Source organism: Zingiber officinale, chromosome 1A (assembly GCF_018446385.1).
Source record: "Zingiber officinale cultivar Zhangliang chromosome 1A, Zo_v1.1, whole genome shotgun sequence".
Lineage (NCBI taxonomy): Eukaryota > Viridiplantae > Streptophyta > Magnoliopsida > Zingiberales > Zingiberaceae > Zingiber > Zingiber officinale.
In genome coordinates, this window is record NC_055987.1 from 192,567,328 (window position 1) to 192,689,223 (window position 121,896).

Below are 121,896 nucleotides of genomic sequence, written 5' to 3' on the forward strand. Positions count from 1 at the left end.
TGCATATAAATTTTTTATTGATAGTGTGAATAATGTTCTTGTTTGAGATAATTAACAAATTGATAAATCCGGCTTTATCCTTTCATGGCCAAAGCCTTGAGCTTGACTGCTTGACATGGCAGCTTAAGGCCTTCCTTACTTCTTCTTCTTCTCTTTTCAAAAACCTTTCCTTTCTCCGCTTTCTTTTCCCGTCGACTTCCTGGATTTTCCTTCTTGGTGTTGCCGCAAAGCTCTCTCCTTTCTTCGTCTTTGTAGCTTTTGATCCTTTTGCTTTGCCAAAGTCGAGATTTTGTTTTTTTATTTCTCATTAATTTGTAGTGCTTTGCCGGAAAGACTGCCCATTTCTGGGCAAGTATACTTGCTCGTCATTTCTGCTTGCTTTTGTGGCGATTTTCTTCCGGAAAGGAGCGATTTTTACCTCGCCGGAGATGTTCCGCGGTGGGCCAGAGCAGCTGCTCGGCCTGAACTGGAACCAGGGAGTCGAACTGAACACGTCGGCCGACCCCGTTGCCTTCCACAAACTTATCAATATCAACGTGGGCGTTGACCGTTGCGTTGGGAATAAAGTTTTATCCCCTTCTAGGCGCCCCGACCAAGGCAATAAATATTGTCTTGGTCCAGAAGATAAAAAATAGACAAGCAATTCTAAATACAACACTTGTACACTTCCATTGTTAGTTTAGCTTCTCATTTCTGTACTGAATACTGTAAGAGGCTTCTCCGTCTGAAAAAGATATTAGTGTGATTCATTCCTTGGATTAACAACCTCCCCGGTTGTAACCAAGTAAAAATTCATGTGCCTCTACCTTTTAGTTCTTTCTTTGATTATATGCAAGTGTTATTTTAAAAGTCCGAGAAGGTTTTTCATTTGTGCAGGACTATTCAACCCCCCTTCTAGCCAGCCACCGATCCCAAACACATTATGCTTATGCTGCATCCATCAATCACATTAGTATGAAGAAGGTGTATTGTGTAAGAATCTCTACATAGATATGATCCTCTAACAAACTCACATGTTGTATTAATGGCAGTAACTCGACTTTTAGGTCGGGAGAATTAGAAGATGAGCTTTCAGAGAACTCATTTCTATATATAACCTAACCGGGTCATAGTGACATCCCCAAAGGAAGCAGAGTTTTATGGGTGGTTTAGAAAATCAACATTGGCTCTTTTATGGCATGTCCGATCAATAGGACCAATCGAGAGAAAAAAGGAGAGCAAAGCCATGAGTAAGTTCAATCTGAGCCGAGGGTAGAGCATTGGGGCATTGAGAGATTGTTCGATCGGCAGGGTCGATCGAGAGAGAGGGAATAGAGCCCCGAGCGAATCCGGGCCGAACCCAGTATGATGCCCACTGATAGTCTTTCCTATCGGCAAGGCCGATTGGGAGAGAGGGTTGCTGAGTCCCACATGAGTCCGGTCCACACCAGGAGTGAGGCCCATAGAGAATCTGTTTGATTGATAAGGTCGACCGGGAGAGGAGAACTGTGTCCAGTGTGAGTTGATCCTTGCAGGGAATGAGGTTTGTAGAGAACCTATCCAATCAGTAAGGCTGATTGAAAGAGAGGAGAGCTAAGTCCTGAGTGAGCCCGATCCATCCCGAGAGTGAGGTCCACATATAGACTTTCTGATCGGTAGGGTTGATCATGAGAATGTGCCCTACTAGGCTATCTATTTGGATTTCTAACTCTTCGTGGAATTTGACCGCCATCTATATAAACTTATTGACCCCTTGACTCCTCAGGACAAACCTTTTTCTATTCATCGTATCATAGTCTAGAGTCAAAAGTCTAAAGTCAAAATTTCATGCTTAACATCTTGTTCTTAGATCAATTAAAAAGAGGTTTTATAAATTCAAATCTTCATTTGGTTGTGAAAATAAAATGTTCTAATTTCTTAAATAATTTATTTTATGTTTTAATCAAGTTGATTTATTTATTTATCAATAATTAAGTATTTTAAATACAATTAACCTATTTAACGCATTGGCCAAATTAATTCAATCAACTCAACTAGTATGTTTTTGTGCTATCGACCTGTCTGACCTATAAATAAGGCTTCTAAATTCGTCTAATTTAAGTGGTTCACTCGACTTATCTATTTCTATCGACCCATTCATGATCATCCTACTTGATTCTCTAATCAAATCTCGATTTGATTTTCTAAATCTTACACATAAAGATATGAATGTCACCTCAATTTCACACATTAAAGTTAACATCAACTACATAAACAGTTCTATTTAAATTGTATCTATTAATTATCATAAATGAGTCATATCATACATTTCATTAAAAATATAAAATAATATAAAATTTGTAAATTTAAATCTTCTTTTTAAAAAAAACACTATTGGGATTATGTCCTATTTGAATTTTGTCTGATATTGATAATCTTAGTCAAATTAACAGTATAGTTAATTTAATATTACGTTTAATGGAATTTATGTGAAGTGACTAGTGAGGTTCCTGGAAAATCCCAAACAGCAGATCCTAGAAATTAGCAGTGAATCAAGGTTAGTGACTTTCCTGACAGCAATTAATTTATATTAATTATTAGTACCGCAACCCGACAACCACCGGGTTTCCTGGAATCATTGTTGACAAGATAATTAAAATTAATTAGTGATCCAATGCAATGATTGACTCACGATACATAAAACAATTCTTTATTTCTTATTTTATTTTTAAACCCATCCAAACATATTTTAATTCACTGTTTCTCCACCAACAGATATTTTTTTTATTTACAAAAAGTTAAAAGAAAGTTAATAATAATAATAATAATAATAATAATAATAATAATAATAAGTCTCACATGCTCATGTAAAATGATACGTTATCTTCTATGATATTATCTCATATATTTTTCATCTGAATCTTAATCTAGGATGTATTATAGTAATTATGATCTCGTAGTTATTATACAATTGTAATAACTATAATTTTATAACTACTACAACTGAGTTTTCACATCGTTGTAAGAACTATTATTTCATAGTTACTATAATATTGAAAAAAAATTAAGACTAAAATTATTTAGAATCTTAAAAAAAGTTTTAAATGATATTTTTTTTATTGAAATCAAATTGTTACAGATTTCAAACCTATAATCAATTGTAAAATTTTGGATGAGTTTCGATTTGATATATTCTACGTTCTATGATTCAACCACAATCAAAAGTTATGATCTCTCAAAGTTTAGAATGTAATATTAATAAAATCGTATCTGCTACAACTATATAACAACTACAGTTTTATAGTTATTACCATTGAACTGTCACGTAATTGTAGTATCTACGATTTCAAAATTGTTATAACTAAGTTGTCATGTAATAACTACAATTGTATGACGGTTTAGTTGTAGTAAATATGAAATTGTAACTATTATAATTGTGTAAAAGCTCTAGGATCATAACTACTATAATGCGTCTTATATTTAGGATTTAGACAAAAAATGTAAGAGGGATAATAATGTAAAAAATATAATAAAAGATAGTTTGATCATTTTATAAGATAACAAGACGCTCTTCTCCTAGAAAAATTAAAATGAAACCTCATTCCAAAAATAAAGAGCATTTTTTATTTTATATTAGAATCATTTCTATCTATTATTTACTTTCAAGACTAATTTTTTAATATTTGAATCCATTTTAACTAATTTTCTATTCACTTTTCTAATAAAATTTATATGTATAAAAGCTAATTTAATAAAGTATTAAACTTATTTATTTAATTATTTATATACATATTAAATGAATATAAATAAATTATAAATATTTATACCCTACTTGCTTGGATTGTTTGGATAGAATGTTTCATTATCCAATGGGAAGAAAAAAGTACAAATGTATGTTCTTGTCATGATATAGTACTTATGACGTTTAAGATTTAAATTACATAATAATAAGGATTAGTAGGAGGAATAAGTGTACTAATCTAGGGATCAGGGAAATGCAATGAAGAAACAAGATAATATTTTTTAAGAATAAATGGAGAATCTGTGGAAGCCCACCTTTCAAATGGAAAATAATAAAATTTGGAAAATTGAATTTAAAATGAAAAGAAAAGAAAAGATTCCAAGAGGCAGTAGTGGCATGTGAAAGGCAGCAGCAATCCCAAGGTTGCAAATAGAATAAAATTTGGGATTAGAAAGTAAATTATTTGTATTATTAGATTGAAAGTAATTAATTGGTTAGGTGACAACTACTTTACCTTGTGGACATTTAATTAACACATTCAAATGAAAAAAATAGGAGAATATATATATATACTTAATTTATGCCAATTAATTTTGAAATGGTCCCATAATTTTTTTTTTTAAGGAAGTACTCACAATAAAAGATCGGTCCAATTTTCTAAGGTGAATTATTTATTAAAAATTATTTATTAATTCATAAAAAACTGACATTCAAATTTTAAATATCAAAAAAAAATGAGAAATGCATATAAATTTTGTATTGATAGTGTGAATACTGTTCCTGCTTGAGATAATTAACAAATTAATAAATCCAGCTTTATCCTTTCATGGCCAAAGCCTTGAGCTTGACTGCTAGACATGGGCAGGTTAAGGCCTTCCTTGCTTCTTCTTCTTCTTCCCTTTTCAAAAACCTCTGCTTTCTCCGCTTTCTTTTCCCGTCGTCTTCCTGGATTTTCCTTCTTGGTGTTGCCGCAAAGCTCTCTCCTTTCTTCGTCTTTGTAGCTTTTGATCCTTTTGCTTTGCCAAAGTAGAGATTTTGCTTTCTTTTTTTTTCTCATTAATTTGTGGTGCTTTGCCGGAAAGACTGCCCATTTCTGGGCAAGCATACTTTCCCGTCGTTTCTGCTTGCTTTTGTGGCGATTTTCTTCCGGAAAGGAGCGATTTTTACCTCGCCGGAGATGTTCCGCGGTGGGCCGGAGCAGATGCTCGACCTGAACTGGAACCAGAGAGTGGAACCGACCGGTGGCCGCCTCGTGAACACGTCGGCCGACTCCGTTGCCTTCCACAAACTCGTGGGGGGAGAATTAGCCAGCGGCGATGCGGCGTCCCGGCCTCGATCACGCCCGGTGGGTGTTCGACTTAATTCCCCAACGAAACTCAATCGGTTCCTCCACCATCCGCAAGCCGGGGTAGGAGGCCTTCCTTTGTCAGGAATTCCAGTGCCGGCGGCGCATTTGGAGCAGCGGTTCTCCGATGGCCGGACGTATGGCCATCTCCCAGCCCAGTTTAGGCTGCCGGAGAGAAGAATGGAAGCTTCGGCGGAGGGCAGATTACAGTTGGAAAATAATGGTGAATTGATGTGTGGAAGGGCGGAATCCTCTGTGTCTGATCCATCTGCAAGTGGAGAAGCAGGTTTAGGGGCCCCTGCAAAGAAACGGAAAGCGGCTAAGAAAGGCAAAGTAAAGGTAAAACTGTTCTTCTTAAGAATTCATTTGAGTTAGTGAATTTGCTGAATAAATTGCTGAAGTGCAACTTCAGTTGGCAGAGGAAGAGGATACAAGCCCAAAGCGAAGTCGATCGACGGAACTTAAACCAAAGGTCGAGAAGAATGAAGGGAAAAGTAGTAATTCAAAGTCTCCCGAGCCTCCTAAGGATTACATCCATGTCAGGGCAAGAAGAGGCCAAGCAACAGATAGCCATAGCCTTGCTGAGAGGGTATGAGCACATTGTTTGTAATTGTTCCATTTTGCGCGTCTATTCATCGATATCTCTTGTTCGGTTTCATCAGGTTAGAAGAGAGAAAATAAGCCAGAGGATGAAGTTGCTACAAGATCTTGTTCCTGGCTGCAACAAGGTATCACATAGTGATGGGCTCTCCTCAGATTGGCTTGCTTAGAAACTCTTGTCTCATGTTAAATTGTGTAGGTTACCGGAAAGGCGGTCATGCTCGATGAGATTATCAACTACGTGCAGTCGTTACAGTGCCAAGTTGAGGTAGATTTGCCATGGATACTTTTAGCATTTCTCTGGAAGAATACTTGAAAAGGTTTAGGATCTAAATTCTCTACAATTTAAATGTGAATAGTTCCTATCTATGAAGCTGGCCACTGTGAATCCACAATTAGATTTCAACAATGTGGCAAGTTGCCTTCCTAAGGATGTAAGTTGCAAACAATTCTATTTTTTCATGGTTCATATGATCTATACATTAGAATCCATACCAAAACAAGAATTTCGGAAATTCAGATGCATCAAGCTTGCGGAACTATGCCAAACTCAGTTTACTCGATGGAGACTTCAGAGGTGCCGGCGCCATATATTAACCAACCTCCACAAGCAGATCCCATGCATTGTGTCTTGCCTAATGGCATGGAAACCCAGAGCTCGATCGATATGCTAGACTTGGCGTACCATCACAATCTCAGCACACACCACCCTTTCATTTCTGGATTTGAGAGTGCGTCGTCTCAGGTAAGCAAGAACACATACATCGATACAATCTCTTGAATCGTAGATTCCAGTAGTCGTGTTTTGACACGGGAGGATTATCAAACTTTCAGCTAGGTGCTTTCTGGGAGGATGATCTACAAAATGTTACTCACATGGACACAGGACACGACTAGGTGAATTCCATTTTCCCTGATGCTTTTGTACATAACTCAAGGAGAATCCCTGCAAGAGATTAATTGGCTCATCTCTGAGAAGATTGCCATTTATTTATTTATTTTCATTGTGTAATTTGATGAAGTCAAGAGATTTAGGATCCTAATGTCGTTCTACCACTATTAATAATTCATTTAGCTTCTTATCAAATTGTATTATTGCTATTATTATCATTCATTTGATGCCAATAAAATAATATGGTGTGCTTTGATTATCTTTTGGACTTGGTAGGCAATAACAATGGAAAATTGCAAGAGTACTTTAGATTCATAGGACGATTAGGAGCCTTCGATTGCTTCCTCCTCTCTTCGCGAGCAAAGTTGTACACTGTAATAGATCTCCTTTGAAACTCATCAGTCCAGCTATGGCTTGGCTCCGTGCCGTCTTTCCTGTCCCCTACTTTAAAAGAGAGCTGAGTGAGGTCCATTATCATGGCACCAAAGATGAAGTAAAGTAACATATCCAAGAGGCAAACTGATATCCTGACCTGGACATGAGCAGCCATAAGCATCCTTTCCCTGCCAATCTTTGTCAATTACTGCGATAAGATTGGGATAAGGGACCACAATCTTCTGGCCATTATTTCTGAGCATTTGAGGATGATAAGTTTGGTGATTACAATAAAATATGAAGGGCCAGAAGATGGTCTACAGCTTGTGGGGTTTGGAAGAAGATATCTATTGAAATCAAACACCAGGCTGGCAGGCTCTGTGTTCATCAGCTGGCAGTGGCATCCAGATCAACACACCTTTTTTCTCCTTCTAATCCAAGAACCTTTAGTCGACACCGATAAGGATATGACAAGACATGACAAGCTATTCTACTAGTCCGGAATCAAAATGTTCTCGCCATTTGCCTGAATCCAAAATTAAAGGCTTCGATTCGTCATACAACTGGCTTATGATATCTCTGTCTGGTTTGGTGGCCAGTGGCCTCATTTACTTTTTGCCTTCTGCAAACTACATTAGGACAAGGCAAACAGAAGCGATTCAATCCAATTGGCACTGTTCTAATAAATCTAGTATTATATTAGGCTTGCAATTTCAGTCAAAAAAAAAAAGGAAGAAAAAAAAATTACCATTAATCAGCAGACGACAGGCTCAAGCAATTCAGTGGAAGTCAAAGTGCATGATCAAGATAAGTAATAAACTCAATTCAGAGAAAAATAGAGAAAAGCATAAATATTGCAATTTTGTGGATTATAATAAATAAACACTGCTTAAAGTTTTGAACTCAGACATGAATGGAACTCACCGAATTCCATTTGTCTACTGAACGCCCATGGATTCACCGAGGTCAACAGCCCTGCTGAATCGCAGTTTGGTAGCAAAAGCCCCTGTAGGGATCCAGCAAGGCTCAGAGCACGTTGTTGTTTCTTCTTCTTCCTCCTCCAATTCCTATTAATGCTGGCCAGCACCGCCTAGGTGCTTCTAGGTGGTCACCACGGACACGTATCACCAAAAACTCTTGAATATGTAAATTCAGAGCAATGTACTGACTGCAACAGGAAGGATGTTCTTAGGCATCAATTGAATCTAGGAACATAAATAAAATAAAGGTTTATATGTACGCCAACAAATATACAGTACAAATTACTTCTCGCACGATTGTAGCGGGGTAAAAATATCAGCATAACTAAAAATACAAAAATAAAATAGCTCACCTCTAAAACCTGTACTTAAGGAAAAAGGAGACAAAAAAAACTAACAATATTATGTTACAATTCTTTCGGAATGTGGATGGAATATCTACAAAACAGTGTTGATATGAAGAGCTTTTAGTAAAGCAGTCGCCATTTGCTTGACTAGGACTTGGCCTCCGGATGTCTGACCATCTCTGCGTTCTTCGATCAGATTCTGAAGCTTCTGAGGCAAATCATTCTCCACAATTAGTTGCTTTGGTCTAGGATGGTGCTCGTAAACAGCCTAAAACAATTAAAAACAAAATAAATAAAAGGCGAAAACATCTCATGCCATAAGCTATTGTCTTCCTCCACCCAAGTCTGATGTCTCACTTGTTGCAACAACGGACATGCTCCTGACGATGCCACCATCCCCAGCAGGGTGCATGGAGGATACCACCCACCCGCTAAGAATTCATATGTAGGTTTGGATACCGATGCCGACTTTAATTAAAAGAAAAAAGCTGAGAAAGATTACCTTTATTAGTTTCAGAAGATTAAGTCGTGCAATAGCATCTTGATGTTCAAGTCGTGCGACTAGCAATGTTGTCAGACCATTGGTAGCCATAGCTGTATTAATTCGGGGTGATTTCCTGCGTATTTATTTGCAAATTCAGTGTTAGAAACCAGGCCATCATGAGCCGATTCAAACAGACAACTAGGACAAATACATTTCATTCTCTTACGTAAGTATCTTCAAGAAAGGCTCTAAAATTTGCGCAAAATGTTGCTCCGGGCAGTTGCAGAAGTACTTCACTAATTTATGAATTGATTCCTTCTTCAACAAGGTTTGTTCTACTTTTCTCTGCTCATTATCATGAGCCAAACAGACGGCAATTGAATCTAAAGTTATACCGGCCCAAGCCTCATTCTCCAACAGGTTCAAGTACACATCCAATCCTCCATGAGCTCGCAGCTGCTCCCTTGAGTTTCGAGAAGCATGAGCCATATCACATAGTAAAGGCAATGCATATTGTTTGAGTGGTGAATCCGAAGTGATAAAATTCATCAAGTGTGGAATAATTCCATTTTCTGCAGCCTGTTCCTGTCTCCTCTTGTTGATCTTGCAAAGGTTGAATAGTGCCTTGAGGACCTTCCAAAGATGAACAAATTTAATCAGCCACAATAAGTGAACGAATCTGGTAAAAAAGAGAAAACAAATTTAGAAGAGACAACAAATAAACAAAAATCTATGAAGATCACTCACTTCATTATGTATCTGTGAAACAAGGGATCCTTCACAGAGGTCAAGGTTAGGAATCAAATATTTGATTACATTGGCACGCTGAAGACTTTCTAAGCAATTTGGATCCATGGACAAATGGTTGATGCACTTCAGGATCTGCACTTTGCAATAGAGAAAAAAAATCCAATGATTGCACTAGTAGCCTAGATGAGAAAAGGTGTTATAAACCAATGAAGGAGTACCAATATACCTTCAAGAGAATAGGTAGCTCCATCTTATTGAACATCTGAAAAAGGCGCGTAAGCAAGCTCTGGCTACACAAGTAGGATTTCACCAAAGTGTGAGCTTGTGCAAAAACTAATAGAAGATCTGCAACTTTCTCAAGATATTCCCTTGTCACGTCAGCATTTGACGAAGACACCATCTGCGACAGCAATCCAGATGACGTAGTGCTACCAGGTCTTGCATTCAGTACACCAGATCCAGATAAAATACCAGTTGTGTTCTGTGACACTAATCCTGATGTGGAAGCTCCATCATTTGAATTTGTTGACCCCATTGCAGGCAAAGCCATCTTGCTTGCTTTGCTTGAAAGTTTCATATTACAATCCATGCTACCATTTTCTTGCTCATGTCTTGACATCGCTGCCATCACCCAAGCCCATCCAAAATAAAGTAAGCAAATGCAACCGAGGAAGGTAAATGCAAAAGAATGTCCATCTTCAAGCAAAACACATTATAAATAAGCAAATCCATAACTTTTTGAAATACTTTAATTACGCCATAATGCACAAGCATTATGAGCATGACTTATGAAACTCTTCCTCCTATGCAAATGCTATAAGCTAGAGTTTAACAAACTGTATGTAGTTGCACTCTTGATCATGTTTGATAAAGTGGAATTCACAGTAACAGATTTCATCTAGAATGCTTCATAAGAGTGAATTTCTATATCTTTAACTCTTTCTAATTCATACAGAAAGGATTAATCAATTAGCTTTAACTAACTTGGGTCAGATTTTTAAACTATAAAACTAATTATTGACCATATGCACAGGAGAGAATCAGAAGTTAACCTGCAAATTCTGCCATCAGAAAATCAAGTTCACCATTTGTCCTCTTCTCATTTGATGCATGCAGTAGTGGCAATATACTTTCATGTCTTTCTAGCCCAGAAATATGACGAACATAATCAAGTTGTCCTGAAACATGTCGAGATGGTGGTTCCTTTTCCAGAAAGCTTAAAAGTGGTCGAATTTGTTCATTCTGAGATGTTAATTGAATTGGACCACCAGAATGACCATTTGATGCAAATTCCATATGCTTTTGTGGCTTATCAGTAGAAGTTCTACTAGCAGAATTCTTACCAAGATGCCTTGGCAAGTCAGCATCCCCACAAGAAGGCTCATGATCCCACAAACTATGGTGTGCATTATCCTTTGAATCTTCCAATATAGCATGGTTAGAGTAGACGTTATCTCCACCAAAAAATTGTTTGTCCAACTGGGTTGCATCTGTCCATTGAGAATGACAAGCTGGATTTTGTGTTTTCTCTAATGCTCTAGATGAAAAACGATGGTCAAACCTAATCTTTGAAGTATCAATTTGACCCATGTGTGAAATTGGTGATTCACCCTGCATGACAGAAGGCCGACTGAGAGGGTCTAGAGGACCAGATCTTGGTTTTAGAGCCGACCTATTTTGTATAATGGATAAACCCCCGCCAGCTACAGAACTCAGACGAGTTGCTTCATTCAAGCTATAAAGGGTGTTAACAAGTCTAATAAGTATGCCTTTCTTCGCAGCAATTCGACAAAAGTCATTCTTTGGGGTTGAGTGCTGAAGCTTAAAAACTTGCCACATGCCATCAATGGCAAGATGAACCATTTCCCTGATAACGGAATCAAACTCAGCAGATAGGGAAAGTCAATTGGGGAGTGCATCAACTGACAGGATAGACAACCAACCTGTACTTTCCATAGTCAGCCTCAAGGAAGCCCACCAGGACTGGTATTCCTTGACATGCAATGAACATTTGCAATGTCCAAGTACTAGATGAAAGTATATCATTAGTTTGAAAAAAATGGAAAACTATAAGGCACAAGAGATAAATATAAGCCTAAACCTGGACTGGCAAAGCTGTTGGAGGAAAAATGCAGCTTGCATGCGGACCTCCCTTGGCCAATCAGTGACTGCAAAGTTCATTACAACTGGAATCTGTACCCCAATTTCATCAGCTTCCAGACTACTAGAAAGTCGCTATAAAGTTGTAGAAGGCTTTAAGAGGTGTGAACTTACAAGGCCAACTAGACAAGCATTTTCTTGAAAACCAGTATTGTCCCTGATTATATGATTGATAATTTGGAGTACTGAGCATATAACCTGCATAAGATTTAAAAGATCAATACTTATCAAGGATATAAATAGATTATTTTTATGAAGCTTTATGCTTCTGCATCATATTATTCAAGAGTTAGTGAAGCACAAAATCTCAACAAAATGAGTAAGCAAACTACCCTGTTTTTTGGGTTGTCAAGAAGTTCCATCAATGGAAGAAAACCATGTTGTGACATATAAACATGTTTCTGCCTAGGGCATTGAGTGAAAAACTCCAGAAGCTTTTGACATGATGTCAGTAGTACATCTTCTGATGCTTCAGGCTTTAACAAGCTGACTATTTTGCTAAATTCAATAGACTACATAGAAAAAGAATCAATTATAACAAATTCTACACTATTAGTAATTTCAGTTAGAAAAAGAAGACAAATAATGCAATCTAAAAGTTCAGCAGGAAATAAAATTCATAAAGTTACATGACTAAACTACAAGGTTAAGGAATAACAGAAAGGCCAATTGAAGGCATCACTTTTATTCAGAAAGACTAAAGGAAAGGCAGTAAGTTGAACAAAGTCTCACAAATCAAGTCAATAGATGCCAGAATGCATTTATCCTAGAAAGAAATAGGTGAGCAACCATGGTTCCGATTAAATCAAGGTTCTAAAATTTGTAGGCGCTAGTCGGACGTCAGACCAATGCCTAGCGCAGCTAGACGGATTCCACGGTATCAACATAAATTACATAATAAATCACATTCTATAACTCCAACACAATAACATCAAATTTAAAATAAGTTCAAAATTACACAACTAATAAAATTTCACAAATTTATTTTACTTTTTCTTCTCCATAATTTTCAACAACTTTTTCTTCATCGAATACAAATTCAATATCATATGATCCTCCTTTTCTTTTTTGGATGCAAAATCATCCTAGTGAAGTTCTCTAACACTGGAGCTTCTTCGAGTTGTAGATTTTCATCTGCTATAGTAGCTTCATCAACCATTTGTCAAGTGATCCCGAAACTTAGTTCAACTTCATCATGTTCCCCACCATCCACAATCTAACCATGTGCATTTGAAGCATCTTTTGCAAGAATAATATCGTCATTCCTTTCTCTCTCTTTTTTGTTTGTTCAACAATCTAGCATTAAATTAGACAAATACTAGATTGTTCAATCTATTGACATCCAACCTATTTTTTTCTTTGTATGAATCTTAAAAAAAAGAGAGAAAGAACATATTGTAGTTAGTAACATGAATATAAACTTTAAAAACTAGTACTGTACTTTAATTAAAGGCTTAGAGTTTAAGCTTACTCCTTCAAATGCACTCCAACTTCTTTCATACCCAGATGAACCGGTAGCTAATGAATGTATCCTCAAAGTCACTCTTAGCAAGTTGGGTGTGTGAGCACTGTAAGTACTCCACCATGTACATAAATCAAATGTATCATCATTTTTTTCACATACTTTTGCTACCAATGTTTTCGCAAATAACCCGATGTTGTCCCTATATTTTGCATATTCCTTGTTAATAATTGTATCGATCAAACTCATCGGCATGTAAAATTTCCATACATTCAAAAATCCCAGTTGTGACCTCCTCATAAAGAACATTACAACTATCTTTATAGCAAAAATAGGGATTCAACAAAAATACAATGGTATGCAATGATATGTCAAGTTTATCCTTTATTTTTGACTCAACAATCACTATGATAGGTTGATAATTTGATTTCACGTTGTTCAGAGCCACCTTGATATCTTCTTTAGCTCGAAAAAGCTCCCCATATAGAAATCCCATAGATGTCTTTCTATCTCCATCTACCAATCAAAAAAACTCTTACCAAAGGAGCAAGTTTTTTCAAACAAAGTACCACACCTTTCCAAAAACTCATGCTCATCACAATAGTGTAAGCCAATTTTCCTTTGTTTTTGATCATTTATCTTTCTCTCATATATTACTTGTAAACATGACATTAAAATAGATTTTTTTCAATCAAACTTTAAAATGTGAGGAAATTTTATGCAAACTTGGTAACTCCTGGCCAGACTATCTCTCTTCTTCATGAAACTTTTTATTAATGACAAAGTCTTATGGTGAGCATAAATAAAAATGGTAAAAGACTTGGTTTGCTCAATAACCTTTTATATCTTGGAAGATTGTCAATACTTTCAAGCATCAGATTAACCGTGTGAGTTGCACAAGAACTCCAAAAGATCCTAGGCCGCTTTTCTCTCATCAATTTAGCTACAGTCATATTGTTGGTGACATTGTCTGTCACAATCTGAACAATATTATGATCTCCAACTTGTTCAACACACTTGTCAACATGCTCAAAAATAAGTTCAGCTCTAACTGCCTCGTCTGAAGACTCCTTAGACTCTAAATATGTAGTATCCTCCTTGCAATCAACACACAAATTTAGGATGTTTCTTCTTTTTCTATCATTCCATGCATCAGTCATGATCGAGCATCCATTCTTTGCCCATTCTTCTTCATGTTTCTTTAGCAGTTACTTTGTTCTTTCAACTTCGTCTTTCAAAATGGCTCTCTAAGTTGATATTAAGTTGGAGGCTTGAATCTTGGTCTAAATTAACCCACTGCTTCCATTAGTTGCTTGAAACTATCATTATCAACAATATTGAATAGGATTCCGTTTTCATATACCCATCTCCCAACATTTTGTGAATATTTTGAGTTCTCTCTTTAAAAAGAGCCTCATTTATATTTTTTTGGTGAAACACTTTACTCCCACTTGAACCTACATTTTGTAGAGAAATCATCGATGCATATCTATCCATGGAGCCAAGTGGAAGACGTTTTTTAAACCCATCTATCCCTTCAATTTCATTACCTTCTTCATCTAGAGAAATATTCACCTCTACTCTACAACTCTCTTCTGCCATTCTTTTGTTCTTCTTTCTGTTTCTTCCTTCTAAAATAGCCTGTTTGCACTTATTGCGATCTTCTTAGGATGCTTTTTGACAATCAAATATATTTCCAAGAATATTTCCAATGTGCTTCTTGATCCTATAAACTCCACCATATATTATTTTCTCACATAACTTGCATTTAATTTTATCGAGGTTCTTAGAATCATTCAAAATCCCGAACTCCCATCTACTATCAATTCACTTTCTCCTAAGAATCTCATATTCAGGATGAATGACAGATATCATCAAAGATAGATCGCTTGACATTGGTAAATCACTTCATTGTAATAACCCACAAAGAGATTTAAGAATAATATCAACAACTTTGTAAGCTATGTGATTTAATCATATGATTCATCTTATCCACCATTTTTCTCACAATTTTATTGAACCTTCAATATTTAACAAGTAAAAGATCACTGCTCCAACTTCAATTGAATTTATAAATCACTTTGAAATTTATTTTTGTCTCAAGCTCCAATATTATCAACAAAAAAAAAACAAATTACCTTTCAACTTCAATGAATATTGCAAATGTATGATGAAATGACGTTTCCAAAAGATGAGACTTTGGCCAACCTTCAATTCAATCCCTTCCAAGTCGCTCGAGGAAAGATAAGACAACAAATTATTCTTTAAATTGATTTCTCCAGCCTTTTACTCTCTGATTTCTCCAAAATGTGGGCTTCTTCGTTTGCTCTATTACTCAGTACGATGAAAATGAAGTTTGGTGTTAGCCCATAAAGAAAGCCAACAAATCGATTTTCTTGTTGGACTAAAGCTTAGGGATTATAAAACTTAAGCCCAACAAAAAAAAAAAGGTTACATTTCAATTTTTTTTAATTAGGCTTTAAATTTAAAAGCTCAAACTAATAAAAATTATAAAAACCCAGTGTTATTTCTGCGGCACCTAAACGATTCGATTGATTAATCAACGCCTAGGACCGCATAATCCCACCTAGGCACCAAGACCAAGGCCGCCTAGGCTAGCCGACTAACATGCTTTCGATGCGGCCAACTAGCACCTAGCGCCTAGGCGGCCGCCTGGGCCGATTTTTAGAACACTAGCTTCAATAGGTGTGGCTTTGATTCGACAAGAAATTGACTACGTGAATCAGACCATAAAATCAAGGAGCTGATAATATGATGCCAAAAGGCCACTAGAAAGATAAAGTTACCAACCAACCACAACAAAGAGGATCAAACTGCAAGGGTGTGCATTACATGACTACAATAGTTCAAATTAAGATAAATAAATAAAGAACCTAACAATCATAAAGGCAGCAGAACATGAAAATTCTGGTAAAAAAGAGACATGTTAGAGCATCCTAAAATGACCAATCAGTTAGCTTTGTAGGGAGATATGCACCAAGTCATCCTTAGAAATATACCAAAACATTCAATTTTTCAAGATGTGATGGAACTACTAATATAGGCAGCCAGACATGCCCCCTAATTCCAATGATATAAGGAGCATCCTTTACGCAAACATGGATTTGCAATGCATTGAATTTCTTCCAAGAAAATCGCATTAAAAAGGTAGAGAGATAAATGGAGAAATTTAAATAATCATATCATATGATAGAATTGATTAAAGCATCAAGAAAGAATAAGTTATCTACATCTGTAGTAAAAATCTCCAGAAAAAAATGTGCACCTGAAGAGGGAAAAGATTATCTGGTGGAAGGTTTTCGTTAAAGACCTGAAGAAAGATATATTACAACAACTATTAGCAAGCAAAAAAGCCTAACATCTTATAGTAAACCAGAGTGAGAAAAAGAAAGAGAGGGAGGTAAAAGGAATAGATGGAGATCAAAGGAAATTTTAGTCAATAAAAAAATAATCATAGTTATTTGAATAATATGACTAATATAACCTTGCATGGATAGATAAGATCCATGTAGTCAACCCTAATAGTTGGCATAAGCATGAATTGATAACTATAAAGTATACTTGGTGTCAATAACTTACTGAACCATCAATATCAATCATGTCATCTTGCAAATTCATAACAATTTCTAAAAGCTTCCCGCCGTTGCTCTGTTCGGTTTCTAATTGCTTTTGAGCCATCCTAGCTTTGAGCTCTTTAGCCAAATCATTTTGCTGACCAGCAGAAGATGATGAATCTTCAGCACCTTGATTTCTCTGTCTATCTAGTGGCTGGAATAAATCCTCCAAGCAAGCATCTTTTGGAGTGTCACTAAACCTACTGACTCCACCATCGCCATTATCATTGGAGTGTTGTGCGACCTTTAAAAAATAAAAGGCAAGAAAAACAAAATTAATAAAAATGCATAATCATGCCCATAAAATAGATAACCAGTCTTATAAAGGATCAATTTTCTAATGAAGAGGCTGTCCATGAATTCATATGGAAAATAAAGGCCAGCAAGAAGAAAAGATACAGTTCCCAATAAATATAATGATGTATCTACAACTAAATACTCGTAACCTGATCTTCAACTTGATGAGATATACAAATACAACCAAAACAAACAAATTACATGAATGGAACACAACAAATGTCATCAAAATCTAATATTAACATTAACTAGACATCATCAAATGATGAAGAAAGTTAATAGAGATACAAACAAAAAGATAACATAAAATAAAAAACCAACTCACCTTCTGAATAATGTTTCTCTCAGTTCTAGTTCCAAATGAGAACCTGTCGCTTTCATCAAAACTTAAACCCCCTTGGGCTTCTAGGGCTACTGGACTGCTTAAAACTGCTCCAGCAGAAGATTTGCAAGATAGTTTGTCATGGATAGCTATGGTAGGATCTTTAGCAGATGGCCCATCTTCTTGCTTAGTTTCTACACCATTGGATAAGGTATGCTGAAGAGGAATAGGCTTTTGGCCCTCATTATCACTTTTAATATGAGATAAATCAGTGGCAAAATGTTCCTTTATATATTCATCCTGAAACATTGAAAAAAAATATATTTCTGAGACAACCAAAAGTGAACTCCTGTAGATCATCATGTTGAACTTAGAATGAAGCTTTTTACATAACAATTGGCAACATTCAATACAAATGAATAATTGTTTATGAAAACAAGGAGATACTTGTTCAGGATCAAAAGTTCTGCTCTTTCTCTTCTCTGTTGATGGGCTTTCGCTCCCATTATCTACATTTGAGTTGTCATTTTCTGGTGTAGAATCATCCTCAATGTACCTGAATTTTGTACAGGAATAGTCCAAAACATAACTATGTTCACAGAGCTATGATGAAAGAGAATAGCGAAGCTCGGGCAATCTAGAATTGTAGTGTACATCCAAGAATCAGGTATCCAGCAAAAGAAATCACATATTTGAGAACTGAAATAACTACTCGATACCTTAATGTCAAATATCACAATTTAGTCAAACTATATTGGTTCACTTGTGTGTCAATTGCTAGTCTGCATATGAAACTTTTTTTTGCTTATACAAGTTTCACGAATATGATAGAAGACAAGTACATACAGTAAAATCTGAAAAATAAAAGGTTGATATAATCATAATAATTATGTTATATTCTGACAAACCTTCTTCAATTATGGTTTTGGCACATCATAGAGGGTCATGAATGGACCTATTTATGTTCATAACATTGGCATGTTTGCTCCAGTTCTAGTTACTAGTCAAAATTAAGTTGTGAAGAAAATATATTCATAGGTGTGGATAACCGATTTAAAGAGAAAAGGTCTACGGAACAATATTTAATCAGGGTGATAAAAAAAAATATGGTCTCTTGATTTCACTGGATTTGTACAGACTACAAACCAATGATCTCATTCAATGCAAGATACTCATTCAGGTATTAGCAGAAACTCCTAGATATATGGCATTAGATGTTTGTTATGCACTTTAAATTTGTTTCTACTAAAATGTTATATCAAATTAGCTATGAAGACCAATATAAAAATTTTAAACCTTGGATCTGATAACAATGGTAGAGGCATAGAGGCACTAGTATGAAAAGTTGGAAGTAGAGTAGTTATTCCATTCCTTTGTCTGCTTCATTCAAAAAACCAAATGCATATGAAGCCTTGATAAGCAATTATTGTGCAGTAAAACTAGAAGAAACACCAACACTGATCAAGTTTTGAACTAGGATCTACTGAAACCACTATATTTAAATAAATTCTGATCAAATTTAAATAAAAAACCTAATACACTAAACTGAAATATAATGTGCAATGGTCAAACCAAATTGATTGTGCTGTCTTTCTGAATTAGTCCATCTAATTGTGCACAGGTTGTAATTATTGAACTTATTCCGAGACTGTATTAGCCATGAAAATTGAATTTTAAACATTGGATCTGATAACAATGGTAGAGGCATAGAGGCACTAGTATGAGAAGTTGGAAGTAGAGTAGTTATCTACTTCATTCATGGAACCAAATGCATATGGTGCACTAAAACTAGAAGAAACACCAACAGTGATCAAGTTTTGGACTAGCATCTACTGAAACCACTATATTCAGACTGAAGTATATAAATTCTGATAACATTTAAATAAAAAACCTAATACACTAAACTAAAATATAATGTGCAATGGTCAAACCAAATTGATTGTGTTGTCTTTCTGAATTAGTCCATCTAATTGTGCACAGGTTGTAATTTTTGAACTTATTCCAAGATTGTATTAGCCATGAAAATAAAGCAGAAATAGTCAATTTTGAAGTTTTTTGGTGTTGGCTTGTGCATCTACCAACATTTGAAGGAATATTGAAAACATAAAAGCCTAATTACTGCAGACACATATTGGAAGAATAGGCCATGAACTTAATGGATACTCTTACTTTAATGATCCACCATTTTGTCGTAGTGAGGACTGCAAAGCACGCCTTGAATTTTGAATCCATGGGTGCAATAATAGTGTTTTAGCATCTGGTCTCTGCATTGCATCCTGAAAAGTTCTTCAAGTAAGTACTGTTACTAAATAGAGGACCAGTGATGTGAGTGAAATAAGTGTCTGCAATAGTTAGCAGCAATGGCAAATAATTTACCTTTTTAAAACACTGAAGAAGAAAATCAGTAATATCAGGTGAAAGACCCTCAGGTATGGGAGGATGCTCATCCTAAAAAAAGAAAATTACCTCACATCATACATCCTGGCTATTTTCCAGAGGCAAACTACAAAAAATCTTGACGTATTACATAAAGAAGCAATCATAAAGTTTAGTTACATAATAATAATAAATAAATAAACAAATAAATAAAGACTACTTATATCCTATACTATCAACAAAATATTAAGGTGGCAAACTTCAGTGGGACCAGGCCGGCCAACCCAGGATTAGTAAAGCCAAAGGCTTAAATACCGGGTGCCAACTAAAAAAACAAAATATTAAAGTGCTTACATGTACACTAAATTGTCTCCTATGAAAAACACTGTTTCGGACAATACTGCTAGTCAATATAATAGCAGTATCAATTATTTATTCCTTAGAATTTAATTTGGATATGTTCTGACTGCTGAGAACTCCCATCCCACTAGGAGGTCTCTGGTTCAGCTCCAGGATAGCCCAACATCTTCAGGTTTACATTGAGAGCTCTTTGCATATCAACAGCTTGTTGGACATCTTTCAACATGTTATAACATTTAATATATTTTTTATTATTTTATATTATGGAGCTACAGATCAATTATTGCAGAGTAGTAACATTTTTGTTTTATCATTCTGCGGAGCCTCAAACATTCACCTTAGCATTCTCATCTCTATTATGCAATTTCCTGAATATGTTGTTTCCTAACTGCACAATAATCTGACTGATAGATATGATTGGTTGTGCAACAATATATCAAAATTTTAGAAGCTCATTTCCTTTTAGTAACGCACACTTAGCTTCATGAATATCTCCTTGTTGAATAGTATACTCAAGGCTTCTAAAATATTAACAAGAATTTCTTGTTCATAAAAGCATCATCTTACTTCATTTCTTATTGTTAAAATTAAGGGGGCGTTTGGTTCTTTCCTTGGAATAGGAATCGGAATGGGAATCATTATATTGTGGAATGAGAATGGTATGAGCATGAATATCACTCTTAAAAGCAATGTTTGGTCAGTTGCATATTTTCTATCGGAATAAATCAAAATTTCCTTTTTTATCCTTCAAGAAAAATAAGAGAAAAAATTAGATGTGAGAGAAAAATGAATGTGAGAAAAAAATATGATGAGAGAGAATGATGAGAGAGAAAGTATTATGAGAGAGAAAGTGTGATGAGAAAGAATGAAGAGAGAGAAAGTATGATGAGAGAAAACGAGAAAAGAAAGTGCGATAGGAGAGAGCATGATGAGAGAAGATGAGAGATAAAATATGTTGTGAGAGAAAGTATGATGGGAGAGGATAAAGAGAGAGAAAATGTAATAAGAAAAAATGAGGAGAGAGAGTGTGATGAGAGAGATTGAGGAGAGAAAAAGTATGATGAGAGAGAAAGTATGATGAGAGAGAAAGTATGATGAGAAAAAAAGAGAACAGTGAGTGTGATGGGAGAGATTGAGGAGAGAGAAAGTATGATTAGAGAGAAAGTGTGTTGAGGAAAAAAAGGAGGGAGTGTGACAAGAGAGATTGAGGAGAAAGAAAATGTGATGAGAGCGAAAGTGTGATGAGAAAAAAGAAGGAAGAGAGTGCGATGGAAGAGATTGAAGAGAGAGAAAGTATGATGAGAGAGAGTGTAATGAGAAAAAAAAGGAAAGAGAATGTGATAGGAGAGATTAAGGAGAGAGAAAGTGTGTGATAAAATGATGAGAGAGAAAATATGATGAGAGAGAACAAGGAGAGAGAAGTGATATGAAAGAAAAAATAAATAAATATATTTTGATATTTGATATTAAGGGAGAAAATTTTAGTTTTAGGTCAAGGGTATTTTTGGAATAAGGAAATATTTTGATTGATGAAAATAGGGTAATGGCTCATTGAAGGGGAAGTACATGGGAATGAGTTATTACCCAATTTCAAGGATTCATTCCCTTATTTGTATTCCTATTCCTATAATCCAAACATTAACAATGGCAATCAATGATTCTCATTCTCATTCCCCACTCCTATTCCCCTAAACCAAACGCAATCAATGATTCTCATTCTCATTCCCCACTCCTATTCCCCTAAACCAAACACCCCCTAAATTTTGAATATTTAGTTGTAGTTCTACTTCTTCTAAAGTTTTTAGTTTCTAAAATTTCTCTTCACACTTCAAAGTTCTAGTTTATTTTACCTAGACTTTCTTTCATTAGCATAATATTGTATGCCATAGCATATACAATATGGGTCCCACTTTTGTATTAGGGGATATGTAAAATTCCGAATTGCGTGAGCTTGATCTAACCTAAGTTGACAAAGTCACTGGTTAATAATTGGCTTGAGTTTCAATGTTGGACAGAGATGAAGGTGGTGGAATCTTCATGATTCAATGAAGGCTAGGTGAGATGAAGTGAGGCAATAGTGAGAAAGTGAGCAAGTGCAACTTGGACTTTGAGCAGCAAACAATCATCTTCCAATTAAGATTAATTAATTCGCTATGGATAGGGATTCAACTCTCCGTAACGGCTCTGAAAGAATAATGGAAGTCATAAGGAGCCTGCTAGCAGTAACAGATTGGGTAAATATGTGGTAAATCTGAACGAAGGTAGAGCATAATGGGGGCTGTGTAAAGAACGAAAGCAACAGAAGCAGAATCTTGGGGCATCATATTTGGATAATGGTAGAGGCAACATTCAGTGAGGACAAAGTGGTCAATGTGCATTCCGTAGTAGAGAGCACGAAGTTGGAGGATAGATCTTAAATTAGCAACAACATTGCAAGCAAGTTCGAGCAATGTTCGACATAGAAAGGGAGTGAGAGAGAGCTAGTACGAGGGGGTTTTTGGGTTGGTGGTGGTCATATGTGAAAGGAGAGATGGGAGAAGAAAGAGACAAGTAAAGAAATTGCAATCTTTTATCTTGGAATAAAGAGTTTATGTTCCACCTAATGAATCTCGCAACAAGTGCCCCTATTGGTGAATCTTGTAAGTTCCACCCCCACAATGCAACACAACTTAGCTTTAGCTTTGATAGCACTGAACACAACACAAGTCACACATCTCAGATCAAACACTGATACAACTGAGAGAGGGGCCCAATATTAATCCAACCCATAGTTTGTAACCATACCCTAAATGTCAAGGCATGAAGGCATTATGCAGTAAAACCCTTCACACCAAAATACAATAATGGATGCCTAATATGGAATAATGTAAAAACAACCTAATTAAGAAAATGAAACACCTACATTAACAATTAATTAAGCCCGTAATACAAGTACACAACACAAATTAAAAAAATAATAATGCAATTGTATAAGTTATCTTTTTACATGAGCCAAAACAAGGTGCAAAGGTAACCCAAGGTCACAGAGCAACCATGTGGTAATATCCAGACTTACCCTCTTGATACGCTTGAATGTTTATAATTGATTGCTTGTTAATACAAGATGTTCCTTTACCCAAAATATTGCCCTTAAAGTTTTCATGAGTTTGACATGCCTTAATTAGTATAAAAAATGTTATGCAATAAAATTTACAAATCATAACAAGTACCTAATTGAATTGCCTTAACATGAATTATCTTGACCTTTGTCAATGCATAATTTTACTTTTATATTAGTTCATTTTGGTTCTTCCGCGGAATACATTTCATTCCTTTTTCTCTTCCAACTTGTTCAGTAACAAAGAGCCCATGATGCAAACAGAAAGAGTTCATGAAGCCACAAATGAAAACACAATATTCCCCTTCAAAGCTATTTAAATGTAGCTTTCTATACCTGAACTATTCGAAAAAGTGCGGGCATTGGTTGTAGATCACTATATGGCGGTACACATGTTAACAACTCTATGACTGTGCAACCAACACTCCAGATGTCTGATGCAGCTGAAACACCAGACATTTCAATAACCTGAAAACATTTAAGTAGGTATAAGACAAATAGATTTCAAGGATAACGCTTGCATTACTCTAAAAAGTAAAATGGAAAAACCTAATAGGTACAGATAGGATAACAAATGATAACTGAAGCTTCCACTTGTTATTTGTATTATGAGAACTCAATGAATTGTTCCTATGAGACTATTAAGACAGTGAATTGTGAAATTTTATGTTCAACAATATATTAGAACAAGATTCTCTTTTCATTTTTTCCCTCCCTAATTAGCATTTTAACTAGATTATACATATATAGTTCGCTATCAATCTCCACTTTACCGAGTTGAACTTTTAACAGAACAGAAATTGTTTACATAACATAACATGATAATCAGAGAGAATACATGCTTTAATACCAACCTCTTGTATATCCATTTAATAACATACTATTGACACCAAGGAAAAGAAAGAGATTATACAGAAGCATCTTGTGGTCTTGCCAATACAAATAGTGTAAAGGGCAGTCTGGTGCACGAAGCTCCCGTCAATGCGGGTCCAGGGAAGGGTCTACTACATAGTCTTACCTTACTTTGCAAGCCTGCAAGAGACTAGTTCCAACACTCGAACCCGTGCCGATACAAATAGTGTAAATATACAAAATTATAAAAGACCAGTTTTATATGGCTGGTTACCTCAGGAGCCATCCAATATGGTGTCCCAAATACAGAATGTGCATTGACATCTGCTTCTGTGAGTTTTGTTGCGACACCAAAGTCAGCAAGTTTAACAAGGCCCTATAGATAATTATTGGCAATGCCATGAGAATGACAAACACATGAAATATATATATATGTGACATCAAAATCAAGTGAAATGTAGTTGAAATCTATCAACCTAACTGAGCAAGGTCCTACAAATTATCTCATGAAATTGAATCAAAAAGAAGTTTAGTTTAACAATAAGATGGCTTGGTTTTTAGAAAATGTTACAGAAAGATAACTAAGGAATATGAAACTCTCATATCCAAACGACGGGCATGGCTTAGAATGGAGTACTAGCAGAGTAGCAGATGGGTATAAACAGATGGAGTTTATGGGGGGAAATCACAGTGAATGATTCTAATACATAGAAAACTTGATCTTGTAAGAGATAGAATATTGTGATTTCATATAGTGACGGAAAGACATGCAAATGGTCACCTTTTCAAGATGTTACTACAACAACAACTAATAAGAATAATTATTATAATTATTATAATTATTATAATAATAATTATTATTATTATTATAATAAAGGTTCTATGTGAATTGGGGAATGTTATGCACAATGGCTAATAGCAAATGTCCATTTCCAACCTTGGCTCACTGAAGTATTTGATATGTCCAAGTTGGGGAGCCCAAACCTCAAAGGAAACAACGTAAAAAATTTATTAAAGAGAGATCAAATGTGAGCAATAAGTGACAATCATGGTACAAGAATCTTAGTACTATTGGGCTTATGGTTCCAGGATCAGTTTTCTTTAGGCTCGTGTCAAATAATGCCTACCCAGACAACCTGAGCATGGGTGCATAACATGTTAAATAATACACGATATAATAATATATGTTCTAATTTCATATAAAATACATTAATTTCAAAGATAAACTTTTTACAAACTGTCAGACACCTATAGAGGACATGGCATGTGTGAAGAGTGGAGAAGCATTAAAGTGGCATGAGAAAAAAAACTATAGAACAATGTCATGAAAGGTGATTTTTCATGATAGAACCTTGAGGGAAAAGTGACAAGAGACTCATTATTTGGCAAAATTCGAAGCTGTATTAGAATTAAAAGAACAAGGAAGGGTGGTCATGATTAAAGATTACCTCCTTTGTGGTCAAGATGTTGGCACCCTTGATATCTCGATGAATAACACCTTGCTCATGCAAATAGACCAAACCCTCCAAGACCTTTTCATAATCATAACACAAAAGTCATATGACCTCTATAACAAAGCAAGACACATATTCTATGAAATCACAAGCAAACCTGAGCAATATAGAAAGCTACCAATGGTTCAGGGAATGGTCCAAATTTATTAGGTTTGATGATGTTAGCAAGAGAACCATTTTCCACATACCTGCAAGAACTCCATCAAGTAGATGTGGGTGTGACTAAGAAACTCTACTATAATAAACACTACACATATGAAAAGGAGGTTAAATAGTACAATACTCGAGAACAATGTGTAGATGAGTCTTTGTCTTGATGGACCCAAGATATTTCACTATGTTTTTGTGATTGAGATTCTGCAAGCAAAAAAATAAACATGAACAAGATCACTTGCAACAGATTGTAATGACCCAATTTAGTAGCAAAATGAAATTGTGGGCAACTAAGAAGATTTATAAGGCTTATTTGAGTCTACTACTATTAATTTAAACTAACCATTTTGGATCTTGAAAAACATCAAGTTAAATGGACAAATCACTCAAAAAAGTCAGGTTGTGACATATAGATATAGTATTGGAACAGACTTGGTCCTAAGCTTGATGAGATCATCCAATGAGAAAGAATTATCTATAATGCTAACATTGGTTATTAGGTTTCGCATGCCACCAACCAGGATCTTTGGACCTCAACAAGATCATCAAGCCTTAAGTGGGAAATATTGTGATAACCCAATTTAATTTCACATCACAAGTTGTGGAATAACTAAGCTGATTTATAAGCCATAGATGAAACTGCTACAGTGGAATTAGGCTTAAGCATCTTGATTCGAGGTCTGACCCAATGGAGTTAATGGGATATAAGTCCCCATCAATGTCGAGGTAAGACAAAATGATAGTAGAGATTGAAGCTTGATGAGATGATCCAATTAGACAGTGTTGCTTATGATGGTGGAAGTCCATCTGTCCACATGCAAGCTCTAATTGGAAGAGATCATGAAAATCTAATTAAGTTAAATATTGAAAATTGTAATAAAGGACAGCCCGGTGCATAAAGCTCTAGTCAATGCGGGTCCCAGGGAAAGATCAGACCACGTTGGGTTAATTGTACACAATTTTACCTTGCATTTTACAAGAAGTTTTTTCCAAAACTCGAACCCATAACCTCAAGGTTACATGACAGCAATTTAACCATTGCGCCAAAGCTCCCTTTCATATTGAAAATTGTAATGTTATAGGAAATTTAAAAGTCTTAGATGAGTCTAAAACTCTTAACTTGGAACCAATTCAGGCCAGTGGTTTTAGTTGATTAAGTTAATCACAATTTCTCATTCAAACTAGACCAAGACACGTTGTTTATTTGACAAAGTTTGTGTGTACGCTTCGCCAACTAAGGAAATTCTAAATTTTGTTTCTGAATTACTACATATACTAGTAAACATCAATTTGAAATACAACTTCCTGAATTATTGAGAATCCAATAGATTATTTATTTAAATTGTTGGACATTCCGGAGCTGGGGGAGGGTGAATAGCTCGTCTCGCTTTGTTAAAGATGATTTCCAGCGGATAACCTCGAAGCAAACTCCTCCAATGCTAACACAAAGGATTTACTTAGTATCCACCTCAAGAAAAGATAACTAATTCAAGAATCCACACCCGAGCATACTCTCCACTATGAAAACACTCCTTCTTGGAACAATCTGGAAGTAAAGAAACCTCGTACAAGCTCACACAAGAATACAACTCAAAACAATAAGTAAATGTACATAAATACAATAAAACTCTTCTTGCTTGATCTCTTGTAGCTTGCAATCACCTCTTGAACCTTGGAAGTGCAGCAACACTTGTCTTCAAGAAGCTTCAAGAACCGACGACAATGGTGGAGAAGAATTAGTGAAGAGGTTTTTGCGTTTAAACTCATTGTCGTCTTTATATGCGCTTTCAGGGTTCCCAATTGATTGGGTCTACTCCCAATCTATTGCCACATCATATTCCAGCTATAACAGTCGTCTAAAGCTCGCAGCCTACGCAACGATCATATCCCAGTCGATTGGTCAATCGATTGGGAGGCTTCAATCAATCAACTAATCGATTCAGAACGCCTCTGTGCTCTCACAGAAGACCCGGAATCGATTGTCCAATCGATTCTGGCTACCTCGCAATCTCGCGAGAAAACCCAACCCAATCAATCAACTAATCAATTGGGGAGTAGCCGAATCGATCGACTGATCGATTGAGAACCTTACTGTGCTCACGAGAATGACTGTCAATCGATTAGCGTAGTCCCAATCGATCAGCTGATCGATTGAGCTGCCTTTGTTCGCAACACTCTTCCAATCGATCAACTAATCGATTGGGCTCTAGCTCAATCGATCACCTGATCGATTGACCAACCCAAATCAAGTCTAGGGTTCTCATGCCCAACATCCAGTCAATCGTGACCTATTGGGACTCTTCATTGCCTAGCATCTAGTCAACCTTGACCGGACTTCGTCACTAAATGTCCAGTCAACCCTTTGACCTACTTGGCCTTACCACTCACCAGATGTCCAGTCAACCTTAACCCACCTAAATTTCTACTGTCTGGCTTCACTCACCAGGACTTCCTCAGGACTTCCCAACTGTCTGGCTTCACTCACCAGGATTTTCTCATTACCTAGCTTCACTCAAGCTTTCCAATTGTCTGACTTTACTCACCAAGACTTTCCCATTTGTCTATCTTCACTCACTAGGGCATTTTACCTGACTTCACTCACCAGGACTTTTTCCATATATTTAACTTCACTCACTAGGATTTCCACCTAATTTCACTCATCAAGATTTTTCAACTGTCTAGCTTCACTCACTAGGCTTTTCATACTGTCCGACTTCACTCACCAGAATATCTCAACTGTTCGGCTTCACTCGCCGGGAATTCCCAACTGCCTGACTTCGCTCACCAAGACTTTCCACACCAAGTGTCCTCTCAACACAGACTCACTTGGACTTTCATCTTCTACCAACCTTCCCATTAGACTTACCCTTACCTAACCTCCAGTTAGGACTTCACAGTCATATATTCAGAACCTACTTGACCCCTAGTCAACCTTTGACCGCCAGTCTCTCATATGGACAATTGCACCTACAATATCCATATATTGTCAAATATCAAAACTCAAACATCGAAACTCAAACTTGAGCCAACTTAAGCTTAGTCAACCTGGTCAATCATGACCCGGGGAAATTGCACCAACATAAATAGTGTTCTTCCTAGCTATCGGTGATTAAGTAGAATTGATAATGCATCCATAGCATTTGTGATGATTGCTATCTAACATCTATCTACTTATTGGTCCAAACTCATACAATATACAAAATCTATTTAGCTGGATGGCTATGTGAATTCACATTCACCTGATACAAGATGACAAACTCACATATCCACACCGTATATCCAACCCATTTACACTTTGCAAAATGATATTGTTGATTACCAGGGTTGTACTAAGCTAGCAACTACAATGCAAAACTATCTTACCCGCTCATAAGATGCAAAAAAATGTTGCATAGGCACAGCAAAAATAGAAAGAGGTAAAGGCGTATAGAAGAGAAGAGACAATAGCAAACGTAAGTGTACTGGGAAGAAATGAAGAGAATCAATGATGTTGTGGAAGTTCCAAGGAAAGAACTAAAATAAAGCCTAAAATGCAAGGAACAAAAACTGATAGTGACTCAAGAAATAGATGACAAAAAATGTCCAAGACCTGTACTCAAATGAGGCTTTCTAGCAATCACAATGAGTGACATAAAAAAAAATCCTTTAATGCCAATAATTATGAATAGGACCATTTTTGCAGTAGCTTACTGAAACTTCAACATTCAATGACTTGAAACTTTTAAATACTACAAATCTTCAAAAGAATAGTTACCTTTAGTAGATCAATTTCTTGCTGGATCATGATTTGTGATGATGGCAGAGACAATTTTGCAAATAAAAAGAAAACATTAGTTGAAAACCAAGCAAAAAAGCCTACTGTGTAATCTTAAGAGATTCCATAAAAACGTACAGGAAGACAATTCATAGTTGTATCATTGTAACAACTAATAAAGCATTAGCAGTGCTCATACTTAGTTAATTTTATGCTGCAAATGTACTTTAATCAATCAACATAAAGTATGTGTAGAAAACACTCTTAAGTAGTCTCATCTTCTAAACCAATTGAAGCAATAAAGGTAAGCAACGTGACTAGAAATAATTGGCATTACAACTAAAAGTGGATTGAGAAGAAATTTGTCGTAGAACACAAGTAAATTTTGTTTTGACAACAAAAAATAGGAGTAATCCAAATTTAACCACTTTGAAAGGGAGAAGGACCCCAATGATAGGACATTTTTTTAATTATGCAGCCACAATGTCGCACTGAATTCTCCCTTTATCCGTGAGTACAACTTGGAAAACCCCACCCCCGATCAAAAAAAATAATAAAAATGATAGAGTAAATGTAGCATGGCAATAAGCAGCTGCAAATTATAATACAGTATGAAACAAAAAACTTTTTCCGAACAACAAAATAGATGTGAATGAATGAAGAAATTAAAAAAAAAAAAGTTAAATGTACAACATCAAGTTTCTTCACTTCTAGACGATCTAACACATCAATATCAAACAGAGAGGAGCTGATTAAAACAATTGAGTCAAACGGTCAGAAGAACATTTAGAAATAGAACTCTCCAACGAGCTTCAATGCTAAAGTTTAGTTTCACACTCGAGTGAATAAGAAACTGAGTGCGAACCATAATAAAATTCAGATCCTCTTGCAGGATATTCTCCAAGGAGACCTGCTTGATCGCCACGAAGTCCACGTTCTCCAGGTCAAGACCCCTGTACACTGTCCCATACGCCCCTTTCCCTATTTTATCCCCGATCATCTGAACCTCGCCGAAAATGCAGAATTTAGAAGAAAAAACTAATAGGGAAGGACCTCGAGCCTCTTTTCGCTTAACGGAGCGCGAGCACTCACGTATTTGTTGTCAAGTGTCTTGGACTTATGGAAATGCGCGGGGGTCGCCTGCCGAGACATCTTAGGAAGAAGGCCGTCCAACAATGCTAGTCGAGAGCGGAACCACGAGATCCGGCGCCGAGGAAGGGATTCCGAGGGGTATTACCTGCATTCACGGGGCTCCCCTGCATTCTCCATCCTCCATCGGAGGGGCGAGTCCGGCGGCGAATCGGGATGCGGAAGCCGACGTCGTGTGGGAGATGGAGGAGGAGAGTCGGAGAGAAGAGAAGGACAGGGCGACGTCGTGGGGTGTGGTTCAGTGGTAAGTCTCATGGTGTGGTGTGTGTGGAATGGAACTGGAATGTGAAGGTAGAACAGCTGGATTCTCACTTTTGTCTACGAATTGCCAGTTAATGACTCGTCGGGCCCGACAACGCAGGCCTTCGTGAGTCGTGACCCTGAGCAGTGAGCTTCAAAACTCAACAAATAAAATTTATAATATTTTTGTATGTTTAATATATAATAGATAACTTTGAATTATAAAACTTATAGAAAAACTAAAAGTAACAAATATCGTATATTATTTGTGAATTTAGTAATAAATAATAATAAGAATCATTGTATATGTTGCACATCCTTATATAGGCGTGAATGACGTTTTACATGAACATCTGACACAATCAAAATCTAAAATTCTCTCTTCTTTCTTTCTTCCTTTTAGAGCGGATTTTTTTTCCCTAATCCTTTAATACGAAGATGGTATAGTTGGATTTTTATTAATTTTTTTTGATAATTGTACTCTATCACTTATATGATGTATCTCGTAGTGGGAAAGTTCAAGTACTGACAAATCCACAGATTCTAAGATTAATGTAATGTTAGTGTTGTTTTTTTTCAAAACAATACCAATGTTGATGTTGTTATTTCACGGTGTTTCATATTTATTTTGTAGTTTATTGATAGCAGGGCATAGAAGTTATAATTTTAAATGCTATTTGTATGCTTCTTTTGCAATGGTTTAGGAGTTTTTTTGCTTTGAATTTACTAGGCTTTTACTTTTCTATAATAAAAAAATGATTAATTAGACTGGGTAAGATCAGTCCGGCCCCATGAAAATTTTTCATCGCCCACTAGGATAAATCGGGAAGCAACAGGTAGCCCAGGAGCCTAGCATCCTTTGGTTGCATGCCCCATTTGAAGAAAAAATTCTTGCAAATTCGTCATATCTGGGGATCGAACCGTGGATACCTGGGTGATAACCTAAATACTTTACCCCTGCACTATAACCCCGGGGGGTACTTTTACTTTCTACAATGTACTTCGTCTAATTCAATTCAATCGAATGGAATTAGTCTGGTTGATTCAATTATTTTGTTAGGGTTGATTATATTGATCTGGTTGGGCCGATTGTGCATGACACTCCAATCTAAGCCCTTAGATTTGATTCAAACGGCCAAATCACTTTAGTGTGTGTGTTTTTTTTAAAAAAAATATTTATTTTTTTGTTAATCTAAGGTTAAGGTAATTAGATTTTGTCTTTAGGATTTAGGGGTTGAATTATAGTATTAAAGTTAAAAAAAAAAATAGGTGCTCATGGGGTGTGCGACATTTAAAGTATAATATTTAGGGTTTAGGATTTAAGAATTTTATGATTTAAAAACAAAGCAAAAAAATAAAACGTAAGAAAAAAAGTAGAATCTGGATTTGATCCAGACGTCTCGATTTGACAGTCGCACACCATCACACAACATTCGGTATTCAGCGTATCATGTATATATCATTTTTGATATGTTGCGTGATGTCGCTGTGCGACTGTGCGCGACACCCTGATCAGGGCACCATAATATTTTATAAGTTAAAATTAAACTCAAAATATTAGGAAATATATTGTTTGGAAAGGTTAACATTAATATAGGGGTGTATTCAATCAAGATATTGAATGACTTTCAATGATAACTTTTTATGGAGTTAATATATTTTTATTGACTTTTATAGAATCTCATATAGTCGTGAAAAGAATTCAATAGAGTTCTATAGAGTTTTTTTACAAGACTTTTAAAGACATTTATAAATTCCCTGAAAACGTGTGGATTTACGAGAAAAAAATTCTAAATTTCGTTATTGCTAATATGATAAATGTTACTCTATAAAAAAAATCAACTTTTATCTTGTTTTGGCTAAAAATAAATAGAGGATGACGTCTCACTTTGTAATTTAAAAAAAAAATAATATAATTTTAAATCTAATAATATTATAAAATTTTTAAATATTGTTATTTATAAGTTTGATCCAAATTATAATGAAAGGTTGGTAACCCTTTAATTTGATCAAACTTTTAATAAAGTGTTGAATTGTAAATTTGATAAGTAATAGAATTAATAATAATACCATTAATTTGATTAGTAATAATATTATTAAAATAAATAAATATAAATATATAAAATTTATTTAGGAATTTATAAATTTTAAATAAATTTTATAAAAAAAAATTTAGGGTCTAATTTCATTAAAGTTTATTAAATTATCTATTAATTAAATTGAGAATTAATTTGATTTATTAATATATAGTTTATATTAAAACTTAATGTTTAAGTTTCTCTTCCTTACACTACAAAAAATAAGGCATTCTGGGACAAATTTTGGAACGAATTTAAAAAAAAAAATCGTTGCAAAATTTTTTGGAACAAAATCAAGGACGGAAATTTTTTCGTCCCAAAATGGTTGATACCAACTTTTGGAACGAATTATAGTTTGTTGCAAATTTGGCAACGAATTTAGGGACGAAATTGGCGACGAATAAAATTTTCTTCCCCAAATTCGTTGCAAAAAAGTATACAAATTTGCAACAAAAATTGTTTTTGTTGCAAACTTAGGAATGAATTTGGGGACGAATTCACATAATTTTTTTTGCCAAATTTGTCTCTATTTTTGCAACAAATTTGGGGACGAATTCGGTGACAAATTATTTTTTGTTGCCAAATTTGTCCCTAATATTGCAACGAATTTGGAGACAAATTCGGTGACAAATTTTTTTTTTTTTGCCATTTTTGTTCTTAATTTTGCAACGAATAATAAATTTATTGCAAAATTGACAACAAATTTGGCAACAAAAACTTACCGACGATTTAAATTATCGTTGCCAAATTCGTTGATAAACTTCATAAGCATTTGATAAATTTTCGTCCCAGAATTCGTCCCAAATTCTGGGACGAAATCTGGGATGAAAATAATTTTGTCCCAAATTACGATAGAATTGGGACAAATCATTTTCGTCGCCAAATTCGTCCCTATATTAAATATTTTTTCCAGATTCAATTTATTTCTGCAATACAATCCATAAATACATAAACACCAAATTCAAATAACAAATAATATACATTCAACACATCCTAATTTCACATACAATATTAATAATTGAACTCAACTCATAATTCAACAAATATAAAGATCTCAACAAAGTTTACAAGATCCATCTTGTTCAAGCTTCTAGAAAATATTATACAAAGTTCAACAACCCAATACTTTATAAGTCCATCATCCATCCAAGAAGGTAAATAAACTAAGAATACATCAAGTCATCTTCGTCTGCCACAAAAGCTTTGCTCCCCATCAAATCTCCTTTGCCTACATAACAACAAACAAATAAACCAGATCATGTGTAACAAGAAAGATTGTAAATATGATACGATATGGCCATGTAACAAGAACGATTGGAAACAAGACATAACTGTGAAATTCCTTAAACATTCAAATAAATGCCCTATTTACCAACTATATGAATCATTCATGTCATAGCAACGGTAAATAAAATTATAAGAATTATTTTGAAGCTAAGTAGAAGTATCGTAACTATGATACAACCTAATATAATTGGCACATCATAGAGAGAGAGAGAGAGAGATCTTGTGAAGTATGGTATTAGGGTTCAAATTTCCTCACTTAGTTAACTTTATTTTTCATTTTAATTTGCTGAATTTATAGTTTTGTCTTTGGTTTAGTTGTGTTTTGGTGTTTAATGTAAACTAAAGGATGTTTAAAATAATTGTTCCTTTCATTGTGTTAACTAGTTGACAATTTCATATGATTAGTTTTAGCACATCTTTAACAACTCTTTGCAAAATATTAAGGTAGGAGGATGCATCGTTATCTAGTAAAGAATTTTAGAATGGTGTGATGTAATTTTAGATGAAATATAGAACTTTTATGTATCTATATAGTTTTGAGACTGTACATAGATCAAATTCAGAACTTTTATATATCTGAATATACCATAAAAATAATAATTAAAAAATATATAGTTTTCTATCCATTTTTCCTCTATGCAAAAGTTATTTAATTTATGATGGTGTTCTTTATTCTATAAATTGTAATTGCACCATTAGATAATAAAGTGGGTTGGATCAGTTCAATAATATTTTCACTAGGAATGACAACATCTTTGGTACCAACTTTGATAATGTCTTGTGGTATTTTTCTAGATTTAGAATTCTTTTAACCTTGCACGCTTTTGCTTATTTTCTGTTCTGGATGATTCTTGAAAACTCACTGATGCATAAAATAATAATCATGCTTCTGTGGTTTAAACATACATGTAACAATCTTAAAAGCATAGTTAACATGTGGATTTTTGTTACAAGTGTATGGATTTTATAAATCTTAGTTGATATATATGTCTTTTTTTGAGGGGACAAGAGAGATGCAAGAAGGACTTGACTTTGTTTCAATTAGAATGCCTTTTAATACGGAAAAGATGCATATCATGAAAAAAAGTTAATTTATGGTTTGATAGTACTAAATTCATATGTGTACAATTAATTTTGAAAATCTTAGTTGGTATAGTTTTTAGTTTCTTTTACATAGCTATATTATCTTATAATTCAGATGTGTATAAATAATTTTGAGATTTTGAACATAATATACCGATGGATTGAATGTAGTAAATATTTTATTGTCAAATGATTTTTTTTATGTTTAATTGTTATCTTAAATATTGTAAATAGACAACAATTTTCTTACAATGATAATGAGTTTTAACTATTGAAATTGTTATGATAATACCTATTTCACCATATCAATCAATATCTACAAATATTCTATGTCCATGTGACATGGAGAGAATGAAAGGTAATCTTAAAATTTCCTAACATATGAAAATAGCTCAAATGAAGAAAACACAAACTAGTTAAACTTAATTTGGTGATACTAGTCTTTTAGTACTCATGGTTACTTGGTTGCTAGGTAAACTGTAATCATAATTTGGAATTTGAACTAATAATGCAGTAGTAATAAATTTCAATAAAATAAAAGCAATTAGAAAAATAAATAAATAAATAAAATTAAAAGTTTAACATGTTACTTAATACTTACTTTTTTCTCCGACCTTTAGTTCGCCTCACCAACCCTGTTAAAAACAAATTGATAATATTAATTAAAATAAAAATTAGAAAAGTTAACAAACCATTGATTAATGTGTAAAACAGTAAACATGAGAAAAAAATTCATCATACATTATTAAAATCATCAAAAACCATCACCACCATCATCGTTATCATCGTAGGCATCATCATCGTCGTCATTGGGAGGATTCTGACTTTGAGCGGAGCTCAACTGAAGGTGTTGCATGATTAATTCTTGTTGTCGGCTCATATCTCTAACATCTTTCTCCAAATTAACCCGTTTTAGGTCTCTTTGCACCCTTTCTTGGTCTCTTTGCGATATTATTTCCTTCAGATGGCTAACCTCATCAGTCAAGGTATTTATTTGGGTCGTAAGTGCTGATGTGGAGGAAGAAGTTCCAACTAATCTTTGGGTTCTACTCAAGGAACTCATCCCCAATATCCTTCCCCCTTTTGGTCCTCCACTGGCCTCTAACCATAAACTCAAATTATTACCAACAGACTCCTCAGACTCCTGACTATCGATACCAGCTTGTGAGCATGTTTGGGCTAGCTCGAGTTGGTCATATTTTTCCTGTTTTGTAAACACATACGATATTGATTAGATATAATAGAAACACATATAATATTAAGACAATAATGGTACGTAACTAATTAAATTTAAACCATATATTAAGATAAAATAAATATTAATTCCAACCTTGACTACTTTTGCTCTCGCCCCACTCCATGTGTTATCTTTTTTTAAAAAAAGTGCGGGTGAAACTATCAATAAAAGAAGGCTCCTTCCCTATCTCCTTGGTCTAAAAAAACATTATTTCAAATAATAAAATAATTTAATATATATTAAAAATTTGTGAAAGAATGAAAAAATTACCATTCTCCGTCTATGCTCATCTATGTTAATGGAGCCTCCCACATATATAGCACTTGAGTCACTAGAATTGTGAGATTGATTCATTCTATTCAGGTCACTCCTTTGTTTACTCTCCTCCGTTGCCCAAAATATAGTGATCCTCTCCCAATTTTTTCAGTGATGAAGTTTGGCTTTTCCCCCCGATTCTTTGCGTGACTTAATACATGTCTAATGTGATCGCCACATTTCTTTTTAAATATTCTTTGTATCTCCATTTCGTCATTCGGGTCCCAATTATTTAAGCGCTGAAATAGAAATTTGTTTTATTATATAATAACTGTAAAATTGAAGTAAACTCAAGAAAATATACTTTGAATTCGCTCCACCAAAGTTGTTTTGTGGCTGGTGGAGTACTTGAATATGCCATAGAATCCCCTCCCCAATGGTTGTTCACGATTCTATTTATTTCTCGAACAACTTGTATCGGATTTTCAAATCTGCATTAAATTACAAAATAACGATGTTAAATAATTAAGATAAGCCTAACAAATAAAATATTTTATAGTACTTACGAATCACCGATGAGGACTAAAGAAGCTCTATCATTCCTAAACTCAGCAAATGAGTTTCTTGCTAAGTCAGGAGGATCTGAGTGGACAGGTAACTGCTCTGGGTATGATACTTGCAGCGGCGAATATGAAACCGGTGCAGAAGGTACATGAGATGGGCCCGGCTGATGAAGGGGTGGCATAAGTACACTGGCAGGGGAATATGATGCCGGTGGAGAAGACACATGGGATGGTCCTGCCTGAGTAGGGGGTGGCATAGGTTCACTGGCAGATGATGGATGTGTCTGGTCCTATAGTCGCCGTCTACGTCCACCACGTTGAAATATATGCTGGAAATTTCAATAATTTAATAAAGTTAATTACAGATCTGATACATAACAAAGGATAATTAAAAACTTACCATTTTTATGTAAAGATTCTGGAAAAGGGGGGAGGAGAAATTTATGAAATGTCACCTCTAATGACTTGTAGGAACAAATACAATGTGTTAACAGATAAAGTAAATCAAATTATAAAAGAGACAGTATATACAATAAAATATGAGAAATTTCTTTAAATAAGCTAACAAAACTTACTCATCATCAAAAATCAAAGTCATCATTGTCATTATCATCCTCCTCCTCCTCTTCCTCTTCCTCCTCCTCTTCCTCCTCCTCTCCTTCCTCCTCCTCCTCCTCCTCCTCCACCTCCACCTCCTCCTCCTCCTCCTCCTCCTCCTCCTCATCATCATCATTATCAATTTTACTTCTATCCACGTTTATTACTACACCGTTGGGATCTCGTAAAGTTAGAATAATATAATCCTCAGTCTGAAAGGTGTTTGAAACTTCCTCTTGTTGATATGCAATATTTTCCCAATGTGCCTCAATTTTTTTCGTGCTTTGGTTTTACAAACAGTCCACCAATCAATCTTATCGCGTTTCAAACTCGGATATGAAGAATAGAATACTTGAATTGTTTGTTGTGCCAACACAAATGGTTCATATCTCTTATAAAATCTCTTATGATTTATTTCAACTAAATTATAATGTGGATGCACTTTCATCCCTCTAACAGGGTCAAACCAGCGACACATAAATAATATAACTTGCATTTGTGGCCCTGGGTATTCTACTTCTATAATTTCATCCAACAAACCATAAAAATCATTGCTTGCACCTCCTTCATTGGATGACGATACGCACACCCCACTATTTATGGTATTCTTGCTCATTCCATAGTCTTGAGTATGAAAATTATATTCATTTATGAAATATGCTGGCCAAGTGAGTACGCATGAATTTGGACCCCATGACAGATGAATTAGCCATTCTTGCTCAAGGTGAGCTTGATTAGCTTGAACCTAAGGTCAAAACATAAATTATTAAAAGTATGCATATGTATCAACAAAATATAAATTTTTTACTTACATATGATTTGAACCATGCAGCAAATTCTTCTTCACAAAATCGATCGAATTCTTGTGTCGATAATTCAGAATATAAGTTGGTAAATATTCTACTCAAAAAAAACATATTGTTACACAAACAATTGAAAAAATAAAAATATATACTTACTCGTAATATGATGATACTTCTGGATAATTTAGTAAAATATATGTTTGAGCTGCCCGTCATTCTTTACTAGTTAAGTATATTTGTTTACATGATCCACTTGGTCGACCAAGGTAGTTAAAAATTGAAAATGAGGTAACATTTGGATCAATAGGACCCTCATCATTTTTGCCCGCTCTTCGCCTTTTGCATTGAACATGAGGTTCAAAATAATATGAAGCAAAAGTGGTGACTGTAACGACCACCCTTCTTACTACTACTACTACTACTCTCTAAGAGTGATCGTTACTTATCTACTACTCTACTTAACCGGTTTATTAAAAATCTCTAGGAAAACCCTACCGAAAAATTTCGGCAAAGTCTCCCCTGTACCGGTGACCATTTCCCATAATACAAGTATAATATACTCAGCCACAGGCGGCTGGAACATATATCTTCACAACCACGCAGTATAATATCACAAATAAAAGAAAGAAACTACCCTATCAATAGCAAACATCAATATCACTCCATCAATAGAACCCAACTACAAACGCGGAATAAACTTAAATACCATATTGACTCATAATAGCATTAAAAGAAAACTAAAGAACTCTAAACAGAAATGTCTTAATAATTCCTTAGCAAACTCTTGATCTCCCCATAGTCCAGCCATCACACACCTTCATCACCACCACCTTGTCGTCTTCCTTGCTAAATCTTTTCCTTTCCTTTATCTGCAGTAGGAGGAAGTGCAGTCTATAAGCATAAAGCTTAGTGAGCGCTATCTACTCATAAAAACTCGATATGCATTTATATAAATAAAAACATGCTAAAATTGAATGCTAACATATAAAACTACTCATGCTCATATATAGCAAAGGAATCATGCTAACTGAAATACTAAACATGTGTAGCTCATCATGCTCATAAACCAATAAAAGAAGAATACTAAACATGTAAAGCTACTAAACATGTAAAGCTAAACAGGCTCATAAGAATAAAACTATAACAGCATGCTGAAAGCAAATAAAACTAAACATGCTGAATAATCTAATAGCAAGAAACAAATAAAACTACTACTGCATGCTTCATATAACAAGAAACTAAACTTTCTAATTCTAAACATATTTGAAGCTTGTTTCATTTGTTTCAAAACTTATACTTTAATACTTCAAAATAATAATAAACTTCTTTTGGGCCCGGCATTGTACCAACTTTTTGCGCGCATCCTTAATAAGAGTCGAGGTAGCTAATCCCGAAACTACTAAGGAACTTCTAGGCCTTGTGCCTAGGGGCATCTTGGAGCCCATCCCTTGGACCTTGTGTCCGGTACATGCCCTTTAAAAGTAAAATACTTTTTTTTTTTAACTATAACTTCTTTATACTTGCCCTTACTTGGCATTTAAGTAAACACCTTGTGTGCGCTTTTGATATTCAATCTTCTGGAATTGAAATCAAGTCTAAACCTTAGTCTTTCTTGCTTATAGTTCTTAAAGATAGAAACTCATGCTTATGTAATAGCAAAGAAACTAATAACTGCATGCTCAAGATATTCTAATAGTAAAAGAGACTAGAAAGTATCACCGTGCACATCTAATGGCAAAGGGAACTGATCATGCTTAATTATTAGCAAATGGAAAATTTCTCATGCTTTACTAACAGCAAGTGAAAACTAAACAGCAAGGAAATAATCTAAACAGCATAGGAAAAAAAACTAAAATTGAGGTTCATGGCAGCATAACAAGGAAATCTAAATCAGGAAATCTAAATCTGAAATACTAACTATAAGGGTTGTTCAAACTTAAATCTAACAGCAATAAAGAAAACTAACTACATGCTCAAAATTTAATCAAGCTATCTTATGTTCATTGCTTATTAAAACCAACCCAAAACTAATAAAACTTGTAAAAGAAACATAAGCATTCTGAGCACAGTATCACCGTCTCATCAACCTCTTTAAACTCTGATTAAGGCTTTAATATTGTTATCTACTAAAAAGAATGCTGCTACTATCAAAAATTGATGCATGAACATTAGAACATATAAGGAACCAAAACATAAATCAATGCAAAATAATTCCTTAAACTACTCTTTTAATTCCAAACTATCCTAATGTTGTTCAAAACTTAAGCAAGGAAACCAAGCCATTAAAAGAAAAACCAACAGCACTCCCAAATAAGAGTGATCTACACCCATTGCATGGCACAAACCCAAATCTGATTTACTCAACAATAAAATGATCCCATAATCAACCTAGCAAATTCGGATTTAATGATCATAGCAGCAACTACTACAAGCAACTCGAAACCACAGAAAACTACACCACATGGCAAATACAAATGGTTCTTTATAGATTAGAGATCAATAATTTTGTATTAAGCTTTTGTTAAGTCTAACAGAAGGACTCTTCACAGATTAAGCTTCACAGAAAGATTTTGTCAAGCTTTTTAAAGTACACGGCAGCAAACCTTAAGCATCAAACTTCACAGGTTAACTCGAAATCAGGAATAAGCTAAATCCAAAAATCTAATCCAAACAAAAACCTCTTCATCTTCCTTAACCCTCTCGGCAGAAAACAAAATCCCTGATCATGCTTCCCAGTAAAACTCGAACAAACAAGAAAACACCAAACGAATCGGAACTACTCCTACTGCAGGTGAGAAGCAACTCACATCGCTGTTCTTGGACTTACAACCGGAGAAGGAGGGATCTAGGGTTCGGGTAACTCAAATTCCAGCGGCTCCTTGCATCCTCCGTGCTCCCTTCGACGAGGGTTCGTGAAGACAGGAAGAACCTCTTGGATCAAACCCTTGACCGGCCACCAAGACGAAACCCTAGCTTCTTCGTGTTTCCGCCCGAGAGAAGAACGGCGTCGCCGCGTGAGAAGAGAAGGAGATTTTTGAGAGAAAATTTTAGGTTTTCGAAATAAGATTTAAATCTTATACTTTAGGTTATTTTCGTTTCTAACTTTACCTTATATACTTGTTGCTGCATATCTGATCAGCAAAGACCGCTGGCGAAGTTGGTCCGTTGTGTTTTGCTCGAAGCCACAGGTCTGGGCTTCGATTCTCAGCCGCGCCCCTTTTATTTTCAATTTATTTTACTGTTCATAACTACTAGTTAAATATATATCGCTCCATATATGATTAACAAAAACCATGTAGCTCAGCTGGTTGGGCCGGTTTTGTTTGGGCCACAGATCGCAGATTCAAAACTCGCTGCAACCCATCTTTTTCCGAGTATTCTCTATTACTAACTTCTACATTATATATATTTTATTCCATATGTAAGTAACAAAACAACTACAGACCGGTTGGTTGGGCTGGGTTCGGCTGAGATTCGGCTCGGGTTAAGGTCTCGGGTTCGAGTCTCACCTTCAACGTTTTTTATCAAAACTTCTTTCTTTTTGTAACCCTACTAAACGACCTCCAAAAATTACATAAAAATACTCTAAAAATTCCTAAAAATCTCTAGAATATTTTAAAAATATTTTCAAATATTTTTATAGACTTTTAGAACTTAAAATAGGGAAAATTGGGTCGTTACAATTCCCCATACCTTATAAAAAGTTCGTCCTCGAACTTAGAATAGCTCTGGATACTTCTGTCTCATACTGTCCTCCCGTTCCCAAGTGACTTCCTCGTGCTTCTGGTTCTTCCAGATAACCTTCACTAGTGGCACTTCTTTATTTCTTAGTCTCTTGACTGTTCTGTCCACTATCTGATTCTTGGATCTGCACTGACTGAGGCTGAATCACTTGGCTCGGGTCATGGAGACACTTCTTTAGCATGGAGACATGAAATACATTGTGTATTGCTGACATGTCTTGTGGTAAGTCCAGCTTGTAAGTTACTTCCCCAATCCTTTCTGTAATTAGATAGGGTCCTACATAGCGAGGACTTAATTTGCCTTTCTTGCCAAATCTCATCACTCCCTTCATAGGAGCGACCTTGAGAAAGACTGAATCCCCTACTTGGAATTCAAGTGGCCTACGGCGTGTGTCAGGATAACTCTTCTGTCTACTCTGGGCAGTCTCAATTCTCTGTCTGATCTTCTAAATAGCCTGAGTAGTCTCATTTATCAGCTCTGTCTGAATGCCCAGCTCCACTTCCATTTCTCTTCTTTCACCTGCTTCTTGCCAGCAAATGGGTGATCTGTACTTCCTGCCATACAACGCTTCATATGGTGCCATTTTGATGGTGGCCTGATAGCTATTGTTGTAGGCAAATTCAACTAAGCACAGGTACTTGCACAAACTTTCCTTGAAATCTAGTGCACAAGCTCTGAGCATATCTTCTAGAATCTGATTTACTCGCTCTATCTGTCCATCAGTCTATAGATGGAAAGCTGTGCTAAACTTGAGTTTGGTGCCTAGTGCGTTCTGAACACACTCTCAAAAGTGAGAGGGGAAGCGCCCATCTCTATCAGAAACAATAGATTTAGGAACTCCGTGAAGTTTAATCACCTCTTTAACATACAGCTGTGCCAACTGCTCTATAGAGTGAGACACCCTGATGGCTAGAAAATGAGCAGACTTGGTCAATTTGTCCATTATCACCCATATCGCATCATATCCATTTGTGGTTCTTGGGAGACCTGTTATGAAGTCCATGGATATGTCTTCCCACTTCCACTCTGGTATAGGAAGAGGCTGTAGGACTCCTCCTGGTCTCTGGTGTTCTGCTTTGACCCTCTGACATGTCAGGCAGGTACTGACATATTTAGCTACATCTCTTTTGAGTCCAGACCACCAGAATCTTTGTTTCACGTCTTGATACATCTTGGTAGAACCAGGATGCATGGAGTATGGTGTGTTGTGAGCTTCTTCTAAGATCTTCTTCCTCAGTTCTTCATCATGGGGCACGCAAATGCGACTCCCCTGATAAAGAATTCCACTGTCTGATACTCGAAACTCCGAATTTCCTTCTTCTTGTATCCCTTGCTTGATCTTTTGGATATCAGGATCTTCACTTTGCTTTCTCTGTATATCCTCAAGCAGGGTAGACTCTAAGGTCAATGCGGAGAGTTATCCGTAAATAATTTCAAGTCCAAAATTTGACAACTCCTTCTGCGGTGGCAGAGCTAGTGATGACAAGGACATCAGGGATGCACTGGATTTTCTGCTGAGTGCATCTATCACTTTGTTAGCTTTGCTTGGGTGGTAGAGGATTTCACAGTCGTAATCTTTGGCCAACTCTAGCCACCTACGCTGTCTCATGTCTAAGTCCTTCTAAGTGAAAAAATACTTAAGACTCTGATGGTCTGTGAAGATTCTGCACTGGACTCCATACAGGTAGTGTCGCCAGAGTTTCAGTGCAAAGACCACAGCTGCCAGCTCAAGATCATGAGTGGGGTAGTTCTTCTCATAGTCTTTGAGTTGCCTGGAAGCATAATCTATAACTTTTCCTTCTTGCATGAGTACAGCTCCTAGGTCCATCTTGAAAGCATCACTGTAGATGTCAAAACTCTTGTCACTCTCTGGAACAGTCAGAATGGGAGCACTGGTCAGTCTCTTCTTCAACTCTTGGAAACTCTGCTCACATTTGTCTGACCATTCAAACTTCTTGTTCTTTCTAGTCAGGGTTATAAGTGGAGAGGCTATTCTGGAAAAGTCTTCCACGAATTTCCTGTAGTACCCAGCTAAACCAAGGAAGCTTCTGATCTCCCTGGCATTCTTGGGTCTCTTCCAATTGCTGACCGCTTCTACTTTGGTTGGATCTACTTGTATGTCTTCTCTAGAAACGATGTGACCTAGAAACGCTACCTGCTCCAACCAGAATTCGCACTTTGAGAATTTAGCATAGAGCTGCTTTTGTTGAAGGGTCTGCAGAACTATTCTCAAGTGCGTGTCATGCTCCTCTGGGGTTCTGGAATATATTAGAATGTCGTCGATGAACACAATGACAAATTTGTCAAGGTATTCTCTGAACACTCTGTTCATCAAGTCCATGAAAATTGCAGGTGCATTAGTCACACCAAAAGGCATGACTACGAACTCAATATATTATTTTAAAATTAAGGATGAGGATATATTTATGATTAAGAGAAAATTAGAAACTTATAGACTCTTGTTTCATGAAATTCTGACATCTGTAGATCTATATTTTAAGTTTTAAACACATATTCAAACATGCATTAAACACTAACATACTTAATTAATACTAAACTATTTATGTTTCACTAAATATGGACCTAACGATCTCAAAATTTTATAAAACAAGTTCTTATGGGTTCCTAATTTTCTCGTGATCTTAAAAATATCTTCATCCATAATTTTAACATATTATATTGAGTGCGGTGAATTTTTTATTACGAATTAGGTCATATTCATGTTAAAAAATCACCACACTTAATTATTAGGTTAAAATTCAGATTTAGGATATTTTTAAGATCATGAGAAAATTAGGAATTCATAGAAACTTGTTTCATGAAATTCCGAGATCATTAGGTCCATATTTAGGCCTTCCGAATGATTTTTCATTTATTTTTTATTTTTTTAAATCTGGGACGAATCCAGGATTTGTCCCAGAATCTGGGACGAATCCTGGATTCGTCCCAAATTTTGGGACGAATTCTGGGATTCATCCTAGATTTTGGGGTGAATCCAAGATTCATCCCAAATTTAAGAAAAATAAAAATTAAAAGAAAAATCATTCGGAAGGCCTAAATATAGACCTACCGATCTCGGAATTTTATGAAACAAGTTTCTATGGGTTCCTAATTTTCTCATGATCTTAAAAATATCTTCATCCATAATTTTAACATATTATTAAGCGCGGTGAATTTTTTATTATGAATTATGTTAAATTCGGATTAAAAAATCACCACACTAAATATATGAGGTTAAAATTATGAATGAAGATATTTTTAAGATCATGAGAAAATTATGAACCCATAGAAACTTATTTCATAAAATTATGAGATCGTTAAGTACATATTTAGGTCTTCCGAATGATTTTCCTTTTATTTTTTATTTTTTATTTTTTGTAATACTAAACTATCTATGTTTCACTAAATATGGACCTAACGATCTCGGAATTTCATGAAATAAGTTTCTATGGGTTCCTAATTTTCTTATAATCTTAAAAATATCTTCATCCATAATTTTAACATATTATATTAAGTGCGGTAAATTTTTAATTATGAATTAGGTCATATTCATGTTAAAAAATCACCACATTCAATATATTAGGTTAAAATTTAGATTTAGGATATTTTTAAGATCACGAGAAAATTAGAAATCCATATAAACTTGTTTCATGAAATTCCGAGATCATTAGGTCCATATTTAAGCCTTCCAAATAAATTTTCTTTTATTTTTTATTTTTCTTAAATTTTAGACGAATCTAGCCTAAATATAGACCTAACGATCTCAGAATTTCATGAAACAAGTTTCTATGGATTTCTAATTTTCTCGTGATCTTAAAAATATTTTCATCCATAATTTTAACATACTATATTAAATGCAGTGAATTTTTTATTATGAATTAGGTCAAATTCGGGTTAAAAAATCATCATACTAAATATATGAGGTTAAAATTATGGATGAAGATATTTTTAAGATCATAAGAAAATTAGAAACTCATAAAACTTGTTTCATAAAATTTTGAGATCGTTAGGTCCATATTTAGGCCTTCCAAATGATTTGTCTTTTATTTTTTATTTTTCTTAAATTTGGGACGAATTCCGGATTCGTCCCAAAATCTGGGACGAATCCTGGATTCGTCCCAGATTTTGGCCCATTTTTTCTTTTTTTTTCTTAAAAAAAATTTCGATTCTGGAACGAATCCTAGATTCGTTCTGGAATTTGGGACGACGAATCCTGGATTCGTCAAAGAATCTGGGACGAATTTTGCAACGAAAATAATGTTCGTTGGGAATTTGCGACGAAAATATTTTGTTGCAGATTTCGTTTCTAATTTGGATCAAATTTTGTGTTTGTTGCCAAAATTGTTGCGATTTTGGGACGAAAATTTTTCATCCCAAACTTTCGTCCCTAAATTATTATTTTTTTGTAGTGTTATACGCACAACGCCATCGTCTAAATCGACTTCGACTTCGACCTACTCGCAAATAGCCGACGGAAGCATTGTCGGTCGCCTCAAACAATTTTGCTATCTATTTTCCTCCTTTCCGATGTACCGCAGGCTTCACCGGATGACACTCCTCATTCTTTCCCATTAAGAGCAACCTAAGAAAAATCTCCGCCGACAGTCCATCGTCGTGAGCCACCATCAAAGAAAAGGCTATAAGTGGCTGCAGTCTCATTCCGACCGTTCCGATGCATTCTGTTGTCATTATAACGTCGAAGAATGACATTTCAATAATGAAAAATAATCTTTAATTGATTTTAATCAATTGAGATTTATTATATTTGATATTACAATCAAGATCGACATGAATCAAATAGTAAAAATAATATTCTCAAGTCTATTATATTATTATATTATGTCATATTTAATCTTTCTATTATTATTTTGGACAACTTGTATAAATAAGTCTATTGGCTTTATAATAATATTATCAAAAACTTTATGATATTTCTTTCCTCTACATATTAATATTAATTTTTATATGGTATCAGAGTCAAGTTTTGTTTCTCTCAAATTTTTTTCTTTCGAATTATTATTACAGCAGCTAAAAGAGTTTTCTATATGCTAATTTGATATTATCGATTACAGTACGGCAACCTCAGAAACTTCAACGACTACTTGCGTAACTTTTCTTCATCTTTTATCAACAACTTTTTTTCGTCGACGACAGTAATTTTTGATAACATCAATCGTAGCAAGACATAGTTACTATTTGTTCTTATTTTGTTTTATTTTTCTGCCCGATTTTTTTTCTCTCGTTCGTTCGTTTTTCAAAAAAAAAAAACAAAACATAAACAAAAAAAATGAAACAGATAAAAAAAACGAGAGAGAAAATAACCGAAACAAAGGAAGAAAAAGAAAAAAATGAAAAAAAAAGAGAGAGAGAGAAAAACAATAGAGAGAGATAAGGAAAAAAATATCTTCTTTCCATTCACACCTCTTCGTCATCACAAAGTACTGTTTTCTTTATTCCTATGGTTCCTTCTTTTTTCCGTTAAATTTGACCATGATAACTATTTACTATGGAAATTACAATTTCTTCCTTTACTTTGTGTTCATGATTTATTTGGTCATGTTGATGATACTTTATTCCCATCTCGAAAAGATGATTCATCCTATACTATGTGGTTTAAGAAAAGATCAATTAGTCTTTACTTGGTTAATCTCATCAATTACTGAGTCTATACTTCCCATACTTGTTGGGCTCAATACTTCGCGTTAGGTTTAGAAGCTCTTAACCATTCTTTTGCATCCCACTCTCAAACTCGAGTTCTACAACTTCGTCTATAATTACAGTCTGTGCAATAGGAGATGCTTCTATTAATGACTATATGCAATCGATCAAGATTATTACCAATAACCTAGCTGCAATTGGATATCCGATCTCTAATCTAGAACAATTAATGCATGTTTTTGAAGGTTTAGGTCCTCAATATGATAGCTTTGTTCCCAGTGTGACGACTCGCATGGATTAAATGTCACTAGAAACTCTTCATGGTATGTTATCCTCTCATGAAAGGCTTTTACAAATACAATATCAAAGGATGTCAGATTCTTTGTTGTGGGTGCAACCTTTGGTCAAGGTTGACCTGGTTGACCCAACTTGAGTTGACCTGACTCGAAATATATTTTGATGTTTGACAAGAATAGGAACTTGGGGGATTGTGGGTGCAACCTTTAGTCAAGGTTGACCCGACTTGAGTTGACCTGATTCGGGAAAAGTCCAAGTATGGAGACTTGGCACGGAAAGGTCCAAACAGGGAGCTTGGCACGGGAAAAGTCCAAGTATAGAGACTTGGCACGGAAAAGTCCAAGCAGGGAACTTGGCACCAGAAAAGTCCAAGCAGGGATCTTGGCACGGGAAAAGTCCAAGTATGGAGACTTGGAACGGAAAAGTCCAAGCAGAGAGCTTGGCACGGGAAAAGTCCAAGCAGGGAGCTGGGCACGGGGAAAAGTCCAAGTATGGAAGCTTGGCATGGGAGGTCAGAGAGGGCTCGGTAGCTCGTTCTCTGGACTAGGTCAAAGAGGGCTCGGTAGCTCGTTCTCCGGACTAAGTCAGAGAGGGCTCGGTAGCTCGTTCTCTGGACCGGACGAAGTTGGAGAGGGCTCGGTAGCTCTTTCTCCGGACTAGGTCAGAGAGGGCTCGGTAGCTCGTTCTCTGGACTAGGTCAGAGAGGGCTCGGTAGCTCGTTCTCTGGACCGGACGTGGAAGTCGGAGAGGGCTCGGTAGCTCGTTCTCTGGACTAGGTCAGAGAGGGCTCGGTAGCTCATTCTCTAGATCAGGAAGGCTTTAGGGTTTAAGGTTGGGAAATTGGATCGGTCTGCTGATCGATCCAGTGATACTATGGGTATCTGGATCGGTCTGCTGACCGATCCAGTGATACACTGATTCTCACTGTGGGTCATCTGATCGGTCTGGTGACCGATCAGTAACCAAACAGATTGGGAGAAGGAATAGGAGGGATCGGTCTGTGGACCGATCCACCTATGGCCTGATCGGTCCACAAACCGATCAAGGCTCGGCAACAACTCTCTGTGAGAGTTGGGATCGGTCTGGGGACCGATCAGCCTAGGGCCTGATCGGTCCCATGACCAATCAGAGCCATCCTGGACCGATCAGGGTGGAGCCTGATCGGTCCAGGCCTAACCGTTGAGACACAACGGCTAGATTTCTGTCTTCTTCTTCCTCCTTGCGATCTGAGCTTTGTTGAGCTCTCCACTGTTGAAGCTTCGTGTGAGCTTCCCTCGGCTGGACTCCAACTGATCAGTTGCTGCTGTGGTTGGCATCCGTGAAGTTGCTGCTTCATCAACAATCGACGAGAAGACAAGCAAACCAGTGTTTTTACATTCATATTGTTTTTGGCTTCTTGCTGTATTTCTTGTACTCTGATCTTGCTATTGCAAGAGAAATTGTGGTGAGGTTTCTCCACCCAGAAGGAGTTTTCATTAGCCGATTTTCCGGGGTCTCATCCACCGACTGATTGATAGGATTCGTCCACCTTACGGACACGCCGAGGAGTAGGAGTATCATCTCCGAACCTCGTTATATCGTCATATTTGAGGTTTGATCTTCTCCATTTTCGTTTCTACTTTTTATTTCCGCTGCGCTAACTCAAATTATAGGAAGAAACGAGAATTTGGGGTCGGCTATTCACACCCCCCTTCTCTAGCCGCGTCCGAAGGTCCTAACATTTGTCTCTATTGGCACACATGATTAGTAAAACTCCATAACCTGATCAACATAATCAGCCTCCTCCCCAACATGGTCATCAAAATCAGATTGGAGGTTTCAGAGGTCGAGGTCAAGGTTGAGGACGCTGTCAGATTTGCTTTAATTATGGTCATTATGCTCAAAATTGTTATAAAAGATATGATTCAAATTTTAAAGGAGGATCTGTATCATCAAATTGACCCCCTCCCTCATCTTGGTAATCTAGTACTTAATCATCTCATTCTGGAGCATTTTCACTTTCCATTCCTCCTAATGCAACATCATCAGTTCCTGAAACCCCAAGATGGCATCCGGATTCTAGAGCGACTCATCATGTTACACCAGAATATGATATTCTTACAGAAGCTTCGTCTTATCATGGACCTAATGTGGTACAAATAGGCAATGACTCAAGTTTGCAAATTGTTCACATTAGAAACACATCCTTTCATTCATGTGGTCGTACTTTTCACATGCGCAACACTCTTCATGTTTCTTCTATCACTAAAAATTTACTTTCCGTACGTCAATTTACTCTTGATAATAATATGTTTTTTGAATTTCATCCTCATCATTGTCTTGTGAAGGATCCCACGACAGGAACTATTCTACTCAAAGGGGACACTAAAAACGGTCTTTATCATCTTCAACCCACTTCTCTCAAAACATTTATTAGAGAACGCATAGACAAAATCTCTTGGCATGCACGTCTTGGACATCCGTCTCTACGTCTTGTTCAGGACATTATTAATCATTTTGGTTTACCAACTTATTTAGCATCATCATCTCATTTATATGAAGCTTGTATAAAAGCAAAATCTCATAAAATAACTTTTGTATCATCTACTCATAACTCTAGCTTTTCTTTAAAAATTATTGACTCTGATATATAATGTCCTGCTCCTATTCTTTCTAATCAAGGTTTTATTTACTATGTTATTTTTATTGATAACTTTAGCAAGTTCACTTGAATTTTTCCTATGAAAAAAAAAATCTGATATCTTCAATATTTTTTGTCGTTTTCAAAAGCATGTTGAATGTTATTTTGATCGTAAAATACTCTCACTTCATTCTGATTGGGGTGGAGAGTATCAAGTGCTTCATCGTCATCTTACTTCCTCTAACATCCTTCATCAAGCCTCTTGTTCCCACACTCTTGAACAAAATGGATCGGCCGAAAGAAAACATCGTCATATGGTTGAAACTGCCTTAGCTTTTCTTAATCATACATCAGTTCCACTTAAATTTTGGGATGATGTCGTCCAAACCACAATATACCTTATTAATCATTTATCCACTCCACTACTTCAAAATAAGTGTCTCTTGAAAAGACTTTATAATCGTCTTCCAAATTACTCTTTCTTTCATATATTTGGTTGCGCATATTATCCTTGGCTACGATCTTACTCTAAATACAAGTTAAACCCTCTCTCTCTACAATGTGTTTTTCTTAGATATAACAATTTACATCACGAGTACCGTTGCCTTCATATTTTGACTGGACAGATATATATTTCTCGACATGTTACTTTTGATGAATCTTTTTTTTTTCCGTTTGCAGTTGCTACCTCGGATCCTCTTTCAGATAATCACGGCACCTATCTAATATCATCAAGTAATATATTAAAAGCCCCACATAATGATTCATCAGGACATATTGTAAGTACAAGGAGGGATGGTATCTTGAGTCCTGCTCCTTCTCCATAAATTTTTGTAGACTCAGCATCTAATGGTGATCCACTCTCTAGTTCTGATTCTCATCCGTCTAACCACACATCTCCGAATAGCTTTGATGATGATACTCCTCGGTGAATGCTTCCTTTAAGCGATATTTATGCACGATGTCAACCAATTTCCACTCATTATCCTCTTCCACGTGCTCTTATTATTTTTTCAAATTTTGTTGAACCTTCTAGTTTTACACAGGCAGTCAAAGATCCAAATTGACATACTGTGTGACTATAAAATTTGATGCTCCTTTTCACAATGTAACCTGGAGCTTAGTTCTTCGTACTCCACCTATGAATATTGTGGGCTCTAAATGGATTTACCGAATTAAGTATCGTGCAGATGATTCTATTAAATATTACAAAGTTCGCCTTGTTGCTAAAGACTTTAATCAGCATTCAGGTATTGACTTCAATGATACTTTTAGTCTAGTCGTCAAAATTATAACTATCAGATTACTACTATCTATAGTTGTTAGCTCCAATTGGTCAATACGACAATTAGATATTTCCAATGCTTTCCTTTATGGACACCTTGAAGAAACTGTCTATATGGAGCAACCTCCTGGATTCATTCACCCGCAACTTCCAACACATATGTGTCAACATCAGAAATATATATATGCTTTTCGACAAGCACCTCGTGCATGGTTTCATCGTCTATCAACCTGGCTTCATACTCAGGGATTTTCTAGCTTAAAAACAGATTCTTCCCTATTCTAAAAATGTAATGAGGAATTTTCAATATTTGTTCTGATTTATGTGGATGATATATTAATAACTAGTAGTGATCAAAACGACATTATTACTTTACTCCATCTTCTTCGTCAAGTGTTTCCTATTCGGGATCTTGGCAATACTCGTTTTTTCTTTGGCATAGAGTTTCTTTCACATTCTGAATGTTGTCTTCTCTTTCAGAACAAATATATTATTGGACTTCTATAACGAGCTAAAATGGATGGTGCACGTCCTATCTCCACAGCAATCATTGAGGGTGGCTCCACTGCACTTTCATCCTCCTCTTTAATGTCTGGCCCCTAAATCTACCGTAATATTGTTGGTGTCCTATAGTATGTCATAATTACATGACCCGATATTGCTTTCGTTGTGAATCGTGCATGTCAATTTATGCATGCTCCCATAGAACATTATTGGAAAGGCGTTAAAAGAATTTTTCGATATCTCAAAGGCACTATTCTACATGGTCTTTTTTTATATCGTCAGTCCTCACGAGAGTTGATTGTCTACAATGATGCAAATTGGGTTGGATCTCCCAAAGATAGACGTTCTACTAGTGGATATACTATCAAATATGATTGTTCAAATTTTACCGTTTATGAAAATTTAGAATCTCATGAAAATATGTTGGACCATGTTAGGGCATATCCCCTAGTCCACAAAAAAGTGGATTGGGGATGAACCACTTGTAATTGCGGTCGGATCAGGGCTACGATCTAGTCATAATTGATTGCGATCCCTTCCTGGGTTCATCGTCCCCTTAGATTGTAGTTTGGATCGAGACGGACAGTCGGAGGCCACCCGCCTCCGAGTGTTGAAGAAAAGAAGAGTATGACATTTTGGTGGTAGTTCTCTAGGCCAAGAGTGTAAACTCTTTCTATTTATGAGTGTTGATATTTATAGGTTCAAAATGGCACATGCTAACCCATGGACGCTTGTTGGCTCCCTAGTCATTGACCTATGCTAGCTGAGGCAGCCTGTTATGCGCCCCATATCCATTGACATGCTGAGTCGATCCCTGTCCATTATTTTCAAACCAAAATTTAGACTTGATTGAGTCAGCACCATGCTCATATACGATAGACACACATAAAGATGGTATTTTATGCTTGTACCAATCCCATTTTTTTCTGAAGACCTTCCTATTCTTTCTGCAACTACTGAAAAAAAAAACTTCAATTGTCTCTTGCTTGCATGTGTCATCCTTGCTTGATGCTTCTGCATTGTGCCATTTTATGAAGAAGCCCGAGTTTTATATTCCTTACTTTGTGTCATCACTTAAACATTATTTGTGCAGGATTGGCTGCAGAATTCCCAATGTAATACTAGCAATATCCTCAGGTGTTAATCAATTTGTTGTGACATCTATTATAAAATAGGCATGCAGATTTAGGTAATATTGGTGAATCATTGGCTACATTTGAGGATTTCACTGTTACAATTACAAACATTGGTGACAGAGAGATAAAGGTTAAGTTCATGTTCTTTTATTTCCTATGTGCACTTTTTTTTTTGGTGAAATTGCTTTCTTTTATGGATTTATATTGTTTCCAAATTATTTGAGTGTCATATTTAACTTTTCATTTGCTTATCATGATTGAGCTAATTGTTGGAGCATACAAACTCAGAATAAAATGATGTGACTTTGGAAGCGGATCAGAGTTGATGCATCTGGTGCTAGAACTCAGGCTATTTTTGATAATATTTTCTCAAAGTTAGTTGCTGCTGCACAACCAATTCCTGGTTTTGGGAGAGTGAAAGGAGGTTAATATTCCATTACAAACTTTTTAATTGTTCATTTTATATCAATATTTGAGCGATTCTCTAATCTTGATTCACTTTTTATCAATAGAAATCATTTTCTGCACTTATTAGTTCTGCACTGGTGCATGTTTCTCTTTCTTCCTCTTCATTGTACTGTAGTCAATGAATTTTATTTATTTTTCAAATTGGTGATCATAACATAATTATTACAAAAATCCTTAAGTTCATTTAACTATTGGATAATAATATATTCAATGCAAAATGCTTAGTCATATTTTTTCCTTACCTACTGATTCAAGAATGAAAATGCGAGACCGAATAAAAACTTCTTTTCCTTTTAAGCTTAGTACACACTTCCTTCTATCTTATGCTTTATTTCAATTGATTTTTGCGTAATGATCTGAAGTTTTCTTGAACAAGATCACTGACTTGTATTTCTTTTGGTTCTCATTGTTCATTGCTCCTGGGGAAAATGCTTCAAACTATTAGGGCGTGTTTGGTTCGGGGTTATCGCTGATAACCTTAGTTGGTTATCAAAGATAATCTTGTTTGGTTTATAATTGGTGATTCCTGGTGATGCAACATTCCCGTCACATCAACAAGTAGGGAATAGAACCAGGAATCACAAAACCTTGAAAATCTTAGGTTTTCTACGATTCCGGGGTTATCAATATTTTTTCTCAAAATTACCCTTCGAATCACATGGGGCTTTCCTCAAGGCCAGCGCCCTTACCGTAGATTGTTCGCGCGGCACCGAACTCCCCCGCAGCGTGCCCTAGCTTCCCCCCTGCGGCGCCGAACTCCTTCCCGAGTCTTCATCGCGCGGCCTCCCTCACCCCCGAGCCTTCACCTTGCGCCGGCGGACTCTCCTCCTCAACGGAACTCCTTCCTTCCCTCTCCCTCTCGTGAGATCCCACACCCTCGCCGACCTCTTCTCCTCCGTTGACGGAGCTTGTCCAGTGGATGTTCTTCCTTTTGAATCGTCGACCGTGGCCCTTCTCCACCGATCTCGCTTCTTCGCCGGTGCAAAGCCACCATAGCCAACTGCTAGGGACCAACATCTATTGCTGTGGGACGCCGTTTTCCCCCTCCAAGCCCGAACCCTAGCTTCGATTTCTCGTCACCATCCCTACGGGTTCCAACCGAATTGAAGAAGCCGAAGCCGAAGCCAAGCATATGTCTTTGCTTCTTCATGGAGTTTTCCTGGTTTTCTGCTTCGGATTTAGGAGGTCTTCAAATGGTTTTTGATGTTGTTTTACTTCAATTTAGTGGGATTTTGAACAGGTGTTGAGTTTTTTTTGTATTAAGTTGATGAACGGTTTGAAGGAGTTGATGATGTGAATAGGTGTTGGGTACATAAGGACCAAGTGGTTCTCCGCTTACCATTGTGCAGCCGCCGTGGAAGAAGCCGAAGCCAAGGACAACTCCGTCGAGGAAGCGACGACGGCGGCAATAGAGGTGGTGGGCTCACCGTGGACGACGGTGCCAGCGAGGCCAAAGTCGGGGGATAAGTTTCTCACCGAACTTGTTTTGGCCTTGCAAAAAATAAATACTTATTTTTTTTAATATATTTTTGGATTTTATTTTGAGTGAAATAATAACGTGAGAGTTAATATTTTTCCTTATTATCTTAGATTTTATATAAATGCTTAATATTAAGAAAATGAAAGATTTTGAACGAAATTTAATCGATCTAAATGTATAACGTTGATAATATATGCAACTACTATTTATTAAGCTATAAAAAAAAGCTCTTCTTTTTTAATAATATTTTCAACAACTATTTAAACCAGGGGTAATATAGTAAATGTCAAGTTAGATTATACCATTACCTAGTTGAACCAAACAAGGTTAAGATTATGTTTTGTTCTCCCATAACCTTGGTTATGTGATTACCTGATAATCACATAACCAAGATTATAAATGATAACTTGAACCAAACGCACCCTTAGGGAAGACTCATGATGTAAGTTAGTTATAACTTTTTAACTTTTTCGTTGATCGAGATTCTATTGGAGTAATCTGAGATAGCTTCTCTTCTGTATATAGGATGTCTTCTGTTTTTTTTGTATGGTTTTCACGTCATTCCCCGATGGCTTTGGTTTTCACATTACATTTAGATTGGTTTGCAATTCTTCAAATGTGAAAACCATATATTCCTGTCCAGCAAAATCTTCATGCTCCGGCCTGGGGCATGACCTTCAAGTTTTTGAATGTTCAAGTTTATTTGATAAGTGAATCGAGTCAAGTCGAGCCTAAAATGAATTAAGTCAAATGATTGTTTAAGTTTAATTTGATTTATTTTTTATTAACTTGAGCTTGATTTAAGTTTGGTTTGAATTTAATTCGTTTAGATGTTATCGAATTCTCAAGTTAAGTTTATTTGATTGTTTGAAATTTTTATTTGTTTGATTAATTAATGAGTTTGATAATTTATTTATTTTTTTTATGGATATTATTGATAAATATTATTTATGAATATTAATGAGTTCAACATATGAGTTTTAATTTTATTTTTATTTAATTTAATGAGTTGTTTAAATTTATGTATTTAATTAATCTCATATATATTGAACATTCGATTTGCCCTATCCTTTCAAGCTTGCCTTGCCTTCACAGACACACTCGAGTGCACAGATTGAAATCTGTCCTCATCAAACATGTAGACATACGGCGTTGGCCCCGTCGCACTCAGTCGAGATCCTCTGGTCCGTAAATTACAGACCAAGGGATTGTCATCACAAGCACAAGCGACGGGAGTCGGTCCCCACACAACCACACACAAGCACCAACGGTGGCCGTCCCCACACAGCCTGTCTTTCCTTCCTGAGTTTCTCTTCCCTTTCTCCAAATTATTTTCTTTTCCCTTATAATGGATATTAAAAAACCTTAATATTTAAGAAGCACTAGAGTTTTTATTATTTTCCTGCAGTGATTTTTATTTCAAACAAAAGTGTGCCAGAATTAAGAAATCTCATTTCTACTCCAGATTTAAATTATTTCCATAAATATGAACTTATATTAGACAGAACTGACATGAATGAAATGAAATGACATGATAGATTCAAACACTAGAAGCCAATTTGAAACTTAATGATAACTAAATTACAAAACTAAAATGTTCTAGCAATAAACACTTCCATTTCATAAATTGGATGATTGTTAGTTCAAGGAACGAAATGCAATTTAATGTTAAGTGTTGGTGAAAATTGTCTCACAAAGCCTTTCTAGCTGAACATGTAGGGAAGAGGTCTCACAGCCATGAAGGCATCAACTACCTGCCACACACACAAATGGATCGACTCGTAAATATAACAATTAAGGGGCAAAAAAAAGAGACTACGTTTATGCTTTAACATTAGCTTGCTCAAACAAAATGGAATTGTTCTTGTTCCTATATTTAAAAAGAAACTAATTGCACCTAAGTTTATATGGAAATTCTAAAACTGCTGGATATTAAGGGGAAATAAATTTTGGGTTTCTGTTCATTGATTTGTGTATGTCTGGGTAACACATATTCATAAATATTAGTTCTGAAATGATAACCTTAATAAGAAATCCTAATTCCTATATTAGATAAAAACGGAAGGATGTTTTTTTCCACTTCTTGAAGATCCACTTAGATGAAATAAGATCCAATTCCTTGAAATGGAGTCAAATTCTGCATCCAAACATCTAAATTGAGTCATTAAAATAATAAACCATTCATATTCCGTTGCAACCTACCAAATGAGCCCAGGGTCTAATCTTAATGTAGAGTATCCTTTGATCAAGGAAACTAAATATGAAAACAATTCCTCACCTCATCAGTGACCAATGCCCGAGCCTTGCAATGCCTCTCTACCATTTCAGACAGAACCTCTATCAGACACTTTTTTACTTCACCAGTTAACATTCGCCCAGCTCCATACTCCTGACATAAAATCATGAAATGTGTTCTTCAGTGAAATAAAAGAAATACTTGTCCCCGAGCAAGGCATATAAGATCACAATCATTTCCTCATCCCATGCATGCTAATCTTGCACAGGCACAAATAACGTGATGGATGGCAAACTTAACAGCGTGAACATAATCATGGCAAGCACGAGTAATTCATATTTTTGTAAAGAAAGCAGCGTTCAAGGTTCAGGGAAAGATCTCGAGAAGAACCTTCTTTATGTGATCAAGTTTGGCATCATCTTCAAGAAAGAAACTCAGGTACTTGACAGGAATATCAACCTGGTAAAGACAGACAACCATAGAACCATTTCACAAATGAACAGACTTCAGATATTCTGAAATAATTGAATTGCTTTTATGACCATCACCTAGATTTGCAACTTAAAAATCTCCCATTACGGATAAAAAAATTTGTTAGTTTTGGATTATCACTCAAAAAGATAGATACCCCATTAGAGACATGTACTTGGCTCCAACTTCAAAATCAATGTTCCTTCAAAAGAATGCCGAATGTTGCGTAAATTTGATTTTAAGATTTCTTGTGTTTCTCAATACTCAATCAGTGCTTAGAAAAGGGCTAATGATTGATAAGTATGAGAATTATGGACACCAAATGTGATTTAGGCCCCAATTTGGTAATTGGGAATACATAGCGGAATAGGTACTTAATGATTTTTGTCCTGGCTTTCTGCTCTACAAATTGTGAAGGTGCAGGGGAATTCATGAAGAACATATGATAATTGACTGCATGATTTAAAAAAAAAAGGGAAAAAAATGGTAAAGGCATCTAAATCAATAAGCTTGGTAGTGGAGTGCCAAATTCCTGATGTTGCATGACCAACTAAAAAGGTCATTTACCATATATTTCCAGTTCCAATTTGTCATATTCTAATCCTTTTCATCTATTCACTCTTTTATAATTCAGGAGACATACCTCCAGATTTGCTCCATATTTCCTGTGGTTCTCTATTGAGTCTTGGCCACCAGAGAATGCATACTTGTTAACCTGTTAGTGAATCAGCTTCAAATGAGAATACAGTCCAGTTTCAAGTTTCACTAAGTCCATGTTCGGAAGAAAACATCTACAGAAACATCAAGTGTAGGGAAAATAGTTCGCAGGAACAAAAAATAGAAAATATTTCCCAGTTTGTATCTTCTTGGATGGAAGGAAAGAAGTAGAATTTCACTTCTTGTAGAGAAGAAGGGGAAGGAATACTTGAGTTTAAAAACAATATTTGTTAAAATATTTTCTAAAATAAATAGATTTGAAAAATAATATATTAATAATTTGGATTTTTTTGTCAGATTTGAGCTTTATTGCATGTGAAGAGCACTTTTTTGGACGGAAGCAAATGTATACCAAACTAGAGAAAGATTTCCCTGCCCTTTAACTTCCCTCCCTAATTTCCACCAAACAAAATGGAGTGAAAGGGAAGTTGAGAAATATCGTGTTGGCAGAGGATTGAATTCAACCAGGAATCTAACCAAAGTCTGATGTTTCGGACAAACAACCCTAAGCTAATTGACAAGACGGCAACAAGATTAGCTTTTATTGGGCTTTATTGATTAATGAATTATGTGTATATATAACTACATGAGGAACAACACTAAAGCCATAATCTTTTAGTTATTTATACAAAGCAGTATAATCATTGGTTAAGAACAATTCAGGAGGAAGCAAAACCAATAAAATCTTAACAATAAAGACTTGGTGGTGTTTATATAAAGCAACTATCCAGTTACATAAATATGAAGGTAAACTTGATTAGCACCATTAGTAAGCAGAGAAACAATTGGCAAGCTGGAATTAATAAAGCAATTTATTGGAATTAGCATACAAACCTTGTTTTTTATGTCTTTAGATGAATCTGTCACATATATAGCAGAATTTGGATCACTAGCAGACATCTTTCCTGTCTCACCCTTCAAGCATACAGCAGTATATAGAAAAAGACATTTGTATTAGGTGTTTGTATATGGAAGCATCACGCTCAATACTTAGAAGAGTAAGTGCATAGATAAAGATATAAATAATAGTGAAAATAGGCATGAATTGGGCTGCCTAAATACAACCATCAATTTTTTTTTTTTTGCATGTACACTAGTTTCTTCTTTAATCATCAAATGGATCACTAGAATTAACATATTCATTTAAAGTCCTTATCATGGAGCATCTAGTTATCTCAACAGGAAGAAACAATTGTGTCTAAGATATTGAAAGTTGCATCCCATGTCAAAGGGCATTAACCTCATGGGCATAAAAGGTAAAAATTCCCTTAAATACGACATAGAAAAACTACTAGTTAGGTGAAATTTGGTAGACTTTGTCAAAACCAAATGGAGCATTTTACAGCAAACAAAAGGTAGACAAAAAATTTTAATTTTAATTTAGACTAAATTTGGCTAATGGTTAATAATGGTCAACTGTTAAATATACCTGAAGAGCCGGGAAGAATGATGACTCAATTAATGCAGGTTTTTGATAGCCTATTCTAGGAGCAACATCTCGTGTCATTCTGAAGTAAGGATCCTAGAAGTTCACAAAGAAACAAGTAATGTCACAGAAAGCAAGATTGTCACTACTAAAAGTAGATAACACTTTAGACGTGCAAAATTTGTGAGACGAGAAAAAAATGAATAGATAACACTTTAGACGTGCAAAATTTGTGAGACAAGAAAAAAATGAAAGCGTCACATGATTCTTGAATCTTGACAGAAACCAAAAACTGTTATCAAGGATATCCAGTGGCATTACAAGGTTAGCCTTTATTGGGGCTACCAATTGACTTCTACCAAATAATAGAAATAAAGAAACAATCACCTGGTCAATGGCACATGGTATCAAACAACGAAGATTGTCTTTGCCTGAGAAGATATGTGGAAATGAACTAGGGAATGATGGAACAGCCTGCAAGAAACAGATAATAGAATTATGATGAATCAAGTACATCAACTTTACTTGAAGCTTCATATTGAACAGAAGAGAAATTTATATTGAAATTGGAAGGCATTGAGGAAGAACCTGAACAGGAGGAAAGCTTATTTTACCAATGTGATCCTCATTCGTGAAACCAAATATCCCCACGACCTAAATTTATAAAACATGATAGAGTGTAATAAGTATTTGCATGCATGTGGATGATCATTTCCCTATGAATAACATGCATACTGAGAGTAATGTATCTCTAAAGAAACAAAAAAGTATGATCACCTTATTAAAGGTGACACATTTTGCAACTTTGACCATATTCTCATAGAAGGCACTGCATACATATCTCCAATTGTTAGGATTCCATAGTAGAACATACTAAATTGTTAGTTAGAACTATTTGAGGTTGGATATTTGAATTCTTTCTCTACAATAATAAATCCAAATGCATTCATAATATTCAAATTACTACTGTTTATTGGTCTCATCTTTCTAAACCAGCAGCTTGAATTTAGTTAACTCAAAATGATCGTCATTAATAGGTTCTCTATGGAGTCTCAAGAATGTCAAATGAGACTGTTTGTAAACTATTTACCTGAATTGTTAGTCATGAATATCTTTAGTTCATCAAGTTCTACTAACATAAGGAGAAAGTTTCAATGCATCATCTTTGCAAGATGAAAAATAAGAGAGAGATAGAGAATGAAACTGCTCCTGAGTATAGCCTGCTTTCTATCTTCTCACACTACCACTTTGTAACTTTTCAAGAATCCTTTCATGACACCAGAAAAAAAAATCACAAGGCTAAATTTCTAACCAACTAGTTCATTTAACTAAGCCATTTCATGATTACCTTGCAAACTAAATTAATAAGGTCTTATCCATCTTTGATTTAGAGAAAAAAAGTAAAGATACCTCAATGAATAAGAAACCAGAAAGCCAATATCAGTAAAGACTTAATCTAGATATACAAGTGGATATGCTTATTATACACATAACATAAAACAGAAAGAAAAAAAGTTAATGTGAAAAATATATATTATGAAGAAAGCTCAAGAATGCAAGCAGAAGTGCAAACTTTGCATACATTTGATATAGTGGAATAGAAGTATAAAATCACCACCCAAAAGCAATTAGAATACATAGAAGAAATCAGAGTGATAGTTGGATGCATGCAAGTCCTTGTTCATGTTTAAACTGCACCATGTCAGTTCAAAGATGCAAGTTAGAAGAAAAAACTTTACCCTCCAACATAGCTGAAATCTGAGAAAATGAAGGTTCTTGTTATGTCAAATCCACATGCAATTATATCTTTTGCATTCTCACGAGCAAGCCTTTTACTCTCTTCCACAGTTAGATTCTTCCACATGCACTTCTCATCATCAGTTAGCTGTATTACAAGAGGAACTTTGAAAGCATCCTGCAAGTACCTAGAATAGCAGTAATTTAAGACAAACCCAAGATCATGAATTTGGAAGCTGACTAAATTTAACATAGCTAAACTACATGAACCCAATGTAAACTCACAAAATCAAAAAAATTTTACAGGCATATGTAAGTTAATGAGGGTTTTTCTCCTGCCCGACTTGCTGTGCGCGATGCGTATGGGCAACTGTCTGGTCGGGGCACCCGGAAGTGATCCAGGTGCCCCAACCAAATAGTCATGCACGGTGAGTCGGGCAAAATAACGAGCCATGTAAGTTATATGCTATTAAAGTAAAATCCTGGCATACTATGTAAGGTCATAACATTTGTGATATCATAGTTATTTGACGTTTAAAATTGCATAAAATGAGTTTTCTTTTTCTTTGGTTAAAGGGAGTGCTTCAGTACCTCCAAAACCTATCAAGTATTATTTCAATTTTTAATGTTGTTTTTGATAAATTTACATATCATACACCAGTCTTAGTTTACTTGAATTCATCAGGTGCAAAAGTGATAAAGGAAGTAAAACCATGAATCATCTCACACGGATTATTTCCTGCTGAAACAGAGTTTGATATTGTTTAAGGGAAACATCAGAACATCTAACTAGTGAGCATACTCTATCACATCATAAATGAAGGGAGATGAGTCATCTTCCTGCGAAACTTACTTGGTGAACATGAAGGGAACCAAATGTCCCAAATGCAATGCCTCGGAAGAGGGACCTCTCCCGGTGTAGAGGAAGAACTTCTCGCCCCTCTCATATACATCTAGTATCTCATTAAAATCCCTGCAAAAATCAATCTCTCTTTGATAGCAATAGCCAACGAAAAGGTTAACAAAGGCTCGTCAAAAGAGTAAAACCTATGGGCAAAAAAGACGCCGCGGCGGAGGAAGACATGAGCAGGGCGACCGGTGAGCCGCTCGACGCGCTGCACAAGCGATTCTTCCAGCCTCTGGCACCCGAACTTCTCGATCAACTTGTCATAGTCGATCTTCCCGCCGTCCTTCGCCGTCACCTCCCACGGGTTCACAACCTGCTCGTCATCTCTCCCTGTCATTGACTCTTCCGCCATGAAGAACTTCCACTTATAAAATCAAAACTGCAAGTACAATTAAAAACATTACTGGAAGAAAATACTATCCAAATCTAATTTGATGAGCCAATCTGAACAAAACCCTAAGATCGAACATCAATTAAACTACAGTTTCAAATAAAAACTGCAATAGAAACAAAAACAATAAAATTTCTAAAAAATGAGGTTTTACCTGCAATTCGAGAGAAACCCTAGATTCGTTGGGTGGACGAGTGAAGGCTGCGAGGGAGGGAAGCCGAGGGCGGCGGAGTCTTTTGATCTGCTCGCGGCGGACGCGAGAAGGAGGGAGGGGGAGATAAGCCTTGTCGGCCCGAGGGAGGGCACGAGGGCACGGCGAGGATTCTTGGGCCGGCGGACGGGAGAAGGAAGGAAGCCGAGGGCGGCGGAGGCGTCTGATCTGCTCGCGGCGGACGCGAGAAGAAGGCGAGGGAGAAGTTTTCCGCGTTAGGGTTTATGCAGGAGAGTCCACCATTTCACTGAACTTTTCCTTGAATTTGTTTGGTTGACGATACCATTGCTCTAAATATATATATATATATATATATTAAAAATAATTATATATTTTAAAATGAATTTGTTATGATATATATTTATTCAAATCAAATTTAAATTAAATAAATGAATCGTATTAAATGAATTAATGGCGCAAATAATTAGAAGAAAAATCACAATTTCAAGATTTTGTGAATACCTTGAAATTTTGGATTTTATTCTAAACAGGTAAACGCTAGGAGGCAAAATGAAAAATATGCTGTGAAGGCATCTATCGTCGAATTGGGTATTTATTCGCGTCCCTGTGATAGGAAACGAGCATCATTTTCGCCCCTTCCACCTCCTCTAGCCGATCGAAGCCTTATCGCGGGATCTCTATCTTGGTTTATGAGGTATCTCTCCTTCTCCGTGCTTTGTGCTCTTCAATTCCTTTCGATTTGTCGCCTTTGAAGGTCGCTTCTGCTTTCTTCTCGAGATTTATGCAAAGAGATTAAACTCATGGTCCTCGAATGCTAGATCGTGGTTTTTTGTTCGTTGCACAGTAGATCTTCCATATTTTATTGTAGATCTGATTTTGCGCAATATGAACATGGCGTCTCGATTAATCGCTTTTTTATTTATTGTCATTTTGTGCGGAATTTCCTTTACTGGTATGCCTTATCGGAATGTGATTTTGTTAAGTTAGCTTTATGGATTGTGATTTCACGGTGCAATTTATTATTTTTCATACCTAGGTCTGTGTTGTTTTTTTTTTTTTACTTGTCTAACGTATTGTTTTATTATTTTTATATTTTGCAGCAGCTCGAAGGAGAAACCCACTCTAGGGTATGTTGATCGGCTTCCCTGCATTCAGATTGCTTTAGCTTTATTAAATATGCTGTTGCGTGGTTTAGTCATGTTGCATAATACGTTACAGAGACGATTCGCTCTCTGTTGCTTTCAAATGATGATTGGGTTCAGTCATACGCTTGATCTTGTAGGTTTTGGAGAAATTCTGATTGAGAAAGGAAGGAAAGGAAGGATTATATTCATCGAGATTTAATGAAAGGCGTAGAACCTTATCAGGAGTTAACCTAAAAAAGATGAGAAATTAAAACCCAAATAATAATTACCTATCGACCTTTCTTTTCATTGTATTGTTGTCAGTTACAGAATGGTAAACTATTTTTCAGATAAACCATTCTTTTTAACTTTACATGAAATTGCGACCAAGATTTTTTCTGCCGGCTTTGGCTTTGCACACTGTGGTGGCTTGTTTCCTCAAGTTTTGTTAATATGTTCTAAGATTCCAATTATACCCACCTAGACAATGAAATTGGTGGATGTAGTAGAGGACTAGAATGTCAAAAGTTATGAATTTATGATAATCATTCTTTTTCTAATGCAGCGGTACGCGGATAAAGACCCGCAAACGGAATATAGCCGCTCCTTTGGACCCTGCAGCTTTTGCAGATGCAGTGGTCCTGATATATCTGGAAAATGCTGGTGATCTGGTAAATTTTATTAGGAAATGTTACACAATCAGTTACCTTTTTCTCAAAGTCATGTTATGAAGATTGAAAAAAAAAAAATCATGCTTTTAATTGCTTGTTAGCTATAAGAGAATTAAGAGTTCTCGTTTATATTTGTATATGTTATCATTTGGAACCAAAACCCAGTTTGATTCTGTGCTGACAACCTGCTTAAAAATTGTGGTTGTAGCTTGAATTGGTTATGGATATAATCGGATGAGAAACACAAGTCCGAATTCTATGCACTCTAAAGAAAGATGTATTCAAGGAAAAAATTCTCAAAAAACACATCTAAAGTTGAAATTTCCGCGCCTGATTTCAGAAATTTCCAAAGGACACTTCCCTTATTAAATCCCAAAATATTCCTTAGTTGAACTACCCACTTGCCTCCAACAACCCACTCATGCATAGGAGCCACCAAGGTAGTTTGGCCAAAATCACTTTGATGAACCTTAACATGTCACAGTGCAAAAGTTAAACTATATTGGAATCAACATTTTATCATGAATGCATCCATACCCTTTTATGGTTCATGCATGGAAATACCATCAACTTGGTTTGGTCAAATCATTTTCATTGACCTAAACATCTGTAAAAAAATAATCTTGATCTCACGAATCCAATGGTACACATATTGTCTAAAACATCAATGTATATATCCTCAAAAATTTCTGAAAAGACAAAGTTAACATTCACTATATTCTATTTTTTTGGCCTTCTAAACGAAAATGGGTGATGGGAAGTACATACTTTGGGAATGTCTAAAACTAGCTTCCCATGTTGAAAACATTTCAACTTTAGATGTGTCCTTTGGGAAATTTACCTATATTTTATGATTATACATGTACAAATGAAATTATTGATTTAGGATAATCTCCTCTGGCTGGGCAATGGTAAAACTAGAGGTAGGGAAGAAATTCAAGGATGACAGTGTAAGAGAAATAGGGCTCCTGTCTAGAAAGAAAAAAAAATATTAGTCAAATTCAAATACTCTAGGGGTGCGTTTGGTTGAGAGCTATCCTTGAAAACCCTGTTTGGTTTAGGTAATCAGCAATTCCTGGGAATGAAGGATGTTTGCCACACCACTAAAACGTCAGCAAAAAGGGGAATCCGATTACCTTGGAAAGCCTAGGGGTTTTTCTTCATTTCGGAATTAACAACAATTTTTTTCCAAAATTTCCCTCCCAGTTCTGCGCGCGAAGGAGGGTAGGCGGCCGTTAGGCCCGGAAGGAGGGGAGGTAGGGAGGGGCGCACGAAGGGATGACTTGTTTTGCACCGGCGGTAGCTTGGTGGGATGAGACGGTGGTGGCGGTAGCTTGTGGAGGAGGTTTTTGTTTTCATGGGATGAGCAACGGTAGCTTGTGGAGGTGGCAGCGTCGGCGCTGGCGGCTTGCGGAGGAGGCGGCGCCGACGATCACCTCCAAACAACATCCTACAATGAAGAGGACATGATGATGGGTAGTGACAACGGAGACGGCTCCGACAATTTGTGGAGGAGGCAGAGTTGGCGGCTTGCAGAGGAGGCGAGATCGACGGCTTGAGGAGGAGATGACACCGACGATCGCATGGGTGGGAGCATTGGAATCGACAAAAAAGGCAAAATCAAAGAAGAAATGGAAAGCTTTAGGTTTTTAATATTTTAAAAATACATAAGTTTATTTGAAAATTATAAATTAATTATATTTAATTATTATATATATTATCAACTTATTAATTAATATTATTAACCAAATTTATTCTAAAAAATAATCAAATATCAAATTGAAACAAGGGGTAATACAATAAAGGTTAAATTAGGTTATATCATTACCTAGGGTTGAACCAAACTAGATTCAGTTATGTTTTATTCCCTATAACCTTGGTTATGTGATTACTAGGTAATCACATAACCAAGGTTATGCATGATAACTTGAACCAAACACACCCTAGAAGCCATCTTGAAACAGTTTATGACCAAACTGCACTTCACTTGCTGAGGGACAGTTCATGACTTAGGGAACCTGTATATTTTGTTTAATTGAATGTTATATAATTGATATTCAGTTTTTCAACGTTTCTTTCTTTGAGATTTAAGAATGTGTATTCTGCCTATGTGCTTGCTTAAGAAGTATTATCATATAGTATTCATCACTAGCTTTATGACTATGCTGACCATGATTTACAAATCAGGCTTTGATTAAGAAGCATTATCTTATTATACTCAACAGTCGCTCTATAACTTTCCTAATCATGATTTACAAATCAACTATAGGTATGTAACTATACAAATTGTAGTTTAACACACACTGACCATAGAATTCATATTAGTATATTTCAACAATGAGAATCATCTAATTTTATTCTCTTGTTTAAATTTACACTTACATATGTCATACTCTCACAAATCTGCTGTGTAATAACACATGTTTGCTTAGAGTTTTTATTGTCATTTTGAAATTCTTCACCTGCCAGGAACTTGTTGTAAAAAACGTTGAGGCTTCAGATCTTAACTTCTCAAGATATGGTGACACATTTTTTGAGGTAATTTGTTTGTATTTTTTCTTTGACCAAGAACATTTCCTTATTGTTTCTGTGCTGACATGACTTAGTCTATGCCAACTTTTCTCTGTTGGTCTATCTTGTTCCTTATGTTTGCATGTTTAGTAATATGGAACAACTATGCCCTTTATTCTTGGTGAAAGGAGGTTGTAAAACTGACCTAGTCATTTTTAATGCCAAAGCAACCCTTACAAAATTCTCCTGTCTGAAGACATTCCCATAGCAAAATGGGCTACACAAAGCTTCCCTTGCTTAACAATCAACACAAGCATTATTCTTCCTTGTGCAGTGTAATCAGAATTATTTCCCAATCCCTTTTGAACAGCTCGCAATATTATCAGCAGTCCTCCAACAAGCAGCAGCTGCTCCTCAATCACTAAGAGACTTCTCTGCAATCCATCTCAGCCTCTAGCTTCTTAAATCCCAAAGTCATTGCAGCTGCCAATCCTAACTCAATATTTTTGAGCTCCACATTCCTTGGGTATATTGGAGGGATTGTTTGGAAGAAGCCTCCTTTACACTCCTTCCACATTTCTGATTAAACTTCTAACACCAGCCTTTCCTAAAGGATGGTTTAGAGCAGCATCAACATTAAGTTTACACTCTCTTTTTACATTTCTGATCAAACCTCTGACTCCAGCCTTTTGGAAAGGAGGGTTTAGAGCAAGCATCAACATTAAGTTTACACTCTCCTTTCAAATTCCTGATTAAACCTGTCACTCCAGCCTTTCCTAAAGGAAGGTTTATAGAAGCATCGACATTAAGTTTATTACTTTATTTCGAACAATAACTGGAGCTCACCATTTGATGTGTTTTCACCATTTGAAGCATCAACAATAAGTTTGATGTGTTTACACTCCAGCCTTTGATGTGTTTTCACCATTTGAAGCATCAACATTAAGTTGACACTCTCCTTTCAAATTCCTGATTAAAACTGTCACTCCAGCCTTTCCTAAAGGAAGGTTTATAGAAGCATCAACATTAAGTTTATTACTTTATCTCAAACAATAACTGGAGCTCACCATTTGATGTGTTCCCGTTTTTCATCTCCCTCTTCTTCCCCAAAATATGTTGCTTGGAATTCATCTACCTGGTTAAAACAGCAAAATCTTGTCTGGAGAGTCTGACGGAAATCCTTCTTAAAGTAGCTACAATTGCACTACTTCCACAGGTACTAGCAGACCGTTCCAAACATTAGACTTCATCAATTCTATCCATCCCATTGCATCTGCGAGTCTGAGGAAGTTATCTTCTTTCCTCAGTACAACTCCTTCCCTGGTCATTGGATACAATCTCTCAATTTATATGCATACATTAAAATTTATTGTTATACGTTTTGTATTCATTCTTTCTATATTCTTTACTTTCCATTTGAAATTGATTACCTTTGACCAAGCCGAAAAACTGACCTAAAACTTCAGGTGGGGATTGTTAACAGAAAAACCAACCTGGCTGTACATATTATATATTGGATCTACATTTTAGTGTCCATCCTAATATAATATATTCTAAAATATCGGTCATTAAACCCATATTTAAAATTTATTATAGTGTATTCTATACAATACTACATGGTAGTAATATGTAATATTTACTCTGTATTTATGCTTTATAACCCCAAAGAAATGTGGAAAAAGGGGAACATGAAACCAGAACCAAACTGATTACAATGGATTCTGTTTTATCTTTTCCATATTTTCACTGATCTTTACTGCTTCAGGTTGTCTTCACTGGTGGTCGGACACAACCAGGTACAATAAAACCTGATGAGGGCGAGAGGCACCCTTATTCAGTTCTAGATTGCCAGCCTAAACGTGAAGCCATCTTGCCTTCAGTTCTATACATTCAGAAAATTTTGAGGAGAAAGCCCTTTTTGATCAAAAACCTCGAAAATGTTATGCAAAAGTTCCTTCAATCCTTGGAGCTTTTCGAGGAGAATGAAAGACAGAAACTTGCCATATTTACAGCCCTTGCATTTTCTCAGAAGTTATCAGGCCTCCAGCCTGAGACTGTCTTCCAATCATTGCTCAAGGACAATCTTGTTGCCAAGGGAATAGTGCTCTCCTTTGTTACAGTTTTCTTCAAGGAATATTTGGTCGAAAACAGTTTGGATGATCTTATATTGCTTTTGAAGAGAGGTAAAATGGACGATAAACTCCTTGATTGTTTTCCCATTGCCAGGCGCTCTGCAGAATGCTTTTCCGAGCATTTCACGTGAGTATATTTTCTTCATCTTGATGCATAATAATTCAGAATATTCCTAAGCTTTTAGTAGGTTTTTTTCTGGTGAATTCTTAGTATATTTTTGGGTGATTTCACATATGTTTAGGGTTTTAAAAAATTGAGTTACTGCACCATCTACGATGATACGTGTGGGATTTTCCAACTTTTGTTGACATGAAAAAGCTTAACATACGGATAAGCCTAACAAGAAAAATTAATTTGTTACAGCTCACATGGGTTATGATCATACTATTATAAGTATTATGCTCTAGCACAAGGTCTTACAAGCTATTATCATAGTATTGCAAGTATTATGCTCCAGCACAAGGTCATACCAGTTAGCAAAGTCCTTACAACAACTTCCAACATTTTGCCTATCTCCATTGATAAATTGTTGATTTTATCTCTCTTGTAACTCCCAGTAAAGAAGGACTATTAGCTCTGGTTGAGTATAACGAGAAGAAAATATTTGAAGTGAAACTGAAGGAAATGAAAACAGCACTGACAACCCAGATTGCTGAAGAAACTGATATCTCCGAAGTTATACAAACTGCAAAACAGCATGTCAAAGATGCCAATTTACCTGATATTGAAGTTGTACGTATCTTGTGGGATATGCTAATGGATGCTGTTCAATGGTCTAGTAAAAACCAGCAACAGAATGCAAATTCTGTGCTTCGTCAGGTAGTTTTTTTAAAAGCATTTTATTCATGTGCTTTGATCATCTTTAGCATTTTCCGCGTTTTGATTTCTCATGGATGTAAGTTCTGACCCTTCTGTGTTAGTTATTTGTGTAAATATGCAAATGCAATTCTTCATGTCTACATGCTTTCTCCAAAAGTTTTCTATTCATGTTACTTCAGGATCAACGCCATACATCTGGTTATGCATTTGAGTAAATTTAGGACGTGCATTTGAGTAAATTTAGGACGTGCATGATAAATAATAGTCTAGAACCAGAACCTCCACACCCTGGTGACCAATCTACCTATTGTACATTGAATCAGACCCAAAATAAGACTGCCTAAAAAAAATTCTATTTTTAGTTTGTAGCAGGTAGGTCTTCAATTTTCTTTCCCAAGGAGGAGAGGATGGAGTTAAAACATTTACTCCATGTTGTTTGCTCTAAGCTTTCCTTTCATTTTCCTGCATTCCTGGCACGGTCATATTGGTTGACTCCATCTTTTACCTAGTTTCTGTGTTATCGATCTATTTTATATTCTCATGCAATTCAATACAGAGTTTAATTTACCATGATAGCTCACGGGCCAATTTTCTATCTCATCAGGTGAAGACATGGTCCGGACTTCTGAATGCCTTTTGTACTAGTGGGAAGCTGGAACTAGAATTGATGTACAAAGTCCAGATCCAGTGCTACGAGGATGCCAAACTGATGAAGTTATTCCCTGACATTATCAGGTCCCTTTATGAGCAGGACGTGCTCGCCGAAGATTCCATTCTCCTTTGGTTCCGAAAGGGTTCAAACCCAAAGGGCAGGTGCATTACTAACTCATCTTCCTTTTCATCTGTTTGGATGTAAATGATGCTTGTGAGACTGGATGTGTTTTTTCTTCTGCCGATGTAATTCAGGTCGTATATAGTAGGGAACAGGGAAAGGGGAAAAAAATACATTGTGCAGTAAATGAGAAGAAAATATAGATGATGAATGAGGAAGGATGAGAAAATAAAATTCTTAAATCCTGTTTGTTTGACAAGATTGAAATGAGAAGAATTTGATAAAATCTTGTTTATTTGTGAAGATGGAAATGAGGATTTTCTTTGAATAATATTCTTTTTCTGACCTCTTCCACAACCTGCTTCTCTTCCCTAATCTTCTGTTCTTCCTCTACTAGAGAAAATAGAAAATTAAAATAGCGATTGAGAGAAAATAGATTATTTTTTTCTATAGAAATTGATATTCCAGTCAGCATTCAACAAATTTACTTTCTATAAATGTTCTAACGGCCTTACAATTTTTGCAGGCAAACTTTTGTTAAAGCCCTGGAGTCATTTGTGAACTGGCTTGAGGAAGCTGAAGAGGAAGAATGATTAATAGTGATTGCTTGGAACAGACTAATAGTAGTTTATGGGCACTTCACAGTTTCATTACTCCTTTCATCTGCTTGCCATACTATTATCCTTAAAACACTATCTACTACATGTTCTGTAATTTATAAAACCTATATTTTTTAAGCGAAACTATCTGAATTAATGTCTCATCAGATTTCTTAAAGGCTAAAAATGCTTTCGACTGTTTCTTTGTATCTGTGCATGATTGGGCTAGCTAGGTTAGGTGGTTGAGAGTCCATTGGGGGACGATGAGCTGAGTCAGAAAGATTGACTGCTATGTTGGATGGGTTAGTATACTTATATCTGAATGTATAAGTACCCATGTAAATCTATTTCTATAAAATATTTTATTTCTTTACTAGAAATCACAAGATCATTCATTAGAATTAATAAGATCCATTACTATATCTTATTCATATTTACTCATTCCACTGTATCTTGTATTTTTCTTTTACTAGCTTTATTAATTTTATTCTATTTTATTAGTTTTATTCTATACTATTTTATCCCTATGAGATACCATACAATGATTTTATAAAGAAAGGATATAATGAAACTCTTGATTGGATCTTTCATGGGAACACGATCTATTTGATTTGATTGATGGATTCAACACCTAATTTTAATGAATTAAAAAGGGTAGTAGTTTTGAATCGTGATCTTCAACCAATTTTGTGCTTCAATATAATACTCGGACTAAGCACTATAGCTTGTTTCTGATACTCAGCAGCTTGATCGGACCAAGCCTCTGCAATTTCAGAATCACCTTGTAGAATGGCGTATTCTCCTCGGTCGGAATAGGTAACTCCTTCCCTTCGAACCGTACTTGAGAGTTTCCTACCTCATATGGCTCAACAATCAATTCTTTTTACTTGTGCCCCGTCTTAATCTACCTTATGTTAATATGTTAATTGAATTAAATTTGTCATATTGTCATAAAAGTATCCCATTTTTGTTGGGTTATCTTTTCTCTCACCTTCAGAGGAATGAAGTATGGATTGATCCTATATCCTTTATATAATAGTGTTAAAACATAGTGTTAGAATTTTCTGAAAGGTAACTATCTCAATTGCATATATGGAATTTATATAATATAGATATAGAATTTTTGAAAAAGACTTTCCTCCCTAATATCCTAATATAATATAAGAAAAAAAAACTTACGATCTTTGGGATATGATGCTACACCGCTGCTCAATACCTTAGTGGATCAACTCTATTATATAATTTGATTCTTAACTTTTATCCTGTATCACGGGATAAATAAGCAAAGTAGTTCTTAACTCTATCAACCAAATAGTTTGTTAATTGATCTTTACGGTGCTTTCTCTATCAATTCAATCCTTTATCCATGGAGTATATAGGCTTTATCTATTTCTTTTTAATTTTGATTCTCGTGAAATCTCTTTACTTGCTACAACTGATAAAAACCGTTGCTTTAGACGACGCATATGTAGAAAACCTATTTCATTCTAGTATTTACTAGTTAATTGGATCTTTTTTCCTTCTTTCTATAGTAGAGATAGTTGCACGTAATGACATATCACGGCCATATTATTAAAAGCTTGTGGTAAGAATGAGTTTCGTTTCAGTGCTCGGAAATAATATTCCAAAGCCCTTGTATGCTCTCTGTTGCTTATGTGTATAAGTCCTATGCTATAGAGTATATAACTTCAATCATAGGGATCAATTTCTGGGAGCATATGGACTTATTCGAATCAATATGGAATTATTATTCCACGCTCATTCCATATTTTCTCCTTGGTTGGTAATAATAGAAACTATTCAAATAATCTATGCAGCTTCGACCTCTCTCGGTCAATGGAATTTGAAAAAGAGAATATCCTATTCTTCTGTATTTCACATGGGTGTTACAATTATAGGAATTGGTTCCATAATTGGAATCGGGCATTTTACAAATACTCTCTCATAGATTTATTGATGCTGCATTTTTTTTCTTGACGGGAACGACTTGTGATAGAATGGGTCTTGTTTATCTCGACGAAATTTTTGTGGGGGGCCAATGCCAAAAATTTTTTACCATGTTCAGTAGTTTTTCAATGGCTTCTCTTGCATTGCCGGGAATGAGTGGTTTTGTTGCAGAATCATTAATTTTTTTTTGGAATAATTACTAGTAATTTTATGTCAAAAATACTAATTACTTTTGTAATGGCAATAGGAATGATATTAACTCCTATTTATTTATTATCTATGTTACGTCAATGTTCTATAGATACAAGTTATTTCATGTTACAAATTCTAATTTTTTTGATTCTGGATCACGAGAACTATTTGTTTCAATATGTATCTTTTTACTTATACTAGCTAGGGACTAGTATTTATCCCGATTTCATTCTCTTGTTATCAGTTGATAGGGTACAAGCTATACTATGCGAACATTCAACTAATTTCGTATTAATTTTATATAATTTTTTTATTATTTTCAAATAAATTCAGGTAATTTAGTGTTAATCAAAATAATTGATTTTTAATTTAATTTTAGTAAAATTTTAATTTAATTAGTTAATATGAAATTAATTTTTGATTAATTAAATTAATTTATAGATAGAATTAATTAAATGCTCATCCTTAGTCATGTTAATTTTTTTTTCAATTTTTATTAATGTTGGAAGTCTCTTAATATATTTGTATTGTCTTAAATGATCACGGAAGGGATCATATTGTTTGAAGTAGGAAAAAACAAAAGAGAGAGAAGAAAGTGATGAATTTGGGCAGTATGAACAAACACACGTTTTAATTATTAAACCTACAATTGCAAATATAAGCTGACAGATTACTCAGATCGCATCCGATTGAGCTGGTTCAACGCCGGCTGCAAGATGTTATACAAGACCCACGCAAGCGCCGGTGCCACCACAAACAGCAGGAGCAGCCCTCTGTTATCTCCGGCCGCCGCATCGGCGATCGTCGCCACGTCACCCGCCGAGGCGCTGAGCGGCGCCGCCATCATCCCCGCGGCGGCGGCGGCGCTGATACCGAGCCCGACGACCACCCCCTTATCGCTCCTCATCCGGTTGAACTGGTTGAGCGCCGGCGGTAGGATGTTGTAGAGCACCCAGGCGAGGGCGGGCACGATGGGGAGCAGCAGCGCGAGGCCCCGGTTGTCGCTGCTCTCCGCCAGATCGGCCAGCCGTTGGGCGGCGAAGGCGGCGTCGGAGAGGCTCAGGGAGGAGAAGACGGCGCCGGCGATGATGGAAGCCGTCGGTGGTGCGGTGATGGTGGGGAGTGGGATGGAGACGGGCTTGCTGCGGATGGTAGGCTTGATGCGGGAGGCGGTGGCCATGGTTTGGGGCTTGACAAGCGACATGGTGGCAATGGTGGCGGCCATGAGAAACAGAACAAACTCCTCCTCTTCCTCCTCCTCTTCTTCTTTAGTCGCGTGGGCAGTTTGAAGCAAGTGAGAGTTTATAATTAAAGGATGTGATAGAGGTTCTCTTCTTATCCTCTTGGGGCGATATGGACCTCATGTTACCTACCTTCACCACTGCTCCTTATCAATAAAGTTCTTTTCTTTCTTGAGGTTTTGACCGAGGTCTTTTTTTAATTTATTCTAATAATAAAAAATAGTAATTCGGTGCATAAAGTTCTCGTTGTGTGAGGTCTCGGAAAAAAAAAAATCATTGTACATAATTTTATCTTACTTTTTATAAGAGTTTGTTTTCAGGATTTAAACTCGTGATTTTTTAATCACATGACAATTAGGGATGTAATCGATCCGAGTCGAGTCGAGCCGAACTCTTGGATGTTTGAGTTTGGCTCGTATATAATCGAGCCAAGCTCGAGCTTTATTTAACGAATATATTCATGGCTCACGAGCTTATTCGAGCTTTTATCGAACCTAAACGAACTTAATAAATATAAATTATAAATTTAAATATTCATTAAAAATTAAATTATATATTTTTAAAAAATTATAATATTGTTGTTAAAATTTATAATTTTATTCTAATAAATAAATTTAATATATTTGTCTGTTTTTCATAAGTAGAGTGTAAAATCTATAAATTCAATATCAAAATTATTATTTTTTTATTTAAAAATTGATTTATGAGCTTAACAACATGTTCACGAGCTAACGAGTCGAATATTGTAAAGTTTAAGCTTGGTTTTATTATCTTAACGAACCTCATTAAACGAGCTCAAACGAACTTTTATTGAATCGAACTTCGAATAACTCACAAATGACTTGACTCATTTACACCCCTAATGACAATAATTTTATCGTTACACCAAGACTCTCCTTCTCATTTATTCTAATAACCGATAAAAAATTTATTTGAGACCTAATCAATCACTCTCAAAGTTAATTTGCCTAACAAGATAGGTGTTTTTTTTTAATAAAAAAACAATAGTCTCCGTTGAGGCAAATTGGGTCGGGGGTAGGTAATCTAGACGACGATGCGGCCAGGTGCATTATATGGGTGGAGGAGATGAACACTCCAGAAACAGGGTAACAAATATCTAAATCCCAAATGTGTAAACGAACCCCGAGCATTGACAAAGCAAATTAATATTTTAAAACTACATCTAACGTAAAATTAATTCTTTAGATAGTTTAATGAATCGTAAAGCTTATAAAATTATTTTCTTAAAGATTCGAATCAATTTTATAGAATTCGACGCATGATCCGTTCATGATATGAGATGCCACATGGCTCTCTTGGTTGCAAGCGAGCTATGCAGAGTGAGATGATCGACTTGAACGAAAAATCGAGGACTAGCTAGGTTCTATGTACAGAAGCTTAAATCAGTGCCACCAAGAATAGATTACAGTACTTTTGAATCTAAGAAAGAACTAAATAGGCCAGAAGGAAAGAGTTCGATTTATGGAATGATCATTATCTTGCGCTCTGGTTGCGGCATGGAGTGTCTGAAACAATGCCGCCTCAGTAGAGCTTTATTCGGGTAGTGATTTGAGTCCGGCAGATCGGGCACGTCTCAAGACTAGGACCACACTCGCAGCACGTCTGGTAGGAGACAAAATTGGAGCAAGAACATGTCAATTGTATCAAAAAGTTTCCATGTTTGATCAGTAAAAAAATACAGTGATAACTTCCAAAATGTATCATCTCTCTAAAGTGCAAAATGGATCTTAGAACCGGATTATAGCATAATTCAGTACAAACAATAAGTTAATAGAAAATCAAAGCATAGGATAGATTCTGATACTAATCCAACTGAAAATGTTAGTAGCTCAAGATATTCTGAAATATTACGACTACCGCAGAGCAAAACTAAAATCAGACAGTTAATGGAAATTTCACCTGGTGCCCACAACCAAAAGCCATATCTTTCGGATTTGTAAGGCAAATTGGACAAAGCTGCAAAAGGGAATGAAGTAATTTTGTAAGCAGCAGGGAGTAGAAACAGCAGAGAATCACAGTGAACAATAACAAGATAGTATATCACACAATATGAAGTGCATACAAGGAATGAGAGAGCGTACATGATTATCGTAAGAAGAACTTGGTGCAGAAGGAGTTGCATTAGAAACAGTTGAGGTCTCGTAGCTCGAGTATGTAGGTTCAGTCCGCTTGAAACTGGTTGATTTAAAACTGTTTGAACCGACAGAGGCTGCATACCCTCCAATTGGTGGAGGAAGAGGGACCCTTTCTGGTGACTTTGCAGTCCGACGACTGTTCAAGACCAATAAGATAGAAGAGAACATGGTTCGGCAATATGTAGTTCTGTACTATGAGTAGGAAGAAAACTGAAAGACACTTCAAATCTGTACCCTAAAATTCCGAGTTCAAGTGTTGCTTTATATTGTGAAGGTATTTCCATCAGTGCTCCAAGAGCAAATAGGCTCTCTTTTCTAGCTTCAGGCATGTTCTTTGACATTATCTCGGTAAAATTTACAAACTAGGGAAAAATACAGCTTAAGATAAAATAACCTAGTGTAAATTTATAAGAGGGCATACAACAATGTTTACCTGGAAATTGTCAAAGGCTCGTTCAGGAATGTTATCATCAAATTCTTTCATCATGTCCCAAGGGCCATCTCCAACTCCAACTAGAATTATTGACAAAGGAAAATCACTGAAACCAAAGAATCCAGATATATAAGTTAGGAGTTATCCCTTTCCATCTCTTCCATACTGCTCAATCGTACTTGTACTAACCAACATCACTAAAACATATCAAAAATCATATTTGGATTTTGGAGTGCTATATAGTTGCAAATTTTGAAGTGCAAATTTTACCTAGCTTTCACAATAGCCTCAACGGTCTTTTGTTCTTGGGAACTCAATTGTCCAAATTCAGTGTCCACGCTCCTTGTAACCTGCGTTGACATTTCCCATTAAAAAAAATACATATGATTGTGAAGCGAACTACAGCAAACAAAGGATTTATAAGAAAGAGAAGTGTAGAGAATAGCTTGTCATGGCAGCAACAAGAAATACGGAGAAAATAGAGAAGACGATGGATTCTTTTTCTAAAACTAAGAAAGTATATCATAAGTATTCATCAGAGATGCATGTGATATTAAGCAAGAATTAGCATAAGAGAAAGAATTTGCACAATATTAGTGAGAAAGGAGATAAATAGCCCATGGGTAGAGCCAGAACAAGACACAAAAGTTCCAGAGCTGACAAAAAGGACTCTTCAAACTTGATGTCCAATTCATCGCAATGCCATTGACTCCATTTTGTTTCTAGGCATCTGTATCTGGATAGAATCAACCACCCAAATTTCCATGAAAACAATGACATACACTACAGAAAGTATACCTGTCCATCAGCAATTATCAATAGAACATGGTACTGCCCTCCGCTCTCTTCCACAATGGTCACTGCCATTTCAATAATTGGAGCAAATGAGGTGGGACCTGGAGTAAATTAAGGTGGAAGTTTAATCAACCCAGAATAAATTGTCCGGCAATTACATCAGAAATAGTAATGTAGCATAATTACCAGCTAATTTCAATTTTGGAACAAGTTCTTTATAACGATCTAGAGCCTCCGAAAAGCCATTACATGGTCTCTCATCAGGATAGAAACTAAATATATCCTGGTCATGAGTTGATGCTGAAATCATAAAAGTATTTAGTATCACAGCGGGGAAAAGAGAATTGCTTTTAAAAGCACCTCAAATCAGATAAACTTACAGTCTCCAAACCCAAAGCATGGGATCAAGTTGTCCTCATCGAATGCTGATAAGGTTTGTCCAATAATAGAGATTGCTTGCTCATATGGGTTTGGAGAATCACTAATATGATGCAAACTGCGACCTCTAAATGACCGTTTACCTGATTATCAAATGATATCTTATGTCAGCATAGTTGATTTCAATTTGTAGCAAATAAGTAATAAAGGACAATGTCCCAGGCAAAAAATAACCAGTCCACTCATTGCTCTTTGTGAAATCAATCCCGACAATAAGATTTGATGACTCAAGACCTGCTTGTGAAAGAGCTTCAGTAACCTGAAAATTGGAATTTTCAAACTATTTAAGTAGAGAGAAAAGAATAGAAAACATGCTGAAACAAAATCTGTCACAGATACAACTAATATCTGTTAACTCATCATCCAAAAGCTATTGTAACTTAAGCTATTACATATCACTTCTCAGAGAAAATTAAGCGTCCTGTTACTCATTGAATGGGGAGGCATCAAGAGTCATTCAGTCACTGTCAAAAGTTACTACCCTGCTAACAGGATATATAGTATGAGCATAAAATGCACAATAGAACAAAGTGATTGACTGTAAAGAATGATAGATGGCTATTTAGATTGTCAAGGTGTGGTGCTGGTAATTGGAAAGAAATCTTTGACACAGATGAAAGAAAATGAAGGAGGGAACATTTAAATTCTCACAAATACTGAAGCTTGAAGACAGGTCATTTGTCGCATGTGTTCAGAAAAGCACCAAGAAGCCCAAAGCTTTGAATAAAATCAATACCATGATGTAAGAACTTGGTACGGTGTTGAGATTCAAGGCTTTAACAAAAGAATTAGAAGTCCCTTAACAGCAAGGGTTTCTTCAATGATCTAGATCATACAGGAAATCCTAGCTGCTGGCTAAATTTTTAACAACAATATGAAAATGTCCCAACATTTGTTGAAAGTAATGGCGGGTTAATACCAAATAGCAAATTTGTCATTGTAAAGTTAAATGTGCTAATCACTAGGGACAGAGTATGTCAAAAACTAAAGACAGAGTATGTGTAAGTACTTGGGTAAGTTTTGATATGGTCAACTAGGTTAAGTTAGGTCCTATTGGGTTTAATCCTTGTGTCTAAGTGTGCAGGAACTTAGGAACAAGAAGTCAAGCGGAAGACACGGTGGACGAGAAGGATGGCACGAGGAGTGAACCGACGGGCTCGGTGTATCCGAAGGACGAGAAGCTATGAAAAAGTACGCCGGTGGAGCGAGAAGGATGCACGCAGCGTTTTCAAGGGACGAGAAACCGGAGCGGAAGACTGCTCGAGGACAAGGCCGGAGTTGAGTTCGAGTGAGCCCAACTTTGGATGGTCGGAGAATCACCCAACTGACCAGAGTGGAAGATCAGACAAGTCAACACAGTGTTGACTTGTCCAAACGCCCGGAGTCTAGGTGCCCGGAGAGGGTTCGGGCGCTCGGACCACCTGGGATCAAAACAGGTGCCTTGTCGAGGAGCTATTGTTGCTGATGACATTGGGATCCACGTCAGTAGCACTCCGAGCACTCGGAGAGGGTCCAGGCGCCCGAACAAGGATAAAGTGTTATCTTTACACCGTTGAGTAGCCATTGCAAGTAGATAAAGCGCACAACAGGGGGCACCCAGAGAGGGTCCAAGCGTCCGGAGATGACACGTCAGCAAACGACTATTTTTGACTAGTGGGCTTTAAATAGAGCCCCGATTTGTTTGCTATTTTTGACTAGTGGGCTTTAAATTGAGCCCCGGTCTTTTTCATTTAGAACAACATTTTCTATACTTTTATTTCCATACTCTGTACTTTCTTTTCTATTCTTCAACGTGTGTACGAGGCTTCTTCACCTCCAAGGATTCACTCATTGAAGGAGATCGTAGTGAGCTTTCATTGTCTCAGAGTAGCAATCTTCCGATTGCAAACCAAGTAAACCTGGTTGTCTCGTATTTTCTTTTTATTTCGTTCTAATTTAATTAAGTGTTTGTCTAACTCTAGTTGAAAGATCAAGAAGGGTATTTTTGTAATTTCAGGGCAATTCATCTCCCTCTTACCGGCTCCACATGCACCAACAGTATGTAGTACAATCACTAGGTCATAAGGTAGTTTGGTTTCATAGAAGTGCCTCATGATAAATAGAACAGGAAATTGCTACATCAATCTTAAATCTATCTCTTGAAGTTCTCTAATCAAGTGACTTACTAGTCGGATTCTCCATTAGCAATTTCCTCAATCATTACATACACCTTTTTTGTTCATTTAAGTTTTAATGTAAATAGTGTTAACAACTCCATTATTACAATTATTAGGTTTCCATCTTACATGCATTACAAGTTTTGTATATTTCTATATACCCATTACCATGTTAATTCAAGTAAGAACGTATGTAGGACTCACTGCTCAAATGTAAATAACGATATATTTTCCACAATCCTTGTTTCTTATAAATAGTAGATGGCACACTTGATTTTAGTTCTTTCTTCCTAATGCTCCTTCTCCTAATGATCTTGAGTAGTGTTAGAGATGTGCAATAGTAATGATTAGTCCTTTATAACTTTGGTCAATTTGATTAGGGGAAACCCTTTTTGATTGCAAAGAAAAAGAATTCGAATAATGAGCCTCTAAAACCTGATAGAAACATTAACATGCTTGCTTATTCCACGAGAACTAGATACTATATATAAATTGAATAGATTTTATTCAATAAGGGAAGGATTTTACAACGCCAATATTTGTAAACCACAAAAAAATTACAAATTTTTTATACAGGAACAATTTGTAGTGGCATTTTCCAACATCCAGTTTCAGTATGATATTCAGTCGCTGAAGTGATCCTTTCTCAAGGCTGGTCAATTATGAACTCTTGGAATTCAGCCAAATTGTTTTCACATAAAAGCGAGGAAGGTAAAAAGGGAGGAAATGAACTCAAAAGATGAGACATGTTGAACGTTTATAGTTATATAGATGACTAGCGTAAAATTCAGTTGTTCAGAAAGTAAAGATCTGCTAATTAAGCCACAAACTAAAGCTATCCTAATTAGTTTCAAAGATTATTCAAACTTCTTCACAATCTAAATACATGAAAGAAATCTACCAGCTTAAACACTCAACAATTGTAGCTAATAAACTAAGCTTTCCGTAGATCTTCACAGAAATCAAAATTTACCTCCGCAAGTGAGTTATATTGGTCGCTTATCCTCGAATACCTCCGATCCAGCCTCGGCTTCGCGGAAGTCTGCAGCTCCGATGGTTGCGGCAGCTGTCGCGTACGGGTAGCGGCGGCGGTCCGGTGCAAAGGAGGAGCCGGGTTGTCGTTGTAGCTCTGCTCCCATGAAGGCGGCGGCGGCGGCGCTGGCTGAGTCTCAGAATATACGTCGTGGGCCGGAAAGCTGTTCTGCCCCCAAGCGTAGGGTTGCTCCCTCGAGAAGCTCCGTTCCGGGAACGATCTGTCGCTGCTGCTCCGGGATCTCGAGCTCCCAATGCCCATCAGGCTTGCAACACCATTAACTACGACGGCGCCTACGAGGAGGAGGGATCGGAGATGCAAACTTTGCAAGAGGATGATTGATGCAGACGAGCTTGTCTTTAACTACTAACCTTTTCTAAGGAGGCAAATGATATTTCAGGAAATACGATTCCCTAAATATAAAAGGAGAAATTTCATCCTAAATATCTCTTTTCTAAAATGCCCTCTCTAATATCTTTAATTACTTTATTGAATATCCTTTGTCCTTATCTAATTAATCTTCTTAATTTAATTTAATTTGGAAATAATCCAATTCACTCTTTCATTACCCCTTTTAAATTGACATTTTCTAAAAATTTATAATATATATATATATATATATATATATATATATATATATATATATATATATATGTATAATTAAATTAAATTAAGAAGATTGATTAGATAAGGACAAAGGAGGAGTGATAATTTATAATTAATCTGAGTAAAATGTAAAAAAAAAAAAGAGAAACTTTTAGCAAAAGCAACTATTTTAAGGGGGAGAACTATGAATAGTGACCTCCTTTATAATTATAATAATAATAATAATAATAATAATAATCATAATCATAATCATAATAATAATATTTAGAAAAGTTTGTGTACATAATAAATGAGATGGCCTTAGTTTATAAATGAAAATAATAATCTTAATTAATTAATTTAAAAGATATAAAGGATAAAAGGAATATAATAATGCACAGACTGGATCAATCATGTGTTTGTTTTATTATTTTTATTTATTTTATTTTATTTCTTGTTCATCTAAATAAGTTTTATAGTTCCTTTACACATCAAAGTTATTTGGTCGTTTTATTAAATGACACTCCATCTATTTAATTTACATCAAATCTCGTCTTTCCTTTCTTTGCAAGTTTCTTTCAAGATTAGAAAATAAATTTACTCTTAAATTAATTTGGGCCATAATTTTTCAAGAGAAAGATTTAATATGCAAGTTCCTTACAATATGAAAAACATCAACCTACTTTTTTTTTTTCCTTCTATAATGTAGAGTTTTAATTGTTGACAAAGGCTAAAAGCCCTAGGAGTGACCCGCTACTCTAAAATTACTTAGTTAATATTGTTAACAAGATTCAAGAACTTGATATTTATAATTAATTATTATTCTATTTGTACAACTTTATGCAAGACTCGATATTTATAATTTAAAATGTTCACTTTGTCATTTACAATTATCTCTTTTTTTATAATACCATTTGAATTTATATCTTCTTTTACCAAGTAAAGAAAGGATAAATGTCTTAAAAATCTAAAAATATTTTAATTATTTGAAAGTTCCAGGTAAAACTTTGAAAAGATGATTGTTTTTAGAGTGAAATGAAAATTTGCATTTTCCACTTAATTAGGATATGCATATATTAAAGGTTGCCCATGGGAGAGAATATTGGGAAAGAGATATGAATATTTAGGGGCCCTCCTTCATTTTTTTTTTATTTTTGATGAAAAAAAAAGTTTGCTCATACTTTAGTGCAGTGCAGTGATTCCATGATCCTTTTTTTATTTTTATATATAATGATTTGGAGAAAAGGACAAATAATTCTCAAGAATCTCAATCCGATCTCAAATAATATAGGTAAATAAATAAATAAATTTAGGTTCAGCAACTTTTGTGATTTTCAATTTTATAGAAGAAATAAGCAGTAAAATATTTATAAAATGTGAACGAATCTCAAATCAATGCAAGGTCCAAGGTCTCCTGTATTACAAGAGGCTTATTCCACTATTAAAATTTAGGGTGAATTATATTTTATCCTCTTATGTTTGGTTAAAGTACAAAATGACTCTCGTAGTTTCAAAAGTAACAAAAATAAGTTCTTCAGATTTAGTTAAAGTAATAAAAAAAAACTCTTGACTGATCGACGATAGTAGTCAACCGACAAAGATAAGAAAAAGAAATATATACCGTTACGTTTCAGCTGGAAAAAAGTAAAAAATTATCTGCAACAGTTGAAAATTAACTAAAATAAAAAATTACTGCAGCTTGAGAGTGTCATTTCACTGACTGGTTTGGAGCATAAGACGAAGAGAACAAATTTTAAAATAGATACATTTCTGTAAAGAATTTGTAATCAAAGATATTTTGACTTTGTGGATTTAAGATTTACACAATCGATCAGTGGAATGACTCTCTCAAGTTACAATAATTTTTTACTTTAGTTAATTTTTAGCTGCTTTAGATAATTTTTTACTTTTTTCCCCGCTGAAACATAAGGGTATATATGTTCTTTTCTTATCTTTGTCGGTTGACTAGTATCGTCGACTAGTCAAGAGGCTTTGTTTTTGTTACTTTAGCTAAATTTCAAGGGTTTTTTTTTACTTTTGAAATCACAAGGATCATTTTATACTTTAATCAAATCTCAGACGATAAAATATAATTCGCCCTAAAATTTAACTATCAAATCACTTGATAATAAATTTATTGTTGCGCGAAAGCACTCTGTAATTATTTGTTATTATCTATTAAAAATTTATTTTGAAGCACAATAGTGCATCCAACTGTTGGCCAGCCTGATGGAACTTGTTCCAAAAACATGAACAGGATAATGAAAAGGAAAAATAAAGAAAAGATGTCGTCGTCAGAAACCAGGAGAGTATCAAGATCAAAAAGGATATATACAAAGCGCCCCACCTAATTATTAGCTGTATATGGCACAAGGGAATTTTCAGAAGAAATTCAAAGCTGTTTTGTTGGGAAATCTGTTCCATTTTGTGACGTTTTTGGAAGGGAGATCAATCCGACTGTTGTCAACTCTTCTTGCAACAATGCTGAAGATCTATAGATATAAGCAAATCTCGCATAATAAGCTCTTAAGGAACCAAAAACTCCCTTTTGACTACAAATCTGATCAGCTAGTAAGCTCCATAATAATCATTACAAGTATTCTCAAGTTAGCAAATGCATACATGATGAGAGTGCAAGCACATTGGATTGAATGGCCTAGTCACTCAATGAATCTCCACATCAAGGAGATCCTATTAAACACAGACAATGGAATATATCAAAATAAAGTTCTCAAACAATCCTACTCGTCTTTGCTCATTGCACTACTATACACACGTTGAAGTCATCAATCTTGTGTGATAAAAGAAAACAGAGATGCAAACAGCTATTTGCAATAAATAGCATATGAACAATGAAGTCCATGCACTAGATTAGCATTTTGACTATTCAGTAACCAGCTTCACAAAAGAGAACAAGGACATCAAAGCCATTAATGGATATGTTTTGGCATACTAAAAGCCACATGCTTCCTGTAATCAATGTGATTGATAAATACCTGGAGAATTAATGGGCCTCTAAGTTATGCTGGAAATTGACCAAGCCCCATTCTGATAGGATAGCCTAACAAGCCACTGCTTTTCACAATTTTACATGGTGAAGTAGCAAGACAGATATAGAAATGACAGATTGCAAGGTCACCGCATCCAGAAGTCAAGTCGCCAGTTATCCAATCCATCAGTATCATTTCTACAAAATGGATGAACGAACGCTTTAACAGAATCAATTGTTAGATAAAATAATTTGGCGGAGATATTTGGGAATTTGTAAAATTTAAATTATACGAAATTAAATTAAATTTATCTATCGAGATGATCTGAGTTGATAATTTCAAGCTATCAACAGAGGTTGGTTTTTACCAATTATTGTCCGTGGAGTAGCTGAGCAGCAGAGTGTTTGCGCAGTAAAGTCCGAGCGACTGAGTCTGACCGGTCGAGATTGAGCGTCCGAGTGTCGAGGTTGCTAAGTTCCCCATGAACTGCTTGTCTTGAGTGAATTTTTCGAAATTGTGGAGCAGCTTATTGTTGCAGCACACATGTCTGATGGCTCCAGTATCGATCCACCATTGCCGCGGGTTTGAACCGACCAGGTTTAATTCCGAGACTACTGCGCAGAGGTCACCCATTTCTGGTCCATCATTTAAGTTGGTCTCCTGCTTTTTCTTCAGCTTTTTGCATTCTGAAGATTTGTGATCCACTCGGTCACAATTGAAACACTTTCCAGAGAACTTCTTTTTACTGATGCCTCCTCTGAGTCCCATTTTGGAAGACTTGGGGTTCTTCCGTTTTGAGTTTTGACCGTGCTCGACCACGTTGACTTTCACAGTAGCATGAGAGAACAACTTTCTCTCTGAACTCTTGTTGTCTTCTTCGATGTGAAGCCTAACAATGAGTTCTTCCACATTCATCTCCTTCCGTTTGTGCTTCAGGTAATTTTTGAAGTTCTTCCAGCCAGGAGGTAGTTTCTCAATGATAGCAACCACCTGGAAGGTTTCACTCAGAATCATCTCTTCTGAGTGGATCTAGTGCAAGATCACTTGAAGCTCCTGGACTTGGTTGATCACTGTCTTGGAGTCAATCATCTTGTAGTCCAGGAATCGACCCACAATATTAATGAACTTCTTGGTCCCTGCATCTTCTGTCTTGTACTTCTCGTCCATGGACTTTCATAACTTCTTATCCGTTCTCTTTATGCAGTTGGCAAGACAGGATGTAGTTTCGGCAAAGGAACTCAGAATGAGTTTATGCCTCCACTGCACTAATGGTCTGCTCATCAACATCCTCAGTATTCTTGGGAGGGTCCTTGGTCAAGAACCGAGCCAGATTGAGTGTGGTCAAGTAGAAGATCATCTTCTGTTGCCATCTCTTGAAGTTCAATCCACTAAACTTCTCTGACTTTTCTCCATGATTGATTGACATAATTTCAATCGAGGCGAAAGGGGCCTTTATGTGTTGAATCTATTGCACCTCAACATTCTATCCTGTGTCTATCTTAACAGAATCAAGTCCATTTCAAGATTGTTAGACAAAACAATTTGTTGGTCCCTTTAGAGGTCGGCAAGAGGGGAGGGGTGAATTGCCCTACAAAAATAAATCTAACCTTTCTCAGATTTTCAACTAATTAGTAAACACTTGTAATCATAAAAAGAAGAGACTAATTAAAGAAATCAGACACAGAGGGTTTACTTGGTTTGCAATCAGAATATTGCTAATCTAAAGAAAAGACGACGCACTATCTGATGATCTCCTCTGGGCAGAGTAGCATCTTACAGCATTGACAGCACAAACAAAAAAGTAAAGCACAGAGAAATTGATTACAAGTTGAATGATTAAGCTATGCAGATCAGTGCTATATTTATAGTACTGGTCAGGGCGCCCCGAAGGAGTTCCGGGCCCCCTGGGGGGATAAAATTTTATCCCCCAACGTTCAGATCGAGTTTGACTCGATCTGGTCAATATCTTTGGCCCCCGCCGCTCGGAAGGGTTCCGGGCGCCCCCGGCTGTTTCGAGCGCCCGGAGCCCTATAGTCAACAGTAGTTGACTTTTTTCCTTCTCCGGTTCAACTCGTCTCGGTCCGGATCTTTTCGCTCCGGCTCCGCTAGCTTGGGTGATCTCGGCCATCCGGAATAGGGCTCACCCGAACCCAAGTTTCGGCCTTTTCCTTGAGCAACCTTCCTTCATAGTTTCTCGTCCCTCGAACGTCGCGTACATTCTTCTCGTCCACCGGTGTACTCTTCCGCAGTCACCTCGTCCCTCGGACGCACCGAGCCCATCGGCTCTCTCCCCGTGCCGTCCTTCTCGTTAGCCGCGTCTTCCGCTCGACTTCCTGTGTTCTTAAGCTCCTACACACTTAGACACAAGGGTTAGACATAACATAACCTAACTTAACTTGTTTGATCACAACAAAACACCTTAGGGTTCCAACACAATCTGCTGGAGATATTTGGGACTTTGTTGAATTTAAATTACACGAAATTAAATTTAACTTATCTGTCGAGATGACTTGAGCTGATAATCTCATACTACCAACAGAGGCTGATTTTTGCCAATTACTATCCGCGGAGTGGCTGAGCAAGCAGAGCGTCTGCATAGCAAAGTTCGAGCGGCCGAGACTGAGTGTAGACAAGATAGTGCGGTTGAGCAAATGGAGAGTTCGACCCGACAGAGCAGCTGAGCAAGCTGAGCGTCTGGAGAGTTAGGCTGACCGAGTAGTCAGGCCGACCAGGCATAGTTGTCGAGCGAGCGAGCGAGCTGTAAGTCCTCCGGGCAAAAAGGCTGAGCGAGTGATGCGAGCGGTCGGGCGAGCAGAGAGATCGAATGGTCGAGTGAGTTGGAGTTTGTCCGGGCAGAGAGGCCGAGCAAGCGAGTGAGTGATGCAAGCGATCGGGCGAGCAGAGAGACCGAGTGGTCGAGTGAGTTGGAGGTTGTCCGGGTAGAGAGGCCGAGTGGTCGAGTGAGTTGGAGGTTGTCTGGGGCAGAGAGGCCGATTGAGTGAGTAAGTGATGTGAGCGGTTGGGTGAGCAGATAGACCGAGCGAACGTGCGGTCACGCAAGCGAAGCAGCCAAGTGGTCGGTTAGGTAGCGCAACAGGGTGACTGAATGAGCGAAATGACGGTCGAACGGGTCAAAGTTGAACTTGAGACTAGCCGGGTGTAAAGGCTGGCCGGGCGAATGAAACAACCAGGCAAGTGAGCCTTTGACCGAGCGAATCGATCGGGCAAGACGATGCGTAGAACTTGACTGGGAGTACGCACTAAGTGAACCGAGACCTGCGATGAATGTAATTTTCTTGAAATAGATTCATCCCACTGCCGACTATGCTTCGTTACTCGACAAGTTATTTCACTCGACCATTTTGATTCTACATTTGCGCACGCAAGTCATGCTTACACACAAATCAACATGATTCAAACGTAAGAGAGAGTCTCTCCTCATATTATCAAAACATGCGAATCAATATAAACCAATCAATTTATTTTGAAACTTTCAATGTAGGACTAAAATCCCATTGATAAAGAACCTCCATGCCTCTTTCACTTCATCTCTATTCATATATCCAACATCAACTTCTAGTATTATTTCCATTTCTTGTTACATCAATCATTATTGACAATCTAACCTTCCATACAAAACAAACAAACAAACAAACAAATATCCTCTCTTTAAGAACCTGTACTACTATAAGCTGTTCGTCTGATCCAAGACATCAGGACGTCAATATTCAGCATTTAAGTCTTCTAGGCTTCATGTCATCTTCTATGATGCCTCAGTTTTCATTGTGGTGTATTTCCGAGGTGAGTTCGCTCCTCTCATAACCATAGCATCAGGTAGTATCCAATCGACCAATCAATCGACATTGTTTCAATCACCCTAAGAACTCAAAATGCAATATTTAATTGCACAATCTGATTGTGCAAGCCACAGCCTGGGCCCAATACTTCAGCCGTGCTTTAACATCATCCGGATCATCTCCTGGAAACAACACAAGCGAAAGATGAATCAGATAATGCACAATTGTGACTCAAATTGTTAGATGACAACTTTTCTGTAGGAGCTAGTGTTCACAAATCGCACAATTTTTTTATTTTTTATTTTTAAAATTTGGTCGATTTTCTAGGACGAAAAGCAAATCCCTATACGACGATAAAAACAAGTTCTTTTAGACAAATTTCATTTTACCTGGGCAAGAGATCTTCCAGTTGGCGATGGGAGGCGACGGCGGCGTCGGGCACAGATCGACTGATTCACCCGAAGAAGAGCGATCAAGCGACCCTTTCTGCTTCTCGTCCAAGAATCTCTGTCTCATCGAGTAGCAAAGCTCCAGCGCTGGGAGCGTGCTGCAGAGATCTGGAATCACCTCATAGCTGAACCCGAACCCTAGGTCGAGGCAACCTTTGAGATCTTCCAGATCCTCATCCGTCAGGCTTTTCGTCCTCCCGACACCATTCTTTCCCTCCTCTCCACCGTCCTCCGCGTCGATGTACCCTTCGAGCATCACCTCGCCGCTCTTCCGCGGCCACGACTCTTCTACCCATCTTCCTCTCCACAGGATCACCTCCTCCTCCTCCACCGCCACCACCTTCGGCTCCTCGTCTTCTCGCCTCTCCTCGGAGAAGTCCGCTTCAAAGCAGCTGCTTCCCATCTCGCTAATCTCCATCTCGTCCCTGTCTTGTGCTGCCACGACCATTTATTGGCCCTTTTAATGGAAAGGTTGCCGTGTGTCTTTCCTACCTGTTAGCTAAATTTTAAGTTTGCACCCTAACATTTAACTATTTTATCGTACGCTGAAAGGTTTCCGTTTGTCTATCCTCAATCTTTTAAATTAATAAAATTTGAGAAGCAAAATGATAATTTGTCTGATGTTATGCATACAGGAAGATGACAGATGGCATGAGCTGTCATTTAGACCACAAAAATTAAGATGATCAATTGTTTATTTCACTTTCCCTTCTACCCTCTCATTCCATTGGCCAGCCGTGCGGGTGCCGCGACCGAAGATGAATTGTCTAACGACGTACTAAACTTTGGCACCCGTGTCGCGTGTCGGGTCAGCAACTCATTTGCGCCAGAAGCATCCAGACGCGTGGCGTGTGGGTCACGTCGGCATCTTGCGGCCGCGTGGACCCTGCAGTGGCGTCGACGATCCTGGACCGCGATCCTGCCGCGTGACTGGCGGTTTCGCTGACGTGGTAAGTAGGATGATAACGTGAAGAATAAGTGAAAATTCGGACCCACAATAAGTTCAATATTTTCGGCATTTTCCACGTGTGATGTGGCGCTTGCACACGCGGCGTGACAGCCGCAATGAGTTGACTAATAATGAGAGATAGTCAATTGGCATCGAAGCAGCAAGATGCCGAACAATATAGTATTATTCCTGAGTCAATGATGACATGTAAAAAAAATTATTATTTTACAGGTGGGAACACATAAGTTTATTTCTTGGAGTTTAAGTCATACATAGACACACATATATGCCATAAATTATTGATAAATTCTTTGAATAATTCCATGGAATAAATCTCGGTTCTAGATTGATAGTTACATGTCAACTTACACGAGCACTTAAAATATATTAATTAAAAACATATTTATGTTTTTAAAAAATGCCACTTGTACATTTAGTTTTTCGCTTATTGTTAATTAAGAGGCATGTGATGATTATAATTATGAGATATGAAGGCACTCTTTTTTGATAATTAATGCATGATTCACGTGAATTAAGTTATTATTATTTGGTTGTCATAGTTGTAGATATTATTTTGTAGGGTCATTTCTTATCTTTGACATAATTTCACAAGGATTTTAATGCTACGTTGTTTCTTTTCGTGAGCAAATTGATCAAAACTAAAATTCATTTCGAGTGATTAAAAAATATATAGAGGAGCTTGCGTTTCTAACACTATCTTACCAAATCAAGGACATGATCGAGACACACAGGATGCATGCAAGCAAAAGTAAAAGGAAGGTATATAAAATGAAAGCATTTGAAGCTTAGAAAAAGGGGGAAAACTCCTTTCAGGATACAAAACAAAGCAAAAGGAAGAGTAGATCACTGGCCACCAAACTGATCTACTGTTGATCTTGGCCGTGGTCATTTTGGTCATGGTCATGTGGTTCTCTGTTTCTGTCGACTCCGTAGTCAGCCCAAGGTAATAGCGACTCGAGGAAGACGATTGCAGCGTTGCGGCCAATGATCTCACGCGGAGCAGCACGGGCACGCACGGGGATAGCCTCTCTTTCAGCATCTTGTATCTCATGCAACTGTGGAGGGCCAACCATGAAGTCTCGTATTTCTTCAGGGGGGATTGTCGGAATCACATCAGAGAAATCGGATACCATTAGATGTGAATACCTGCCACATGATGAGAAAGTCAAATAGACACTTAGAAAAAAGTACACTGCAAATGCAAAACCTGGGATTGATGTCGAAATATTCCATGTATTCTCCAGGCATACTCATACGTGGTCAAAATACCGAGTCTATTTTTAAGTTGCTTAACTAAGAATGAGATTCATTTGTCATGCCATACTACAAAAAATTGAGCTTTCTAAATTCAGATCTAGAAACTCGACTATCTATTATGAAATTTGCAGCTATTGAGACAAAAGTAAAAAATTACACAACTTACTCATTCTTTTCAGAGGAGAAAGCTTCCTTCCTTACACAATCCCAGTCCCTGGCTTCACTATTATTTTCTTTAAGTGATTCGATCACTAGAAAAGCTGCATCCTTCAATAGTTTTTGCAGTTCCGGGAACCTCCACAAAATATAACTCCTTTCAACATAGATATTGATCAGGTGCTCAAGTGAGGGGCTTCCTGCTTCTGCTGAACCAAAAAAGGGGTGTTTCAGTATTTGGGTCCATACCGCCTCCTTCATAGGTGCCTTGGCTACTAGTTTCTGGAGCACCAAAGGATGAAGCATCAAGGCCTGTTTCATAAGATCGGTAGATGTGGCTTTATCACCACTAGCGTCGTCCTCATGCTCAAGATGGAGACGAGCTACAGCCAGAGAATATGAGAAATTAGGGAACAACCACAATGAGTTGTCACATCTATACTCCTCAACAAACTGTTCCAACCATCGGTACTCTTGTGCTCTAATAGAGAAGTAATCAATACAAAATAGTGCTCCCTTCGGGTCATCAGAATCTAGTGAAAGTAGAAGTTTGCAAACCTCCAAAGCTGACCGATGACATCCACGTCTGTCCATGTTCCTCATGTGGCTGAAAAGGGTTAAAAATAATGGTTTGTTTGTATCATGGTTATATTTCAAGTGGCAATTACCCTGCAGGGGAGTAAAGAGTGGATGCCAAGCACACTCTAATGCATATAAGCACTTTTCAATTGTCTCAGAAGATGTTTGATGTTCTCCAGAATACTTGAACAACTCAGCAAAGGTTAATAGAGCATCTATATGATAGGCATTGTGTGCCAAGACAGCGCCGATTGCATTTATGTCATTTGCAGCTTTTGCCATTTCAAATGCTTCTTGTGCAAATTTATAAGATGGGGAGTGCACGTACCTGAATCATAAAAACATCTTAGGAAGGTGTAATGTAAACAATTCACACAGTTCCACATAAAATTTCTAGGTATGTATTGATGGCCAAATTGTAAATAAATCATAGCTCAATTGTATATGGACCAACCTAAGGGGAGGGAACTACATAGGGAAAATAACCCTATAAGTTTCTGTATATGTATTGAATGAATTCAAATAAATATGACACTAAGTTTCTGTTTCTCAAGGACATAGGATGCCTACCTAAATGATGTACTCATTGACATGGGTAGAAACGGATATATGCACTGCAAGTCCCTAATGTTTTTTATATGCAATGATCTAAAATAAATAAAAATAAGATAATACATGAAACAATTTTGCGAATCTAATATTGGAATCTCCAAATCTTCATAATAATTTAACTGAAAAACCTAACAAGGACAAATGAAAATCCATGAACTATGAAGGCACAATTCAGTAGCTATCTAAGTGGTGGATAACAAAAGAGTACCTAAAATATTGCACCCCATCCTTCGTCTCTAGGAGCTCCATAGTCAAGGAATTATCCCATCGAGGCCAATGCCCTAATGGAGTAGCAAGAAATGTCTTCCTGAAATTATAGCTGGCACGTCTTGCACCATGTACTTGTCTTGAACTGCCAACACTGCGTTGGTTCTCAAAAGAGTTGACCACTTTAGAACCAAATATTTTCCGCAGCTCATTCTCAGCTTTTAGAAATTTTGGATCAACCACTAAGATCGAAGGTACGCCATTCTTCTTGCCACTATAGTGAACTTCATTGGCATTTTCACGCAAACTATTATTGCCAGATGCTTTTGTATTGATTGAAAGCTCTTCTAGAATGGAGTCAATCGACTCTTCTGCTTTTGAGCTCTGTTTGCTCTTTTTCTTCTTTTTCTTTGATTTCTGATTAGAAGACGGAACAGTCCCAGCAGGTTTCCTGGCTGTAGGTTCTTTTACAGTGGTATCATGCGACTGGTCTTGAAGTTGATCATCCTCCTGAAGATAAAATTTCATTAACTTTGCTGAATTTCGGTAGAGAAAATAGTATCAATTAAAACTTCACAAAGAAGATAAGTTACAGTGGCAATCAAACAAAAGGGAGAAGATATGAAACTAAAAATTGAAACACCAGCAACAGAGAGAATGCCCAGCTAAATGAAGCCAACTAAAGCAGCTAGAGTCGTTCCAATCACTTTACAGCATGAGATGGCTTGAGTTCTTAGATTTTTTTTAACGCATACAAGTCACAGCAGGCAGTATAGAGAAAAAAAAAATTCCGATTTTCCCTTGCGAATCGCACGCAAACAATCAAATTCAACTAAATGAATTAAGAAGAGAAACTAAAACAGCAGTCAATTCCTATCTTTAACCAAAGGAGAAAAAATAATAAAAAAAACACAGAAGGAGAATGCCCTAGAATTAGAGGTTAGCGACCACCAACCTCGCCGTCGAGGAGATCAAAGGGATTTGTGAGTCTGCCTGTCGCAGCCGTGGAATTGGATTGCTCATCCTCATCCTCATCGTCAACGGTGCTGGCTTCGGTGTAAGGATCGGGGAAGGCAATCGTCTTCTCATCCCGCTCCTTCAGGACTCGCCTCAGCAAGCGACCCGACATGGCGGCGCCACCCTCTTCGCCCCAAATCGGCGAATCCAATTGATTCTGCGATCCAGTAAAACACCGGTTCCTTTTCTCGGCTAATTAGGACTTGGAAAGGAAAAAATGTTGAATATTTGAATTTCGGAGGAGCTTTAAGAAAATAGAGAAAAGCTTGTAATAAAGTTTTCCAAATTTTCACTTAGGTCCTGATAATTTTTTTACTTTTAAATTTATAATGTTTAAAAATTAAGGCCACGGGGTTCGATCTTCGTCATCACATTTATTTCATTTTAACAAATTATAAATAACCAAAAAAAAAACTTAGGCACCCCGCCACGTTGCGCCCTTAAACGACTCCAGCGGAACTCCACAAGAGCGATAGCTGATAGGGTTTGGGCTTTGGTTTCCGGCGGAGGAAGAAGAAAAGCTCGAAATGGAGTTAGCTGTTCAAACCCTCTTCATCGGGCACAATCCTCAGGTGGCGAACGCTTTCGAAATAGCACCTCTTTTATCTTCTTGTTTGCTGCATCCATTTCTCCTTTTCACATTCTATATACTTCTGCTGGCGTCGTTCATTTGCCAGATGAGAATGAAGAAATTGTACGCGTGCTAATGATTTTTTTTTGTCTGTTTAAATGCTTGTTAACGATCTGTACTCAAAGCAGTTGTATCCTCGAAATATACTTGCTTGGTGTTTAATATCAGTTTGTGGCTGTTAATTTGTTTCTGTAGGCGATTCTTCAAAAGCAGAGAAAGGTTTTCTGTTCTAGATTACTGACTTCACCGAGAACCAGAATATGTGCTTCGGTTAGCCTGAAACGTGTTGCTTCAGAAAATTTTAGAAGGTATATGCAGTCTGCGAATTACTTGTTTGGCTTTGTTCATTTTCGATTTTCCTTTTTATCTTTTTTGTTTTTATTTTATTTGTGTCCCTGTAATCTGCATGCTTGGTTTTAGGGTGCTGTCGGTCTCTTTTTTTATGTTAGGATGAATGATTTGATTACATGTTTTCAGATTGTTTGTTTCGTTGGTTGCATCTACAAGTATCTTAAACAATAGCTGGAAGCAAAGATAATAGCCTGATTGCTAGTAGATATATACTCAAATCCTTCACGCCAATTTCTTCAAAAATTTTCCATTATGCGAGATTCTTGGGCTTGACTCTTTAAGAATGAACTTAGTTTATCTAAGCCAACGTTTCACTCCCCATCATTCTTCTTCATCTCTCCCTTCTCTCCGCACCTGTTACCCTACTTGGTTTCTGATGTCTAAAATGTTATATCCATCTTTCTATAAGTTCATGTCATTGTCAAATCACAACAACAATGGAGACCCACTTGACACAGATTTATAATGAAATTCAAGTCAAAGGAAACTTGAATTTACTTTAATTTCAGGCTTAAAGGTAATAAAATCTCCAGATGAGATTGGTCAAGCTGCTTGGGGTTTCCTTCTTGCCAGATTTCAATAACAAGTTTTGGTGGAAGAAAAGAAGAGTATAACATTTTGGTGATAGTTCTCTAGTCCAATAGTGTAAACTCTCTCTATCTATGAGTGTTGTTATTTTTAGGTTTAAAATGGCACATGCTAACCCGGACGCTTGTTGATTCCCTAGTCATTGGCCTATGTTAGCTGAGGCAGCCTGTTATGCACCCCATTTCCATTGACATGCTGAGTAGATCCCTGGCCATTATTTTCAAACCAAAATTTAGACTTGGTTGAGTCAACACCATGCTCATATAAGATATGACTCATATCTGAATGAAGGTCAATGTAAGGGACATCATGAAAGAAAAATATGTTAAGGTTTTTAGTAATAGAATTTTGTTACGGTTTTTTGTAATAAAATTTTGTTATAGTTTTTCTAGATCTGGGTTTAGACACTATTTATAGGGATCATTGTAAACTTATTGTATCATGAGAATCATTGAATCATTGAATGTGATTATCTTGTATAGAGAGAATTCTATTAAAACTTCGATCGTTTTTGTGGAGCAGACACGTCGTCGAACCATGGTAACTCTTCTTCTTTATCTTCTTATTCTTCCTCGTGTTTGCTCTTTCTCTTGCGTCTTTGTCTTGTTGCTCTGCGCGATCTCTTTCTCTCTTCCTCTTTTTCCGTGTCAGAGGTTAAGAGGTGTTGCCCTCCTCTTGCGCAACAATTGGTATTAGAGCTACGGATTTCTTCAACATGTTGGGGACGTCTTGTACGAAGTTTGATACGGTGGCATTTGACGGAACCGGGAACATTAGATTATGCCAGAGAAGGATCAAGGACTTGTTGGAGAGATCGGAGTGAAAAGAACTTCAAGCAAAGATAGTGACAACCATCAGACTTTATCTTACTGATGATGTGATGTACTATGTGTAGGTGCAGCGGAGGCCGACAAGAGGGGGTGAATTGTCTGCAAATAAAAATTATACCCTCCTCAAACTTTCAACTCAAAAAATAGCAACACTAAAATAAAACAATTAAGAAAAAAGAAATAGAGAAGACCCGGAATTAACTTGGTTACAACCAAGACGGTTGTTAATCCAAGGCGATGAAAAGCGCAGTAAGAAAACTCCTTCTCTGAAGGCGGAGAAGTCTTTTACACACTTAGAAAGCTCAACAGTTGTTAGGAAATCTAATACTGAGTTGAATCAATAATTCCTAGCTCCAGGGGCCTTTATATAGCTCCTGGAAGGTCTATCCCGAGGGTCTAAGGCGCCTCCAACAAGGTTCAAGGCGCCTCCAGCTCGGTCAGCGGATAAAATTTTATCCGCAGCGCAAACGGTCAAAACTGACCTATTGAAGGCGCCTTCATGTTGAGGGCGCCTTCAAGCTGGTTTTCCAGCTTGTGCTTCTTTTCCAGCTCCATTGCGTTGGCTTCCGATGCTCCGATAGTTTGGGTAATTCTCCCAACCGAAATAGGGCTCATCCGAATCCAATTTCCGGCCTTCTCCTCGAGCAGGCTTCCGTCCGGCTTCTCGTCTCTCGAACTCCGCGCATGTTCTTCTCGTCCACCGGAGTACTCTTCCACAGCTCTCTCGTCGCCCGTCGGCTCCCTTCCCGTGCCGTCCTTCTCGTTAGTTGCGTCTTCCGCTCGACTTCCTGTGCTCCTAAGCTCCTGCACACTCAGATACAGGGATCAAATACAAAGCAGGACCTAACCAACTTGGTTGATCACATCAAAACATCCACGGGGTCCAACAATCTCCCCCTTTTTGATATGCATCAATCCAAGTTCAAGTTAGGGTATCAAAACAAATAGTAATTTAAAGAAATTACTAACTAACAGTTTAAGCATAAAAATTGCAATAAAAATTTGCAATACTAAAAGAATTTTGAAATTCTTAAATATTCCTAACTCCCCTAAACTTGTACCTATTTCTCCCCCTTTGATCACAGCAAAAACGGGGTAAACTGAATTTTTTGAAGATTTCAAGTAAACTGATTTTTTTAGAAAAATTTCTAAGTTAAAAATGAATTTTTAGAAAGAATTTCTAAGTAAAAATTTTAGGTAAAAATGAATTTTTAAAAATAATTCTAAGTAACCAGAATTTTTAGAGTTTTCAAGAAAAAGTTTGAAAAACTTTCAAAACATTATTTAATTTTTAACTTTTAATGCTTTTACCAGAAAGTGGATTAAACATTTTATTTCGATATTTCGACTTTCAGGTCGTGGCGAGGCACTAGGCCTTCTTGGTTATTTGAGCAACAACCACTTCGTTAGACAAAGCTTCATAAAGAAATTCATTGTTTAATTTACTCGCTGTAAGCTCTAACATCAATAATTCTAATTTATCAAAGACTTTGGAATCCAATATAGATTCCTTCCTACTGGGTTAATTAAAAATCTAGGGGGTACATAAGTTTTAGGAATTTTCCTAAGTTGACCTTGATGCTTTCTAATATACCAGTTTAATTTACCAAAAATTTTTAATTTAGATTTTTGAAAATTATTTGAACATGCAGTAGATTTCAATTTTTCAATTTTGCATTCTCTAATTTCAAATGTTCATTTTCTTTTTCTAATTGATCTAACTCTTTAGAAAGATACTTGATAAATAGAAATGACTGAGTAGGGGTTAGATTACGCACTTTACTTACCTGACTTGGTGATGCTCCCCCTTCACTGCAGCTTTCTTCTTCTGATGTTCGTCCCCCTTCATCTATGCTCATTTCAGAGCTTGAGTCATCTTCGGGAAGATGGTTAGCCATCATCGTTAACCCGGAGAAGGCTTCGACGTCTGATTCGGAAGAAGACGAATCTGACCAAGTGGCCTTCAGGTTTTTATGCTTGGATGCTTCTGGTTTCTTGTACTTTGTCTTTTCCTTCTCTTTTCCCTTTTTCTTCAAGTCCGGACAATCATCTTTGATGTGCCCTTCTTCGTTGCAGTTGTAGCAACGAACCGTCCTTTTTCTTTGCTGATGCCTCTTTGTCTGCGATCTAAATTTATTAGATTTAAAAAATTTATTGAAGCGTCTTACCAGTAGTGCCGCTTCGGATTCGTCGACCGAGGCTTCGGAGTCAGAACCGTTTATTCTTGCCTTTAAGGCAATGTTCTGACTAGACTTCTCTACTCTATTGGGCTCTGCAACTCGAGATTCGTGAAGTTCAAAAGTTGAAAATAATTGTTCTACAGTACTTACCTCGAAGTCCTTAGAGATGTAGTACGCATCTACTAAGGAGGCCCACTCTGGAGTTCTGGGGAAGGCGTTGAGCGCGTACCGGATCGAGTCCCGGTTCTTTACTTCTTCTCCAAGGTTGCTTAATTGCGTGATTAACCCTTTAATCCTAACTTGGAGTTGCGCTACCTTCTCGCCTTGGTTCATCCGGAGGTTCGTCAACTGGGTCCGAAGGATGTCGCGTCTCGCTAGCTTCGCTTCGGAGGTACCTTCGTGAAGCTCCAGGAATTTTTCCCAGAGATCTTTCGCGGAGTCGTAGCTTCCGATCCGATTTACCTCCTGAGGTGGCAGAACGTTGAGCAGGTGAAACTCAGCCTTTCCGTTGGCGACAAAATCAGCTTGCTCCTTCTTGCTCCACGTGTTTTCTTCTTTATTTTTCGGCGCTGCATATCCATATTTCATTAATAAAAGTATATCAAATTCAGTTTTAAAAAATACCTCCATTGTTCGCTTCCATGTGGCGAAATCTCTGTCGAACTTTGGAGGATGAATATTTGCTCCGGCCATCGTCTTGATCGCTGTGCTTCAGTCGGTGGTTAGTCCTTCTAAGACGGTTTGGCTCTGATACCAATTGTAGGTGCAGCGGAGGCCGACAAGAGGGGGGGTGAATTGCCTGCAAATAAAAATTATACCCTCCTCAAACTTTCAACTCAAAAAATAGCAACACTAAAATAAAACAATTAAGAAAAAAGAAATAGAGAAGACCCGGAATTAACTTGGTTACAACCAAGACGGTTGTTAATCCAAGGCGATGAAAAGCGCAGTAAGAAAACTCCTTCTCTGAAGGCGGAGAAGTCTTTTACACACTTAGAAAGCTCAACAGTTGCTAGGAAATCTAATACTGAGTTGAATAAATAATTCCTAGCTTCAGGGGCCTTTATATAGCTCTTGGAAAGTTTATCCCGAGGGTCCAAGGCACCTCCAGCTCGGTCAGCGGATAAAATTTTATCCGCAACTGACCTGTTGAAGGCGCCTTCATCAAGCTTTAAGGTGCCTTCATGTTGAGGGCGCCTTCATGCTTGATGAAGGCGCCTTCAAGCTGGTTTTCTAGCTTGTGCTTCTTTTCCAATTCCGTTGCGTTGGCTTCCGATGCTCCGATAGTTTGGGTGATTCGCTCAACTGAAATAGGGCTCACCCGAATCCAATTTCCGGCCTTCTCCTCGAGCAGGCTTTCGTCCGGCTTCTCATCTCTCGAACGCCGCGCACGTTCTTCTCGTCCACCGGAGTACTCTTTCGCAGCTCTCTCGTCCTTCGGACGTACCGAGCCCGTCGGCTCCGTTCCCGTGCCGTCCTTCTCGCTAGCTGCGTCTTCCGCTCGACTTCCTGTGCTCCTAAGCTCCTGCACACTCAGACACAGGGATCAAACACAAATTAGGACGTAACCAACTTGGTTGATCACATCAAAACATCCACGGGGTCCAACACTATGTCATCGATGAGGAGTCACGAGTGACAGTTTGGCAAAAGTTGGAAACTTGATACATGTCAAAGTCATTGACAAACAAGTTGTATCTTAAGCAGAAATTATTCGGGCTGAAGATGACAGAGGGAATCGATATGAGCTAGCACATCAACGTATTTAACCAAATTGTGAGCAATCTGAAGTGAGTTGATGTGAAGATCAAAGATGAAGATAAGGCGCTGATATTGCTGAATTCTCTACCTTCATCTCCTACGTACAAGAATTTGGTTACTACTTTGATGTGGAGTAAAGAAACTCTTAAATTGGAGGAGATAAAAGGCGCGTTGCTATTTTTCATCAAAGGAAGAAAACAAGCAATGAAGTTTCTCAAGGAGGACTTGTGGTGAATAGTAACCAAGACCGCGATAAGAGCAAAACTTGGTATGGATTGGGCAGCGACAACAAGGCTCATTCTACATCAAGAAGAAAGAAGGTGATCACTTGTTATAAGTGTGGAGGCAAAAGTCATATAAAGAGATATTGTTCAGAGATAAAGAAACATGTTGCAGAGAATAAAGGTAGTTCGACAAAGTGTGCAAACATAGTTGAAGAAGATGGTGATGGAGATATGCTATCATCGAGTTCAGAGCAACTGATGGATGCATGGATCTTAGACTCTGCATGTTCATATCACATGACTCCAAACAAGGAGTGGTTTAACATCTGGTAGTGGATTCTGGTTCAGTGTTGATGGGAAACGATGCGTCATGCAGAGTTATCGACATAGGGAATGTTAGAATCAAGATGTTTGATGGTGTGATCAGAACCTATGTGATATCAGATATAGACTAGAGCTAAGAAGAGCTTGATTTCATTAGACACACTAGATGACATTGGCTGTGGTTACAAATCAGCAAGGGGGGTGATAAAAGTTAGCAAAGGAGCTCGGTAATGAAATAACAAAAGTTGGCACGGAACATCTATAAGTTGATAGGGACTACATTTGTAGGTGGAGTCGTCTCGATGGAGTCTGAATAAGACAGTACTGTCTTGTGCATATGCGGCTCATATGGGTGAACGTGGGATGCTAGAACTTCACAAGAGATTTATTAAAGTGTGTCAAGTCGTGCAAGTTTGAATTCTGCAAATTCTGTATTCTTGGAAAACAGAGCAAAGTGCAATTTAAGATAGTACAAACAAGACGGAGGGGATTTTGTACTACGTACATATGGATCACTGAGGATTAGCCAGTGTAGAACCACGTGGAAGACATTTGTATTTTGTGAGTTTTATTAATGATTACTCATGAAAGGTCTGAGTATATTTTATGCGTTACAAGTAAGAAACTTTTGCAAAATTTAATATGTGGAAAACTGAAGTGGAGAACCAGACTAGAAGGAAGATCAAATGCCTTAGGTCGGACAATGAGTACACGGATTTAAAGTTTCAGGAATTTTGTGAGCAACATGGGATAATGAGGCATTTATCGGTTCGCATGACACCTCAGCAGAATGGTGTGGTAGAAAGGTTGAACATATCAATGAGAATGCAAGATGTCTCAGGTTAAATGCAGGGGTACCAAAGAAGTTATATGCGGAAGCGATAAAGATGACATGCTATCTCATTAATAAATCACCAAGGGCAGTACTGGAAGATAAAGTAGCAGAGGAATTATGGACAGGGAATTCAGTAGATTACTCTCATATTCGAGTTTTTGGATGTCTAGTTTGTATGCATATATCTAGTGAGGAAATATCAAACCTGGATGTGAAGTTAAAGCAGTGCATTTTTCTAGGGTATCAGAAAGAAGTTATAGGCTTCAAGCTTTGAGATCCTAAGGCAAACAAGGTAGTGATTAGTAGAGATGTGGTGTTTGATGAGAAGGTCATGATGCAACATACTCAAAAAGAAGAAAAGGAAACACCACATAGCAACATGGAGAAAGATATTGTGCAGGTGGAGCTAGAGACTCATGACTCCGATGATTCTAGCTCAGAACACTTGGAACATCGCATTATAGCTGGTGGTGGCAGAACGAGACGAGTTGTAAATCTATCCACCAAATACAGATTTGAAGACTCGGTATCTTATGTGCTTATCACAAGTAGTGGAGATCCTATATCTTTTTATGAGGCGGTACACAACTCTGAGAAGGATAAGTGGATGGGTGCTATGGCGGAGGAGATGGAGTCATTGTATAAAAACCAAACGTGGGATCTAGTGGAACTTCCTGAAGGAAAGCAAGCTATAAGGTGTAAGTGGATATTCAAGAAGAAAGAAACAATGTCAGAGGGAGAAGAAGTGAAATTCAAGGCTCGGTTACTAGTAAAGGAGTATTCACGGAGAAAGGGAATTGACTATGGAGAAATTTTTTCTCCAATAGTAAGACATACGTCAATTAGAGTGGTGTTGGCTTTGGTGACACATCATAATTTACAGTAGGAGCAAATGGATGTGAAGACGATATTTTTCATAGTAATTTAGAGGAGAAAATTTTTATATCACAATTTGAGGGATTTAGTCAGCCTGGATAAGAGCGGTTTGTTTGCAAGGTGAAAAAAATCATTCTATGGATTGAAACAATTTCCTAGACAATGATATAAACGTTTAATTCATACATGATTCAAAATGGATATAGGAGATGTGAGTATGATTGCTGCATATATATAAAGAGTCTTGAAGATGAATCTCTAGTTTTGACATGCTCATTATTACAAAGAAGATGAAAGAGAGTCAACAAATTGAAGAGACTACTGAGCAAGGAATTTAACATGAAAGATTTGGAAGAGGTCAAGAAGATTCTTAGGATGAAGATTCACAGGATAGAGTTGTAGGGAGATTCTGATTGTCTCAACGTAGCTATATGGAGAAGGTGCTGGATAGGTTAAATATAAAGAATGCAAAGTCAGTGAACACACCTCTGACGCATTACTTAAAGTTATCCAGTACACAGTGCCCAAAGACGAATGAGAAGATTCAAGAGATGTTAAAGGTTCCTTATGTCAGTGCAGTTGACAAGACCAGATTTGGCGCAAGCAATTAGCATGTTGAGCAAGTTTCTCTCAAATCCTGATCGACCACATTAGGATAGTGGATTTTTAGATACTTGAGAAATACAACTATTTATGGCATAATGTCCAGTAGACAATCGAAAGATCGTTCAGTTGCTGGGTATGTAGATGTAAACTATGCAAGAGATTTAGATGACAGATTTATTACATGCATGTGTTCACTGTGGCAGGTGGAAGTCTATGATTCAAACTATTGTTGCATTGTTCACTACAGAATCGGAGTACATGATAGCAACTGAAGCAACGAATGAGGTTTTATGGCTTACAGGGTTGGTTAGCGAACTCGACATTCAGCAAGGTAGAGTCAAGTTGTTATGTGATAGTCAAAGTGTTATCTATTTAGCGAAGAATTAGATGTATCATGCGAGAATCAGACATATTGATGTGAGGTTTCACAAGATCAGAGAGCTGATTGCTTTAGGAGAAATTTAACTTGAGAAAGTTCACGCTGTTTACATACGCATTTATGCATACTTTATCACACATTTACGGTTTTATCTCAAGTTTGTTCTATGCATTTGCACTTCCTTTCATCATTATTTCAACATTATTACTCTTTTGGTTTGAAGATATGCTTTTGTGTAATTTGTTATGACAGGAATGCTTTTGGGGTGAAATTGGAGCGGAAACTCGCTAAGGAGTAGCTTGTGGCGAAAGGAGCAGAGTAGCGTCGTGCCTCTTGGCACAACCATGCTACTTCACCCAAGAGCAATAAGAACATGGGGCACGACCATGTGGGACATTCCGCAGCTAATCCCACTCAGGCCGTGTGGCGGTACCAGAGCTCAACTTGACTATGGCCGTGCTAATTGACATGGTCGTGCCTTACTTCCAGAGATCAACTTCACTGGGCCTCACACGGCCGTGCGCCAACTTCCATTGGCCAACAAGCTCTGGCTGTGCCCAAGAGGCATGGTCGTCGCACGGCTTATGGCAGGGGCCGTGCCAGCCTATAAATGGGGGATTCTCCCCTATTTCAAGAGAGGAAGTTTTCCCCCTCTTGGGGAAGACGATCCAAATCTCAGATATGGTGTATCGGAGGATTCGAATCGACGATCCAAGGCCGAAATCCATCTCTCTATATCTCTGTTGGCAAGGATTGTTCTGGAGATCATTCATCGACATTCCCTAAGTCTCTTCTTTTCTTGATTTGAATGTTGAGGTTTGGTTTCTTTGTATTCAGATTCAATTCCCTTCTTGTTATGGAGTAGATTTCCTGTTTTAGGGATTAGGGATTAAGTGTGATGAGGATTTGATGTAAAACTCTTGGATTACGCCAACGTTCTGCTCAGAGGATGTTTTCATTCATGTTCTTGTTAAATCTAATGTACATGTGTGGATTTGTGCTTATTTCTTATGTTAGATTTAATGGATGTGTGTGGATTGTTCACTTAGTTTGGATTGATTTCTAGATTGTATGACTGGGAGGTCCTAGTGACACGGATTTCCTCTTAACTGGACATCTAGTGATAGATCTAGATGAAGAGGGCAATTCTCCCACAAGGGAGATTTAACTATGTTTAATAGGTTTTCCCTAATCCCGTGCTCATAGGTGATTTGTGTAATTTAGGAATGTATGATCGGGGGTCCTAGTGATAGGGATTCCCTCTTAACCGGACTTCTTAGATTACTATTTCCATTTATGAGCATAGGATGACAATAGGGACAACACTCCGACTCCTAGCCGCGGATTAGAGTTGGTACATTGGTTAGACTTCCTACATGTATGTGAATTGATGATAGGGAATGGGCGAAGCTAAGCGCATTAAGTCCCATTACATTGAAACCGAAACCCTAGAACATTTCGCTTATTAAGACTTTCTTTACTCTTTATCTTCAGTTTACTTTACTTGTTTCTACATTTCACTTTTATGCAAGATACTTCTTTAAGAATTCGTTAGTTTAGCGAATTCGAGGTGTGAGTCTTTGAGTATTTCCAATCCTTGTGGGATCGATATTTTTATTACTGACGACGTAGCCGTGCATTTGCGGTTTCGTAACACACTGCAGACAATGCTGCAGACATGTTGACAAAACCAGTGACTACAGAGAAGTTCAAATATTACTTGAACTTGATCCACATCTCTAGATGCTAGAGGAAGGAAGCCCAGATCCAGAGATCTAGGTGGAGTTTTGCTCAGATGCTCGTGTTCTTCGAAGGTGTCAAGGTGGAGATTATTGACAGATGACTCATATTTGAATGGACATTATGGAAGAAAAATCTGTTAAGTTTTTTTGTAACAGAATTCTGTTGTGATTTTTCATAACATAATTTTGTTATGGTTTTTCTGAGTATGGGTTTTGACACTATTTATAAGGATCATTGTAAATCTATTGTATCATGAGAATCATTGAATGTGATTCTTTTGTGTAGACAGAATGCTAATAAAGCTTTGGTTGTTTTTGTGGAGTAGGCACACTGCCGAACCATGATAATTCTTCTTCTTCTTTCTCGTGTTACTCTTTCTTGTGCGTCTTTGTCTCGTTGTTCCGCGCGATCTCTTTCTCTCTTCCTTTTCTTCCGCATTAGAGGTTGAGAGGTGTTGCCCCCTCTTGCGCAACAGACACACATAAACATGGTATTTTATGCTGGTACCACTTCCAAATTTTTTTTGAAGACCTTCCTATTCCAGCTGCAACTTCTTAAAAAAAAAAACTAACTCTTGCTTTCATGTGTCATCCTTGCTTAATGCTTCTGCATTGTGCCATTTTATGAAGAAGCCCTAGTTTTATATTCGTTAATTTGTGTTTTCGGTTAAACATTATTTGTGCAGGATTGGTTGCAGAATTCCCAATGCAATACTAGCAATATCCTCAGGTGTTAATCTACTGTTCCTTACCTACTATACAATTTGTTGTGACATCTGTTATAAAATAGGAATGCAGATTTAGGTAATATTGGTGAATCATTGGCTACATTTGAGGATTTCACTGTTACAACTACAAACATGGGTGACCGAGAGATAAAGGTTAAGTTCATGTTCTTTTATTTCCTACGTGCACGTTTTTTTGGTGAAATTGCTTTCTTTTATGGATTTATATTGTTTCCAAATTATTTGAGTGTCATATTTAACTTTTAATATGCCTATCATGGCTGAGCTAATTGTTGGAGCGTACAAACTCAGAATAATATGATGTGACTTTGGAAGCAGATCAGAGTTGATGCATCTGGTGCTAGAACTCAGGCGAATTTTGATAATGCCTTCTCAAAGTTAGTTGCTGCTGCACAACCAATTCCTGGTTTTCGGAGAGTGAAAGGAGGTTAATATTCCATTACAAACTTTTTAATCATTCATTTTATATCAATATTTGAGCGATTCTCTAATCTTGAATCACTTTTTATCAATAGAAATCATTTTCTGCACTTATTAATTCTGCACTGGTGCATGTTTCTCTTTTTTCCTCTTCATTGTACTCTAGTCAATGAATTTTATTTATTTATTAAATTGGCGATCATAACATAGTTATTACAAAAATCTCTCTTTGGCCGTTCTGCCTCTACTGGCAAGTTTAATATGCATTTACCCACCTTGTTGATCATTGAATCTATAAGGATTGTTGGGTCATAATGACTGCGGCAGTCTTAACTTGGATATTTTTACTTGTTTAGTATAGTCAGAATAACCTCCAACCTTCATGGACTTCACATATTACTCTCTTCTTTCATTAACACCACATCTATATTATATCACATTTAGATGCATCTATCTCTTCATTGCAATAATCCCTTTTTAAGTATTGTGACTAGAAGTTCATTTAACTATTGGATAATAATATATTCAATGCAAAATGCCTAGTCATACTTTTTCCTTTCTTACCTACTGATTCAAGAATGAAAATGCGAGATAGAATAAAAACTTCTTTTCCTTTTAATCTTAGTACACACATCCTTTTGTCTTATGCTTTATTTCAATTGCTTTTTGCCTAATGATCAAATTTTCTTGAACAACATCACTGACTTGTATTCCTTTTGGTTCTCATTGTTCATTGCTCCTGGGGAAAATGCTTCAAACTATTAGGGAAGACTCCTGATGTAAGTTATAACTTTTTATCTTTTTCGTTGATGCAAGATTCTATTAGAGTAATCTGAGATGAAAAAATTAATGGCTTCTCTTCTGTATATAGGATGTCTTTTGCATTTTTGGTATGGTTTTCACGTCATTCCCTGGTGGCTTTGGTTTTCACATTTCAATTAGATTGGTTTGCAATTCTTCAAATGTGAAAACCGATCATATACTCATTCACGAGTAAAATCAAAGTAAACATATTCATATAGTGGTGAACAATCCTGCTTGTGCAAAAAATGCAATTATATGCCTGAAATTTGACTGTTGATTAAGAAAATCCCCAAGCAATTTCCCCTTCGCTATCAATGGCGTCTGATGCCAACTCGTTTTATGTTCTTAGTGGGCTTCTAAATTAGCCACTCCTGGTAAATTCAACATTGCCATAGTGTCCAGTGTTATAGATGTCTAGAATTTAAGTTTTCTGGTCATAGAATAAAATGAAATAAATCAAATCACAGATATTCCCCCGTGGTATTTCAAACTTGGAAGGAAGAAAATCTGTATTTATCATACTCTGAAACAGTAGTCTCATACAACAAAGATTTGTTTTTGGTCTGCATTGGGATCAATCCCTTGACATGGGGAAGATAACAAGGATTTGATGTGCTGCTACAGTTGATCTTTTAAACTGATGAATGTTTTCTTACAGTAAACTTCTCAAATTCTTAAGATACTGCTACTTCTCTCATACCATCGTGTATTTTCTGATGATATATGTTTCAATTTAACTTCTACTATTTCATTGTAGATACCAAAAGATGTTCTCTTGCACATCATCGGCCCTTCAAAAGTTTACAAACAGTCTATCAAGAAATTGATCAACACAACTGTTGCTGAATTTGTTGAAAAGGTATACTCTCAGCTTGATATTTTACTTATTACCTGGCAGACAGATGACCATTTTTGTGTGCAGATAGGGTTGGTTTTTGGTTCCTTGTCGAATCTCCTCAATCCTCATCTAGTCTAGCTTTGTAGAACAAAGTTCGTTAGTTAATGCATGAAAAGTATTTTTGGTCTACAGCTTTATGATTTTTTCTTCTTCTGCTTTTGTTGCAGAAAAGTTTGAAAGTCACAAAAGATCTGAGAGTTGAACAAAGCTTCGAGGAGCTTGAGTCAAAATTCCAACCAGGAGACGACTTTGGATTTGATGCAACTTTACAGTTTCAAGTAACAAAAACAGCCAAAATTTAACTTATTTTCACTCGAACCCTGCTCAAGTAATTGATTTTTTCTTTTATAAAACACAATGCAATATGATTTTACACTCCCTCTATTTTCTATATATTCTTGTCCAGCAAAATCTTCATGCTTCAATCTGGGACATGACCGCTAAGTTTTGAGATGTTCAAATTTATTTAATAAGTTAATCTGAGTCAAGTCGAGCTTAAAATAAATTAAACCAAATAATTGTTTAATTTTGGCTTAGATTTTTTTTTATTAATTTAAGCTTGATTACAATTATTTTGGCTTAGATTTTTTTTTTATTAATTTAAGCTTGATTTAAGTTCATTGAATTTTAAAGAAAGTTTGTTTGATTATTAAAATTTTTTATTTATTTGATTGATTATTAAATTTGATAATTTAAATTTATTTATTTATTTTAATAATTTTTATTTATTTAATATTTATTTATGAATATTGTTTATGAACATTATTTATAAATATTAATAAATTTGATTTATATCTATTTAAGTTTATTTTTATTTATTTAATTTAACGAGGTGTTTAAATTTATTTATTGAATTAATTTTATATATATATTGAATCGAGGGTTCTTAAGTCAAATTTATTCACGACTATCATATTTATCCTTATATTTTTTTTCTCAGACACATTCGGGTGCAGAGTTTGTCCCATCGAACACGTAGACGTTCGGCGTTGGCGTTGACCTCGTTTAGTTCGGATTCTCTGTCCTGAAACTGTGCCTGTTCTCGTGTCCTAGTCAGAAAATGATAAAAATATAGCGTGCAAAACATGTGCTTTCAAGTTGCCGAAACCACTCGCCAAAGCCTTCTTCTCCTCGAAAAGTCTTCTCTGTGCCTTAACCCAAACTCTAGCCGAACTCCACTGGATCCGTCGTCGACAACATCTCCGTCCCCTCTCGAACTCGACGACAGTCATCTCCGTCCCCTCCCGAACTCGACGACTGCCATCAGCTTCATCTTCCGAACTCGACGACAACCATCAGCTTCATCTCCCGAACTCGACGGTTGTCGATAGTTTCATCTTCGTCCAGCTTGCTACTTTTCTTCCTCCCCCTCTCTCCCCTTCTCCAGCCAAGATCTATATGTTTATGTAGTTTGATTTGGGTGAAAATAAAACAAAAGAAAATGGAACCTGCAGTCCCCAAATTTTGATCTATATATTTGTGGTATGGTTTATAATACTTCTGTTTAGATAGTTTGTTGTGGAATTTTTGAATATGATGATGTTGGATTGCTACTGCATTCCCTAATTTTACAAAAAACTATATAAAATAAATATTTGCAGATCATTCGTTTAGTAGTTTGCTTGTCATCTTGTATTTAATTTTATAAAAGAGGCACATTGTGTGCTCGTTGGCCATTAATAATTCGGACGTGGATGATACCTTCTTCATCAAATGGTATTAGAGTTTTCTTCTTGTTGTAGGACATCTAATTTTGTAGTGCTCATTTTTTCTACACTTAAAACATACAGTTTGATTTTTATCTCATTCTAAACACTGTTATCTAATTTGGAACTCTGATGAGATTCTCCTAATTAGCTTTAATATAGCATATTGTTACACATTTTATGAATAGATGGTAAATCAAGTTTTTGGCATATAATACTATACATTATTTAGCTTTTTTTTTGTTTGGAAAATATGGTGTGTTATAAAATTTAGATATTTTAATACAAATTGTAGCTACTTTGAATATTTGCATATCATTCCTTTAGTAGTTTGCTTGTCATCTGGTATTTAATTTTATAAAAGAAGCACATTGTGTGCTCGTTGGCCATTAATAATTCGGATGTGGATGGTGCCTCCTTCATCAAATGATATTAGAGTTTTCTCCTTGTTGTAGGACATCTAATTTTGTTTTCTCCTTGTTGTAGGACATCTAATTTTGTAGTGCTCATTTTTTCTACACTTAAAACATGTACTTTGATTTTTATCTCAATCTAAACACTATTATCTAATTTGGGACTCTGATGGGGTTCTCCTAATTAGGTTTAATGTAGCATATTATTACACATTTTATGAATAGATGGTAAATCAAATTTTTGGCATACAGTACTATACATTATTTAGCTTTTTTTTGTTTGGAAAATACGGTGTGTCATAAAATTTAGGTATTTTAATGCAAGTGGTAGCTACTTTAAGTGAAGTTTGTCAAATTAGTCATAAAATTGTGTGATTTTTCATTACTTATACAAACTGCTATTGTTTAGTTTAATTTTGTCGAATTTTACTTTTTAGGTTGCTATTGAATGTCATCATCAAGTAACAGCAATATCGACCATATTAAATTTGAAATTGTACGATGCAGGGACTGCGGACTGAGAGCATTGGTGCTAGTCTCTAGATCTATCAACAACCGAGGAAGACTATATTATGGATGTAAGCAGCATGGATTGTTAAAGTGGGTGAGGTATGATACTGGAATAAATGAAGACACTAGTGATATACATTTTAGAATGTTGCCAAGAGTGGAGTCAAGGGTTCGATGTGAACACATTGCTTATCTTGGACATAATATAGGAAATTGGAATGTATCGTCTATGATCTCGATATTAGTGATAGTGAACTTAATTCTTTTGGATGTATACTTATTTTGTTTGTTAGTTGGTTCGGTTAAGTAGTGCTAATGTTGTAATGTCATAAAAAAAATGTAATTATGATAATGTCGACATTTTTTTTTTTTACTTATGGATGGATATTAGTCTTGTATCATTAGTATTTTTATCTCATATATATTTTGTCGCTAAATTTTATATTTAATTTTAGATAGATGTATTCATGTCTAATTGGTGCATCATATACAAACTTACAAAACTTTTAAGTTACGAAAAGTTAATCATGTTTCTAGATTATGAACTTTATGCAATGTTTTATGTAACAAAATGTTATGACTTGTATAGCATGTGTTCACTGATTTCTGCCCATAATTCTAAATCCCTGACCGTGTTTTTGTAATTGATGGTAGCATGTGTAATTGCTGGAAATGCTATCCGTCGTCTATGATTGGTTTGTAAACCCCACTGAGATTGCTATGTATGTGAGATGTTATGTGATGGATGTAAGTGTGAATACATGTCCAAGCTCGAACTTGTGAGTGTTAGAGAAAGCAAGTCCAAATGTGGACTTGTGAGTGTCATAAATGGATTGCATGTCTGTAGAATGCATGCAACGTGGTTAGTGTGACATTGTAGTGGGCTCATGTGATGGTCTATTGTGATTTTTAAAATCTATCATAAGACAGTAGAGATATTTTAGTTTTGTAGTTGCTAAACTTGTGCTGTTGAATCATCCTATTTAAATGAGCACATAACAACCTTCCTTGGCCTTGCTCTATCAATAAAAAAAAAGCATTTTTTTTTGAGAATTTAGCGACATCATCCGAACTGAATTTAGCAAGATCCAACAATTTGTGTCAATGTATCGTAAGATTGTAAGATCCAACAAATTAGCGACATCATCCATAGTTACAAACATATAAAATACTCTACACATTTTCTTAACCCATTGCACAATGTCCACTCCAACTTCGAATTGCACAACAAGTTTTCTTCCAGTAACTAGTTCCTGAAGAACAAATCTGAAGCTATAAACATCATGCTTCTTGTCCACCTTAAGGGTGTAGGCAAACTCTGTGCAGCAAAATAAGCCAAAACAGGAGAGTAAACTCTTAACAGGAGATATTGTGTTTGTCCCAAAACTGCGTCCTTCCTGATACATTAAATTATTAACAGGAGAGTAAAAGTTAATTAATTTTTGTTATGTCAATAGGCAAAGGATATCTGACTACATAAAAACATACGGAGCATATAATTTTGGTAACACCTTACCCATTGAAAACTGTCTTTGTCTTGGAGCGTAGCACCAATTAAACTCTCACCAAAGTTTGCAATCTGAGAAGCCAAAACACAAATAGAAGCTTGTGGTAAAGCTACGTGCATCATCAAGGTGTGACACAAATGGTATCAGTTACAACCAATGGAAGAATCCTTGTACAAAAAATGAATTATTTATTAAATCAAGAGCCAAAATGGAAATCCTTGAATTTCTATGTTTACTGAGCAGAGTTAATAGAAATTTCTCTTCGTAATAATTTCGGTTTACACATTACATGTATTATAAGAGTTTAATTAATTGTTCATCAGAAGCGTTAATTTCTTACCATCCTTCCCGATTATTTGTCTGAAAATAACCAATATCAGAGTGAACTTGAGACAGTTGTGTTGATAAAAGTGATGAAAATTGAGTTTCGATCATACTCAAACCTTCAATATAGCTATGATTTGTAGGCTAAAACAATAAATTATAGTTTTAGATAGTGATAACATAATTATCTTAGTTTAACATACTAAAACAGTACTTAACCTGATGAATCATCCGTTGACATTCTACATTGGGCATGCTGGATAAACTTTCATAATGATCTTCTATAGCCTATTATACAAAAAAATAGAATTATTTAATTCTATATGTGATCCGGTGGTGAGGACAGGGCACCCACATCGGCGGCGGTCAACGACATGTGGAGGTCAAAGGTCAATAGGGGCGGCCCCAAGATCCTACCGAGCAGACAGAACATCTGACCGGTCGGCCGGATGTCCTCCAGGCCGATCAGAATATAGCTCGACCACAGGTCGAGCTTCCGACGCTTAAGGTAAAGGAGCTTATGGGCCGAGCGGATAGGTCGCTCGGTCGAAGCGCAGATCACTGAGGTGCGATCCCATCCGAGCACAGGACCGAGGATCTTCTTGCTCGGCCCAATACATACACGTACCGGAGCGCTAGGAGCGCCGAGCGGCAAGACCGCCTGGCCCAGGAACAGACAAGAGACGCAAAAGGACGAAAGGGACAGTTGGTAAACATCATCCTTGAGACGTCTACCACCAACAAGCAGCATGGTCGGCGACCTGACCGGACAGAGTATCGTACGGTGGAAGTTTCCACCGTCACGTCAGGGATATGCTCGGATGATTACGGAAGGGTGTCAGACATGCTTTTCTGACACACTCATTTGGAGGTATGTTTGGGTAAGCGTGCACGCATCGAGAAGCGTGCCCGCGCCTCCCCGGGGTACTATATAAGGACCCCAAACTTCGACGGAGGTATGCAGAATTCTCATCACTGTAGCCACAGTTACTCTGCCTCCTTTCTTCTTCGTGGCTTGACTTGAGCGTCGGAAGGTCATCGCCGGGAACCCCTTCCCGGCTCGGCTTCTTTGGAGGTTCGCCGGAGATCCACATCACCAGTCGGAGACAGTGGAGAGCGTCACGCCCCCAGTGTCCATCGACTCAGCGCTCGGACAGGATCAAATTGGCGCCGTCTGTGGGAAACATACCTGAATCCGAGTAGAGACGATGGAAGGAGCTGGACGCCAACTCATGGTGACACTCTCTCCCGAAGAACTAGAAGCGCTCGTCCAAGCGTGAGCGGCAAAGATTGTCGAGCAACAGCAGAAGGCCCAAGCCAATCGGATAGCACAGCAGGCAACGTCGACATCGAGCGGTCGAGCGGCACCAGAAGACAGGCCGGAGCAGCTCTCAATATGGGGCCAAAACAAAGGTCCGACCGACACTCAGGTGGAAGCCCCGCTCGCCCCGATACCATTCTATCGGGCTTTATTCCAAACACCGTCAGAAGTCGCTCAGGCCAACCTCGACCGAGGATCTTCATCCGACGAAGCCCCCGTTCGAGACAATAGAAAGGGCAAGGCGCCCCGAGCGGACATGTCACCTGAGCGGATCAACCGACAATTCTCCGACGCTATTCTGAGAGACCCACTACCGAGGCACTACATGCCCCTGGGATTGGGGAATACAATGGGACCACCGACCCGGATGACCATCTGGGTAAGTTCGACAACACAGCCACTTTGCATCAATATACGGATGGTGTGAAGTGCCGGGTGCTCCTCACCACCCTTTCTGGATCGGCGCAACGATGGTTCCGGAGGTTGCCGGACGGGTCAATCACGAGCTTCAAAGAGTTCCGCACGGCTTTCCTCCATTATTTCGCGAGCAGCAGGCGCTACCAGAAGACCAGCGTCAGCCTGTTCGCCATCAAACAAGGCTCGAAGGAGTCACTCCAAGCCTACATCCAGCGTTTCAACCAGGTGGCCATGGACATCCCAACGGTCACTTCAGAAACTATGATGAACGCGTTCACGCAGGGGCTTGTGGATGGTGATTTCTTCCGCTCGCTCATCAGAAAGCCGCCTCGCGACTACGACCATATGCTGCACAAGGCCAATGAATATATCAACGTAGAGGAAGCCCAGGCGGCCAGAAGGAAGGAAGCACCATCTGAGCCACCGACCTCAGCTGAGCGGAAGCCTCCCACTAGCTACTATCCACCAAGAGGACCTCGGGCGGAAGCAGCCCGACCTCATCAGCAAGCAAGGCCGCACGTCATTTAACAAGTAGCGGCCGATCGACCTAAGCCAAAAGGGAAGGTATGGACACCCATGTTTTGTTCGCTCCATCAGTCAGCAACCCACAACACACGCGATTGTTGGAGCCTCCCCCCAATCGTTCATCCTACGCCGAGGAACTATCGCCGTCGGTCACCTTCGCCGGATCGGCGACACCAGAGCCCTGGTCGGTGTGTAGAAAGGGAATCCCCTGAGCGGCAACGTCATCAGCTGCCCAGGACTCAACCTCGGGCATCGTACGAGCGTCCTAGGCCATCCGCTCGGGAGGAAGAGAATAGAAGCAACGCGTCCCGAGGAGAAATCAACATCATCGCTGGTGGGCCAACCAGAGGTTACTCCAACAGGGTAAGAAAGGCGCATGCGAGGCAGCTTACGATCCATGCGGTTGGCTGCAGTCAGGAGTGGGCGAACGGGCCTGAGATCAGCTTTGGGTCTAGGGACCTCGAGGGAGTCGAAATCCCGCATGATGACACCCTCATCATCCGAGCGGTAATAGCTAACTATACTATTCACCGCATCTTTATTGATACAGGCAGCTCGGTCAACATAATCTTCCAAAAGGCCTTCGACCAATTGCAAATCGACCGAGCCGAGTTGCTGCCGATGACAACCCCCCTCTACGGGTTCACCGGTAATAAAGTTTTGTCGGTCGGACAGGTCCGGCTGGTTATCTCGCTAGGAGAGGAGCTGCTCAGAAGAACGCGGACTGCTAACTTCATCGTAGTCGACGCTCCCTCCGCATACAATGTGATCTTGGGGCGATAGGCTCTCAATGAGTTCCGAGCGGTTGTCTCCACCTTCTGTCAAAAAATCAAGTTCCCAGTGGAAGACCAAGTAGGGGAGGTCCGAGGAGACCAGTTGGCAGCCCGACGGTGCTATATAGAGATGATCCGAGCCGAAGCTAGATGCGCTCGGAAAATGCCACATGTTGAGGTAAACGCTATAACTGAAAAAACCCCACGTTAATTTATGAGGAAAAAGAGGAAGTACAAATCCACCCTGCCTGACCGGAGACTACGACTTTTATATCGTCCGATCTGGAGGCAAACCAGAAGGAGGAGCTGATCAAATGTCTCCAATAAAACTGCGACGTCTTTGCTTGGTCGACTCACGAGCTGCCGGGAGTCTCGTCGAACGTAGTGCAGTACGATCTTCATGTCCGACCGGACACCCGGCCGGTGAAGTAAAGGAAGAGGGACTTCAGTGTTGAACAGAATGCCATCATTCGAGCAGAAGTAGAGAAGCTCCTGGAGGCCGACCACATACGGGAGATGCAATTCCCAAGCGGCTTGCAAATGTGGTACTAATCTCCAAGCCAGGCAACAAGTGGAGGGTCTGCATCGACTTCCGGGACCTGAACAAGGTGTGCCCGAAGGATTTCTACCCTTTACCCCGGATCGACCAATTAGTAGACTCTACCGCCGGGTGCGAGCTGATGTGCATGCTAGATGCTTATCAGGGCTACCACCAGGTGCCGCTCGCCCGAGAAGACCAAGAGAAGGTAAGCTTCGTCATGGCGGATGACACTTACTGTTACAACGTGATGCCGTTCGGGCTGAAGAATGCTGGCGCAACATACCAGCGGCTGATGAACAAAGTATTCCGGGGGTAAATTGGGCGCAACTTGGAAGTCTACGTAGACGATATACTCATCAAATCACTCCGAGCGGCAGATCTTTGCAAAGATATAGAGGAAACCTTCCAGACACTAAGAAAGTACGGAGTCAAGCTGAACCCACAAAATTATTTGTTCAGAGCAAAAGGCGGGCATTTCTTGGGATACATTGTCACCGAGCGGGGTATCAAGGCAAACCCTAGCAAGGTTAAAGCACTGCAAGATATGCCGCCCCCCAGAAATATGAGGGAAGTGCAACATCTTACCGGTCGGATAACGGCTCTATCGCGATTCAACTCTAGAACGGTCGATCGGAGCCTCCCTTTCTTCAAGATCCTGCGAAGAGCTATAAAATTCCAATGGGACGAGGAGTGCGATCAGGCGTTCGAGTAGCTGAAGATGTACCTGAATTCTTTACCTGTGCTGGCTAAGCCGAGTGTAGGCGAGCCGCTCCGTATATACCTGTCCTCCACCGAGCATGCTGTCGGCTCGACGCTGGTGAAAGGAAACGAAGAGGAGCAGCCCGTGTATTTCTTGAGCCACATTTTAAAAGATATCGAGTCTCGCTACACTGGCCTCGAGAAGTTTGCGTTCTCTTTAGTCCTCGCCACTCATAGACTCCGCTCGTATTTCTTAGCGCATACGATCATCGTTATGACAAATAGCCCGCTGGGAAGGGTGCTCCTGAATCCAGAGGTGTCCGGGCGGCTCATTAAATGGACGACGGAGCTCAGTGAATTCAACATTCAGTATCAAGCCCATTTGGCGATTAAGGCGCAGTTCTTGGCAGATTTTGTAACTGAGGTACACAATCTTGAGCCCGAAGCTTCGTGGAAAGTATTTGTGGATGAGTCATCCACTCGGCTCGGTAGCGGAATCAGTATTTTGCTGCTTTCTCCTTAAGAAGAGCGGATGCATCTATCCGTCCGTCTGGATTACCGGACAACAAATAACGAGGCGGAATATGAGGCCCTCATAGCCGGCCTACAGGCCGCGCGACATGTGGGAGCCTGCCAGGTGATACTGTACTCTGACTCCCAATTGGCCGCTCAGCAACTCTCGGGGTCCTTCGAGATAAACAACGCAAGGCTCGGGCTCTACGCGGAGGCCTTTGAAAAGCTCAGGACTAACTTCATCGAGGTTGTCATACAGAAGATCCCCCGAGCCGAGAACCATTCAGCGGACGAATTAGCCAAGCTCGCTAGCTCAATATCGTCGATCGTCATCCAACAGCCAATTGAGCAGGTGTCCTTGGTGGCGCACATCGACCGGATGGAAGGCCTCACATTCTCAAGCGATTGGAGAACAACCATAATGGAATTTTTGCGCTCGGAAGCCACGCCGTCCGATCGGGAGGAAGCCCAGCTATTGAGGAGGAGAGCCGGCTGGTTCACACTTATTGGGGACCAGCTTTACAAAAAGGCGTTCTCCCGCCCGTTGCTGAAGTGTGTCAGCTCGGAAAACGCAGAATATATTCTCCAGGAAGTACATCAAGGATCTTGCAGAGGTCATCCGGGATGGGGATCGTTGGCTAGGAAGATCCTGCTAGCCGGATACTTCTGGCCAATTCTACAGGAAGACGCTGCTCGGACCGTCGCCACCTGCCTTTCCTGTCAGAAGTTCCACAACTTCTCCCACAGGCCAACGGAGAGGATAAAGGCGTCTGCTGTGTCCTGCCCGTTCGACCAGTGGGGTATGAATATAGTAGGACCTTTCCCTATGGCGACCGGGTAGCGGAGGTTTTTATTAGTGGCGGTCAACTATTTCTCCAAGTGGGTCGAAGCCGAACCACTGGCTAAAATAATCGAGCAGATGGTCAAGAAGTTCATCTGGCAGCATATAATCTGTCGGTTTGGCATTCCTCGTCGGCTCATTTCGGATAACGGGCGGCAGTTCGTTGGTCAGCAGCTCGGAGAATGGTGCAAGGGATATGACATCGAACAACACTTCACTTCCATGGTGTATCCTCAGAGCAATGGTCAAGCGGAAGTAGCCAACCGGGAGATCCTGTGAATGCTTCGGGTTCGGCTCGATCACATGGAAGGAAGCTGGGTGAATGAGCTGCCCGGCGTGCTATGGGCCATTCGCACAACCCTAAAGGAGGGAACGGGGGTAACACCGTTCCACTTGGTATATGGGGGCAAAGCGGTTGTCCCAGTCGAGGTCGGAGTCGAGTCCGATCGGATCCAGAACTACGATGGGGACAATGCCAAGCGGAGACAGATGGAGTTGGACCTAGTTGACGAAGCACGAGCTAAAGCAGCCATCCGGCTGATGGCGTACAGGCAAAGAATGAAGCAGAATTACAACAGGCGTGTAATTCCCAGAGCATTCCAGGTCGGAGACCTAGTATGGAAGAAGGTGAAGTCGGTCGGCGATGTGAGAAAGATGGAAGCTCCTTGGGCGGGGCCCTTCAGAGTCATCGAGAAGCTCCGATCGGGTGCATACTACCTGGAAGATGAAGATGGACGGAGGCTAGAACGACCATGGAGCGCGAACCACCTCCAGCCGTACCGAGCGGGGTAAAAGGTGTGCTGGTGTAATTTATTTCATGTATGCTCCGTTCGATTGTATCCTTTGGCTGCAGGAGTAAAAATTAAAAAAGAAAAAGGATATGAGCATTTGGTGCCGAACGACAAAACTCCATGGAGACCGTCGAGTGGCGACGTTAAACTCTAGAGTCGAACTAGCGACTATAAACCCCCCGGCCGGAAGACCGTCGAGCGGCGACGTTAAACTCTAGAGTCGAACCGACGACTATAAACCCCCCAACCGGAAGACCGTCGAGCGGCGACGTTAAACTCTAGAGTTGAACCGGCGACTATAAACCCCCCGACCGAAAGACCGTCGAGCGACGACGCTAAACTCTAGAGTCGGACCGGCGACTATAAACCCCCGGCCTGAAGACCGTCGAGCGGCGACGCTAAACTCTAGAGTCGAACCAGCGACTATAAACCCCCCGGTCGGAAGACCGTCAAGCGGCGACGTTAAACTCTAGAGTCGAATCGGTGACTATAAATCCCCCGGTCGGAAGACCGTCGAGCGGCGACGTTAAACTCTAGAGTCGAACCGGCGACTATAAACCCCCCGGCCGGAAGACCGTCGAGCGGCGACGTTAAACTCTAGAGTCGAACTGGCGACTATAAACCTCCAGGTCGGAAGACCGTCGAGCGGCGACGTTAGACTCTAGTGTCAAACCGGCGACTATAAACCCCCCGGCCGGAAGACCGTCGAGCGGCGACGCTAAATTCTAGAGTCGGGTCGGTGACTATAAACCTCCCGGCCTGAAGACCGTCGACCGGCGACGTTAAACTCTAGGGTCGAAGCGGCGACAATGAACGCTCCGCACGGAAGGCCGTCATGCGGCAACATTAAAGCCCGACAATTAATGGCGGGCAAACGGCTATCCTAAATCCCAGAAGGGACCAGCGAGTAGAAGTATTTGGGCATAGACTCCGCTCGGGCCATAAGGTTATTAATGACAACCAGGGAAAACAAGCTAATAGAACAAAAGTTGCATTCAAAAGTTACATTCAAAAGTGGCAAAAGTTGGCTGACCGAGCGACAGAAATACAAAAAACCAAAAGACACTTCATTCGAGATAATAAAAAACGCTCTTCGGTATGGTGGTAAGAAGCGATGCATGCTCCCGGACGGGGATGACATAGGACTCCTGCAAGTGACCTTGGGCCTTCAGGTGGTCCGTAGT

General features: G+C 37.5%; 10 protein-coding genes and 1 pseudogene across 17 annotated transcripts; 4 read left to right on the forward strand and 7 right to left on the reverse strand.

The window, feature by feature from the left end:
• Positions 1-4,540: 4,540 nt before the first annotated feature.
• LOC122038946 (transcription factor bHLH77-like) lies at positions 4,541-6,796 on the forward strand. Its single transcript, XM_042598926.1, has 7 exons — positions 4,541-5,384; positions 5,458-5,634; positions 5,708-5,773; positions 5,845-5,913; positions 6,005-6,079; positions 6,166-6,390; positions 6,480-6,796. Exons 1-7 carry the CDS (start codon positions 4,878-4,880, stop codon positions 6,540-6,542), a joined length of 1,182 nt encoding a protein of 393 aa, XP_042454860.1. The 5' UTR covers positions 4,541-4,877; the 3' UTR covers positions 6,543-6,796.
• Positions 6,725-30,888, reverse strand: LOC122038945 (MAP3K epsilon protein kinase 1-like). Its single transcript, XM_042598925.1, has 26 exons — positions 30,548-30,888; positions 30,321-30,455; positions 29,456-29,476; positions 25,832-25,905; positions 25,646-25,736; positions 25,483-25,566; positions 24,309-24,410; positions 23,519-23,650; positions 19,726-19,797; positions 19,519-19,625; positions 17,797-17,905; positions 17,353-17,649; positions 16,696-16,974; positions 16,382-16,426; positions 11,966-12,145; positions 11,748-11,831; positions 11,575-11,666; positions 11,417-11,500; positions 10,526-11,340; positions 9,700-10,094; positions 9,471-9,605; positions 8,950-9,356; positions 8,742-8,856; positions 7,837-8,507; positions 7,070-7,541; positions 6,725-6,978 (listed from the first exon to the last, which is right to left on the reverse strand). The coding sequence occupies exons 1-24, from the start codon at positions 30,605-30,607 to the stop codon at positions 8,331-8,333; spliced, it is 4,092 nt and encodes a 1,363-aa protein (XP_042454859.1). The 5' UTR covers positions 30,608-30,888; the 3' UTR covers positions 6,725-6,978; positions 7,070-7,541; positions 7,837-8,330.
• A 3,070-nt stretch (positions 30,889-33,958) lies between these two features.
• LOC122038947 lies at positions 33,959-41,798 on the reverse strand. 5 transcript variants are annotated; one of them, XR_006127974.1, is made up of 7 exons: positions 41,555-41,798; positions 39,563-39,616; positions 37,351-37,676; positions 37,149-37,275; positions 36,034-37,083; positions 35,894-35,927; positions 33,959-34,150 (listed from the first exon to the last, which is right to left on the reverse strand). XR_006127974.1 is itself a non-coding variant. In XM_042598927.1 (7 exons), the coding sequence occupies exons 3-5, from the start codon at positions 37,602-37,604 to the stop codon at positions 36,047-36,049; spliced, it is 831 nt and encodes a 276-aa protein (XP_042454861.1). In that variant the 5' UTR covers positions 37,605-37,676; positions 39,563-39,616; positions 41,555-41,798; the 3' UTR covers positions 33,959-34,150; positions 35,894-35,927; positions 36,034-36,046. The 5 variants fall into 5 exon arrangements, 1 of the variants encoding a protein (XP_042454861.1); XR_006127973.1 differs by having other exon boundaries at positions 36,034-36,496; positions 36,623-37,275; XM_042598927.1 differs by having other exon boundaries at positions 36,034-36,496.
• Positions 41,799-57,476: 15,678 nt separating this feature from the next.
• LOC122038948 (tryptophan--tRNA ligase, cytoplasmic-like) lies at positions 57,477-64,313 on the reverse strand. Its single transcript, XM_042598928.1, has 13 exons — positions 63,979-64,313; positions 63,574-63,812; positions 63,380-63,499; positions 62,529-62,714; positions 61,567-61,618; positions 61,378-61,443; positions 61,177-61,263; positions 60,793-60,885; positions 60,198-60,278; positions 59,290-59,361; positions 58,566-58,634; positions 58,218-58,328; positions 57,477-57,693 (listed from the first exon to the last, which is right to left on the reverse strand). Exons 2-13 carry the CDS (start codon positions 63,783-63,785, stop codon positions 57,643-57,645), a joined length of 1,200 nt encoding a protein of 399 aa, XP_042454862.1. The 5' UTR covers positions 63,786-63,812; positions 63,979-64,313; the 3' UTR covers positions 57,477-57,642.
• A 242-nt stretch (positions 64,314-64,555) lies between these two features.
• LOC122038949 (basic leucine zipper and W2 domain-containing protein 1-like) lies at positions 64,556-72,826 on the forward strand. The gene is made up of 8 exons (XM_042598929.1): positions 64,556-64,690; positions 65,097-65,123; positions 65,686-65,791; positions 68,261-68,329; positions 70,068-70,561; positions 70,993-71,254; positions 71,859-72,067; positions 72,553-72,826. Exons 1-8 carry the CDS (start codon positions 64,686-64,688, stop codon positions 72,617-72,619), a joined length of 1,239 nt encoding a protein of 412 aa, XP_042454863.1. The 5' UTR covers positions 64,556-64,685; the 3' UTR covers positions 72,620-72,826.
• Positions 72,827-74,175: 1,349 nt separating this feature from the next.
• Positions 74,176-75,106, forward strand: LOC122008928 (annotated as a pseudogene).
• Positions 75,107-75,378: 272 nt separating this feature from the next.
• LOC122013900 (photosystem II core complex proteins psbY, chloroplastic-like) lies at positions 75,379-76,060 on the reverse strand. The gene has a single exon (XM_042570116.1). It carries the CDS (start codon positions 75,987-75,989, stop codon positions 75,435-75,437), a length of 555 nt encoding a protein of 184 aa, XP_042426050.1. The 5' UTR covers positions 75,990-76,060; the 3' UTR covers positions 75,379-75,434.
• Positions 76,061-77,359: 1,299 nt separating this feature from the next.
• Positions 77,360-83,366, reverse strand: LOC122038951 (E3 ubiquitin-protein ligase RGLG2-like). The gene is made up of 11 exons (XM_042598930.1): positions 82,957-83,366; positions 80,002-80,086; positions 79,770-79,910; positions 79,576-79,689; positions 79,393-79,490; positions 78,865-78,944; positions 78,595-78,700; positions 78,396-78,523; positions 78,108-78,297; positions 77,926-77,982; positions 77,360-77,628 (listed from the first exon to the last, which is right to left on the reverse strand). The coding sequence occupies exons 1-11, from the start codon at positions 83,275-83,277 to the stop codon at positions 77,548-77,550; spliced, it is 1,401 nt and encodes a 466-aa protein (XP_042454864.1). The 5' UTR covers positions 83,278-83,366; the 3' UTR covers positions 77,360-77,547.
• A 6,785-nt stretch (positions 83,367-90,151) lies between these two features.
• LOC122038952 lies at positions 90,152-91,300 on the reverse strand. Its single transcript, XM_042598931.1, has 2 exons — positions 90,778-91,300; positions 90,152-90,570 (listed from the first exon to the last, which is right to left on the reverse strand). Exons 1-2 carry the CDS (start codon positions 91,283-91,285, stop codon positions 90,491-90,493), a joined length of 588 nt encoding a protein of 195 aa, XP_042454865.1. The 5' UTR covers positions 91,286-91,300; the 3' UTR covers positions 90,152-90,490.
• A 1,135-nt stretch (positions 91,301-92,435) lies between these two features.
• LOC122038953 (transcription factor 25-like) lies at positions 92,436-95,831 on the reverse strand. The gene is made up of 4 exons (XM_042598932.1): positions 95,574-95,831; positions 94,620-95,128; positions 93,231-94,127; positions 92,436-92,953 (listed from the first exon to the last, which is right to left on the reverse strand). The coding sequence occupies exons 1-4, from the start codon at positions 95,745-95,747 to the stop codon at positions 92,671-92,673; spliced, it is 1,863 nt and encodes a 620-aa protein (XP_042454866.1). The 5' UTR covers positions 95,748-95,831; the 3' UTR covers positions 92,436-92,670.
• Positions 95,832-96,064: 233 nt separating this feature from the next.
• On the forward strand, positions 96,065-112,689 carry LOC122038954 (trigger factor-like). Of its 4 annotated transcripts, XM_042598933.1 has the most exons (9): positions 96,065-96,207; positions 96,462-96,574; positions 107,649-107,692; positions 107,761-107,843; positions 108,027-108,135; positions 108,894-108,907; positions 109,690-109,791; positions 109,998-110,108; positions 112,457-112,672. In XM_042598933.1, exons 1-9 carry the CDS (start codon positions 96,163-96,165, stop codon positions 112,490-112,492), a joined length of 657 nt encoding a protein of 218 aa, XP_042454867.1. In that variant the 5' UTR covers positions 96,065-96,162; the 3' UTR covers positions 112,493-112,672. The 4 variants fall into 4 exon arrangements, with proteins under 4 accessions (XP_042454867.1, XP_042454868.1, XP_042454870.1 ...); XM_042598934.1 differs by lacking the exon at positions 107,649-107,692 and having other exon boundaries at positions 107,753-107,843; positions 112,457-112,678; XM_042598936.1 differs by lacking the exon at positions 112,457-112,672 and having other exon boundaries at positions 110,003-110,241.
• The last annotated feature ends 9,207 nt before the right edge of the window (positions 112,690-121,896 follow it).

What these genes read in the sequence shown, in the direction of transcription:
- LOC122038946 (XM_042598926.1), top strand. Translation starts at nt 4,878, where the DNA reads ATGTTCCGCGGTGGGCCGGAGCAGATGCTCGACCTGAACTGGAACCAG. An exon ending in CTAAGAAAGGCAAAGTAAAG is followed by an intron (nt 5,385 to 5,457) that starts GTAAAACTGTTC and finishes GTGCAACTTCAG; the next exon opens with TTGGCAGAGGAAGAGGATAC. An exon ending in TTGAGAGTGCGTCGTCTCAG is followed by an intron (nt 6,391 to 6,479) that starts GTAAGCAAGAAC and finishes TCAAACTTTCAG; the next exon opens with CTAGGTGCTTTCTGGGAGGA.
- LOC122038953 (XM_042598932.1), bottom strand. Translation starts at nt 95,747, where the DNA reads ATGTCGGGTCGCTTGCTGAGGCGAGTCCTGAAGGAGCGGGATGAGAAG. An exon ending in GATGGGGTGCAATATTTTAG is followed by an intron (nt 94,128 to 94,619) that starts GTACTCTTTTGT and finishes TTTATGATTCAG; the next exon opens with GTACGTGCACTCCCCATCTT. An exon ending in TTCTCCTCTGAAAAGAATGA is followed by an intron (nt 92,954 to 93,230) that starts GTAAGTTGTGTA and finishes ATCATGTGGCAG; the next exon opens with GTATTCACATCTAATGGTAT.
- LOC122038952 (XM_042598931.1), bottom strand. Translation starts at nt 91,285, where the DNA reads ATGGTCGTGGCAGCACAAGACAGGGACGAGATGGAGATTAGCGAGATG. An exon ending in CTGGAAGATCTCTTGCCCAG is followed by an intron (nt 90,571 to 90,777) that starts GTAAAATGAAAT and finishes TGTTGTTTCCAG; the next exon opens with GAGATGATCCGGATGATGTT.
- LOC122038954 (XM_042598933.1), top strand. Translation starts at nt 96,163, where the DNA reads ATGGAGTTAGCTGTTCAAACCCTCTTCATCGGGCACAATCCTCAG. An exon ending in GCTTCAGAAAATTTTAGAAG is followed by an intron (nt 96,575 to 107,648) that starts GTATATGCAGTC and finishes TTATTTGTGCAG; the next exon opens with GATTGGTTGCAGAATTCCCA. An exon ending in AATACTAGCAATATCCTCAG is followed by an intron (nt 107,693 to 107,760) that starts GTGTTAATCTAC and finishes ATAGGAATGCAG; the next exon opens with ATTTAGGTAATATTGGTGAA.
- LOC122038951 (XM_042598930.1), bottom strand. Translation starts at nt 83,277, where the DNA reads ATGGGCATTGGGAGCTCGAGATCCCGGAGCAGCAGCGACAGATCGTTC. An exon ending in TCCAAAATTGAAATTAGCTG is followed by an intron (nt 79,491 to 79,575) that starts GTAATTATGCTA and finishes AATTTACTCCAG; the next exon opens with GTCCCACCTCATTTGCTCCA. An exon ending in GAGGCTATTGTGAAAGCTAG is followed by an intron (nt 78,701 to 78,864) that starts GTAAAATTTGCA and finishes CTTTGGTTTCAG; the next exon opens with TGATTTTCCTTTGTCAATAA.
- LOC122038945 (XM_042598925.1), bottom strand. Translation starts at nt 30,607, where the DNA reads ATGTCTCGGCAGGCGACCCCCGCGCATTTCCATAAGTCCAAGACACTT. An exon ending in CAAAATGGTGGATCATTAAA is followed by an intron (nt 17,906 to 19,518) that starts GTAAGAGTATCC and finishes TACAAAATTCAG; the next exon opens with GTACATTGAGGATGATTCTA. An exon ending in GAACTTTTGATCCTGAACAA is followed by an intron (nt 17,650 to 17,796) that starts GTATCTCCTTGT and finishes TCAATGTTTCAG; the next exon opens with GATGAATATATAAAGGAACA.
- LOC122013900 (XM_042570116.1), bottom strand. Translation starts at nt 75,989, where the DNA reads ATGGCCGCCACCATTGCCACCATGTCGCTTGTCAAGCCCCAAACCATG.
- LOC122038947 (XM_042598927.1), bottom strand. Translation starts at nt 37,604, where the DNA reads ATGCCACCCCCTACTCAGGCAGGACCATCCCATGTGTCTTCTCCACCG. An exon ending in TTAGTCCTCATCGGTGATTC is followed by an intron (nt 37,276 to 37,350) that starts GTAAGTACTATA and finishes AATTTAATGCAG; the next exon opens with ATTTGAAAATCCGATACAAG. An exon ending in TTTGGTGGAGCGAATTCAAA is followed by an intron (nt 36,497 to 37,148) that starts GTATATTTTCTT and finishes TTTACAAAACAG; the next exon opens with GAAAAATATGACCAACTCGA.
- LOC122038948 (XM_042598928.1), bottom strand. Translation starts at nt 63,785, where the DNA reads ATGGCGGAAGAGTCAATGACAGGGAGAGATGACGAGCAGGTTGTGAAC. An exon ending in AATGTGTCACCTTTAATAAG is followed by an intron (nt 61,444 to 61,566) that starts GTGATCATACTT and finishes TTATAAATTTAG; the next exon opens with GTCGTGGGGATATTTGGTTT. An exon ending in AATATGGAGCAAATCTGGAG is followed by an intron (nt 58,635 to 59,289) that starts GTATGTCTCCTG and finishes TGTCTTTACCAG; the next exon opens with GTTGATATTCCTGTCAAGTA.
- LOC122038949 (XM_042598929.1), top strand. An exon ending in TGCTTTTCCGAGCATTTCAC is followed by an intron (nt 70,562 to 70,992) that starts GTGAGTATATTT and finishes TGTAACTCCCAG; the next exon opens with TAAAGAAGGACTATTAGCTC. An exon ending in CAAATTCTGTGCTTCGTCAG is followed by an intron (nt 71,255 to 71,858) that starts GTAGTTTTTTTA and finishes CTATCTCATCAG; the next exon opens with GTGAAGACATGGTCCGGACT.